We start from the raw sequence: 144,179 nt of genomic DNA, 5'->3' as shown, positions 1-144,179 counted from the left end.
GAGCATCGTTTTCATTGAACCAAAACTGTCATTCCAGTATCCATTAACCAAGGAAATTTAAACGACCCTTATTTGTCTTGTTGTAAATCGTGAGAATTCCACTCCAGCTGAATTTATACTGAAATCAGCTCATTTTTGACGCCAAATATAAACACTGCTACTGCATAAAAGGTACAGTATACTGTATACTGCTGATACCATTTCACCTCGTTTCTGTATCCATATGTGGCATTGCTCTGCTTTGTTTACAGTCGCCGTACCGGTCGGGCCCACACTTTTCCCACACTGCCCTGCCTCCCCATGTTTCTGGAGCAAACATTCACCTCCTATGTTCTTGAATCTGATTGAACAACAGTTCAGGAAACATCTGAATCGTACCTTATCGCTTGACTTATCGTCATTAAGATTTCGGTCTATCTTCTTTTTATTATTATTTTTTGGTATCCATTTTTTGCGGTTTCTAATTTACCTTTTTTTTCTTTTTCTTTACCATTTGACAGTTTACCAAATTAATTTATTTATAACAGTGCATATTTATTTGTTTGTATTTTTTATTTTTGTACATTGTTTTTATGAGGGGCTTGCATTCTAACAGTAAAATGCCTCAGCTGTAAATGATTGAAGGGATGTGTGTGTGTGTGTGTGTGTGTGTGTGTGTGTGTGTGTGTGTGTGTGTGTGTGTGTGTGTGTGTGTGTGTGTGTGTGTGTATGACTTCCACCTGGCTGAAGCATGTGAAAGCTTATGGACCAATGAACAAGGGTCAGTTGTGGTCAGTGTGGTTTATTGAATTTCCAGAGCGAGGCAGTGACATTGGCAGACAGCTCTACCATGTTTCAAGAACGCCATGGCTGAGACAAGAACGTTGCCCCAGAGTTACATGTCCTTTGCTTAATACTCTTTACTTGAATGGAGGTATTTATTGATGTTATTAGAGAAAGAGTTGGATGTAAGAGCAGATCTTTGTTCTGTTCATTAAGGAAAAATCTAGACGTATTGGTCAGATGTACAGCTCAGTCTGAAAGCACTCAAATCAAACTGACCAGTTTGTTCTCTGATTTTCTTTTCTTTCCTTTTTTTAAGTTTGTAAATAAAAACGAATCATGGTAAAATACATTGTTTGTTTACTTGTCCAAATCAGTGCTTGGCATTACTACATTACTACCTCTGACTTTAACAGGGAAGTGTGTAAAGTGTGGAGCATGGATTAATACACATTATTTTTACTGCTGCATATTGTCATCATAAAGTGGCATGCAAAGGTTTTGTTAGAAAGTAACTCAATCCCCCCTTTTGACTGGACACGACCTTCAGGAAGCTTCATCAGACTGGGAGTGCACTGTTCTGCTGTGCAGCGACACCTGCACAAATATGACCTTAATAGAAGAGTCATTAAAATCAAACCTGGAAGGGAACATCTAAACATTTTAAGGAGGAATTAAATATCATTAGCACATTTCAACTGTAGTGTGTTATTGGAACAGCAGCTGGCTAAAGACAATTGACACTTTTCTCTGACCGATGGAATTCAACTGGGCCACTGGCTGACAGACTAATACTACTTTTACAAGTTTTCATGAACATGTCTGTGTGTTTTGATACTGCTGTGTTAACTAACTCCACTGAGATCACTTCTCAGAACATCAAGAACATCTTTGAAGAACATCAAGTCTAACCTTGGCAAGGTAGCACTACAACTTACATTTCAAATTTATGAATTGTGGGAACATAAAACCAAATGGTGACCAAATGCAAAAAACTTTTTTACTGTTTAGGAAAATTCTAGTCCCCCAGCTGAATTGGGAATTGGTACAGCCACCGTGTTTTAATTTCTATTGGTTTGAACCTATAGGCTGGGAAAAACAACTACAGAAACACTACAATAATTCCTATATGACTATTGCAGTTCAAACATGACAGGAAATATGCTATAGAAGTATCATACAGCAGAGTGTTTATTATGGTATCAGTACAGGTCTTCTTTGTAAGGGCAGATATTTTTGACCTTAAATATATCACTTGGTATTTCTTGGTTAAATTAAATGTGTTTTTTAATTTTGTAGTGAACACCCACTGTAATATTACTAGGACAGTCTTTCCACATCTTTGGAATATTGCCAAGCTAAGAAGTTCCTCATCTCTACAGGATATATCTACAGGATGCAGAAAAACTAGTACACGCTTTAACACCTCAAGGCTAGATTACTGCAAAGCACTATTGTCGGGTTGTTCCAGCAGGAACCTCAGTAAACTTCAACTAGTTCAAAAAGACATATTAAGATTATCTTGCACACCTGAGCAGTACAACTCAGTCTTGATAGTTCTGTGACTCAATAATTCTGTAAATCAATCATTTATAAATAGTTCTGACCAGAGAAGGATGGGCCCCCCTTGTGAGTCTTGGTTCCTCCCTGAGGGAGTTTCTCCTTGGCACCGTCTCCTTTGGCTTGCTCACTGGGTTTTTTTTTAATGTCTTCTTATGTTGTTGATTTCTTGTCTTTTTACTGATTACTGATTCGGTAAAGCTGCTTTGTGATAACACCTGTTTTAAAAAGCGCAATACAAATAAATATGATTTGGTTCACGGAGAACACATTTCTGCACGTTCTAAAGCATAATTGCTGTAAAAAAATAAAAAAAAAACTATAAATGTGATGTTCATATTCCTTTATACATAAAATCAACAAAACTTGCAGACTTGAAGTAAAGGATGCTCCCATCATCTTGATTGTTTGGTATAAAGTGGACATGTTTAATATTATTTTTTAGCCTTGACGCATGCAAATGACGTGGACATTGTTAATAACCAATTCAGCACCAAACCGTTTGTTTGTGTGTGTTTGTACTGCACACACAAGGGAAGCTGTAGCCAAAAGCTGCTTCTGTTTCTCCATTGTTCAACAGTTTCTATTCTTTTCCACCAGGAGCATGATCTCAAAAGGAATCTAGCTAAAGTCTTGCCAGTAGTGACCATGCAAGGTTTTCAGTCTTTGCAAAATCATCTTTAATGACTGATGATTGTTTTTTTATGTCAGAGTGTCAGACTTTCGTCTTTAAAAAGTATTTTCAGTCTTTTTAAAGTCTTCTGGTGTAAGGTTGGCATTAGTCGTCTAAAATTGACAACCACATTAGTGGTTAAAGTCAAGTCCTTTAATTGTTGATTAGTTGGTGACATCATCACGTTTCACGCACTACCAAGATACGGTTTAGTTGCCAAAGTTTAATCGTAACAGTGTGGAAAACAGATTTACTGCCACTGTTACTTTTTGCATTCAAGTGTTAGAACAATTTACTGCAACTTTAGGCTGTAAAAAAAGATGACAAAATCCTGCACCTAACAACTAGGGTATTAAAGCTGCACATATTCTTATTTTTCTTTTTCTCATAATATATTTTGTATGTTGTCGCTGTCACATAAAAATCTCATATTTCAGCTTTCATCTTTAAGATCTGATCTGTCATTAAACATTTAGCTGATTTAAATAAAATAATACACAAAAACCTAATGAACCTCTATCAGGAAGGCACCTCCCTTTCTTTGTTGCTGTGGCCGTTTATGATCCGATCAGCAACATTTCCTATTGTTGAATATTTAGCTCTTGAAGTGATTACACAAAAATAACAAGATCCTTAACAAGATTGCTGTTTGTGATCCGTTTGACAATACTCCCACTGGAACTGACCAGATCCTACCAGTCAAGGTTACACATAATCTTCCATTCACTCATGCACCAATCTACACCCACTACATTGCAAGCTCTTCACATGCTTCATCAGGTAGACACCTCCCCCTGTCAGTGTTTCACTGACTTACGCCCACGGCACCTTCGGAAGTCTCAACAGTGAAGCCTGGCATCCCACACCCACTCCCCTCCAAGCTCACTTCACAGGATTTTTCCAGATTACTTACAACTTTGATAACGCTACACCAACAATATACTGCACACTGCAGCCTATATCTCCCACCATACTATACCTTCAAACACACACTGCCCTTCCCTACCTCAGCTCAGCCCTTCGTATTTACAACCACTGACTAGATCTCTCAGCTACTTCTGGCAATTCCTTCATGGCTGCCCTCAGCAGACGTCCCTTCACAGACTTGGCTACAACACCCCTAACACATCTTCTTGTGTCTGCCACCCATGCTCTCTTGCCTCAGCCAGCATATCTGCACCTTTTCCTTTCGGAAGCTCCATTAAACTCATCTTCAAATGGCACGGTTAACTCTATTAAGTCTGTTTGCTTTTAAAATATAACACAATATCCGGGCCTATGGTCTGACAATACAGTCTGAAAGCGTAGACCTTAAGTACACTCGTTCAACCCATATAAATAAGCAAACAAGAGCATGCCATCATCATGAAACAGACCAACTGAATCTCCAATCTGACAGTTCTAAAGTAAAGCAGAAAGTGGATTGCATGACATTTTAACAAAACTAGATTACCCCTTTTCTGCTGTCTTGCCTGGGTGTCTGTTTATAACGTTAACAAGTTAATTAGCACCAGCTAGAACAGCCTTTACACATAATACCTCCAAAATGCTTTCCACACCCTTTCCCATGGCAGCTTTAGCTGAGTGATTAAGTTTATCTCTAGCGTCAGCTGTCAGACATTAACAATGTTGTGTTTTGCGCTGCCGGGCTCACCTCGTCCGGACTGCAGCTCTAAAGACAAACTTCAACACTTCTACCAATTACGAGCAACTTCAGAAAATGATAGTACGCCTACGACTTCTGCCTGCAAGACGGCCAGGTGAGCTTTTATCATGTCATTTAGTTAATTCCTGCATGTGGTGACAGCGCTATCCGACACGTGAACCAGTTGTTCTGCGGAGCCGGATCTTTTTGTTAAATCAGGCGAACCGATTCACACGGAATCGAACTTTACGCCCGTGTTACAGATTGATAGATATTAGGGACGTTTCGAAGCATTTTGAATGCAAGGGTGAAAATAAAAGAATACTGTATTCATTTTGAGCACGAAATGATGAATAAATCCTAAGATAAACAATATATACAATCATTAATAAATAGAATGAAATGAAATAATAAAAATTTAAAAACTAGTGATTTACTTTCCAGATTTTTATCAGAGAAACCTTGCAAAGAAATGGAGTTCTAGTAATATTTGTGATCTCACTCAATTAGTGAGCGGGCATCAGTCTAACTGATCCTAATCTCATTGGGCATTGAGGAGATGAGACGAACATCAAGTGGACTTGACTTGTCAACTAATGAGTCTTTGAATCGGACGCTCGAATCATTCACACGTGCAGTACGGATGAATCGGTTCAGTAAACAGGCTACATCTAAAATGACTCCCTACTTCCTATGTAGTATGTAGTGCAATCTCCTAACGGCTTTAGCATGCAATTACTGCATCATATGTGTAATAGAAAGACTTTTATTTTAGCTGCTCTAATTTATTTTGTATATCGTCGCTGTCACATAAAAACCTAATATCTCAAAAAGTAGCTAGAAAAATAAAACCATTGGAAACGTTCAATGTACGTCAATGTAAACATATTTGATTCCACGTCATCGTATAGTTTAAATTATATATTTCACTATGGAATTTTGACGGAACCACTGGATTCACATTGTCAAAAAGTGAACCCAACAAAAATAGAGATACAGGTTGTATGATAGTGACAATATGGTATTTTGTTCGTATATAGCTAGCTATGTATCTCCTTCTTCTGTGTGTATATATATATATATATATATATATATATATATATATATATATATATATAAGTAAGTATATAATAAGTATTTCAGTCTACGCATGTTCTGACACGTTGTGCAATGACAAATAAATATTTGCCCACCATGACGTATTTAGTGCACTATATAGGGAACAAGGAGTCATTTGAGATTTAACCAGAATCAAACTTCACATCGCTGTTTTCTGAAACGCCGCAGGAGCCGACCAATCAGCGGCCCGCATTCACAGCGCAAACGAAAACAACGCCTGCATCATTAAAACCCGACCCCGGTCGCGCAAACGTGACGCCGGGAACGTGGTCGCCATGATCAGCTTCATGCTCACGACAGTCTGGAAGTAAATTATTTCACAGATACGCGTTTTGAAACTGAGAGAGCCGACCAGAGCTTCAGTCCCGAACTGCTCTGCTCGTCTCACTCCAGCCACTTAGTTACAGCGGGAGTGGACGGAAACGAGGGAGCGGGGACTGGGTGCAATACTGAGGTAAGGACTTGCTAGCGTACGGTGCATGCTAGTTAGCATGTGGCTGCTTAGCTGTAGTGACAGATGTGGAAGAGTTGAGTTGTGTTGTTAGCTTTAAGTAGCTACCGCTAGCGACCTGTGATTTAGGCAATTGGCTAAAGTGACCGTCGTACTGAAATAGGAAGCTTTAACACTCTCTGAAGAAGTTAGCTAGCTAGCTAGGTGTTGGAGGCGTCTGTTAGCGAGCCAGTCAGCTAGCTTAGTCCCTTAAATTGTTGAGACTGTGGCTAACTCTGACTTAGCTAGAAAGCTTTAAGCACCTGTTCCTACAGAGAGACCACGAAAACTATGTAGCTATGAGATGTTACGTTAAATGTTTGGTTGCTGTTTGAAAGGGATTTGTCTTCAGGTAAATAAAAAAGCGTTATCTGAGGTTGTCAAACAGCGTTAGCTAACTGGTAGCCTGAACTAGCTAAGCTAAACACTCAAACCGACAAATGCATGCTGCATGTCAGTGTATGATTATCTGCCTGCCCGTCAGTAAAATCGCATTCTACACCGACTTTTCCCACCAAAAAGTCACAGCAATTACATGTCTGGATTTTTTGACCGGCCTCGTAATCAAGCGTCACATATACGTGAGTCTTGTGAGTCTTGGTTCCTCCCAAGGTTTCTTCCTCCAGCTCTGAGGGAGTTTTTCCCTGCCACTGTCGCCGTTGGCTTGCTCACGGGGGGTCTTTGATCCTTCATGTTATTTCTTCTTTCTTCTCTGTCTCTGTCCTTTATTAAGTACTAATTATGTAAAGCTGCTTTGTGACGACGACAACAGCTGTAAAAAATCGCTATACAAATAAATCTGACTTGACTTGACTAATAGAGGTAGTCTAAGGGGTCCTAGTTTATAGTGTGTGAGGTAAGGTTAGCCTGCAAGTAAATGAAACGGTCCGTCAGTTAGAACGTCATTGGCTTGTAAAGGTTATGTGAGGTACTGCCATTTGGTGGAGGAGCTGTGAACAATTTCATTCTGCTCCTTATTCTCAGTCTGTGTCAATGCATGAGTTCCATGAGGTATGAGAGTGAGGTGTTAAATACTACCTGCTTCTTAACCTCAGGTCTGTTTAACATAAGTTGGTAGGAGAGATTTGGCGGGGTTTGGAGTTGTTGAAGGGTTCAGCCTTCTGCTCACCTGTTGTCCCTGGAGAGGGTCTGGAACAGCTTGTGGTTGTCACACTGAACAAAGCACCCTTGAGACCTAGCCACAGTGGTCAGGAAGTACCACTTGCATGTCTCTGTGTATAATCTTTTTTTTTTTTTTTAGTTTTATTTTTAGGGTAAGTCTGTTGAGGTTTCCTGCTAGAATGATTTTATCTGTTTTAAAGTTGATGCATGTTGTGATGCTCATCACAGTAGCTCGTTTCATTGCGCTTTACTGCTGCAGCCATTGAGTCTTCCATTATAATAACGGTCTGTCTCCCTCCCATTTAGGCCGGGCTATGGCGTCTGCCGCCGAGGGCAGTGTGGACTCCAAAGCAGAGCTGACTACTTTACTGGAGCAATGGGAGCGAGAACAACAAGGCAGCACTCAGGAACTGGTCACCATACTGACCAAGTGAGAGAGCGCACTGATATAAATGTAGTGATTGCTTAGTGACCTGAATGAAGTAGCTGATTTTTCATTTCTCTGATCTCCAGAATCTCAGAGCTTGTTGAGAGAGAGACGGAGGAGTATCACAAGGCTGATCCTGACCCATTTGATGACCGTCACCCTGGTATTACATTTTTTTATTATTTTTTTCTACATGCCAATATTCTGTTCTTACCTTATGTGTTGTATAACTGTTAGCACCATTGTTTCCTTATTTATTGTTGTGTTTTGTTCTGGGTGTTCTTAGTGTTTTTAAGAAGTAATTATGGTTTGCTTCATGTCAGGACGGGCAGACCCAGAGTGCATGCTAGGACACCTGTTGAAGATCTTGTTTAAAAATGATGACTTCATGAATGCGGTAAGAGACACACTCAGTAATGTATACTTGCACTACTTATTGTACACAAGTTGTTGCTTGTATGCTGTGTTGCTATTTCTTTGTTTTAACTAACAGCTGAGTTTCTAGTTTGTTGTTTGTAGAAATGCACCAATACGATATGTGTCCCAATACGTGGGTTATGATTGAAGATATTGTAAAATGTTAGAAACACTGGAAAGACACTGCTATCTAGCAGTCGGGGTTTAAACACAACACAAATTGAACCACTGTCTCCCACCAGTTTCAAATCCATACTATATTTTTGGATGCAGTACTGCAGATGCTGTATTGTAAAACACACCATGATACTTCAATATATCTGTTTTTGTACACCACTAGTTATAAATGCAGTGAAATTAATAAAATGCTGTTATTTAGTGCAGTAGTCCTGCATGGCCTTCTGGAATGCAATGTAAATACAAAAACAAAGTATCAAAATAAAACACACATACACAACAATAAATCAAAGTCGGAACATGTCAATCATATTTAATGTTTCAGATACCACTGTGGTTCTGACACCATTGGGCAACTCTAGGTGTGCGGTACGCACTGATTTGGAAAACTAGACTGTGATTACTGATGACGTTATTAACTGTATTGGCGTTGTGTATCATAGTTGGTGAACTCGTATGCCATGACAAGCAGAGAAGTCTCTCTGAACACTGCAGCTTGTAGACTGCTGCTGAACATCATGCCAGGCCTGGAGACTGCAGTGGTCTTTCAGGAGAAGGTAAGGTTCAAGATCAAGAAATTCTTTAAACTGTCAAATAAGCAATATATTAGGCATGTTATTGCAGGCATGTTTAATTCAAACTAAATTCATTTTGACCCTGATTGTGATATCTTAAATGTGTAAAACTTGATAGTTAGTTGGTTCTGATGCAGATTAATCACCAAAATAGTTTGTCAGCTGCTTATTAAAACTAATCTGTTAACTGCTCTGACCCTAATTTTTAAGCCCAAATAACAAAACCTGCCTGAGTTTTGAGAATACAAGAGAACACCCCTAACCTAACCCCTAAGTTTGGTAAATTAAAGCCAAAGTTGGGTAGTATTAGTCAGTTAGTCAGACATTTGGACTGTGCAAAGTGGCCTGCTACCTTAACTATGTTCATCATTCTAGGTCTGTATGTTCTTCGAAAATGTTACAAGTGCTTAGTGCACATTGCTACACGCATCAGACTGGCAACTAAAACTGACTGTATGTGGCGCACATTTGCACTTTGGTCTTTACCAAATTGTTTCACAGCCTGACCTTTTGACTAATAAATGTACAGGTAAGACTTAAAATACATGTGTTTCTACCCTTTTATGTTTTGTAGGAGGGGATTGTAGAGCGCTTGTTCAAATGGGCCCGGGAGGCAGAGCAGCCTCTGAGGATCTATGCAACAGGTCTTCTTGCAGGAGCTATGGAAAACCAGGACATTGCTGCCAACTACCGCGAGGAGAACTCTGTGCTGGTGTGTTCTCCTCTTCCTTTTTTGCAGTCTCAAATACTCTTCCTCGTACTGCAGATCATTAATGCAGAGTCCAGATAAGAATTTGACTTTACTCTCTGGATGTCCATCAGCAGATTTGCTCTGTGCTTGAGTGCTGTTTTAAATGTTGGTTAAAAAGCAATAATAATGTTCTGCTGTTGTACTTGAGGGTCCTGCTTTTTTCCAAGCAGTAACCTTTTTTGACCAGTGTGTGTCTGTTGTAGGTCCCCCTTATGCTGCAGAGGCTACGAGAGCTCCAAGAAAAAGATACAGAGAACCGAAAGGACTTCAAACGGCCAAGCCCCCGCAAAAGCCTGGAGCCCCTCCTTCCTGTAGATGAAGAGGCAGTTGATGGCGAGTTCTCCCCCAACAACCCTCCCGGTCCCTCGAAAGCACATTCGGAGCAGAACAGCTTTGTGCACGATTCAGACGTTGAGATCCCCTCCCAGCCTAGTTCCACTCAGAAAAGCAGCGGGAGAACCAATTTGAGTGTAAAAGGGCTAATGAAACCTGCCTCGACCCTCCAGTCAGAAACGGATGAGCCGGATGGCCCTGGTGAGGGAGTGAGAGACTGGAGGAAAAGGTCAGAGAGAGAGAACGGAAGGAAAGCCAAACAGAAGCTTAATTTCTCGCTGCCGGAGCCTGAACGCAGTTTCAGCGAGCTGTCCAATAGCAGCTGGTCAGAGACGAGTCCGTGGGTGATCGGGAATAACTACCATCTGTACCCCCTGACGCCCGGCATAGAGCAGCGCCTTATTCTGCAGTACCTCACACCTTTGGGAGAGTATCAAGAGGTATGTTTGTTTTCACATAAAAGCAGTGCTTTCCACACTCCACTGTAAGGTTGGGTGATTTTCCCAAGTCACAAAGAGGTCTTCTTTAAATCCATAGTCTGTTTGGGGGATTTGGAGACTGGTGAGAATATGTCATTGCACAAACATATGGAAGTGCTTTTAAACGTGCATTTATGATGCAGTCTCCTTTTAGAGCGTTTAATCTGAAGATAGAAAACTAAAAATCAGGAAAATCAAAGCCTTCTTTAAGGTGCAGCAATATGGAAAGAGACATTGTTTATTGAGCAACAGCTAAACACTTGCATGTGTCTACTAGATACATAAAGCACCCACTGAGACAGGTATCTAGTTTAGTTGGTCATATGTGTTGTGTTGACACAATATCAGCGCTTATTTATTTATTTTATTTTTTTTAACGCCACAACTTTAGTAAAAAAAAAAAGAATAAACTAATGATTTATTAAAGCTTGTCAAATATAAGCAATTAGTGTGTTATTCATTTTCCGTACTTTAAGTAACACCCACTAACTGGCTGCAGAAATTTACTGCTACAGTCTGAAAACAAGTAATGGCCATAAAATAGCAGGAGCTTACACAAGAGCATGTTCATAAGAAAACTGCCAATGTTACAATTTAGAAATATATTAGTTGGGTCAAATGAACGCACAAGAAATTCACTCAGTACTGAAAAGAGATTACAGCCAAAGGTAGATCCACTAAAAGTCTATTTCCCTGACAAACCAACGCTAGTATGTTATTCACAGAGGTGAACTTGTGTTGATGCTGGTTCCTCGTCACCGTCCATTGTACGGGTCAGCAGCAGTTTTAAACAAAGTTTACTTAAAGAGGCAGCCTAACACAAACCAATGGATTTAATAAAGTTCTGGCAGCAAGTAAGTGGTCACATGACAGAAATGGTTCTGTAATGCTCATATTTGGTACTTTATGAATAATTTGTTATTTATTGAGGTAATTCTACAGACAGTTTTGTCTATATTTTCGTTACTGCCAAGTAGTTAATGCTGGATTAATATGTAAATAGAATGTGAATTTCTACTCTGGTTTATTTGTCCTGTGGGTGGGTAAGTATTAGATATGTGTTGCAGCTTTTTAAAAGCTTTATGTTCATCCTTAAAAAAACAAAAAAACAATTTCTGTTAATGTTCAAGTCCATGTGTCAGGATAAAATGCACATAATCTGATTTGTTTAGCTGTTCAGTTTTAATCAATATCCTGCTTGTTAGACAAACATGTTTGATTCTCACACTAGTCTGTTGTGTGCAGCTGTTAGCTGTGTTCATGCAGCTTGGTGCTCGGGAGCTTCTCATGCATTACATGGACCTCAAGCAGACTAATGATGTCCAGCTAACCTTCGAGGCCCTCAAGGTAACCTGTTAAACAGTGTTTTGTAATGTAGGTTCAAAGACAGAATTAGCTGAACACAATCAAAAGCAAGGCAAATTTCTGTTTGATTTATCTGCTTACAAACAACAATTTTTTTTTACAGTACCTGGCTTCTCTCCTGCTGCATAAGAAGTTTGCTGCAGAGTTTGTGGCTCATAGTGGAGTGCAGAAGCTTCTGGAAATCCCACGACCCTCCATGGCTGCAACAGGAGTCTCTCTGTGTCTCTATTACCTAGCCTACAACCAAGATGCTATGGAGAGGGTATGTAGTGTTGTCAGGTGCACACACATGCAAACTACATTTACCAAAAAAAACACTTTCGTCATGAGGGATGGGAGTGTTTCTTACTCAACAGCTTGTAAAATAGGACTTTATATAGCATGATTAAGTTACCTGAACCACCACACACCTCACTTTTAGTTACAATTGAATCAGGCTACCTTTTGTATTGCCACAGAATCTGGTGTCTTGCATTGCTTAGTTTGGCTCAGCAGCCCATTTTGATAGGAAGCTGGTAATTGGCAGACATATGACACAACCAACAGATCCACAGACAATTGAAACAGAGTGGTATACAACGTATCAGTTGTCACCAAACTTGCTCCTGAACATGTCTTTCTACTAAGGCCCTAATTTCACCTAGTTTATTACCACCCTCTGCTGGTGTGTTACATTTGGGTTAGAAGTTAAATTAGCTGGAAGGTGTCCAGGAGGAGGGCAGGTGATAACTATAACCAATGTAATGTATAATTGTCATGCAGTTTAGAAATTTAGATGAAAAAATGTGTTGTCATTTGTATCAGTCAGGAACCGATGTCTTAAAAAATCTGAAGACCAAGTGATAAATCTAGATTTATTAAAATCTTAAAATGTACATTTTAACCAAATATGCTTTGATTAATACAAATGTAGCTTCCTTAGATTTAATTACTGATGTTTTCTGTCTCTCTCGTAGGTATGTATGCTGCCCCACTCTCTGCTGGCTGAAGTGGTGAGTTACACTTTGTGGCTGTTGGAGTGTTCTCACGCCTCTGGCTGCTGCCATGCCACCATGTTCTTCTCGATTTGTTTCTCCTTCCGAGCTGTGCTTGATCTGTTTGACAAGCAAGATGGGTTGCGACGTCTTGTCAATCTGGTGCGTATGTGTATATATATACACACACACACACACACACACACACACCCTTTATCCACACTGCATCCACAGTTTCAAAGGGCACGGCTCTGATGGGCTGGACTGTGGTTTAACTTTTTATTGTGGTGATTTTGCACAGATAAGCACACTGGAGATCCTAAACCCAGAAGACCAGGGGGCACTGTTGAGTGATGATGAGATTTTCTCCAGCAGGCAGACAGCCAAGCACACCTGCATGGCTCTGCGCAGATACTTTGAGGCACACCTAGCTATCAAAGTGGAGCAAGTCAAGCAGTCTCTGCAGCGCACTGAGGGAGGAGCGCCTATACATCCCCAACCATACTATAAGGTATGTGCACGCAAAAAGTAGTTTTAGGCAAAGCCCACTGTTCTTTAGAGAGGAAGGCACTTAATCTCTCTAATAAACATGTAGCTTTAATTTTAGTGAATAGTTTATGGTACTCTTTCATGCTTAAAAGAAAAGTATCTTTCAACTTTTTGACAAGCAGTGTATGATTTACACGGGCTATACATGCTTGTTAACTTGTATTCATGTACATTGTATTCATACTGTTTGCATTTGATTTAAAAGTATAATAATTCTTAGTGTTGGAAATGTGAATTACACACTGCAACTGTAGGGGGAGACCAAGAGTAAAAAAAAAAAAAACACTAGTTCTCACAATGCTGTATTAACTTTCCATATCCAACTTCAAAGAACATACTCGTAGACTATTTGCTCTAGAAAATGCATGCACACATTGTAGTGCTGAAATGTACAGATTTCCAAAAATTCTTGAGATTTCATTTACTTCTTGTTTATACATTTGTTCCAGCCTTGCTCCTACACTCATGATCAGGTGGTTGAAATGGTGGAGTTTCTGATGGAGTATGGTCCGGTGCGCCTGTATTGGGAGCCTGCAGAAGTCTTCCATAAACTGTCCTGCGTGCAGCTCCTACTTCAGCTAATCTCCATTGCCTGCGATTGGAGAACTTATTATGGCAGGTGAGAAGAAGGTTGACAGCTGCTCATTTTGTTTTGGTATTGTTCTTGAAAACATGGAGAGCTTTTTTTTAATTGTTTAGAATGAAATATATAACTCTTGCTTTCCTCACCAAATACCTTGGCGTAAGGTTTTGTTATATGCATTGTTCACACCTCTTGGGTGATCCAACCATAAGTGACCAGCTCTACATACATAAGTTTGAACAGTGTACTTTGACTTGAATACCAATTCCCCTGTCTGTTCAGTAAGTTAGTTGTGTTTTGTTGGTAAATGTACAACAAAACTTCCCATCATTTGGGGTGTCCTGTTTTGCCATTCTTTTTCTCAAAACTGTTTAGGACTTAATGGTATGAGGCTAACTTTTATTTATATTTTTGGCAACATGACTTCCCCATATCAACATACCAAAAAGGCTGTGGCTTTTTGACTGTCCCATGTGATCAAATCACCCAAAATGCATTTTAATAACCTGTGTGACCGGTGAAAATGAACACGGTTTGCCTGTTTTTAAAATTAACTGAAAAACTGTAAATTTTTTAAATCTTAGAGGCTTTTATTTATTTTTTTAATCCTAGGAGTGACACAGTGCGGTATGCGCTGGATATTCTCAGCATCCTGACTGTTATCCCAAAAACACAGCTCCTTTTGGCCGAGAATGTGGCTGTGCTGGACGAGGGCGGGTCAACCATTTCAACAGTAGGTGAGAGATTTGGTGTGTTTGGAATGGATTGATGTGACCTGAATTCCTGTTACCTGAATTGTCAATCTGAACTATATAGTGAACTGCCTGGGAAATTGCCCTGAAACAAAAAAGAAAAGAAAAATGTTGTAGTGCACGGTTTTAGTTAAAGGTAGTGATATTGTTAGAAATCCGGCGTCCAGGAGACAGATTCAGGAGTCAGGAGACTGGATCTTCAGTGTTGATGAGTTTATTGATACACACAGAGATGTACAACTCGATCGGTCACGGTCAACCCAGTCTGATTAGGGGTATTTTGAGAGGGCCTTATATACATTGGAAATTGTGGGAGGAGAAAGGTTGATGAAGAGGAGTTTAAGGAGGGGTAGGAGGGGGATGAAGGATAGGTCACTTGGAGTATCAACAATAGGGGGTGATAGTTATCACTTTAAAGAGGGGTAGGAGGTGGGTGAAGTTGAGGGGGGGTTGATGGTATACAAAGAGAAAGAGTGACCACTTTAGGCCGGCAGACGAAGGGTAACAAAAGGTGAGACAAAGGATTAAGATAACCATTTGATAACAAGTTGAAACCACATGAAAGTAATGTTAGAAAAGACCATATTTTCTCTCAATTCCCCCTTTGATTCTCCCTCATGGAGAATCACAAAACAATATTAAGACTACTAAGTACAATACAAATGTACAATAAGAAGTCAAAAACAAAAACAAACAAAATAAACAATGTAAAAGGCAATAACTATACAAAAACAGGGCAGCGCCTATTTCTATATTATTATGCTAAAGAATGTTGAACATTGAAGTTGTCCACGGCTGCAACTTCCTGAAAAACACCATAGAGAGTTTTCTTCTGTGTCTGTGAGCAGTCACAGTGTGTGTCCAAGTTATGTTTGTGAACATCAGCCAATGGTAGATCATCCAAGTAGTCCAGTGGTCAGTTGGTTCTTTGAGTCTGAAGCTTGGGTGCAATGTGTCAAAAACTATTCTTGCCATTCTCAATGAACAGGAGCACTGTCTGGCTCCAACTGATCTGTAACACAGAAGTAACATTGCGCAGTAAACTGTTCATTGTTGTTGGGAATTTTTCAGCATTAGTATACCTGCTCATCCCCGCTATCTGTCCCTCAGAGGAGGCTGCTATGGTAATGCATAGTGTGTTGAAAGTCTTCACCAAAGGGTTGGCCCCTATGGCATAAAAACCATAGTTCTTCCCTGAGGCTCTGTGCATTACCCACCTCTTCTCTTTACTGACCCTATTATTTTGTTCTGATGAGCAGATACAACCTTGCAGTAAGAAACATGAATAACTGTTTCCTTTACATTTCACTGCTGAATCAGTGATTAGCATAACCTGAAATGGGCCACCCCATCTAAGTTCTAAGGACTGTTCGTCACTGTTTTCTCACCAAGATCCATTGACCTTTCAGCAAGTAGCAGTTTTGGCCAACTAATCTTGTTAGTTGTGAAAACATTTCTGCAACACTAGTGTAACCAGGTAGTGTGATGCTAGTGTCACATCATCTGGAGAAATTTTCACACCATTATTTAGCCATATCTATTATTCCACAGATCAGTAGTTCACTCTAGTGTTCACTCTAAATCTACAATAGGGCCATGTTGCCCAGGGTTATCTTTAAGCAGATCGTATAGTGGTTTTTAAAAATGTAGCATTACTTACAAGGCCTAAGAAAGCTTGGCAATTAGTGCACTGTGTTTGGCAGTGACATCGCGATAACTGCAGCTTCTCTACAAGGCACAATTCCTCTAGAACCCTGGGTAACAAATTGTCCAGAATATGTACACTAGCACAACACAACTGAACTGCATCAGGACTGACCTTATGTCCCTAGCTTACATAAAAAAACAGTAAAAAAAAAAAGAATTAACAAGTGCATTTATGCATTTGATATGCATTTTCTCATTCACACTACTTGGGTGTCATTAACATGATACAGTAAGTATGGTGAGTTCAATTCTGTGGACTGTTTAGTTTAAACCACAGCAGGAGGAACTGTTGATGTCCCTATGACTCTCTGTATTCCATTGAATATCAGAAACAACTGCTCTGTGACTCCCTGCAAGGTCCTTAACGTCAAAGACAATTGCTCTTGTGAAATCCCTGCTGGGCTTCCCTGTGAAAACCCCCCAGAAGAATTTCCCACTAGGTTGTCTCTCAACCTTGCACCCTTATTGTGGCTATCTGCCCGCTTTTTGCGACATACTCTAGAAAAGTGACCAATTTGATGACAGTAATGACATTGTTTCTTCTGATTAGAGAACCTCTTGCTTGCATCTGAGTTAGAGCTAGTCTCTGTGAGGACATGGATTGATGCTGGAACATGGCATGGTTCTAGATCAATGTCCAATCGGTCAAGTTCATTCTTAAGGTCACTCCACTTAGTTTGCCGCCAATTTGGAACAGCAGTCACCAGAGCTTGTTTTAGATCTGTCCGTAGTGACTCAACCAGCTGTCCAAAATGGGGACCATCAGTTGTACTGTCAATGTTATCACCATTGTATTGATGAATGCCTGAGTGACGCAAAAAGACTCTTTCAAATCTCTCACAGAAGTCTGCTGCAGACTCTCCCTTTCTTTGTCTACATTTGGTTATCTGTGTCCAGTCAGTTGCTTTATGGCATTGACAGCTAATCCAATCATTGAAAGCTTTCCATCCCCCTTCAAGGTTCTGGCCATTGTTACCCATAGCATTTAACACCTTTTTAGCAAGCTGTCTACTGTCTGCAACGTTAAGTACCTGGCTTGCTATAGCTACAGCATCATTGGGGTGCAAAGAGTAGAGATTCCTTTTCTTATGCATGAGGTCAATGAAATCAAGCCCCATTTTCCTTGGATGCTTAAACTCCTTGGACAACTTGTCCAAAGTATCTGCATCTAAAGGAACATGACCAATTTCTACACTGGTTTCAGTACCTCGGCATTTTGCGTGATTAAGTACTTCAGAAGATACAATGGTTACAGGTCTCATCTGAACTCGCCTTGCACTAGGATGTTCAGAACCCTCGTCAGAAGATGAAGATTCTGATCCATCAGAATGAACAGTCTCATTGCCTTTGTCGTTTACAGATAATTCAGGATACAGCCTTACTGTTACTTGAGAATCTCCATCCTCTGTGTAACATGGCTGACCTGCTGGAGGGGCAACAGAAGGACACTGGGACCTTGATTTAGTTTTACAACTAGCATGCTGCTGTTCAACTTCTGTCAGGTTTTGCTGAAGTGTCTTACATGTTCTATTGGCATTTATGGTAGCTGTTTTATGCCGTCTGCATTCACTAATTAGTTCTAAGATCTTTCCCTGAGCTTCCTTTAACTCATCTTCCATAGACTTTAACTTGCATTTCCAATATTGCTTAATTACAAAAAGACACTTCTTCACTGAGTCATGCTTAAGGCCATAACCTAAAGCTACCTTACACTCAGCAAAAGTCCATTCTCTATCAGCAGAGAAACCTTTGGATGAAAAGTACTGAGTTATCTTTTGCTCATTAATATGTTTCTTCACTATGCCATTGATTACCTTTTCAAAATCAGAATCAGTCCACTGAGGCATTTCAGTCCCTCCCTTAACTAAGGTGCTGCTTTTATAGTTAAGAGGCTTCCATGAGTCTTTACCAAGATTCTGAGTATGTTGGCCTTTTCTGGACATGGTGAGGAAACAGGAGAACAAAACCAAGTTTTCTTCTTATTAACTACAGAAGAACAAAAACACAACTCATCAGTAACAAACAGACCTCTCTCCGTTCAGAGAGGATTCCGGTTACAAACGTTACGTTTAACGGTAACAAAACAAACTTCTCTCCTTTAGAGAGGATAACAGCCACAAAACACTAGGTTTTTGTCAGTGACAAACAACAAAACTTTCCTCAAAAACAGAGAGGATAACAGCCACAAAACACTAGGTTTTTATCAGTGACAAACAACCAAACTTCCCTCAAAAACAGAGAGGATAACAGCCACAAAACACTAGGTTTTTGTCAGTGACAAACAACAAAACTTTCCTCAAAAACAGAGAGGATAACAGCCACAAAACACTAGGTTTTTATCAGTGACAAACAACCAAACTTCCCTCAAAAACAGAGAGGATAACAGCCACAAAACACTAGGTTTCTATCAGTGACAAACAACCAAACTTCCCTCAAAAACAGAGAGGATAACAGCCACAAAACACTAGGTTTCTATCAGTGACAAACAGATAACTTCTCTTCTTTCAGAGAGGCTAACAATTACTGACTCCTCTGTCTTAGGAAACCAGAATTTCTCTTCGATTCGAAATGGCGTTTACTCACCAAGAAGGTTTCAGTAGGCCATCCGGGTCACGGCACCAAACTGTTAGAAATCCGGCGTCCAGGAGACAGATTCAGGAGTCAGGAGACTGGATCTTCAGTGTTGATGAGTTTATTGATACACACAGAGATGTACAACTCGATCGGTCACGGTCAACCCAGTCTGATTAGGGGTATTTTGAGAGGGCCTTATATACATTGGAAATTGTGGGAGGAGAAAGGTTGATGAAGAGGAGTTTAAGGAGGGGTAGGAGGGGGATGAAGGATAGGTCACTTGGAGTATCAACAATAGGGGGTGATAGTTATCACTTTAAAGAGGGGTAGGAGGTGGGTGAAGTTGAGGGGGGGTTGATGGTATACAAAGAGAAAGAGTGACCACTTTAGGCCGGCAGACGAAGGGTAACAAAAGGTGAGACAAAGGATTAAGATAACCATTTGATAACAAGTTGAAACCACATGAAAGTAATGTTAGAAAAGACCATATTTTCTCTCAATATTAAACAGTCCTGTTGATTAATAATGCATATGTAGTTCCATCATGTTACAGGTAGAAAGTGAAGTATCAGTATTTTATATACAGTTCTAATTTCCTCTTTTAAAAAAAAAAAAAAAAAAAAATCTAAACGAAATACCTTTCCTTTTAAGTGAATGCTACACTATTGGTCCCATTTGCTTCAGATAAATTTGCTGAAGCTGGTATAACCATTAGACACACACTTTGTCAAATATTTTCTCAGTGTTGATTCACGTTTTTGGGAATGTAAGTCAGGGGCTCATGGTGTTATTTTGCGTTTGCCAGTATCGATTCTGTTTAATAATACACACTCCCTAGGAACATGATGGATGTTCAAATCAGACTTGTTTTAATTTTAAAGAGATGGCATGTGTTGTGGTTATGCACAGTAAATGATTGCTTACTATGTTTATGTGCAGGCATGAGCATTGTGCTGGTTGTAGCTGAGGGTGAGGTATTCGTCAATGATGCAGAAATCCAGAAGTCAGCCCTGCAGGTGGTGATCAACTGTGTGTGTGCTCCAGACAAGCGTGTATCCAGCATTGGCAAGTTTATCTCCGGAACTCCACGTCGACGCTTGCCCCAGACGCACCGTGCCAGTGAGTGTGTCTTGGCCAAAATGTGGAATGTGGTCCAGTCTAACAATGGCATCAAGGTCTTACTCTCTCTGCTGACTGTCAAAATGCCCATCACCGATGCAGACCAGATTCGTGCCCTTGCGTGTAAAGCTTTAGTCGGTTTAGCACGAAGCGCCACTGTACGGCAGATCATCAGCAAACTGCCCCTGTTTAGCAGTGGGCAGATTCAGCAGCTGATGAAGGAGCCTGTACTTCAGGACAAACGCAGTGAGCATGTGCGATTTTGCAAATACGCGGCTGAGCTCATAGAGCAAGTGTCTGGGAAGCCGCTGCTAATCGGAACCGATGTTTCCCTTGCACGGCTGCAGCGGGCTAACGTTGTGGCACAGTCACGCATTACGTTCCCTGAGAAGGAGTTGTTGCTGCTTATTCGGAATCATCTTTTGTCAAAAGGCCTTACTGATACTGCTTCTGTGCTCACAAAAGAGGCTGACCTGCCTATGGGCATCCACACGCATTCCCACACTCACACAAGCGTAGCATCATTTACACCTGTTACCGTAGCGACGCCACCTTCACCAGCAGCCATCCCACGGACTCCACGGCTTGCGAATGGGGTGGCAGCACGGCTTGGAGGTCACACCCCTCATGCGGTCACTGCGCCTCTTCACCCTCAGCCCCGTCCCTCTACCTCACAGCCCCCACCCCCAGCTCCTACGGCATCATCTCACCATAGCAACAGTTCACCTCTCATCGGCCGGATTGTGTTCTCAAGGGAGCGGCCGTCCCCCTGTGCAGCAGGAGGGAAGAAGCCACGGGTCTTGAGGCAGAAATCAGACCATGGAGCATTTAGCCAAAGTCCTGCCATGAAGAAACAGATGGACCGTCATCTTCCATCCCCTCCGGCTCTTGATAGGTTTGATACTACTCAGTCACTTATTTCCTGCTGATGAACATTTAGATTTAGGTTTTAACAATTCATTTTGCAATCATGAGCATTGTTGCTTTTGGGATTGGTTAAAAAACTTATTTTAAAGATATGATTAACTCATTTATTACGTTATTTTGACTACTATAATTATAAAATGAGGACATGCCAAATTGAAGTGTGTGCGTTTTAACTATAAACTATGTTCTCTTTGTAGTATTATAACAGAGTATCTGCGGGAACAGCATGCACGCTGCAAGAACCCTGTCACCACGTGCCCCCCCTTCAGTCTCTTCACTCCCCACCAGTGTCCTGAACCAAAGCAGAGGCGCCAGGCCCCCACAAACTTCACTGCCCGTCACACGCGCAGGGTAGCTTACCCCAAATACGGAGGAGTTGATGGAGGCTGCTTTGACAGACATCTCATCTTCAGCAGGTAAAGTAATGGCTAGACCTCACCTTGCTTTACTTTTCAAGGCATTTCTTTCAGTGAATGAAAATATTTAATTTTTACTACTTTTTTATCTCCTGTGTGGTTGTGTTTTTGTTTTTACATCTGTAGTTAAACAGAAGCTTTTGGAAAAGTATGATTAAACATAATTTATTGAATTTGTGTTGGTCTGGGCGGTGTCCAGGTTCAGACCAATTTCTGTGTTTAGGGAAGCAGAGGAAGATGAGAGTGGCTTCATGTGCTGTGCGTTCTCAGCACGGGAGCGCTTCCTCATGCTGGGCACATGCACAGGCCAGCTCAAACTCTATAACGTCTTCAGTGGACAAGAGGAGGCCAGCTACAGCTGCCACAGCTCTGCAATCACACATCTTGAACCTTCCAGGGTATGTGACCATGTGCATGTGAGCAAGTTGGACTTGAACACAAATAGAAACAAACAATGAGTATTCAGTTTGTCTAAAAACTCGTCTGCACAAACAGAGATTAAAAATGTGTCTCTTGCAGGACGGTTCTTTACTGCTGACATCAGCTTCATGGAGTTATCCTTTGTCAGCCCTATGGGGCATGAAATCTGTCTTCATAATGAAGTGAGTCAAACGCACACATTTCTCGCTTTAAAATGCTAGGTGTGCAGGATCATATCAGACAGGTTTGTTACCAGTTGGATTAGGTACTTGTGCCAATAAATTTGTTTGTTTTTAATTACAGGCATTCCTTTTTAGATGACCATTATGTAGAGTTCAGTAAACTTTCCCAGGACAGAGTAATAGGAACAAAAGAGCATATCGCCCATGTAAGTCACTTAAATTCATTTGTTTTGGAACTTTCTGTTTTGTATATACTGTCTGAAATTTAAAGCCTTCCCCAATATGTTATTTGTTTCTGCTGGTGGTGCTATTCTTATGTTCAGAGGCTGCTGTCTACATGCAGTGTGTGTATTTGTCTATCCTGCTGTCTGAATTACCAAAATGTTCTTCCTCGACGATTTAGATTTATGATATTCAAACTGGGCAGAAGACTCTGACATTGAACAACCCTGACCTGGCAAACAACTACAAGCGCAACTGTGCCACCTTCAATCCCACTGATGATCTTGTCCTGAATGATGGGGTCATGTGGGATGTGCGCTCGGCACAGGCTATACACAAGTTTGACAAGTTCAACATGAACATCAGTGGGGTTTTTCACCCTAATGGCTTGGAGGTTATCGTCAATACGGAAATTGTATCCTTGTATTTTACTCCTTACTCCCCACCTAAAGATGTATTTAACTTCTTGCACAATAGATATGACAATTTACAAAAGTCTGTAGCTGTACCCAAGAGAACACATTTATATACTGTCTATTGAACAATAGCTTATATAGATTACCTTCATTTATTTGCAGGTTTTTCCGCAGTGATCAGTGTGGAAGATCAAAATAGCTGTTTTTATGCTAATGTTGAACAATTTAAACCCTTAGCCAGAGAACACAAAAAGAAATGTATTGACCGATAACTACTTCAAAAGAGATTATTGATTTAGTTGATGGATTTTATGTAGTGTTTACTCACAATACTTAATGAGTTTAGAATTGTGAAAATTTCATTTGTAAAAGTTGTGCTTTGCTAAAATGATTGTCTTGCTTCTGTTATAGTGGAAAAGAATATACAATTTTTATTATTATTATTATTTATTTTTATTTTTTTTTTGTTAAGTTTGGTTCTTTAACGGCTCTGTCAGTGGGACTTAAGGACTTTCCATCTGCTGCACACGGTACCAGCACTGGATCAATGCAGAATTGTGTTCAACAACAATGGAACAGTAATTTATGGAGGTAATGCACCCACAAATGCATGTTTTTTTTTGGGGGGGGGGTTTGTTTGTTTGTTTTTTAAAAAGCTTTATTGTGAACATGGATACTTGAATGCCTTTTTATGTCGTGGTTATCCTTGTAACTGAGTCTCGATGTCTCATAGCAATGCTGCAGGCTGATGATGAGGACGACATGATGGAGCAGCAGATGAAAAGTCCCTTTGGTTCTTCATTCAGGACCTTTGATGCAACGGACTACAAACCTATTGGTACAACTTTTCATATGTTTCTCTTTTTTTTTTTTTTTTTTTTTTGTCAATCATTTGTTCCTCTTAACAGTATTACTTTTACTTTATTACTTTTATATTTTGCATTGGCAAACACAACACTGTAATGAAGGACAAAAGGAGAAGTTAACTGCTCAAAATGTCAGTTCTGAGCTTTGTCCAATTTTATAATAAATTACTAAAGAATTTCCTTTTTTCAGCCACCATTGATGTGAAGAGAAATATTTTTGACCTTTGCACAGACACCAAAGACTGCTATCTGGCAGTCATCGAAGTAAGTAGTCCTCCATATACTTAGATTTGGTAGAGTTTCGAAAAAGTATTCAATAGCTGTTGTTTGTTACTGTATAAAAGCAGATTCTTTTCCCTATTTAGAATCAGGATTCCATAAATATGGACACAGTGTGTCGACTTTATGAAGTTGGCCGACAGAGACTTGCTGAGGAGGAAGAGGATGAGGAAGATCAGGTGAGCATATCTCAGCATGTCACTTTTACAGGTGGCAAGCTGATTAGCATTGTCAAATCCTTATATTTTATAATTACTTTTGTTATTTTATAATTGTCAATCTGTCAGTGTGTAAGACTGTCATAACTACTGATGCTTCATCTGGTTTGTCTTCAACCTTCCAGGAGGATGAAGATCAAGAAGAAGAGGATGATGATGATGACTCTGATGATGACATGGACGATATTGACACAGACCCCCTGCTGGCAGAGCTGGAAAATGAGAATAATGGAGAGGAGGATGAAGAGGATGGAGATCAGGACTTTTCTCCTTCTGATGATGAAGAAGTAGCTCGTCTGCTGGAAGAAGAGGGAGATGATGACGATGATGACGACGACGATGATGATGACGAAGATGACAATGACGATGAGGATGATGACTCTGATGATGATGGAGATGTGGATCTAGTGCTGGATAACAGTGAGTTACTAGTGCTCTTACTAGAGATGTTAATTGGGCCGTGTGTGTGTGTGTGTGTGTGTGTGTGTGTGTGTGTGTGTGTGTGTGTCTGGTAGTAGGCTTACTAAATTAAAAAGCAACAGCTGGTGTTCAGCAGTTGCACATTTACCATATGCGATTCCGGAGGCTAGCAGCAGAACAATTAAAGGCACATCAGTATCAGCTTTTTTTTTCAGATACTGGTCTGACTGTCAGTGGACTGTATAATAGCTTGACCTCATCTCAACAAATGCTTCTCATGCTAATGCATGCTTACATTGACTAGTTCCACTTCATGTCCTGGCTTGAGCTATAGAGTTTTTGTTAACCAATCAGTTACCAATCAGTCTCTTAATGCTGACTATCAGCTGATTCTGATTCCTATCCAATCCTTGTATTTCTATAAATAATTCAACCCTACAACTGGGTGATTTTGGTAGCGTGGACAACAAACATCAGAAAACGTAATATGGAAAAGTGGTTTAAATCATCCACTCCCAACGTATTAGCTAACAAACTCTCTTACCTGCTGTTAAGATTTCATCTTCCACAAATCCTCCCTTCTACCTTAAATAATGCAGCAAGATTTATACTGCTGTGGAAATGTACACAATGTAACTGCAGCACTATTGGAGGGGGATTAGATCCTGAAGAATTCTGTTATTGGTTAACCAGTGACTAACATTTGGTCAAAAGAAATATTCCAGATGTTGCATCCTTAACTCTCACCCTTTCTTTCTCTGTTCTGTTCTTTCAGCAGATAGTTCTGACAACTCTGATCTGGAAGATGACATCATCCTCTCTCTAAATGAGTGAACCAGTGAGCAAACCAGAGAAAACAGGAAGCACAATCTTACTTGTATCTCAGAGGTGAACACCACTGAGTGAGGAACGAAGACAAAATGTCTAATTATATGTTTTGCGAAGCTAGCAAAGTTGTTTGGGATGGAAAGTGTGTGGTGGCATCGGGTGCTCTGAACTCAAGGGCTCCAAGGATGAGGAGGACCTCCCTGCATACCCTATTGGAGGGCTTTTTGAAAATGCTAATAAAACAAAAGTATTGGAAGATAATGAGAGATATAGTTTCATACAGGGATGGTTTGATGAAGCAAGTGTGGAAAATCTCAGAAAAAAAAAAATTGTTTTCGTGGAAACGCTCTTTCTAAAGCTTCCCCTTTTGAATGTACCCCTTTTTTATGAGAAGATAAATGCAGACAGATGTTTTAAAAGGTGTGTGTGTGTGAGTTAAAACATTTATCATATTATCTTTTTTGATGAGTGTGCCCACAAAAAAAGGAGAAAAAAGCGAGAGCTGGTGGTGTTGGATAGAGGTGTCTATGATGTCCAGTCACTTTTGTGGTTCTGTTGAACCCTGACTGGATACTATGTTCATGCATGTGTGCGTTCTAGTCTGTTTCAAAGAGACCTTAAACTGCCAGCTCTTTTTTTTTTTTTTTTTTGGCGTGCCTGCTTGCCTCCCCCCCCCCAAACATCGAATTTTTGTCAAATGTTTGGCTATCAAAATAATATTGGGCTTTAGTGTGTTTCAGGACCGCCCACCCATGTCCGCATTGGATTTCGTTTTTTCTTTAAGTTTGCTCAGATTAGAAACAGTTAGCGCTTATATTTAGTTATGAAAGGGCACCTTATGAGTTGTGCCTCCACTTCTGTGTACTTTACTGTTATGGGCATCATTAAGCAAAGTCAATCTTAACTGCTTAAAAGTGGTTATTTTTCAGGGTGCCTGCTGCACCCATGGTCCTATACCAGCATTCATTGGCTTCATTGCCTTTGTTGCGCTTTTTGTTTCCCACCCCCACCCCCCCCCCCCCCCCCACATTATGATTTTAGATGATTGCTCATATCCCCTCCAAATGTAAAGATCCGTTGGACTTTGTACAGTATGTATGGATCAAAGTATTTTTACTATAAACACCATTAAAATGACCCAATTTGTGTTACTTGTTCATCATGAAGCCTAGAGCTTTAATTCTGTGCCTGTGTGTCTGTGATGTTTTATGGAACTTGAGTATGAATAGAAATGTCCTACACCTACTAGCAGGAATGACTAGCAGGAAGTCAGAATGAATCGTATTTTTTAATACTGGTTACTTTTCAACATACTTTGTTGCTGCAAAAAGGAACTTCACTGTTTCCAAATTAAATGCCCTTTTCAGTAGTTGAGATGTGAACAGGCATTCCTATTGGTTCGATGCATAATGGTGCATTATAGAGACACATGTTTACTGTAGTGGTGATTGGAACCAGGGATTGCGATATCTTCAACACAGGTGTATTGTATGCCACCAACCAGTTTATTTGGCATCAAAGATAAACACTGAACCTACATATGTCTGAGTTTTTCATATATAATGTTAATTTGTAGACAAGATCAGTGGGCACTCTTTTAATGTCTTTTTTTTATGTATTTTAGCAAAAAACCAAAGACTTTTTTGAAACAATGGCACATTTTACACCTTGTAAATTGGGTGTAAATATGAACAGGCTTAAGGTCTCAGGCATCTGGCCTTTTAAATACTTAATGCATCAGGTATCTGGTTCCTATCACTACGATTGTTTCTTCAGCATTGTATAGTTTATATACACCTTTTGGTTACATAGTATTTTACAAACATTTTCAAATTCAGTTGAACTGAATCATTTTATAAATGGCGAGTTGCACTTGCTCAATGTAGTCATTTGAGGTTGCCAAGAGCTGCAACGCTGCAGAGTTCTGTGGTGTTCCAGTTCTGAAATGGTTCTTCCTACATTAATACCTGCCAAGAGGTTCAGTACTTAATAAAGGAATGAAACAACTACTCCTACATGTTCACCCTGTTTGCCTGTAGTTCTAATCCAATTTCAATAATAACAGCACTGACTAGCATGTAGGTCTGAATGGATACAAAATCCAAAAGAAGTTTATTTTTCTCTGTATTTATTTATTTTATAAAATCAAATCATCCGTTTTGGTGCTGAGCCACGTGACCACTAATGAGGTCGAATCAAAGAAAATAGATAGAAATAGAAGCTCCATTCAACTATTCAGACTCCGCCTAAATAACTAACTAGCGCTATTCGCTAATGTGGGCAGATGCATCTGTGCCGCAGCCACAGGACCTGCAGTTCCTCCAACAGACACTAGGTGGAAACACATTTGCACGTTTGCTGCCTCGCTGCCCACGCTGTCTCACAAGTCAGTGCCGTAAGGAAGTGTGGCGGTGAAGGTCTGCATTCGAAGCACGAAGACAGCAGTTCATTCTGACCTGTCGACAAATCACTGATATGAGGCGTTTAGCGGCGTTATCGTTAGCCATTAGCATTCTCACCCAATACAGTAGGGGGGTAAGGTTACTTAAACATCGATTTAGACACGACTGGGTCTATTGGTCTGATAAAGTCATGTTAATATTCTCTCTGCTGCATTTTGCGTTTTGAATTTGTTTGCCATGGTTTTTGGAAGTCCGGTAAGTGATGCTTTGCAGTAGTCACTGTGAGAAAAGACAAATGCTTGAACACATTTCTTGGCATCTTTTAATCGAAGGTAACCGAGCTCACTCCTGCTATATTTATTAGATGATAAAAGCAGTTGTAATAATAGTATTAATATGCAGATTACATGTAAAGTCAGAGTCCAGGGTCACACCAGGGTTTCTAATTTAAGTTTTGATTTGTAGGGCTAGATTTCCAAGTGTGCTGTATACCTTTTAGCTCTTTGCTTCAATTTGGCAATTACAAGTATTTCTGTTTTATCCTCATTCAGTTTGAAAAAACATGGTATTTCTTCCATTTGACAAGAATATGCAGACAAGTAGTATGCTTATCTGCGGCATTCACGTCACCTGCTGCAACTGATACAGCTGTGTGTCATCAGCATAGCTGTGAAGACTCTTGTTTGACTCTTGTTTTGTAATAATCTCACACAGTGGTAACATAAAGAAAATAAAAGTGGACCAAGTACAGAGCCTTGTGGTACTTCCCTGTGCTCTTCCGAGAAGTTCTCATGTTTCACTAATAATAAAATACTAAATAATAAAAAAAAACAACAACTTATAACAGTTTCAGAGAGACCAGCCAAGCTCTCCAGTTATTTAAGACGCATACTTTGAATTAATTGTGTCAAACAGAGCAGTTAGATAAAGAAGAATGAGAGACAGTAATGTTTCCTGAGTCAATATTTACTCTCATCATTTATTTTCTTCACTAGGGCTGTTTCAGTGCTATGATTAAAATTTATCATGAATATTGGTTTCATTTAAGAAATCATTAAGCTGTGAAAAGACCATTTTATAAGTATTTTTTTCCTAAATGTAAGATAATAAAGAACTGTTTACGATGTCTTAATACATTCAGGAAAAGGCTGTGAAATACCTCTTTATATCTGCATGACTAAGTTCCCCAAAATGTAGTATTTTTAATTTAGGATTTAAAAGGCCATCAGTAATTGCAAAAAGCACGTAGATTATGCTTACTTTCATCTTTGCATTTTGAGAAGTATGCACATCTTTCTTTATGTACTGCAATATTATCTTAATGCAGATTTTTTTCTTTTTTTTGGCACAACACAATGTGAAATAGATCAGCCTATGATTAAAAGTACATACCATATCATGTACACCTGACCAGTCTCTCTTTTCAGTTGAATTAAAACGTTTCCTTAAACAGACTAAATATATGCTGGGGGCGGGGGAGGTTTATTTACAGTAAAAGTAAAAAGGTTTAAACAAAATAAGGCAGAATAAGAGAGACAGAACCACCACCAAGGCATCCCTATTGGGTACCTGGGCCCTCCTTCCATGTTGTGCTTCAGGGGCTGCGTCTTTAGGTCTTTACACAAGGATTCAAGTCATGTGCATTGCATTTGCATGTAGACTGACCAAGCCCCTCCAAGCTCCGCTACATAAAGATGATTGAGACTCAGCTGCCTTTATTTCTTGTTAGTTTTGTTTTGAGTTTGATCCTGTTAAGTGTTGCATATACTATGTTTTATAGCCTAGCATAGTCAGGTTCCTGTGTGAGTTTCTCTGGTTTGTTTTCAGCATAGTTTGCAGTCAAGTCCATGAGTATTTGGTCAGTGACATGATTTTTGTCATTTTACCTCAGAACTTCACAAGTATTTGAAATTAAGCACTCAATATGTGATTGAAATAAAGACCATTTTAAGATGTAAAGGGGGTTAAACAAGCAATGAATGTCATCACAAAGAAGCTTTACAGAGATCTGAATTCAAACCTATTTTGAGCAAGCCAATGGTTGTGTTTATATGCACAAGCCACACAATAAGCATATGTCATTATAGAAGATGAAGAAAATAAGAAATCTGAGTATGCTGTTGCACTTAATCAGATTACTGCAGAAATCCGATTATGAACACATTCAACGCACTCACTGACAACAGTGGCAAGCATAAACACTCTCAGCATGACAGGAAGAAACCTTGAGAGGAACCAAGACTCAAAAGGGGAACCAGTCCTTCTCTGGTTGTCACAGATTACTTTCCTAAACCATAAATTAGGAACCTTTGAAATACAAAGGAGAGTCTACATTTCAGTCACATTTGAATTGCTTTACAGAGGTAATGAACAAAGGCAAAAAAGTATAAATATTGCAAGAATTGTGCCAATGACACAATTCTTGCAATATTTATACTTATTTACTGTAAATAAAATATAAAATTGCTCTCTCCTTCAGCGTTACAGGAATAAGGAGAAATTCAGTCTGCAGGTAAGTTTCTTTTTTTTTATTGCGGCCGCAACAAGTGAAGATCTTTTTAATCTCCTTCCGCACCACTCACACTGAAGTGTTCTTGGTTTTGGAGCATTTGTGTTGAAGAAAATATTATTAATAATATTATAATATCTATAATGTTTAAAAACCCAGAAGTACACATTCCAGACTTTAATTTAAGGGTACTCGCATACATTTTAGTATCACCATGTTACAACATTTTTAACACAGTCCTCCTCATTTCAGGGCACCTATCTTCATTGATAATGTGGCTGCTGAAGGCAGTAGCAATGAATTCTGAGGTATACAGGAACATCTTATCGGCTCAAGTTCCAGGAAATGCCTCCACACTCTTTGGGTGATGCTTCATCATACAGAAATATAATGATCCCAAACATACTGGTAAGGTGTTTTTTTTTTTGTTTGTTTGTTTGTTTTTTAAGTAAAAAAACAAAATAGTCCGTCACCCAATATAAATACAAGCATGCATTCCATATGCTGAAAAGAAAACTGGAACAAGCTGAAGGTGTCTGCAAAATTACAGAGGCTTGGCAAAATTATCAACCAGAGAAGATGCATCTGGCAACTGGTAATGTCTGTCGCAGACTTCAAATAATCATTGCATGCAATGGATATGCAACATAGTACTAAACATGACTGCTTAATGTACCTATTATTTTGGTGCCCTGTAATGAGACTAAGATTAACCTGCATCAGAGTGATGGCAAGAGCAAAGTGTGAAGACAAAAAAAGGAACTGTCTATGATCCAAAGCATACCATCCATGAAACAGCATGGCTAAGGAATCCTATGGCTACCACAGGTACTGGAATATGTACTTTAATAGTCTGATTAGGTTTGCTTTGAAATTGTAAACTGTGGAGCAGAGGAGCTTATCAAGAAAGAAAAAAGTGTGTTTAATCCAAACATTACGGAGGTCACTATGTGGGATTTAAAGAAAAAGATATGAGCTGCCAAATGTTGCTGCCAATTCTTTCTGACAATGATAGAATAACTGTATGGACTAGTATAAAGAGCGCAGTAAAACTAGAGAAAATAAGTCAGTAAAAATACTGACATTTGACAAGGAAACTGAGGTCATTTGAATCAATAAGGATCATTTCAAACTAAGGAAATCGCAATAAAATGAATGAGCTGCAGGTCCTTTTGTAATAGGTATTAACTTACAATTAGTAATTATCTTTTGTTTGTCCTTTTAGAGCTTGATATTTATTACTAATGATTCTGTTATGTTTAATTGTGGTGGTCTAGTTTAATCCAACATTCTTCCACCACCATTCATTTGTATTACTTTGAACATCCTGTCTTTTCTATAGTTACCATGTTACAGCTATTGGTTGAGCATTATGGATTTAGGGACTGGTTGAACAGACAATGTAATACCGGGAAAATATAATACCAGTAGGCTTAATACAATCCCAGTGAGCACCAATTTATGTTAAGTTCATGCACTAGGCCAGCAAAGCCTGAATTAAATTGTCCAATAAAAACACTTTAAATGGTATGAATCATCATTAGATGTTTTTTTTTAGTCATTAAAAAAATAAACAATTTTAGATTTAAAATTTAAATCACTGACAAATTTTCGATGTCCTCAAAAGACGTGAAAACATTTAGGCACCCTTTACATTAAATCTAATCAGCTTCAGTTTTTAAATATACTATTACACCAGCTTCAGCTTTCCCATTACCTTATCAAGATACATTCTAAATGTAATCTACGTTTAAAAATGAATACATTTAGGGCAGCATATTCAGTATTTAGCCAAATCTGTACTTATCTGTCCAACTCATTTGAGTGTGGTCTGCAGAATACCCAGCTGACCGAAGTTGACCATCAATAAAGGGCTAAAAAAACGTCACAAACTGCATGAAAACAGATGAGTTAGAGCATTCAAAAGTGTACCACTGAGGCTTTGTCCGGTGAGATTCTCTTACTCTCCATTGAGGCATTTGACCACATCAGAGCTCTCACACAAGTCACAATTTTTAGTACAGCTTTATTAATATATTTTCATAAACAATTTCAGACGTATCAAAAATGTAGTAAAAACATTAGACTGAATTATTTCAGATGTTCCATGTGGTCACTTTTGTTGTATCATTATTTATCTAACACGAATCTCCGTCGGCTCGTTGCTCTTTCCAAAACACTCCCAGCACGAGGGCTAATACACGTCCTGGTTAGGTCAGTAAAATATTGCATTTCTGTTTTCAGAATATAATAGTCAAATCTCTTGGAAATGTTTGTAAAATAAAATCCTTTTTTTGTTCTAGTCTAGTGCTGTAGTATTATTGATCCCACAGGTGGAGCAGGCACACACTTATATACAAACACGCAATGCAATGCCACAATACAACAAAGAGGAGGAAACACATTTGATATAGCAGTCAGAAGCAACGCAGTGCTTTCATTGGAGTCCTTTTTGTCTAAAAAATAACAATATGAGTAAGTGATGATTCCAAGAGTTATCAAGGGCAGTCTGATTACAAAGTGTGGTGGTAACTGAAACATCTCTTACCCCAATGCTAGGTTTAACTGTAAGCAAAACATTTGGCTAATTGATATTCAACTGAAACGTGCTAGCACACTGGTTACCTACTATTCAGTGGTTGTGTTCCATTTGTGTAGCACATGCTAGTCTTAACGTCTTTCAGACAATAGTAGTAGATCTAGTTCAGACAACTGAATCTTAGTTCAAATATGTGGGTTTAGAGACTAGTGGTTATGTTTTTCAGGTAATCCTGCAGATAGATTTTTACAGTGGCCACAGGATACCTAAGCCTTAAGCACGTTGACATGGTTTGATGGTCAAATTTAATGGTAGGTTCTGATCTGCAATGCATATATAAACGTTAAACAAATTCTAATAGGCTGAGAGAGTCATTTTCACTAACAAATGCTTCTATCTGCCCATAAGGCTGCCTATGATCAAATAGATAGAGCCAGCAGTTTGCTTTTGTTTCATATGACATAGAAACATAATACTCCATATAAATGTTGCTTCCAGGCAAGTAAAGACATTAAAAAAGATCATTATAAAAAAAAAACACAGACTATACAGACACCAAATGTATTCTTAATGGTGTCTCATATAAATCTCTGCTCAGTAGCTCTGCGTAAGTGGCTTACAGTTTGATTAAGTGACTCTCAGTGGCAGTAGCTGTTTCAGTGCTTTAGAGACAGTAATTCCCAAAGAGTGTTAGCGGATATGAGCTTCATTCATTCTGCACCCGTATGTCCCATTTACTGCTCCATATTAACTGGTTCAGACATTTCAAGCGAGTCCGAGATTTAAGCAAGTAGGTCTTATTCAGAGCGCTTCAGTCAAAGTACTGCGGATTTTGGATCAGAAGCAGAGTGTTCTGTGGATTGGAGAGTGAAGCCACTGCTCAGTCTTTCAGAGTCACAATAATCCAGCATGCCTTGCAATCAAGGGCTTTGTCCACACACCCAGCCAGTCCACTCAGAATTCAAATAATTCACACAATTTTATTTCCACTTGAAGATGTCTACTAAAATCCTTTTGTCCAATGTGACAGATCTAGTCATGTACTAGGGGGGCACATAGGGCGGAGGGCACCTGTAGGCTGTCATGTTTTTAGGTCGAGAACCTTTGCCCTCTATGGGAACAGTAAAAGGAGGGGGAGGCTGATAAGGGGGAGCACTAGGGTCGTCATCACTGAGGGAGATGTACTCCTCCAGGATATGGTGGTTGAGCAAGGACCCTTCTCCACAGGCAGAACTGGGGTACTGAGGAGGGGGAAGAGGGGGTTTCTCCTCACGCAAGATCAATGGCATGCTGGAGGAGGGAGGTGATTTAGCATCATCCAACTCATCTGCAAAAATGATAGGAACACCCTTTTTAATGAAGGTGGCTTGTTCCTCTGTGGTTAGTTTTCCACGCCTTTTCTTTCGGTAGCAGACCATTGCAATGAAACCAGCAGTGAGCAGCAGAGCAGCCACCACCACAGCAGGTATAACTGTGTGCAAGTAAACGTCATCGCTGCTACGCCGGCCTGAGCCAGAGGAAGGCGTGACTGGGGTTGGCACTAGAGCGGAACTCTCCCCTGTAGACGGAGGAACAGAGAGCTCCCCTGGTGGCACAAATGAAAACCTTTGGCATTTGTTGGCACCATGAACACTGATGTTAACAGGTTTGAACTCTGGCTCCATGGCACTGTAGAAGATTGGAGTAGGGTGACCTTGAGCATCTGAAATCCTGCGACACATTGCCTGAATCTGCTCCCGTGGGCAAGGGTTCTTAGGCAAGCTGCTATTGGTCCACTCCACCAAGATTGAACCACTGGAAATATTTCTTAGAGTGATAGAACTGCTATTGCGATCACCCAGTGCAAAGGCCAATTTCTTACTTAGTAAGATTTTCTTGTGCACGTCATTGGTCAGTGTTTTGGCTTCACCCTGAAAACGAGCAGCAAACATAACCGGCGATTGGTCATCAACTGGCCAGCGGTTAACTTGAACCTCAAAGGCGTCTGTGGTGCTTGAGTCTTCTTTATCTGTGGCCATCATGAAGAATTCATGTCGGCCAACGTGGCTCAGGTCAGGGAGGCCATACAGCAACTGACTGGTGCTGTTAAACTGGATCCAGGAGCCCTCGTCAACTGCTTGGTTGTGACTCTGGCGCAGTGACAATCGCAACCTTTCAGTGCTGCCGTCTTCCTGATCAAAGAATGTATCAGCTGGAATCTTCACCTCAAAGTACGTCCCCACCCACACGTTAACTTGATCAATAGGGTTATGTAGCTGAGGTTTCTGGTTAGTCAATGGGGTGGTGCGTCTGGAAGGCTTAACTGTAGTTTTTGGCTCTCGAGGCATGGGTGTAGTCTTTTGTTTCTTACCCTTTTTTGTGGTGGAGGTCTTTGGTTTGCGGGTGGTTGGAGGAGTAACAGAAGCGGTAGGCTCCACAAAACCGTGCCGAGTCAGTGTTGGTTGTAAAGGGAGAGTGCTGGTGCTGCCCAGAACTCGAGTGGGAAGAGGGTGGCCCAAGACAGGTGTGTAAGCCACCTGGTCACGGATCCGTATAGTAGGTTTGACCGGCAAGGGCAAGGGACCACGAGCAGGATTTGCCAACAGGTCTGTTGTAGGAGCAATGAAAGGGGATGTGAGGGTAGGCACAATGCGCTCTGCAGGTTCCGGGTGAGTGGTTGGAGGAAGCTGAGATGGCACAGGTGTTGGAGTGTTGTGGATCTGTCTTCTGATTCGCTTCACCACTTGGGGTTTCTTATTGACAATGTACCAGCCAACCACTGGATATCCTAGCAAAGCTGACATTGTGCCGTCCTTGGCTGGCAGCTGAACTCGACTAATGTCAGGTAGGTTGCTCTGGTCAAGCGCACAGCCTAGTTTCCATGATAACAGTGCACCATTCTCCACCACCTTCTTGGCATTTCCTGGACCAGCCATGAAAGCGGTCATGTCAAAAAAGCGGTTGTTAATAACAGGCATGACCCGCATCAGCTCTGGCGGCACACTAGCAAAGTGACTCATTTTCTGTAGCAGTGCCAGTCGCTCTCTACAATTCATCTTAATGAGGTCAGCATCCAAGATTATAGTTAGCACAGTGATTGGCTGGCCACTTGAACAGACACACGCTGTGGTTGCATTGATCTCAGTATGCCGTGCCAGTGGAGCAGGTTCTATCTCCTGTAGGTCTTCTGAGTTTACTGTGATTGTGAAGACCTCTGGTTGGTTTATATGAGTGTATGCGCTGCTTAGTTTGGTTCCTCTGAGAAGCAGGTGGCTCTGTATACTGCCATCACGACCTTGTAATGCTGCTGGAGACAAGCTGAAACGATACAGACCTTTATCACCCTCTAGTGGCAGACCTTGAAGAAGACAGAGCTCATTGTCCCAATATAGCCATGAAGGGAATGGTGCACTGCCAACCTCCGAGAACTGTAGAGAGTGAAAATGGGAAAATAAATACGTAAAATAAATGTATAATTAGTAATCTCATCACTGTTCATCACTTTATCTCAAAGAACAGGAGTTATTCAATCGCAACAATTCCTCTTATTTTTATGGGTACATTTTACATATTCATATCCACATTTACTTTGAGCCAATTCATAGTGTACAAATGCCACTTACATTACAAATCATTACAATGTGGCCGCACTGTTAAATTTAATGGAATTAAGGAATGATAAAATGTTTGATTTATACAAAACATGTAGAACTGAGAAAAAGAGAACAATGTAGCCATATTTTCCCGAGAATAACAACATTGTCTATAATGAGCCACAGTGAGCTTTTATATGGCACAGTGGGGCATCTATGTGACTTCAGTATGACTTTACATTGCACATTAACTCAGAATTACCAAACTAGGTGTTTTGTTATCTGACCTAACTTGTTCAATAGGTTGGTCTCAGTCTTCAAACAAGTCTTCAAAATTTATCATGTGCAATCCTGTTTGTTTGGAATGAACAAATGTTTTAAGAGTGCCCTAAAATGACAAACTGTATTTACCTTGGCATAGTTGAATAATGAGAGTATGGTACATGGAACTGACCAACCATGAACCTCAAACAAAAAAGAAAATCCAGCATAATCAAAACAGAGCTGTAAACAATTCCAAAATTCCAAAACTTAAAAGTCTTGACTAATTATATTTACACCCTCAAAATGAACATAGTCTCTGCCAAACAGCAAAAGCCTTTTGACAATTGAAACAGCCACTTCAGGAGAATATGGTGTTGCGGCCTCATGGCTGTGGAAGCAAAAAGACTGACTCTAGGTGACCCGCTTTTACCATCTCTTTTCTCCAGTGTTCGCTCCTTTGGAAACAAGCTGGACTATCTCAGCTGACCACCAAACTAAAGCTAACCACACTTCAGAACACATTAGAAGGTAAAGCACTGGCTTATAATCCAACCTCCCCCTAAGACTTGAGGAAGACAAACCTGGGGAAATGAGTGGATGCTAGGCTAACCGCACATATAGCCATAAGTCACAGAAATGACAACTGCACTATTCAGTAAAACTTGGGATTAATTACAAAACGGTGCTCGTTACAATGCTATAAAATATGCTGTGTGGCTAATGTGGGCCATTGCATTGCTGTAAACCATTTACATACCATTACCATTACATACCAAATCACATACTTACTATTTAAACATCAAATAACTGATTAAAATACTTAACAGTGAGAAATAATGTGTATTTTGCTAAGATGATACAATATTGCATGTTGACCTTAGTTGGTAACTGTTTTTGTTTTTCTGTCAACTGGGATTATTCTAGCCTTCTTAATCACCTTAGCTACTCAAACTCACATTGGAGATTGTTTTGATATTATACAGCGTTTATAAATAACTCTAGGACTAAACACAGGAGTGAACAGAATTTAATTATAGTCCTGATCAAAGTCTCTGAAGCATCTGAATAATAAATGCAATCTCTGTTAAGACAGAGGCATACCGGAGTCTTAGCCGTTTCCTAAACTGATAACATAAAAACAGAATGTAAAAAGCATTATAAACTAAATCATCAATGTGGCATGTGCAAAGTTACAGAGACAGGACAGTAACACCCCTTTGGCAGAAATCACAGCTTGCAAACACTTTCTGTGGCCGCTAATCGCCTTTCGGTTCTTGTAGTTGGAATTTTTCCCACTCCTTACAGAACGCCTGCCGTTCTGAGCTATTACTGGGTCATCTTGCCTGCACAGCTTGTTTAAGGTCAGCCCACACATTTTCTATGATGTTTGGGTCAGGGTACTTTGATTGCCATTGCAAAAGCTTATTTGTCACTCTTCACATAGTCCATGTGTTAGATCATTATTCTGTTGTAGAGTCATCCGTGTTTCAGCTTCAGTCTTTTAACAGATGGTTTAATATTTGCATTCAGGATTTGCTGGTCTTTTATGGAATCAATTCATCCTGCCACTGATACAGTTTTGCTAGAAACACTGGCAGCAACACAATTCCAAAACATGACATAGTTTTTGCTACCTCAAGAGGCAAAAATCTGAAAATCTGTGTATCAACCTTAAAACAGCAGCGCATGCAAGACAGCCCAAGAATCTCACAGAACTAATCATGTCATTTTTTTTACTCACTTATCTATTCACTGCAACAAATACTTTGACTACAGATTATTGTAGAAAAAGTCAGCATTTGTGTATTTTTATATTTTATATTGCAAAACTATCTCTACTTAATTCTTTGTCCTTTAGAATTAAACAGACTGACTGAAATGTTACTGCACCCATACGTCCGATTTATGTAAATAACCTTGCCTCTGTTTGGCTGCCCTCTTTTAGAACTCGTTCCAAAAGCAGTCCATACTGGTGCTAAAAAAGCAGTTGGTGTAGTTAGTAACACCACTACACTCCCCTTGACAGACTAGGGTTTGATTCCCATACCGGGCAAAAACAGCACATTAAGTTCTTCAGCAAGACTCCTAAAGCTATATTCACCTACTTGTCTACTATGATTCAAATACACTGCTGTAAATAAAAGCATCCACCAGTTGTCACTGCAAATTGAATAGGTAGTGTAAATACATTGCTTTTTTATGTTCCTTAAATTTCACCAAAATGCACATCCCTCATATCAAACTCTCATAAAAAATGACATTGGCACTTTGAGGTGTGCATGTGCCTTCAGGAACTCACAATGTCTGTGCTATGGCAGTCTGCTGACGGCAATGGGATCCTCATCCAGAACATCTGGCCAACCACTGCAACAGTGTCTGAAACTCCAGAAGTCTGGGCTGTCGCCACTCTGGATACAGATGACTGAATGTCCAAGAGGAGGGTGGAGTGCATGGAGGCTTCCAGTTCTACAATTATTGGTTCTGATGCCCATGTTACAGCACAGAGCATCAAAAAACCCCACATGCTCACTCGTACACTTCGTATTATGTACACTTGTTGGCTCATCCTGCTGACTCTCTCAGGGCCAGGCCAAAGGAAGACTCCTTTTCCTTCCCACCAACTCAGCTGTCTCTCCCCTCTAATCTGTCCACTCTGTTATCCATCCAGTCCTCACAGTTTGGGGGGCGCCTGATGTTGAACAGCCATAGAGTCCTGGAGAAGCAAAAGGAGAAGCTTGTCATCGAACAGACAGTGGTAATCATCACAGAACATCACAGCTTTCCAACTCTAATATTGGAAAGCCAGGATGCAACAAAGTGTTTTCTTGGCTTTAATAGTCCAGAATAAGCTCTATTATCCAGTTATTAAGCCCATTTCTAACTGAATCAGATGTCTTGCAAGAAGGAAAACACTAGTGGGGTTATCCAGGACAGAGAGCAGATTTTTTTACTGTGTTATATTGTTATCTGCACATTTCTAACATGTGGTGTGCAGCATAATTCAATGGTTAAGCAACGTCAATCAGGGTGGTTGGGTGTAAACATTCCAGAAACAGAATCATTCACAACTGTGGTGATATTAACCCGTTATTAGAGATATACTGCCTGTAGCTGCCACACTTCTCTACAATAATTTTGAGAAGCTTTGTGCCTAAAATATGTTCCAATCATGGCGCTGTGGCAGAGTGCTCTGAGGCAGAGTTGCATAGTGATTTATACTATACATGCATGCAGACACATCTGCTTTTCTGTAAGGAATTTGCAGCAGTGGATACACTCTCCCTCAGTTTAAAGGAAGTGGAAATAAGCAAACATACCAGCTTTCAAATGCAGTAAATATTTTATTCCTACTACTGTCAAGTCTTCTTCATCATTATTGCATGCCTGGCAGAGTCAGCATTTATAATAACAGTGCCAACTCCAAAAATGACTGTTCTAATGAATCATAAAGATTTCTGATGCAGCCCTTTTACACATTTGTGCTTAACACAGAACACATTTAACAGTCTGATTTACATGCAGCAAGTCATATAATGCAATTTTCTACAAACCTATTCAAGCCTTTTTTTGTAACTATTTACATATTCGTTGGTGCCAATTACAAAATGCATAAACTAAATCCATGTTGTCATGTACTACAGACAAAGACAAATTCTGCCCCTCATGTCTGTGAGTAATTCACTTGTTGGAAAAGGTGACCAACTTTTATCTGAAACACTCCTTTTCGCAAATTTCAATCACTGTACTTTGGTTTCGAAAAGAAAGCTAGCCGAGTGGTTTTAGAAAGACAACTATTAAAATTGTATTTTATGTAGTGTATGTTCTACATGAAGATATAATATTTCTATATTCTGTGAACCACCAAGAAGACTAACAGAAAGTGTTTCAATAATTTCTGGGTGAAATTTGCTGTAACCGAGTCAAAATTGGTCATACAATTAAATAATTTACTCTTGCAAAGTTACTCCACAGAAAGTTATAGGTGCCTGAGATATAAAAAAAATATACATCCAGTGTGAAGAGGTACTTGCTATATGAAGGAAAATACTACCACTATTTAGATTTATTATTACTAGCACTATATTATTTACCACTATTTTACCATTTTCCACTTTACATTAAGAAACGCAGTGGATGATGGGAAGCAAATGGCTATATCTGTGCTGTAGACATAACAACCAGTGTTGCACCAATACTGATACTGTATCGGTATTGGTGCCAATACTGGCACTTACAGACAGTAGAGAGCACCAATACCATGAAGCTTACTGATGGATTACTTTTTTTTTTTTTTAACAAAGAACATTTTTGTTTGCATACTTTGTCATGAAACCAAATGTTTAAACAACCAGTAAAAGCCAGTCATGAATAGTTTACCATTTATAGTTACCATTATACAGACATTTAATGGATCTTTCCCATTTACAGCACTTGTTTCCATGTGGTGTTTTTCTGATTCTGAAAATACAAAAATTGAGTTTAAGCAGCTTGTTTAAAGGCCACACACTGAAGTTTAGTACCTTTTTACATAGAAATGTGTACTTGAATGTGAACTTGCTGCAGAATCCCTCTTAGTTTTTAAACTGACATTTTAATTATGTATATATGTTTATATATATTATCATTTATTTAAAACCAAAAAAAAAATTTCATAGCTCTGAAACTTTTCACATGTGCTGTTCTTTCAAGCTTATTATATCTTATTTAGGAAAGGATATAAAAAAGTACAACCTATAAAAAGTGGAGCACTATAAATATCAGGATTTATAGCCAGCTATCGAGCATTTAGGTCAGAGTTGGTATCATTATTCTGTATTTGTAGGTACTTGTAAACCTGGCAACAGTGGTATCGATGCATCCCTAATTACAACTCTTATTCCTATGGCCAGAAAGGAAATACTGTTCTCTCTACAATGAACCATTTTACATCAAAACATCAAACTACTCTGAATGACTTTGTTTATCTCATGGATAGAATTATATAACAACTGAACACAGAGGAGAAGTCAGGAATGAAACTGGTGTTCTTCTAACCGTATTCGTCTAACCAGCATAGAAATAACTGTATGTGTGAAATGTTCTTATACTGTCTCCACACTTATTTGTATTTATGTAGCATTTTTACAGGCACACGCACAATTCCTGCAAAGATACATCTATTTTTAAGCAGGTTTTGCAGTTTTGCAAATGTAATGTATACAAAAACCATGCTATAAATAATGCAGGCTACACAGTGCGTTAAACTAGCATCAATGGCCTATACACAGAAATACACATCTTGTACTAAATGGTCAAGGCGTAAGACCTGTTGTTATCTAGCTGTCACATTAAGCCTGGCCAATCAGGCCAACACAACTCGAGCTCAGAGCCCCGTGTGTCCAGCTGCTATTTTGCGAGCAGCTGTAAATACAGCAACTTATAGCCACAGACCCGGGAACTACGAACATTCAAACGATTGGCTTTAAAGCCACCAAAGCAGGATGGAAATCCTCAAACTAAAGACAAATTGCTGTTTTCCCTCAGTCCTTCAGTATGATCAAGGGCCGCTGCTGCAGAAGGCCCAACACCATCAGCAGCAGAATCCGTCCGTCCGGCAAACCAAAGACGAGGATCGCATAAATGAAGATCGCAAAACATTAACGTTTAACTTTAGTAACGTTTTACTCTGTTGAACACCACGAAGCATAACACATGTGCTGGTGGGTCCAACATGTTTATGAAGAAACATTCAAGCCAAAGCGGAAAAAAAATCACATCATCGAAATGCACCTGCTCCAGTAAGGAGGGAAAAGCACAAATTCAGTTGAGTGAATTCACGTAAATACGCCTCGCCCTGGAGATGACAACGCCAAAGAAAACCGTGTTTACACTTACATCATATTATCTGGACCTCTAGATTCATTTTTTCCTCTCTTGATAGTCCATTTTTTCAGTGTAAGGACGAGCACTGGAGAAAGACTATTGATGTCAACCTCTCGTAGAAGGGATGCGGCAGTCCTGAGCAATCGATCTACGAGCCCCTTCACACGGAGCTCTGGATTTCCAAGAGCGTCCTGAGAAAATGGTGCCTAGGCTGAGGAAACGATAGCAGCGACAGTGATGGACACTGTAAAACTAAAATGTAGCCTAACTTTGCTTTCGCTGTTTCCCTCTAGTTTTTCTTACCCTACTGAAATTTGGTCTGGCAGCTTACCATATGGCAAGTTTCTGAAATTATGACATCCAGTAAGCCTTCATTAAAAAAAATAAAAATAATAAATCCTGCCTTCTTGAGCTTCCATAGGCCTCTAAATCATGAACAATTCTGTAGTCACTGAATAGGATTTCCAATATATATATATATATATATATATATATATATATATATATATATATATATACATTCAAAGAAAAAAAAAAACATGTGTATTTGTTTTTCACACATATACATTTTATCTCCTCCTTTAAAGCATATGTGCAGTGAATACATACTGTGTCCAAATTGAATACTTATTACTAATATGGACTAGTCTTTGAGTATGAAGTATGTAGTATAGATAAAAGTGTCAAAGTTGAGTATACCCAAAAACCCATGATACATTAGAACATGTCGGTTTTCGAGTGTGATTACGATGGACACTGTTATCCCACAATGCAATGCGAAACGGAATTGGTCTGGAACCGACGACAGTAGACAGTCTCTAGCTGTGCCCTAAAGCCTAGGTTGCAGCCGAGGTCAGCTGCATTTCACGGCCGCTGCGTCAAAGAGGTCTGTTCCGAAGTGAAAGACCCTTCGTATACAGCCCTCGGCCACCCACAGTTCTTTGCACACATACAACATGGGGAAAAAGGAGAAAAACTGCACAGTGATGTCACCACACAGCCTGGTTAGACTGTTCCAATTGTGTGACCGAAAGGCTTCTCAATAAGAGTTTTCATAGGACAGTCCTAACTTAGCTGCAGCCTAGGCTTGGATAACGATGCAGCAGCATTGCTTTAACACCGCTTTATCACTTCCTGGCAGTAGAAAGCAGGTTAGTATGTTAATATTTTATGGACTAACCTGTCAAAGCAGCACTATAAAGATAAGTACATAGTACAAAGCTTATAGTATAAGTGTGCAGTACACAAGTGACACAGCCATACACACACTACTGAGCACCGAAAGTGGTTGGGGGTTGGGTGTCTTGCTTAAGGGCTCTTCAGTCTTGTCTGTTGGTTCAGGGGATTGAACCATCAAGATCCCCATCAACCTTCCGGTTGCAAGGCCACAGCTGCCCCACATTGATATGTTTAGTCCTGTGCACATTTTCATTATTAATGAGAAAAACATGGACACTAGCTACCACTGGCATTATTAAAACTGGCAACCTCAACAACATACCTGAAACAAACCAACAGGCTTTGTGAACATGTGATGGTTAGTTGCAGTGCACTAGCTGGTGATAAAACATTTCAGGTTTGAATTACAGGGCTGTACTACAGGACACAGTAACAGTTTTCAAAAATCGATTTATTTTTGTTACTGAAATATCCAGTTCCTGATGGCTTGCTGCTAGAAAGTGACAGAAAAAATCTGTGGGGAAAAATTAATAGCATTTTTGAAAATACAGTCATATTCACATGTGTTGGACACAGATGGACTTTCATCTTTAACCTATCCATATAGTAAACACACACATACACACGTGAGCAGCCTTTTCTGTGGCACCCGGGGAGCAGAGAGGGTAAAGGACGTTGCTCAGCAGCAGCAGTCCAAAGTCCATAAACCTAAAAGTATAGTGATGAAAAGTGACCCAGGAAAAAAATATTAAGACCTATTTCAAGTTCCTCTCAACAGAGGAAGACATGAGTCTTTGTTTCTCTTAAGGTTTTATTCTTATCCAGTTTTCTTTGCTTACAGTAAAGCAGCTTTGTGACAACATCTGCTGTTAAACGCTTTATGTAAATAAACATATTATTTACGTGAATAAAAGTAATAACATTGACATCAGATGAATGGGAAATGTGACATTAGCATATTTTAAACTGTTTAGAGATAGTTTAGAGAAAAAAATGGCTTAATCCACAATACATTTACTGTGTATTACTGTGCACATATAGGCTATTCATGTATGATGTTGTTTGACTTTTTCTGTTGATGTCAAAGAATAACCACTAGGGGGCAAACACATCTGTGTGGGATTTATTTCACATGCTGCAGCATGTGTCAGGATGGTTCAGTATGGTTGAGTGGTTCCCAATCCTGGATCCACTTCCTTGCATTTTGCAGTGTTCAACTGCTCTGGCACACCCAGTCCACCTTAAGAAGGGCTTGATTATTCATTCATTAGTATAATCAGGTCTGTTGGGAGCAGGGGAAACTAAATGTCCATGCACTCTACTCCACAATGGTTCTGTTTGTTCTGACATTTAGTTCATACAAAAAAATAGACTGAAACGATAAAAAATAAAATTTATAACACTGTTTATTCATGCGTTCACAATATGTACAAGAGGGCACATTGAAAAGAGTATAAATGAATTTTTCTTCAGACTTAATATCTCAAGTCTAGAACAAATAAGACAATCACAATCTATTGTAATTTGCCCAATATAAACATGAATTTCCAATAATCTTCATATTCCACTTCTGGGTTATGTACATAAAACAATGACACAACAGCTTTGAGGGTATGTGATTATTCAAAAGCATGTATCACCAAGTTGTCTTATGTATGTACAGTGACAGAATGTACATTGTAATATTATGCATTGTAGGTTTTTGGTGTGGTTCCCCTGTAGTCACTGCACTCATTAGGATCTAACACTCAAATACACCTGAGGTTTGGCACCTGCATGTGTCTTGCTACTACGGCTGCAATGATGGGGACTATTCCCAGAAACTTTGGAAAATAACCCTGAATTTGGTTGCAGGTTACTGTAAAACAAAATAATTCCAACATAAATTCAAGGTAGTAACTGTCATCCTTGTGTAATGGGTCAATGTGTCAAACGAGTACAAGCTGGTCAAGTCAGTTACAAGTACAATCGAACAGTTCAAACGCGAACAAATCTAAAGCCGAGCAGGCTACGGTCCACTGTAACTGTTTGCCACACCATTACTTCTTATCAGAGGTAATGAGCACTAGTTTGTTCACTTACAACCAATACGATGCATTCAAATACTTCCTGAATGAGAAGTGATTCATATGAGGTTCATGTGCTTGTGTAGCCAGTACAACAGCATACAGTATTTACACCTACACTAACTAGCCAGAATGTATCTGCAAGGAATTTGGAAGAAAGGAGCTATGGTACATACATGAGACAGGGGAAATTATCAAGAACGCAAACCTACCAATACCTGATTTGTAGCCTGAAAGGTGAGACATATTCTGTTTCTTGACCTAACCAGCTAGAGGCCAGAAGTGATCTCCTTTCTCACCATTATGAAGACACTGTTTAAGCTGGTTTTGAACATTTGTGAGACTACAAAATATGTAAAGTGCTGCAGAGAGAAACTTTCAGAATTCTGTCGATAAGCGAAATGGTTGGAATCTAACACGGTTTGAGATATTTTTCCGGTCAAACTCGAGTGTGTTACCATGTCTGAAGCATTGCGCTCGAAGGGGAAAGCTCCCTTCTTTTTTGCCACTTTAGAAGACCGAGGACCACACAAAGCAAGGAGACTACAGGGATTGTCTATTTTATATTCTTCACCATACTCACAAAATATAGCTTTTTCTATTGAAAGGGTACAAAAAAACCATGCTCACAGACATTTTGGACACCAGAGTATGATTCGTAAGCATGTGCTGCAAGCCGAAGCATGGTGTTATTTTTCTCTAGAATCTGCGATGCGAGGCAGGCCCTGGTCTAGAGGTGTTCCTCATGTGTTCTCATGTAGTCTGTGTGGATGGGACAGCTGTTCAAAGACCTCATAAGACCAGGATCGTGCTTCATCCCAGTCGACCTCAGCCTAGTCCCTCTGCTCCAGTCCCCATCTGACACCTTCTCTCATCTTCTCCTTCCCCATGCCTTTTCTTCATCCTGCATTTTCCTCTTGCTCTTCTCTAATGCCCTGTTCCCAAGTCGCACGGTGGGGAGGGAATATTCTGCGAGGGAGGGGTACTGGGTGCACGCTCATCCCCTCTTCTTCCCGCAGGCCAGGTTTGGGCGGCACAGCTGGTGGTCCGGTCCCGGTCCCGGACCCGGAACGACGCAAGGAGGCGTGATGGTGAAGGTGGTGGTGGTGGTCCTGCATGGGGTTAAAAGCCGCTGTGCGCAGGTGACAAGGCCGTTGGGGCTCCATCGGTTCAGCTTCAGGACTGTAGAGACCATGTTCGGTAGCGGTGCCATAGTGACTAAGGCCATGGCTGTACTGAGCATGCTCAGGAATAGACGGGTAGTGCGCATGCTCATGCACATGTTCAGGCACTCCACTAAAGTGCACATGATACTGTGAGCTCAGGTGCTCATCAGGGCTCCAGTAATTCGCAGGCGCAGCGTCTATAGGATTGTCATGGCGACTAGATGCGTCGTTGTGCCCCGCGACAGAGCCATCGTGACGGCTGGGGGGATCATTGTGGGGGTTGTCGTGACGACTAGGTGTGTCAGCATGACTGTGCACGCTCTCGCTGAGGGAAGAGACGCCGCTGCTCGCGCTACCAGATAAAGTAGAGTTGCTTCCACCCAAAACGGACACAGGGCTGGTGGGGGAACCGGGAATAGGGTGCAGGGGAGACTGGGAGAGAGAGGAAAGAAAAGGCAGCGTTTTTACAATTATTTCAGCACATTATACACCCCAGCCTTTTTACTCACTCATACTTAAGTTAAAGTGGAAGTCTAATTCCATAGGTGTCCAACACAAAATGGTTATTGTGGTTGTACTTGTCACACGCATGATACACCCATGCCAGTGTAACAGGGGGCTGACAAATGTTTATCAACAGTTTGATAGGTCAGTAATTGTTTAACTACAAGAGCACCTATATGGTGGGTGTTCATTAAAAAAGCAAAAAACTACTGAAAGTACACAAGTGTACTAAGTACATTTTATAGTGCTGTAGGTTCTATATTGTTTAAAATGTCACCAATTCGAGAAAGGGAAAGCCCTTTCACCAATAACATTTCGACATCAGGCCACATAAACACAGACATGAGACAAAGGGGGATTCACTAGCTTTTTAGTTTGCCCACACTGAGGTCACTACTCACTATTCACTCTCACAATAAAATCGCACTGAATCCAGTGTGCTCTACTGAATGATGGAGGATGCATCTGAATCAGGTAAGGGAAGCTTTTAGTGCATCATTTCTCCAGCTACTATTTGTGTAACATCATCATGCAGCTATGCACACTGAGGGGAGCATAACCTGCCAGCAATGTCCTGTAGATGCCAGAATGGTTAGTGCACTCCTTATACGCAGAGAAAGACAGGCCCTGCTGTATGATGGTATTTCTTACCTTTCTTAGTGAGCGCATAGGCAAAACTGGTGGAGGCTCATTCATCTGCTGCTGGAATGTATCAAAGTGCATCAGGAAATGTCCTGCATAGACACAAACAAGTTCAGCATTAGTGCAAAATGCATGTTAGCATGTGAAAGAATGGTTGGTGGTAGTGAACATGGCAATTCACCTCTGTCTTGAAAGTGATATACTCTAACACAGGGAGCTAATTTGACAGGCTTAATTTGGACGTGTTCAAGCACATTCTGAAAAAAAAGACTGCTGGTTTGTTTTTTTGCCAAGCACCAAAGAGAGCTTGAGAGGATATTTTCAGCAACTGTAATGTCAGTCAAGCAGTCTGACATTAGAGTTGAAAATGTGGTTCTGGAGCTGTTTCTACATGTAACACAGTGCTAAGAGATTGAAGAGACTTCAGAGAAGACAACACAAGTATTATGCTTTGCGGACAATTTTAGTCATGTAATACTGCTGACATCTGTTCCCCTTCAATTACCTCTATATTTTAATTGCCAAATCAGCAATCATGCTCTCTTGGACACCCAGCCATGGAGTGCTGTAGCACTGCTAGAGATGAAACTAAGAATTTACCCACGAAAGGGCCAATGCATATACCCTACTTCGGAGCCCCTCCTGTCCCCTTTTTGCACAGTATGCTACAGTTTCCAAAATGTGAGGAACATCTATTTTCATAGTTTTATAATGTGCTCTTTTACATCTGTCATGTATTGTAAATGGCCAAAATGTTGTGGACACCTGCTCATCCGATGTTCTTTCCAAAATCAAGGGTACTTTTTTGTAGTTATAAAGTAAAGTATTTGACGGCACAAGAGAATTAGCGATGTCTGGTACGGATGTTGGACATGATAAGTTCTGAATCACAAACACCACTATAACTCATCCTAATAGCACTGAATTGATCACCATTAATTCTGCAAATTAATGTTTCACAGACTATTAGCTGGGACACTTCAAACCCCTCAAGCCACCGATTTGGCACTGGGCATTGTAACCCTATTCTATTGGCAATGCTTTTCATTTTTGGTGATTACACAAGCCCTTTAAGGGGCACTTTAATGCAGCTAAATCACTTGAATGAAGGGCTGACTTTTGGACACAGAGTGTAGTAGTACCTGATTCTAAATAAGAAGTGCAAAAGCTTTTAAATATGTTTTATGTGCTTATATTAGTGTGCATGTGCGTGTATGAATTACCTTGTGGGAAGGTGCGGGAAGAGCCATGTGGTGCTGTCAGAATGCTAGGGTTTTGCATGTATGATCCTGCCTCTCCATCCAAACTCCAGCTGCTGGGGGCTGTAGGAAATCCTGGAGAGAAGCATTAAAATCAAACATACAGTGTATTAGTGCATGTAGGTGTCTGAACATTTCAGTGTAACAGAGTTTGCAAATGTCTGAAAGTGCAGAGAACATAATTACTCATTCATATGCACATGCTAATGAAGAAAGTACAGAGTGCGTACCTCTTTCAGTAAGGCTTGGGTGAGGATCATTACATGGTTTGCAGGGACTGTGCTGCTGTAGTATTGAACGCTGAAGGTTGTTCATCTACAAAAAGAAAACAAATTGGTGAAGCATCCTGTGAAAATACAGAGTAGAGGGGGCACAGCTTGATGTATGCTGTTGTTTTTCAAAAATAGAATATAGGTATCAGTATGATTTCAATATTGTTTACTGATATCAGAAAAGGAAAAGTGGTATCAAATTATCTCTACAGATTTATTTACGCATATACAATTAATTCAAAACTGTTCCATACTGCTTAAGCTAAACATGAATTCCTAAAAACCTAAATATATCAAAATACAGTTGTGGTCAGACACCATGGACATGAATGTCATAGCAATATTGGGCTTTCAATGATTTCTTTGAACTGCTCAGAATGAGCATACAACATATACTGTATATAGAAATGAAAATGGCTGTGTCAAACAAGGAAACATGCACAATATTCTTAATAAACAAATTTACTGGTATTTTTTTAACCATATGGTAGGCTTATGGGCTTTAGTTATAGTTTAGTTAAACCCAATCCCAACATAAAGAGTGTGAATTCCTAATGAAGTGGGAATTTTCAGTAAGTTACATTCATGATATAAAATATGTTGTCAAAATGAAGAAAAAAAACCCTCCTTATACCTGTTCACCTGTTTTTCATAAAAAGTTACATTTTGACTTCTTAGACCATACCCAGCTCTCCCCTACAGTTCATGGAATCTTAAAAGAAATGCATTTATTGACCATTACTGGCCTAATGCAAAAAACAACATTTTCTTAAATAAACAGTGTAAAATCTCTTTCTTATAAAATAATTTTGTTTCTTTACTACCTGTCCATTCTCATTGTTGCCATAGTAAACAGTATTGTTAGGTCTCTCTCTATGTGGAGGCAACAACATCAGCAGCTCACGGTTATTCTTGTTCTTATCAGACAGAGAGGGAGAACCTGAGTGAAAGAGAGAGAATGAGATTGAGAATACAAGAGAAGAGACAAGAAAAGTAAAGAGAGAGAGAGAGAGCAGCTCTCTATAGCATGATGAAGAAAAAGTGTGTAAAGCGTCTGTAATGTGTTTAGTAGTGTCTTGCCTCTTGCACTAGAAGGGGCGGAGTTTATCATCTGTGAGGAAGAGGAGCGAATAGAGCTGAGGCTTGAGGACGAGGGGCTAGGCTGGAGAAGACAAATCAAACCCGGTTAACAAGGATGATTTCTATGTAAATGTATACATAATGGATCACCTGTGAGCGTAATGTTCACCTGCATGAGTGGTGTATCATCTGGTTGGTCCATGAGTCCATCTGTCAAAATCATCAGAGGTCCACCCTCACTAGACGGGTGAGAAGAGGGGAGACGAAGAGAGCCGAGGGGACTGAGGATGGGGAAAAACAGGGAAGAAAGAAAAATTTAGTTTCAAGCATGTTCATAAGGCAGTTCCTTGTGATATTACATAGCAATAAACTGATAAGGTCACTGTTATAAATAAAGTTTGGAGATGGGAAATGTAAGTAACCAGACTGAAAATTCTCATAACAAAGAATTACATTCATTAAAATAATTAAAACTGTAAAAGGACAGTCTTTGAAATAAAGCATAATTAAATCTGCACTGTATTTGGAGTATAATGCCCAGTTACTGGAAGAGAATAACCATTTCCAGAAAGATCCACAAAAACTGCTAGATAAAATGTTAAGCATTAAAATCTACACAGGATGACAGTCAAACGAGCTACATGTATGTCTTACCTGTGTCTGTGAATTACTCGGCTACTTTCTGGGCTTGGTGGTAGGATCCTCATACCTGAAGGACAGAACCGATCCAGTGCAGCAACACCCTGCAGTAGCAAATGTAAAAAAAATAAAATAAATACATTAAATAATGTAATTGTATCACTGTTTTTGTTGTGTCAGTATTTCATGATTAATGGGCCAGTAGAAATACAAACAGGAATAGCAATCCAACAAGACTTGAAATTTACATTATTGTCCACTGATTTCCACTGATTTACGTTCCACTGATTTCTTTTTTTTGTTGTTGTTGTTTTTTGTGCTGTCATGCAAAAAAGTTTTTGCAGCTTCTACTTAAAACTTAAATAAAATTACATTTTATGGAAGACAGTGTAGTAAGACTTTTATTCCAAGTAATTTTGCATTTGTACTGGTCCATTTACCATGCAATACTAACACACCATAAAGGATGACTGACAGATTCAGATTATGTCAAAAAGCCAAACACATTAAAAAAAGGTGACGTAACATTTTTGCATGACAGTGACATGCCTTTACTTCAGACTTACCTCTTCTAGGCTGAACAAAGGTTTCCAACATCTAAAGTAAGTTGTTGATAACTTGATTTATGCTTGTTCGGAAAGGTCATAGCCATAACATCAGTCAGCTACACATTAATGCTGCCTTGTTTTTTTTTCACATTTCATGGTGGCATCTTCACTTTCTCTTAAAGTGTTTTTACACCACAGAGGCCTTCACACTACTTAAAATAGCTTCTGGTGTTTACACACGCTGTATACTGACAGCACAAGCTGTAATAACTACTAACTGCATCCACCAGTTAACTCTGTATCAAATAGGATGCAGAATACATACTCACATGAGACAAACCACTTCTCATTACATGAAATTGATCGACCAACTTTTTGTGCAGGGGACGCATTTCCGGATGTACCAGTTTCTCATGGACAGCCAAGCCCACTCCCAGGATGTGAACCTTTAATCATAAAGAATTTTTTTTTTTACAAGTGTGTGTGTGTGTGTGTGTGTGTGTGTGAGCGCGCACATGTGCATGCAGATGATCTGACCTGTTCCTGCATGAGCTCCTTCAATTGGGTGATTCTTTCCATCTCTTCAGGGTGGCTGCTGATGTAGTCTTTATCAAAAAATGCCTGAGAGAGTAAAACAGAAAGACAAAAAGAGAAAGAAAACTAATAATTATAATAATGATAACTTTAAAAAGATAAGAATGAATTATTAGTTTCAAGGGAAAGGGAAACACACTTTACAGCCATTGCACAGCTGTAAAACCGAATTCAGCCTCTGCATTTAACCTATCTGTGGCAGTGAACGCACCCACACACACACACACTAGTGATTATGGACAATAAGAACACAGACCCAGAGTGGTGGTTAGTCACTTCAGCACTCAGGGAGCAATTGGGGGTTAAGTGCCTTGCACAACAGCAACTCAGTCGTGAATGTTAAGGGAGGAGAATGTGCTGTTCCTTCACTCCCTCTGCCCTTACTTCCTGCCTGTACTAGGGATCAAACCCGCTTCTCTAAATGTAACATGTAGCCTCTGCTTTGCCCTTGTGTCTGCCCTGTGTTTTTTCCTGGGAGTGCTCTGTTTTGGTCTTTGTCTTCACCCTTGTCCCACCTTCACCATGTGTTGCATGTTTTTAGCCCCTGGCCTTGAAATGCATGTGTGCATCATAAGTAAATAGTTTCTTTGTTTCACTGCAGCTGTTGTTATGTGATCTTATTCTATTTTTAGTTCTAACAGGGTTTATTTTGTGATTGGTTTGTGATTGGAACTTAATTACAACAAGACATCCTGCAACTGCAAAACCATCAATGATATACTAACTACAAAGAAGAAAAAAACTAGGGCAACTTGTGGAAACTGTGAAATGATGCCAATATCCAATGGACAACTGTGCATCCCTTCAAGAAAACGCTACAGATGTTTATATATATATATATATATATATATATATATATATATATATATATATATAATATTCTTCAGAACATTATTTTTCTTCTTTATTTCCCTCAAGTCTTTGGGCTCTGCACCTCTGTTTATCACTGAATTAGACATAAGACAGGGCTCAGCAATAATACTGGCCCTCAAAGAAAACCTAAAACAAACACAATTGTGCGACTGCAGTAGCCAGCAGAACTAGATAATATAACAAAGCAGTCACAAAGCTTTTTCACCTAGCATACACAGTCATTCAATTAAAATATGGAAATAAAACTGGTGAGAATGGCCTTTTAACTATGCTGTTTGTGTTTTCATAAAATGGCTATGAGGGGGTTCACCTCCTGGTAGCGCGCTATTCCTCCGTTCACAGCTGCATCAATCACGCCGTTCAGACACATGCTCAGCAGGTTGATGTTGCCGTGGTGATGGCGGTGCTGATACTGGCTGATGAGGGTACGCAGCTCCTGGTTCTTATTCTCCACCACATATATGGCATTTTCCAGAGGACTTACCTCCACCTGTTACACACACAGAGTATGTTTAAAATCTAATTATAGCTGATGTTATTATTATTACATTAATCATTTACATATACTCTATCAGACTAAAGTATGGGCATTTTTCTGAGTGAAAACATCAAAGCTACATAATAATATACTGAATCTGAAATGCAGCTTTATGTACTGCTGGTTCCTCCTAAGCAGCTTAATTAGCAGTCTATTTGTAAAGGTGTTCCAACAGGCCTGAAAAAGATCTTATTGCTGAATATGGCCTGATAAAGCAGGTATCTAAAAACATTTTTTGGACTTAAAGGCCAGGCTTCCCAGACAGGAATTAAGCCTGGAGTCATGGACTTCATTCAGAATGCTGTATAGTCCAGAAGTAGTCTGTATAGTCCATTTGCCTTAAATGTGCTTTAAACGGCACTTAGTTATTTTTGCTTATTGTTAGTGTTAGTATAGTATTAGAATTAGTATTTTTGCTCATTGGCTGTTTACACACTTTTACAACTGCCATATATTCAAATTGTACCATGAGCTTCCCTTATAGACAGCTGTACGTGTACAAAAGCTGAGAGATAAAGTGCTGACATCTGAAGTGAAAGAAACATGGCTAGACAAGTAATATTTGGATTTAATATTAAGGATTTTACACAATATTTTAAATTTATTTTAAGGTAAAATTGTGACAGTGTTGCTTTAAATGTCAATCCCTATAAAATATATATTTTTAAGATAATGTATGAACACATTCAACCAGGTGTGTTTAAACTTCAGTATTTTCAAATCAAAGCTTTCCGAATCAGAACCTTGCCTTTTATATTCCTTTTTTTATTTAGAAACTCACATATTTTGTGTTTTTCTTTTTTGTTCTTTTAGAATGTATGTCCTTTTTTCCATTTGCCCTGCACTACTTTTAATTACAGAACTGAACATCACACTGGGCTCTTGTTTTTGGAAAATGGCTCAACAATGTCAGCTTCTAAGGAAAATCTAAACCCCTTACCATTTTAATGGATTTATAGTACTTACATTGTCATATCTATATGTCATATTGTTAGACAACATAGAAAATTAATAATTTATATACTCACCACCTCCCTTCTTTCCACCTCAAACCAGCGTGAGATACCCGGCAATGGCCGGCATAGGACCAGAGTGGTTCTCTCTATCCATAAGCTCTGTAAAATCACAGTGCTGTTGATTTGGGCAGGGAATGGCTACAAAGGTAATGTATGCGTAAAAAAAAAAAAACTCACCCTGAACTCATTTTCTCTGTCTTTGGGGCCCTTGTGGAAGGGCCGGTCGTAGTGAAAGCGTGAAACGTTGTTAATGCGATAGAAGCTTTTGATTCGCTCGGGCACCCTGTCCATCATTGGCCCATCAGAAAGCTCTGATACAGGGGTTACAGCGTAGATCTGAAGGTCTACATGCATACGTTAAGGAGACAACTGAAAAAAAAAAAAAAAAAAAAAAAAAAAAAAAAAAAAAAAAAAAAAAAAAATATATATATATATATATATATATATATATATATATATATATATATACTCATGTATAGCATGGGCACAATCCAAAACCTTTTCACAATACGTATCATTATCTTAGACTGATCAGGATACACTGGGCATCACTCTGTTGAATGCTGTCATCTGGTAGGTTGGGCTGCTGAAGTGCAATGGCTTGTGGGAACTCTGTCAGCATCCTCTGCTGAAAATCCTCCAGGCGTTCGTAGTCATATCCTCTACACACAAACTCCTTATTCTAGTGCACAAACACACGCATGCAGACTTGTTTAGCAGCAATTCTGGATGTGTTTGAAGGGATCCATTCCTTCGTTGTTCGTGAATAACCAAAAGGACTTGACTTGAGCTCTTAACAAGACAACGCAGAATTGGAAAAACCACATCATGCTGGTGGTAATATAAATTTAATCTTCTTTGTCACAAACACCTAAATGCTATCTGTCTACCATGCAAAACACTATACCCAGTAAGCCCAACCAATAAGTCCCAGATCAAGACTCCTAGTACTACACGTGCCTGTGCAACATGATTAGAAAACTGTCACAATTTTAGAAAACACACAAGTTTATGTATTTTATGTATAAAATCGAAGTAAAATAAACATTTTTTATTAGAAAAAATAGAAAACTTTTTATTCATTCAGAACAGCAGAATCTAAAATTTAACACTGCTATCTAGCAGGCGGGGTTTCGATACAACACAAAATGAACCACTGCCTGCCACCAAAGTAAAGAATTGTAAATATTAATTAAAAAATGTACACTGTGTTTCAGAGAATCGATACAGTATTTCAAAACCTAGTATCACTATACTTTACTATACTTTACAGTAAAACAAATATGCTATGTTACATATAGATAATTCTGTCAACAGAATTAGTCATCTGTCAGTATTTTGGGGAAGCAGATGGGGTAAGGGAAACAAAGAGCATGCACTGATAGAGGTAATATAGGAATCTGGCTTTTTTGGTGCATATTATCAATCATTACAAATATTTCAACTATTATTTTTGACTGCAAGTCTACAAGTCAGTTTTATAATAACTAATATGTCCTAAGCTTAACCAAACCTTAACCTCAGTAAGAAAAAAATATGTTTCTATCCTTTGGGTTTTTAAAAATAAAACATGTAGCTTTTGTTAAAAGTACTTCATAATATAAATACTATTTTGATAGCCATGCCACTGAAAGATAGCTCTTCCTTGACTGCTTTATTTTTTGTATGTTTTCCTACAAAGTTAGGAATGTTTAGTACTGAAACTTTCACAATGTTGCGGATCGGTTAAATGTAAAAAGGTCAAGTAAAACTTCCCAGAGGGAGAATAATGTGTAAAACATAAGGACATGGACTCACCCGCAAGAAAAAGGGAAACTTGCGTCCATAAAAGCCCATTCTGAAGAACTCAGGCTCCAGGCGCTGCTGCTCAATGATGTTGTCATAAAAACTGGCCTCCATTTTCTTCAACAGAGAAACACATATACAGTTTATACACATAAGTACACATATAATATTGGGTATGAGTGAATATTGCACTGTAATATTACATAATCTCACACATAACCACACTCACTCGTATCCAGCTCAGGCTGTGGTAGTCATATAACATCTCATACTGGAGGGCCAGTTCTCTGCATAGAGAAATCCCATACTCCCAACACTGTATATACACACACACACACACACACAAACAAATCTGTGAGATTTAGTGAAGAATACTTTTAAAACAGGCTGTCTTGCATCTTTCAAAAGATCAAAACAGATTGTGTTCACTGTCATCAAAACACAAGGCAGTCTGCGGCGTTTGGGAGCAAAGCTTATGAACTTCAGCCTCAAAGAACATAAGGTAAAGTGACAGTCTGTGTGTCTTTGTGTTTGTGTGTAGAACATGCCTTGCCCTTGTTGAAGTAGTGCAAAATCTTTCTGCTGAGGGTTTCTTTGCGTTGCCACTGGCTCTGAGCAGGGTACTGCATGAGGTCTCGGAGCGGCTGCTCAGACCACTGTAGCAACTCCCAGTACAACAGCAGTGTAAACGCAGCCTCTGTGGATTGCACCAGCAGGAAACAATATGAGGTTGCATAGACACACCATTTTAATGACATTTTTGACATATTGTAATGCATTTCACACTGCTACTTAAATATTCTTTATTAATAAGTTGAGGAAGTTGACAGTCCTTTTTAGGGTCTCAATTAATGCCCAGTTCACACTAATCAGATATGGGATGGTTCACAAACCTCACTTCTACAAATTCAGGAATAACTGCTGCCAGTTTGTCATGTAATTACAAAATAATAATAATCCTTACGATGTAATACAAGTTAGTAATGGAGTGCCTTTTAACCATGGTGGTCACTATACTGCTTTAATGCATCTATAATGCATCGCTATAGTGCAAAGCCTGGAGTAACATACTGTTTTTTGACAGTAAAGTCATAATATTCAAAACAATGTTTGTTTAATAGACAATATCTGTGTACATTTACATATTTTAGAACAATGCTTATTGTGTAAAGATGCTCAACATGTTGAAATATCCAATTTTAATTTTAATGTTTAACAACATTATTTCTATTATTTATTGACCAATCAGCATGCATTAAACTCTCCATTTGTGGATCATTTAGCAACAAGAATTTGCAAGAACAATTAGCAAAAAAAGTTGCAAGATAATTCATCTTTATCCATAAACAATAAAGATGATAGAGGCTGAATGTGAACTGAGCTCAAGACAGCAATCTAAGAGATTCAGCATGTTGATCCATATGTCTTTGTCTCTCTCTGTGCAGACCTGTGTAGTTATGCATCTGTAGGTGGAGGTCACAGAGCTTATGAATGTAGCGGATGTACATGTCTTCTTTGGTTATCTCACACTTGTAGAAATTCTGCAGAAAACACAGATCATGGAAAGAATGAAACTGAATGAAATATATTTTTCAGCAGTTGAAATACTAGAATTACCAAGTAAACACATGAAATTCTACACAGAATGTAATTTGCTTTGTTTGCTGTAGATTCCAAAATAATTGTAAAAACCATTAAGAAGGTGGAACAGACTACATACTATCTATAAAGAGGGGTTTCACTGAAAACATCATGGGTTCTGTGTTGTTTCGTCCATAAAAAGAGTCTGAATTCACTGGAATACATCAGCACTTTACGAATATGGGACAGTTAGATTTTCTGGGCCTTATTTACCAAATGTGTTAAATGTGTTATGGAGAAAATGGACTACATCATTATAAGAGAATAGTTGTGTACAATTCTGCGGTTTAAAACATATTATTTGTACATGAACAAAGTTTCTAAAATTCTCAAGAAGATATTGGTGAATGAGTTTCAAATAACATTTTAGAGTCTGACATGGTACTGACAACACCCTTTAAAATATAATCTAAGCTTTATCTACACATGTAAACATATGCTAGGATTATATTATGAAATGATCTGTGCTTTGTTTTCTTTTATGTTCATGTATAAAATGAGATGAAAAAGGCTAATATACTGATCCAGTCCTTGCTGAGGGTAATAATTGTGAATGGAAAGAGTGGGTGGAAGATGACAGTTTTACCATGATGTTGGCTCCGAGCTTTTTACTCTCAGTCTCTTCTCCTCTCACACTGTCCCTACAGAGATATGATCTGATTAATGCAACATTTTAATAATGCAACAATATTCACACTGCATGCGCACACACATACACAAACACACACCTGTAATCTAGAAGTCTCTCTATAAGGCGTGTGACTGAGGTGATGAAAGACACTCCCGTCTCTCTCCAGGTCTCTTGCTCCATCTTCTCCAACAGACTAAAAAGATGAGGATTAGATTAGATTTAGAAATGTGTGCTTGAGTGTTCGATAATATTAGCAGATAACATTAGCCAATGACATGGTACCTTGGATAGGGTCCGAATAGCTGAGTCCTGTTGAAAAGATGGGATAAGGTAGTATGATGTAATTTAGCATAGAAAAAAATATATACAATATGACCCTTCTTATATCTTGTAAAACATATAATCTCAATTATTATTGGTTCTCAAAATATCAAAAAAGATAATTTCATGCTCTTCATTATTCCAAACTATCATGTTGCCATTGCAAGCAAAACCAGGAATGCTTAGCCTAACAGATTGGTACATTTAATGTGTTTCACCATACTGTATAATGTAGTTACCTAACATGTAGACATACACTATATAAGCAAATGTTTAGGGACACCCCTTCTAATGAATGCATCCACTGCTGACACAGATGTGCAAATGTACATATACAGCTTGTCTAGTCCCTGTAGAGAAGTATTGCCAAAATAGGACTCTCTGGAGCAGATAAACATGAACCTTCTGTCACTATACCTAATGCAAAGCATAGGCTAAGGGGCATGAGGAGAAGTGGAACTGTGTTCTCTGGAATGGAAGTGCTCCAACCAAAACCTTTGGAATAAGTTGGGGAGTTGAGAATGAAATGGAGTAAAAGTATTTAAAAACATTAGTAGAAAACCTTCTCTGGTTTCAGTTTTGTTTCAGGATAAATGTAAAGAATGCCGGCTGTAATGCATTCAGAACAAAAAAAAGTTGCTTAGTGTGTTTCAGAGGAGAAATATGAGAACAACTGCTCCACTACCAGTGTTTCATGCATGATGTGCGAGTCTTTACGTATTGAGTCTCCTAAAAAGCCAAAGCAGACGCTAAGAGCATAATGAGGGTTTAAAATGGCAGTGCTTCAAAAAGAAATAAAAAAAAAACAGCCAGCAGTTTGAGACACAGATGGGTAGTGAGTAAGTAGCATTGTCTGATCCTGACAGTCACTTCCTGAAAAAACCTTTAAAGCTGTAAGCTGTGATTAACACAAGCACTTAGGGATTGTAGAAAATAGCATAACAAATGTCTGGGCATGTGTTTTACATGGTGTGTGTGTGTGTTCTTTGTATCCCAACAGTATATGAATTTATGTGTCAGGCAGTACTCACAGTAATCCAAAGAGTTCTCTGTGGTTTTCCTCTCCTTTTCCATCTGACATCATGCTATCAAGTTTATCCATAAGCTCAGCCTCCACCTATGTATGAACAAGGTTTACTGCACTAAAAATCTCATTTAATATTTTTGTCATCATTCATTTATCATTCAAGTTTTTTTTTTAACATACATCTATACAAGATCTTAGGAATGTGTTCATATCCCATAATGTGGAAATAATGTGCACATTTCAGTAAAGTTAAATGTATGACTTTCCTCAGTATGCACAAATATAACTTTAGATGAAGTTCCATCTGCCTAGGCTTTTTTGACCTAAATTTTGGCCTAATCCTGATTTACTTCCCACAAACCAAAAAAAAGCAGCAGGTAGAACCATAGATCTGTTTTAACTGTGGCCTAAAAGATGTAAACCATTTAGATGCTAAACAAAATCTGCCCCAAAAGATATATATTATATATAAATAATTACTCAAAGGTTTGCCATAACTAGTTAACATCATAAACCTAACATAGCACAAAAAGACAATTCATCCTGTAATCGCTTTAAAACATCTGTTGACATAATACTTGGAATGGCTTATGTAAGAGTACAGTGGAAGAACAATGGTTAAGAGCAGCCCAACGCACTCTGAATTGCTGCAAAATATCACTAATATCCCCAATACTGTAATCCTAAACCTTATAAAGGTACCATACAACTCACTGTAAAGTTACATTCAGTATGGTATGGAATTCTAAGACTGAGTTTTTCATTGAATTTGAACGATGAAAAAATGTTTTGTGGACCATGTACTCATAAGCTATTACTAGCAGCACAATGTAAATATCTGCAACATTATGTAGCATTGTACCTTAAAACAACACCTTCAAAAGTATTTTTATACTCCACTGTCTTGGCATCTAATTTTGGTAAGGTAAGCAGAACAAAGCTCACAAGAACTAGTTCATTCTGTGTAGTCATGTTTGTGTAAAAATGTTTGGTGTGACCTATTATAAAATGTGTAAAACAGAAACATGGTCCACTTGAAAGTGAGCCGGGAACTTTTTTTGGTGAACCATCTCTTATTTTATACACACCCACACACTCTAAAGTAATAGTCTGCACCAAACAAGGTACTTGTAAAAGCTGAGTTTCCTAAACTTGAGTTTTCTTAGATTACTCATGGTGACATGGTGACAAAAATACAAATGAAATTTAAACACATAAAATAGGTATTACACGGTATATTTCAGTCTTGAATTATGTTAAATAATGAATTTTATGTATCCTCACATCTCTATTAAAATGTGAGTGCAATCTCTGTACAGTCCCTACAGTCTCTAACCTGTTTGAAGTTGCCGTTCTTGCGCTGTTCCCAGTCCATCATGTCATGGAAAATGGGAATCATAATGTTCCTGACCTCAGTTTGAGGAACCAGAGTTACCCCTAGGAATGGCCCCATCATCCCAGGGGTGAAATGAGGCTTATTGTCCCCTGACACAGAGAGAAAAGAGAATGTGTGAGAGAGAATGAGAGAAAGACTAATTGCAATGATAAATAAATTAAACCACTTTGCAAGCTGCATATTAATAGAACATAGTATAGACAGAAACAGAGAGACTGTTCTCACCTAGTTTTTGCCACATACTGTATAGCTCATATGCCATCTGTACTCGCAAATCTCCATATCTGTTTAACAGAGCACACAGCATTCACTTACAGAATACTTTTAGGCACATATATATGTGTGTTTGTGTGTGTGTTCATACTTGTCCAGAATCCTTTTCCTCTTGACTTGACTGAGAGACTCAAGCTGCAGACTTGGCTGACTGACAAATAGCACAGCTAAACTAAAGAATGAGTTCCACACCTATAAACAGGTAAAAACAAAAAACTGTTGGATAAAGTAAACTGTCAGTTTCTTACAAATATTTGTGAACATGGTTGAGTGTCACAATTATCATGCAGATAAATGTTTCACACTAATAGTAGATTTACTTTCTTTGTGCCCTTCAGTATTACCTATATTTTTCTATTTCAAATAAAAGAATTAGAAAAGATTAGAAAAGGTATATAATTGTATTTGTCTCTACATGTGGCCTAATAATAATGATCAGATCACATTTTAGTTGTAATCAATTTCAGGTAATTCAAAAGGATTCTCTTACATTTTCTTGGAACTGTATGTTTTAGTTATTTTCATTTTTGCAATTTTTGATTTCCCAGTATCGGAACAGTAGAAATGCTATATGGAAAGCATCTATTACCTTAAAATCGAAGTCTGCATCTGAGAAGTTCTTATGAAGTGCAGGAGTCAGATATCGGGTTGTTGTCACAATGATCCTGCATAAGGAAACGGATAATTGTGCACAGATGATTACCAGCCAGAAAATAAACATAACGTAGGTTGAAATGAGACAAATTTAGTATGCGAATTTGAGCACATTTGAAAATGGCACACATGTCTGGAACTCATGCCCACATGCTTCAAATGGAGATGAATGGAGTGAATCTTGCAAACCTTGAGCAAATCATGAGCAAATGAGTGCCTTGCAAAACCCTAAATACCCTCTCAGAATATCCATGCAGATGCTACACAATTCTATTACAGTACACCTGAAAGCAAGAGACTGAGACAAGACCTTACTGTGCAAGTGTCATGGTCAGTGTGTTTTTAAACATGTTTTTAGTTTGAATGACCAACAATTTAAAGTTGAATTTTTGAGTGTATGTTTTGACTACTGAACTTGTGTGTATGGGTGGGTGTGATTTAGAGAAACTGAAAGAATTTAGAGAAATTGGCTGCTCAAACTGCAACACAGCTGACCACAATTTGGACATGTAATAAATCAAGCTAAATACACAATGCATGTCAGACTTAAGGGTCATTTTTTGTATTTTAGTTTACTATGCTTTCTATGTTTCTGGAATTGGTTTTTGAGGGAGAGTTCTCAAGACTCTGTCATGGACTAAGTGTCATGGGCTCACGTTTTGGCCCTCATTATTCAGAATCTTAATATAGAGTTCAGAACAGAACATGAAGGACTATTTTAGAAAAAAACTGTTCAAACAGTGCATGCACCAGATTGTAATGAAGTTGGCTTTAAGAGAGTTGAACTTTGTTGATTGCATTTTAGCATACCATAGGGAAGCAAACAGAGTTAGCAATCCGTAAAATCTCCAACAAATGGTCTGATTAATAAGAAACCAAATTGTGAGAACTGGTGCACACAGTTGAACGGTAGCAATTAAAAATGTTCCCAGACAAAGTTTGGAAAGTTTAAACTTAATATTTTTTTAACTGTTTAAATAGCCACTGACTGTCACCAGATGCAAGCCTCCGGTCCTGATACCAATAATGTAGGAATATCTCAGCGGGTTTGCACTGTTTACAATGTAATTATAACATAATATGTTGTAGGACTCAATATGTCTGGGCACTGGTTAAAGACTTTCTAAGCAATTAAACACACCATGAAAGGAAAAAAAAAACACTTACTGACTGGTGAGGAGCCGCATAATGCTCCAGTCTCGTGGAAACACACCAAGCTTCATCAGGTTTCGGAAAACACAGAATATCTTCAGCAGAAACTCCTGTAAATATGAGAAAATGTTACTGATATTAGACATTGATATTAAACCTTTTCCTACACATATCTATTTTCTTTAGTATCAGTTTTACTGATACTACAGAAAATAAGTTTGGATTAGAGGTGGAAAGATCAATGTATCAGTGCAATGTATCAGCAGGCTATGTATTAGTATCTCAGATTTTCAGCTAAATATGTAGTTCAATATCAGTATTTTAGCAGATCCAGGGAGCTAATTAAATTATATTCACAGCTTACAGAATTACAGGAGCTCTAAACAAGGCTCATTGGCTTCTTAGATTGCTGCAGTTCATGGTTTATCTGCTAGATGGAACTACAGAGCTTGCTGCTGCAGAAACACACTGCTGCAGAAACACATTAGAGCCAGTGCTGTACTCCGCTTCTTGTACTCTGTTTGCTCTGCTCCATCAGTCTGCCCCTTTTTTCGTGGCTGACTCAAACTCACATAATTGTAGAATGTGTAAAATAATGCGACTCATGGGTGGAAGCATCTCTAGTTCAGAAGGTCAGCACTGCCAATGACTGCATTTAATCCCCAAAACACTGAACCAACTGTTCAGCGTGATGGTGGTAGTGTCATACTCTGGGGCTCTTCAAACAGACCATATAGTTTAAACAGATCACTGAAAGTCCAATATTGACAATTATGTCCATGATGAGTTTATGTAAACATCTGAGCACAACTGCATATTATTTGTGTATATAGCTTAAAGCAATGAGCGTAACATAATTCACAAAATTCTGATCTAAGCCTGGTTCTTATTGGTATCGTCACAGTCACAGCAGAAGGATTTTGTCTTACCTTGAGTTCATCTTTACTGTGAAAGTTGTTGAGCAGGTGGTGGAAATGTAGCTCTGACATCAGCTTCAGCAGAGACAACAGACAGGACACATATTCGCCCTGCAGGAAAACCAAACACACTCATATAGTCGTCAAAATCTCCCTGTTGCTGCTGGAAAACCAAACTCACACACACACTATACTATACACAGCTGCCAAACTCCCCTCATTGCTGCAAGAAACCCTAAGACAGACACACACACAAGGCATTAAATTCCCCAAAGGAGTGCAAAAACACAAACAGAACATGAAGCTCATACTGCCCCTGTAGGCGCCATTAAAACATGGGTAATGCATCTCTAAAGTCCAGCAGTGATATTTTAAAGGTGATATTCAATAGGATCTAACTTCTAATCTAATCTAATCTTCATCAGATTGTTGTGAGTTCAGTTTTGTTTTTATTGGAAAAAACATACTTTCTATTTTTGCCATGGTTTTAGCTCTGATTGATACTGAAACAAACAAAACTGAATCAGAAGTACAGACTTGAACCTGTTGATTCAACATAAAAATTGTGCGAAAAACGCAAATGCAGCTAGGTGCAGATACTATGCAAATTCTCAGTTTTTTTTTTAATTCTCTTTCATGTGCCATGTGATTTTTTTATTGCTTCATCTGTTTTCACTTCCCATACAATCATCTATGGTTAGTTAAAAATGTATTCAATACAAAGACTGCTATTTATCATAGACTATACAAACTAAATATATATATACAACTAATTAACCACACACACATGTTTTGAACATCATTTGGAAAAGGGTTTATCCCTTGTGTAGTCTTAACATTCTGTATACTCCTCTTGTCCTATGGGTCACAAATGACACGAAACAATATATGTCCCCTGGTGATGTTTCACTTTGTCACAAAAAAAAGACTATTTAGGTTTTCTCTGCTGTTAAACATAGTGGTGGGTCATTTCTGATCCTTAAAACAACACAAATTTTAAGCAAATGAAACAAAGAGAAAGAGAGATCTGCTCCTCAACAGAGAGTGAAATGGATGACCTTGTCTACAACACATCAGTTTGGCAATATGTTGATTTCCAACCAACCAACCAACAAATTATGCTATCAGGGAAATGCAAGCAAGGAGAAGTAAAATTAATTAATACGTTAAAAGCAACATTGTGTAGAATTTCACCTTAAAATAACATTAAAAATCATATCCATGCTCTAGTGACTTGTAGGAAGAACAAACTCCCTATCATTGCTATTCTGGGCTATGTAACTTTGGTGAAGTGGGCAGGACACCAGCGAGTCATATTTGTGTAAAATCCAGTAATACCACTATACAGTGCCAGTTCACAAGCTTCTTTTACTTCAAAAATGCATGGAAAAAGAGTGTCTTTTAGGGGTTGATAGAGGGAGCCCAGGAGCAAGAAATACCAATTCTTGCATAATGCTACTTTAAAGACTAATCAGTATCACAAAACCTAACAGCAACACTAACCAACAACTTTGTGGTCAAAAAGGAAGTAACTGCTCCTCTTAATTCATCGTTTACATTTGCTTGCAACAGAATGATGTGGGAATGTGACAACATTTTGGGATGCACCCAAATTGAGCTATGAAATTGTTCCTGAGGAAATATCGACTGGGCTGCCAGACTGACAGTGTCCCTGCAGCAAAGCTAAACATTCTCGGAACTGTCAAGCTCACACTGTCCCTGCAGGAAAACGACACACAGACAGAGCTATTAAACCTATACTGTCCCAGCAGGAAGACCAAACACATACAGAGACATCAAATTCACACTGGCCCTGAAGGAAAAACCAAACACACAGACAAATCAAATTCATGCTGTTATTGGAAAACCTCAATAAATGCCTAATGGAGCTTCAAAACACAACACTCTGAAACAGCTATAATCCAATCTAAGATCTAATCTGACACACAGAGAGCTTGCTTTTCTCCAAATAAGAGTACAGAAAAAGCTACTACCTTCTTCTGGGGAATTCTGGGATCTGGCCAAAGTTAACTTTATTATATATGGCCAAAACTCACAGAGGAGATGCATTTAGCCCCAGTAAGCAAAGACCAACAATTAAAAAAATGGTGCCTTGAATTTACAGTTGTATGCAAACATCTAGACATCCTTGTTAAAATAACATGCTTTGTGGATTTTCCCTTCCCACCATCTTTACCAATGTCCACGTACCCATAAGATTTAGACAAGGGTACACAAAGTTAATCCTAAAAGCACCCACAGGCAACCACTTGCTAAAAATATCAGTGTAAGAAGAATTGGGTTAACTACATTAAGTAAGTAACTACAGTTAGGTGCACACTAAGAGTGGCATGTTTACCACGTTTACATTGAAATGAGCGTTATTCTTTTATTGGACTATGCAGTTTGATGTTACAGCTAATATTCTATACACTGCTTTCCTCAAGGGGAATGTGGTACACCGACACCGCCAATACCACCATTAGAAAGGCTAAAGATATAGGAGATTTATTGGAAGGTATTTAAACAGAAGGAGAGTGGGAGAAAATATAAAAATATAAGAAAAATCCATATAAAAAAGGAGAGGATTGACAGGTGAGGACCACACCCTGAGGTAGAGCAGGAGGGCAGACTATAAAGGAGGAGGTGGGACGAAGTTTGTTTGACACAAGGTTGGTTTGGGAATCAGGATATAGAGGGTAGTTTGAGAGAGGGGTTTGGGGCATGGTCCTTCTCCCAGAAGTTATGTTAACTCCACTAAGGTAATAAATTATTTACAGGACACATAATTATGGCATTTTGCTGCAAATTTCTATGTTTTTGTTAATTTTAACATTTTGGGGGAAAACATGCAAGCGTAATGTACTGACACAAAGCTCCTGTCGATATAAAATGGCAATAAAAGAGTTATGTAATTTACTGCATATATGTTTATTTAATTGTGCAATTATATTTACAATTACATGTCAGCAATGTGATAATAATAACTCAACAATGCAGAGGAAGATTAAAACTCTGAACAGAGCTAAATGAAAGAAATCTATGGAGAGAAGCTGACCGTTATCTCTGCAGTGCACTGGGGACAGCGCTGACTCCTATTGTTTTCCACCGCCTGGCTCTTGCTCATGATGGACAGAAGAGTCTGCAGCAGCACGTCCAGCAAACTCTCCACCATCATCTCCACCTCCTCCTGCACACACGAAGACTCCTAACAGACCAGGGGAGAAAGGGACAGTATACAGTGTCCTGCTATATGTGACAGTGTCTTAATAAGCCAATAAGCCATTGTGCAGCAGTAGGTAGCAGGACATTATGTACATAACTGCCTGTCTGTCCAGAAACAGTGTGTGTGTGAAGGTACCTGAGCACTAGTGTTGAGGATAGAGAAGATGCTGCTTAGAATTCCAGCGCACAGCAGCAGCTCTCTCTGCTGTCTCAGGTGCAGATGAATGTGGTGCAATACTACAGGAAGCAGAATACTCCGGGATTCTGAGAGTGACACAGAGAGAAAGAGAGAGAGAAAGTGAGGCAGTGAGTGAGATACTAAATACTAATTATCTTCCAACTCACTTACTTAATACTAGAAACTCAAACAGAATGTATGCTATATAATAGGGAGGTAAGAAAATGTTGACATATCAAAGTATTGTGAAGTAGGATGCCCCTTACTCTCTTCCATCACTTCACTAAATCTTTAGTAAAAGGTAAATTATTTATTCATGAACAAAGAGAAACCTGAGCAACAGTTGAAATACAACAGCAGTGTTTTAGAGCTCTAACAGACAGATTACCAACCTGGGAAATAGAAGAGTCTGCTATCCACAGTGCGAGAGATGGACTGGAGTTTGACTACATCCATGGACTGACCAATGTCCACTGTACCAGGCATGCTTGCAAGTGTTCCCCTCACCAGCTCGGCCACCTCCTGCACTGTAAACATCTGAAGCAGCTCATCGAAGATATCTGGGAAACTGTTCAACAATGCAGCCTGCATTGAAAAAGAGAGAATAACAGATATATTAGTGATAGAGACACACTGAAGTACAAATTGCATGCACATATTAGAATCTGTAAATGGAGTCTACCAGACAATTACAATCTACAGTCATGGCCAAACATATTGGCAACCCTGCTCTTCTTTCTCCTGCAGCAAAATAACCACAAAACATATGTTGACCTCCACCATGTTTGATTGTATGGACAGTGTTCTGATAGTGTCATTTCATTCTCTAAAAAATGATACAATGATATGCTTTACCAAAAAGCCCTGATTTGGTCCCATCTCTCCACATGATGTTCTCCCAGGAGAATTGTGGCTTCCTTTAGTAAGGTCTGGCAAACTTGTGTCTCTGTGTCACCAGGAGGGTCCTGGGTGTGAGCTGACACTTTGTATGTTTGTCTGTTGTCATTGTGTCTGCAGGTCACCTTGAATTTGTTTGGAAGCTGAATTGTTTTTTAGCCACCAATTAAACATCAACAATTATTTGTTGCAATCTTCCATCAATTGTTCTCTTCACTTCACATCCAGGGAGGTTAGCTACACTGCCATGGGCTGTAAACATCTTAATGACTTTGCAGGAACATTAAGATCTCTGGAGATGGACTTGTAGCCTTGAGATTGCCCAAGCCTTTCCTGATACTTTCTGCTAATGCTACATTCCACAAATACAAATGAAAAAAAGCATCACATAACAAAAATCCAATTATGTCCTACAATTTTGAAAAGGTGCCAATAATTACTAGTAATGTCCGGTCCATTTCTGGAATTCTTTGGGGGATGATATCAGATTTGACTTTTTATGACATTCCTATGCAGGAAAAAAAATTGTGGAGTGCCAATATTTGGACATGACTGCACATAAACACCACAATTGGCTTTCAAATGTGTGCTTAAATGGCAAATAATATTTATATTATGTAATGTCAATAGATTTAGATTTAATAGGAAAAAGAGAGATGTTAGGTATAACTGTAACAGGATTGAAGAAAAAAGACATTGTATTGCTTCTTGAATATTTATGTACATAAACATGTATTCAAATTGTTCTGTGTGTGTCACCTGTGTGACAACGAGTGTCTCAGCATTGCGTCCGTCCAGACTGAGCAGAAAGCGAATAGAGTGGAAGAGCTCCTGAATGCTGGCTCTGAACTGCTCCTCTTCCAAACCACACGTAGCCCGCGAGTACAAAGCTCGAGACTGAACGATAAACTTAAATAGATACTCCAGTGCCTAAAATACACATGCACACAAATGCACAAAACACACACAAATACCATGTAATTCAAGATGTGTCTGGAGCCTGTAGGCCACCATTTAATATATATCAAGTTGTTTCACATGGTTGAATACATTAATGCAAGCATTTCCCCATAAACTGCAATTTGTTTAAGCTGGTATAGCGTTAATGCTGCATGCAATCATTTCCAACAGCATTTTCAACCACACTTGGTTTCAACCACACTCAATGGCCTGTGGGACACCATTGGTTTGTACACTTTTACTACAGCAGGTTTAGAACATCCAACAAAGTCTGCGGTCTCCATTATGCTTCTACCTATAGTCCAGCATCCTATTACCATGACCTTTTGGACATCAGTCAATGGTTCATTCCAGACCAGGGGTGGTCATGATTTTCTGATTTGACTGTGTGTATTTATTTATACAACCAGGCTATAAACAGCTTTCTTAGTCTTAGAGATCTCATCCTGAACTCCAAATATTTCCATTAATTGCAATTTTAATGACTACCTTTTGTATAAGACACCATACTGTAAACAGACAGTATGGCAGTTTAAGAGACTTCCTAATCAGAAATGATTAAGCATGCTTCTGACCCTCATAGCATCCTGAATGTGGTCCTGGCGTACAACCTCAGCAGAGCGATCCATGTACCACTTCAGACAGCGGATCAACTCTCTGTATACACAAACACAGACAAAGACATACAGAGTGTGACATGAAACAATACACGCTATAATGTGAACTGTAGCGTACAGTTGGGCAAATGAAAAATAAAGATTTAGATGTACAAGGCATTTATATGCAGTTCAGTAGATTTTATGATCCCTGTCAAAAGACACGATAAGTCACTACATAACAATATATTTTAAAAACACAAAAATACAGTAAAAAATTTAGCAAAACATGAAAAAACATAAACAATGAAATGAAAATGTGCTGTGGGCTCCAGTGTGATTTCAGATCACCCTTTCTGCACAACTGCTAATTACTACACTGAGATAGTTTATGTTGATAACTGAGGTGATGACATGTTGTGATAATTACTTGTAGGCCAGCGCTCCTGCAAACTGGTTGTGTATGTAGGCGTCCATAACTGGGCGAAAATGGTAATACCTCGGATCCCTGAGCAGGTTGATGATGAACACCTAAAAAAAGTGCAAAAACACACACAAGTAGTAACTGGGTGGGCAGTTTAATGCGTTTGAAGGAGAGCGCTAACGGCCAGTTCTGTTATGTCAGCTAAGAGATGCCCACGTTAGCTTGCACGAAGGGGTAATGGGGAAGAGGCAGAGAGAACAATAAATATTACTTTTTGTATAATGCTGCTTTAACTGATTATTGCAAGTTTACCAAATTTCTTACCAGTGACTGAAAGACCAGTGGTCCATATTTGTCAATGTTGTCATCGAGGAGAGAGAAAAGTGTGTCCAGTACATCCTGCAGGAACTACACAAAAAACAACACCACAGTTAAAAGTCAGAGGCTGTGTTTACAGTATGGGTACAATAGAAATGTGTACAAGTGCACACCTTTACAATTTCTTCCCCACTGATTAGTCGTAGGCGGCCAAGAATGTCCAGAACTCTCTCAGGATTAGCTTTCCACTTTAGCAGAGTCAGAAGATCCACTGTACACCCACATGCAGACACACACAGACAGACATAAATTAACTTGAATTATGCTCAAGGTCAAACTATGAAGTAAGTCATACTTGTACGTGTCTGTGTTTGTAGGCATATGCACACGTGTGCAACATTTTCCATTGTTACTGTCATGCAACAACCTTGTCTCTTCATTTTTTGACATTTTAAACTTTGACATAATTTGAATCAGGTAGTTCTTCACATTGTGTGAAGTCCATGATGAATTGATCCATAGAGATTTAACAAAATCTGTAAACATTGATTTGCATTCAAATTTAAAAAGGTTTTTCCATCTCTTTTAAAGCTGCTGTTTTGTAGATGACATGCTTGTCTGTAGGTGTGAGTATTAATGTTCTTATGTATGAATATTATTTTCAACATTTGTGTACCTATAGTAGGCATGTGTGCAGAAAAGACACATTAACTACAACAGAAAATATACAGGTGAATGTCTGTATGCAGAAACCTACATGTGAAGACGTAGACTGAGAGAATGTCGGACAGAACACATGTTCCTTAATTAAATTGTTTTGAATGTTCTCTGTGTTTACAACAGTATGTCTGCGGATTCTTATTTCAGTGTTTACCGTTCTGTGTAAGCTTTGTTGAAGCCAGCAGGGTACTGATACAGAAGCTTTCCTTGTTGCTCCGCTGGAAGGGGAATGAGGCTGGGATAGCAGGACAGCTGTTCAAATCTGCCTTACAGCACGGCATACTCAAATACAAACCCTGATTGCTGAACGTCGTGTTCTCATCACACTTTAGAAGAAAACAGAGAGAGGCAGACAGAAAATGAAACAAAAAAGAGAGAAAACACAAGAAATGATGTATTAATTAATAGTTCATAAGCAGTAGAAAGAGAACTCTCATCTTCTTTCTTCAGAACTTTCATCTTCCAAGCATCTTTTAAGCTGCCAGAAAGCTCTGAAGAAGTACTGAATTCAATGTGGTGCTTCAAAGATGTGGTGATTAGAATTGCTAGACTGGGTCCACATCAGAGTATCAGTCACCGAATAGCCTACATACTGTGATCTTATGTGATCTCTGGGGATATCGGACTTCTGTGTTTTGCGGACAGAGAGTTCTGTAAGTGTTCTATCTTCCAGTGGTAGAAAAATGCAGCTACTGTGACTATTAGATGAGTTACAACTACCCTCAGTGCAGTACTTGAGGATACCTTGCCTTGTAATGGTTCTTTCTAAGTATAATCGTGAAATAATCATAATATAATTGACTTATAGAAGTAATAAAAAGAGGAGAACGTTCACTGGTTGAAATATGAACGGAACAGGTCTGTAAACTAGCTTTTTATCAAATGTTAGCTAACATCGAATTAAGACTACTGGATTAGCTTTTGCACCCAAAAAACCCTGTGCAATCTTTAGCACTCGTTTTTTTTTTACTGTGTGTAAAGTAACCATATGACTTGACTGTTTCTTCATTAAACAGTTTATTTATTTCCTTTAGTAATTTGCTGTAGCAGTAGCCATCTTCAGACTGCATTCAACTTGAATACAATACAACCATAAACTATGTGATACAAAATAACCGGAAATTATACATAAAGAATTTCATCAAGAAACAAATTCTTGAAAGAGAGGCGAATATGTATTTAAGAGAATTACCAGTATTTCTTTCTGATGCTTTAAGGTTTACATGCTTTTCAGTGTAAATCAGACTCTTTCCATAAAAATTTTATTAGTGAAGTGTCCTTGCATAAAACAATTTCTGTTCACAATTTTGGCCCTCTTTGAAGGCATAAAAAACTACATTTAGAGAAATGTACTAAATCTTTTAGCCAAGTTCATATTTTGCCTTTATTCTTCATAGAACCATGTGTGTTACTGCCGTGTCCTTGCAATAGTTTTGTTTCCCACAGTCAGCCTTGGCGTACTCTTTAGAAAACTTTTTTATAAAAGACTGCTGTGCAATGTGTGACTGCTGTGCAAACAGTGATTATCCAACAGAATTAACCTGTTATTATTTAAAAAACACTATAATGTTATTTATAACATTATAGTGCTTTATTATAAAATAATTTTACATTTTATTAAGGGTATTATCCCTTTTGCATTGTGATTATCTTGTGAATTGGACTAGTCAGTCAGAAGGTTTAACTTTCATCTCCTCCTCTGTTTAAATTATTTTGAAATATTTATTTTGCTTCTAACACTATACACATTTCATCTGTATAATTTCCAAACTTGTGGAGGATCATTTTGGAATTGTTTTGTTGTTTTAGCATACTTAAAGACAAGACTGCGTTAAAACTGAATTCTGTGTAGCAGTTTAAGGAAAGTAAAAATACAGTTTTTTTAGAGAAAATGTTTGCTATACATATTATTCATGATGTCAACTTAGTATTTTAATGTAAGTTAATCTCTCACTTCCCTCACCGGTCAAGCTCTTTACACCCTCCGCATCTTTCGCCAGCCATTATGCAGAGACACACATGAGAACCTGTAGCATTCTGAAAAGTGTAACACTTATGTCCGACACAGTTTAATGTTTAAAAACCATCTAAGTTTATCTGCCATAAGCCTGGGGTGTCCAGTCTTATCCACAGAGGGCCTGCATGGCTGCAGGTTTTGAATCTGTATTTGAATGGTTTCCTTTGTTAAAACTTATTTCAAATGTGACACATTTAAAATGACTTTATTTACATTAAATCAAAAATGTATCACAAGGTGTGATACATGTGCAAGATTATAAGATTATCAAGATGTAAAACTGTAAATCTCAATGAGTCTCAACTATCTGTCTGTAGTTACCTGCCTGGAAAAGTAGCAAATTAACCATTAGCAGTATTATACTGTAAAAATACCAAATTCCAGTATATCCATTTAAGAAAACAGTAAACAATTTTTACAACAGAAAGATGCTGTTAAATTTACAGTAACTTCCTGGCAACCCCACTGACAGTTCTTTACCAAAATTTTAACATTGTTCTTTGTGACAATGTCAGAAGTGAACAAGACAGAAAAAAAACAATAGCTTTTGATCCAACCACCTAGCGCTGATATGGTGCTGATTGCATACTCTGGGCATGCCCTCTGCAATGCTCAGATAGCACCTAGCCAACAATATTAGAATATTCTCTAGACACTAATAGCAGTGTGAAGAAGTAAGAATTGACACCACTGTAGCTATTGGTAGTCAAGAACTGTCCTTATCTCTGACAGATGTGAGTGTGTGTTTGTGTGTGCTTGTTTGTGTGTGTATGTCTGCTGACCTTATAGACATAAAGCTCATGGCACTCATCCAATAAAGTAGTCCCATCCTCCCTCATGAGTGGAGTGAATGAGAAACCAAACAGCTTCTTCTCTCCCTTATCTTTTGCTAATTGCAAAAAGACAACAAATGTCACAATCAGTGTTCACACACAAATTCAAAAACATGACATAGTGATCGAATTCAAATTTAAATGTGATTACTAATGAGACGAGTAAACATTACCCTCCTAAAAAAATCTAGCTCTTACCAGCTTTTGCTGGTAGCTGGCGTCAGATGATCTAACTTGGTTGATAATCGCTTAAAAGCTGGTCATCTAAGCAAAGCTTTTAACCAAGCTGCTTTTCATACCAGTGAACCAGTGTGTTCAGGTTGGTTATGCTGGTCAACTAAGTCAATATTGCTGGCCAATGCTGCTTGGTCAAATGAGATGAGCAATTTTTTTTTCAGGATAGTATTTGTAAACAAAAAAACAAAAACACTAATGACACACTAATGAAAGCAGCCACTGGGCACAGAGCATTCCTTTAACTCTATGTAAACAGCTTTAATAATGGGCATATATAACTCTATTGGTGATCTATAAACCTTTGGGTTAAAATGTGGGATGTAGGGCACTGAAGTTAATATAAAAAATTGTAGCGTATGTTTCAGAGAATATAGTTTTTGAGTTATTATATTGTTTTTTAATATTAGTGTACAGGGCACATTTTGAAGTGAAGTTGTTAAGCTGATGGTTATGGGGCATGGTGTGTAGTGCAAAAGCCTGGAGGCACTTACTGGAGCAGTGTCTGAACTCAAAGCGTAGGTGCGATCCACGGAAGCGTTCAATGGGAATGGGTAGTTTGAGGCTTTCACTCCAGCGAGGACTGTTATTGTGGTAGAGCACAAAGGAGCGATGTTCACTAACACTGGACTCTCCACAGCCCACGCTTATGCAGTCCTGAGAGAGAAAGAGAGAGAGAGAGAGAGATAGGAGGAGAGAGTGGGATAGACAGACAGAAAGAGTGACAGTGAGAAAGAGAGAATATATAACCTACCCCCACACCATCTTCAGCACACGTGCATGCACACACTCAGCTATCAACTAACCTTCTGATGCGAACACTATAATTTCAAACATTTGTCACCTCCACCTACACTCACAAATACAAATATCAAACACCTCCATGCATTTGTGTGTTGAACAAAATAAAAAGCTGCCTTCTCCCCAAGCCCAGTACACAGTGCACAAGACTTACTTTTAAGGTCTCTCCATCTGCATACAGCACATTGACAGTCACCTCGATGTTCTTCTGCACACTCTTTCCACCTCGCTCAAAATCGCCCCGCTCCAGCGTCAGATACAGATCATTTCGACTGTCCCCTGCTCACAAACGCAATTTGTGATGCAAAGTATTTTTAGATACATAGTTAGATATATAGATAGATTACTGATTATTTGCCAAAATAATTTAACAAACAAAGGAAAAGCAGGGCACTAACTAACATTGACTTTTTAGCACAGTGGTCTGCAACCCTGGCTTATAAATAGGGAGAGCAGAACCTCTATCATTGATACTTAGAGCTTGGCACATAACTTTAGTCAAACAGGCAGGACAACACTCACAAGAACTGTGTAGCGCCGTAAACTCAATGCTTCTTTCACTTTCAGTGATGGTTCTGTATCTCTCAGCCTGTCCAGAAATGTAGGTAGTAGTACCTACACGAAGGTGCACTAAATGGACAAAATTATTGGGATACCTACTCATTAACTGTTTCTTCTGAAATGGTATATTAGGGTATTTAAAGCAGTTTATCCTGCTTTTCATGGAGTAATTGTCTCTACTAGCTTTGTGTAAACTTTTAGAGCATTTTGTGAAAATTACCACTACCCTACCTTGTCCCCAACTCTTCCACCCATCCTAAAAGTATTGGATGGATCACCATCATTCCAGAGAATATTCAGTTCCACTGCTCCACAGCTCAATGCTGGGGGGCTTTATACCTCTCCAACCTACACCTGGCATTAGGTATGCTCTATATTTATTTAATTGGCATTACCTTGACATTATATTGGCTATGATTTTATTAAGTAATAAAAGGGGAAAGCATTCAAGGGGGTAAGCACAAATGTATATATATTTTAAATATGTTTTAATGTAAACAGTTACAAATAGCTAAATAGTTAAACACAGCATTAAAGCTGAAATATAAGTCATCATATATATGTGGCCTATCATGTAATATGCTTTAAAGCAGCATTATGCAAGAATTGGTGTTTTTTGCTCCTGAGCTTCCTATTAAGTTGGGAAGTGAAATTCATGCTTTGAACCACCCCTTAAAAAGGACATGCTTTACACATGCAATTGAGGACTGGGAGACACAGACCCTTCACTGAAAGTGAATGAACCATGTGACTGCAGTAGAGTCATATTACAGTATTTCACAAAAATATGACATTACACAGTTATCTCAAGCATTTCCCTGTCTGCTTCACTTGAGTCACATGCATTTCAAGCCCAGAATGATACACATGCTGATCTCTTTATTACAGGTCAGTAGAGCATCACAATAATTTTGAAGCTGTTATTTTAAGGTAAAAATGTTGCAGAATGCTGCTTTAACTGGCTGTAACCCACAATCAGATTACATGCAGGCAAACCCACAGATGGTATGAGTGCTAGAGCTGACAAGACTGGTGATGTATTTTACTCGTTCACCCACACGCAGAGCCAGTTTCAAGCTTTGTGAGTGCCTCCAGTGTGATAGTTCAGATGTGTAGATATTTATAATCCAGTAGGAAATGGAGAGAGTAGCAAGAGGGAGGCAAGAGAGTTCCTCATATCACAGACTTTGTGTAGGCTTGTTGCGGAGGAGTATGTTGGGTATACTCAAGACTTCCAAATATTACTATGGGACAGATTTTTTGGGAGTGTATACTACACACACTGGTGTGAACACAAGAAACGAGGCAAATAAAAGCTAATCTAATGTTTGCATCATGTTTGTGTGTATTTCTGAAGATGTTCATTTATGCTTGAACTTTTATTACACAATGATGAAGTTTCAACTCAGATGTGATTACTTGTGTATTTGTCAGAGCCTCAGCTACAGACCTGCTACAAAATTGCTATCTCTGTAAGTACATCTGCTGATGCTTTCAGGAACAGCATTAATAATGTGTCTAAAAGCAATAGCTGTACATGTACCTACTGCGAATAGTAATGCTATTAATTCTAATACTAATGATAAAATGTTTTCTTCTGGTAGTCCCTGGCTTTGAAACAAACTTGAGAGCAAGCAATGATAGCATTTTTAACAAGTTTCATTTTTGTCAAATAAAAAATCACAAGAAACATGCCTTCATATTTCATTTTACCACTAAACTGTAATGATTGTGCTAAAAAGGAATGGAATTGTGAAAGTCATATGAACCTTACCATGTTAGCTTAGCTTCTTCTCTGAATTCAGGCTTCTTAATGCCATTTGAAATTATTTATTTTGCCTGATGTAAGAGACCTGAGACATGATTTCACTGGTCACAGATCCAGCTTTTTTTTATTTGATTTATTTTCTCATTTAATATTTATATTATATATATATATATATGCTATACTATTTTCAAAATATATTAAAAACTCATTATTTGTAACTAGATCTTCCAAAATAATAATCAAAACTGTAAATGCTACTTCTGTAAATGTTCACCCCTTCAGACTTGTACCACCTTTTGCAATGATAGGGTAGGTTTCTACAACTTTTGCTCACTGTTTAGGAGTGTTTTTTTACCCATTCTTCCAGACAGATTTGTTCCGGGTTGTTCAAGTTGGGTGGAAGACTTTTGTGGAACAAAACTTTCAAGTACTTTCATTTGGTTATTGTACAACACTTTTGTACACTACCTTTTTTCAACCACTCTTTGGCCTTATTACTGGGATCATTGTCCTGCTAAAAGGTAAAGTTTGTTTTAAGATTTGTTTTTAAGCAGTCTGAAGCAGGTCGTCCTGAAAATATTTCCCTGTATTATGCACCATGCCTGGCCTCTGCTAAGCCCCACAACAAGCATAGTGTACTTTTGCGATGGTCAAATGGTGGAAACCATTTATGAATCATTTACCACTATTACCTGGTAAAATGACATCTGGGAATCCTAGTTTACGTGTAAGAGTGACTCCTCTGTTAAACATAAGGTGGTTTTCTCTTCGCAAGGTCTCTATATCACCACGAAACAACTGCAGAGATACTATTAGACCTGAAATCACAGAAAAAAAGACATAACAGCAGATAACAGCAGTGAAACATTTGACTATGTCTCAGGAATATGTTAGAAGATTTGTTACAAGAGTATTGGAAGTTTAGGTGACAAAATATTTACCATAATTCGTGCTAGGGGCAGAGTATTTAGTGCTGGATTTCCGTATGATGTTCTCATGGATCTGATACCACTCACTTTCATTGTTACAGCTAAAAACAGCACAGATATTGCACATCAGAAGAAAACACTTTAAATAGCGCATTCACATACAACACAAAACACACACTCATAAGCTTACGTGTAGATTTTTAGCACAAAGTCCTTTTCCTCTCTAGGGTCTGTGATGGAGCTAAAGACATCACTCATGGCCAGGGCAGCACAGCCATATGGTCGTCTGTACTGCACATGGGGGGGTCCTTTTTTTGAGTCATTCAGCAACATACGACCTTTACATACACACAGTCAACAAACATTAAACATGTCAGAAGACAAAAACAAAAATGGCAAAGCAGAAAACAAATCCATAAAAAACTAAAATTGAACATAGCCAGCTTCAAATCAAGGGTATGTATGCCCATTTTACACGAATCCTATAGGAATTACAGCCCCTTTCAATATACAGTGGCACACAATATACAGTGGCACACAAACATGTGTGCACCCCTGGCCAAAATTACTGTTACTGTGAATAGGGTAAAAGATAACCTGCTCTCCAAATGGCCTAAACTTTAATTTTAAGAAAGATTACTTTTTTCCCCTTTTTTAAAAAACTAAAATGGAAAATGTCCCATAGCAAATGTTTGGGTACCCTGTATCGTCAGTACCTAGTAACACCTCCATTAGCAAGTATAACAGCTTATAAACACTTTTTGTAAATGTTTTGAGGTTGTATTTATATGTTCCTTATGATGCTGAATTTTGTGCTGCAGAAGCAGAAAGGTTTTCATCTGATGACTCATGATGTGCATATCTGTGCAGATATCATGGCACTTTTGCACTTTTTGCTTTCTAGCAAATACTACAAGCAGTTTTCTCCCTCTGAGAGTTTTCTTTAAAATTTGAACTTGACCTCCACCTTTTCTGTTAACTGTTAATTGTTAAAATCTTTTTATAGTCTTTATCTGCTTTGGGCAAATAAGTTATTTAAATTCTCATAGGGATAGACAGCTGCTTAGAGGAGCATATGGCTGTTGATTGTCGGGGCAAGGTTCGAAAAGTCTAAATGTTTACGACATTTAAATTTGCACCACCTGGTCTTTCCTAATGATTGTGAACAAGCCATAGCCCTAATAATCCACCATGGACCTTGAATGTTTACATGCCACTGTCAGTTTTGAGAACTATGAGTAATTAGTTAACCAGCTGCTGTGGATTACTGTCAATTGAGTTAATAGTGATCTTACTATCAACATCAGCACCAGAAAATTGTCTATGGCCAATATGACACTGAACAATAAAAAAAAATTGTGTATGGTATCAGCAAAAACAAGCTTAGTATATGAGCTGGTCCTCATTAATTAGTATAGTGGACGATCCAAGAATCCTCAAAAAAATGTATTAACTCTCTCCAGGATGTAGACATAAATGTGAATAGTAAAACTGACCACCGTAAAAACAACTGTAAGTGTAAATCCTGTTTTGAAACAAATCATGGCCATGGGCCATCACACAGAAACATCCTAATGTCGCAATCTTATCTGCTTAAGTCACCATGACAAAAAAGCATTGCTGGAGGGATTTTGGGTTTGAACCCCCCTGAAATATTTTGTGAGCGTTCCAAACGGTTAGTCATGGCTGGATAACATAACGCACATTCAGCACAGCTAATTATATACATGTCAAATAACATGTGCAAGTGCTAAAATAATGTTCACAAGAAGTCAATGAAGTTCTTATGATCTGTATTTAGCCACCCCTAACGTCAGCAACTGTTCCAGACATGGTAACTGCAGTGTTCAGTGCATACACCATAATCAAATACACCATAATCAAAACAGCAGTACTGCACATGAGTCTGTAGGACTAAAGAGAAGAAAAATTAGCCAAAAAGCCTTTTTCAAACCAGGATCATACATTATCCCATTTCTGTTTGAAAGATACTAGCCAGATATCTACACTAAGACATCGACTGCAGAAGGAAAAGATCTGGAGGGTAGATCTGGTTCTGGGTAAGATGTCATTTTTTCTCCTATTAGTATTCTATTTTAATACTTTTCAGAGAAACTGTCATATAGGTATCTTATTTTCTATGCCTATTAACGTAGGTAGTAGTTTTGGCAGTAGATTGTGCCTTAAATACACAGCTTCTACTACTGTCTGGCATCCACCACAAATGCATGAGCGTATTACACATACCAATTAAATTTTTCAGATCAGGTGATTTCATGTAGCATATTTCCTCACCCCATGAAATGAATTCCTGGCTACTGAATGGAGTTTAGGTTAGAAGCCTACAGAATAACATTTTCTAATTTATATAATCTAAACCCATCTTGACATTCACCAAAGTTTTCTTATCTGGGATTTGTTCAATTTACAAGAAAAAATGGATCCATCATTAGAACCACAGAGCTGTAAACAATTCTGCAGTTTAAAAATCATAAATTTGACTTTTTGTTGGGATTTTTCTTCAGAACAAATTTAAGAAACCTTTTAGGAAGATATTGGTGAATGAGGCCCACTAACAGAAGAGGTAACAGAAGAAGTAACACTGGTAACTAGTAAAACAACCCCTGTTTGAGGATGTTTAATAGAAACCATCTATGTCTAGTAATTACTTCTGACAAGCTTATCTCAAGCTTCAGGTTCACAATTATTTATGGCTCCTACTGAGCAAATGATGATTTATAATCTAAATAACAAAGAAGTGAGTTATAGTTTTAATTGTAAAAAAGACAATAAACTAAAGTAAGATGAAACTTAAATAGTCTTAAGTACATTTGCTATTTCTCCTTATGAACAATCATACATTTAACTCATTCTTTTTTTTTATTCATTTCCATTGCTGCAATATTTCCCATGGTGGGTTTTCATTAATATGTAACACACAGTTGAGAGTGTATGGGAAATAATTTTTTTATTTGGATTTTTATGTTATTTGGAAAAATCCATAAATAAAATCCATACATAAAAATACATAACTTAGGATAATATACACTGTAACTTTCTTTTTTCAATAGAAAGGCATGAAACAAATGCTTAAAACAGTTAGGTTATCCTAACGTTAAATAAATAAAAGTTATCATATGATAATGAACTGAAATGAGGAGATCATATTCTATTCTCATGGTGACTATACCCGAGCTGCAATTTTACAACCCTGATATTGAAGTACTCTCTGTCCTGCATGTTTTAGGGTTTTCCTACTGTAACACACCTATTTCAACAAGAAACGCTTGTTAATGAAGTAATAATTTGGGATGAGTTGGGAGCAAGGAAATTCTTTATAGAGCAGGATGTACTCCAGGACCAGTGCGGTGCAATCAATGGAACTATCCTGACTTTGCATCAGGATAATGATAATCAAGATACTGCTAAAGTCACTTTAGTTGTCATCATTGTCTGATCAAGTCAAATTGTTTAGAAAAACACTATGTTAACTTAGCCCTAGCATGTAATTCCTAGGAAGATCACCCAACATAGTGACAAATACTCACATGATGAAGACAATAAAGCTGATTAAGAAATTGTTATCTCCTAGCCAATGTGTCAATTTCGAATATACTGCAGTACAGAGGGTATGCCTGCTGTGATAAAGCTTTTGAGTGGAGATTCTTCAGAGAGACTCACCCGTTCTGATGACATGTGCAACAATATAAAGCTCCTTTTTGAGATCCTTTGTGCTCAAATCCTAGAAGAAAAATGTGAATTTCAAATTAAGAACTTAAGACATGAGCCATATACGAAACATATTAATGCAGGCATACCAGTTATTGATTCTTGGAAAATAAACATATTCATACTCTAACTAGCACAGTATCAGTATTTGTAAGACTTTTTTACCGTAAAAAGAGCACAGAGACGGTCCACTTTCTCAGGATTCTGTGCTCCCCCGTTTTTGTTCAGCTTTACTAGAAATCTTTCACTGTAACCAGAAACACTCTTTGTAAATACACAATTATTATTTATAACATTTATAGAATTATAACATTTGTATTAATCCCTGTCCCCTCTGAAAGAATACATTTAAGTTTGAGATCGAAAGATGAAAATGAGATGTCATATCAGAGCTCCAGCTTTATATTTTTCAAAAATTTATATTAGATTTGTCAAACATCTTAGAATGAAACACTATTTGTTCAAATCTACCTATTTTTCAACTAAGCAAAAATATTGGAGAATGAGACAGACCAGGTATGCCCTGTTAGGCTGATATTAAACAATAAGTAACTCAGAATGTCTATTCTTGGTTTGAAACCAACACTATTAAACTATTCTGGTTCAAACAATGCAAGCCAGTCTTTGACAGTGTCATTTTACTCATTAACCAATGCAGTTTGCATATCATAATATGCAGCAATATAATCACAGAATATGAGTAGTTTGTCCGTACAGTGCAACATTATGGCGAAATTACCATATTCGCCATTTGTGTTGGACACAGATGAAATTTGGCCTTTGCCTTGAACCCATCTGTGTAGTGAGCGCTCACATACAAACAAGTGAGCAGACACACACAGTGGACACAGCCATCGCTGTGGTGCCCGAGGAACAGATTGAGAAGGGTCTTGCTCAAGGGCCCAACACTGGCAGCTTGCTGAGTCCGGCTATCAAACCCACAACCTGGTCATTAATAGCCCGGTGCTCTAACTGCTGAGCCACCACTGCATCCGAGATATTCCAGTTAGGTTCTGTGAGTTCCAGGGATCACTTAAAAACTGATGCTAATTCGCAGATACACGTGTTGTATTACAAAAGAATCTGACCTAATGTACTTGCTCTCCCGGGCATCATAGAGGCTGAAAAACACCTCAGTGTCTTCACTGATGCTGTTATACGTAAAGCTTTTCAGGTTGAGAAAGAGATGGTGAGCAACTGGAGCTCTGCAACTATCACCATGACGTTGGCCCTGCGAAAAAATTACATTCATGTTACTTCTAAGCATGCCATCTAAAAGTATTCTTTTCATAACATTCACATACTGCTAAATAAAACATTACTATTAATGTAATATTAATAAATGTTGTTCTAGTATTAAGTAGAATTTAATATTAGTATTTACGTAATGCTGTGAAAATATTTTTTATACTTTTTTTTAGGCTTTTGTATAATTTGTATAATGCCTGGTGTGTTGTTATTAAGCCCTATTTTTTTGTTTGCCTTAAAAAAACACAAAAAAGCCTATTGAATTACTTGACTAATTGTTTAAATGACTAATTGTTCAAATGAGCAATTACTAACATAATTCATACTGACAGACCCAGTGTAAAGTAATGTTAGAGTAGCATTAAGTACAAACCTGTGCTGTATTTGACTGACCACAATGTCTGCTGGATGTATGCTGTGGAAGTAAACAAACGTGTCAATGCTTTTGTGTAAGAAAAACTGAACATTTCACTTATAATATGTAACATTTTATTACGCTATTGGTTGCTGGACACATGATACAGTCTGAAGATATATCATAACTAAGCCCCATAAGTAACCTACAGTGATGGCCTCAGGAGTTCGAATCTTGAGCTATGCCGCCTTGCCATCAGCGGCTGGAGTCTGAGAGAGTACAATTGGCCATGCTTTCTCCAGGTGGGTAGATGGCCCTCTCTCCGCTCATCACCCTTAAGCGATGTTGGCCAGCACAGGCATCTGTTAGTTGGTGTGATTTTGGCTGCACTGCAATGCTGCATCGGCAGCAGTTCAAAAACAGGTGGTGGCTGGCTTTGTATGTATTGGAGGAGTGTTGGGAGCATTGTTAGTGCTAGGGGGAGCTATGAACTGGTGGGTTAATTGGCACTACCAAATTGGTAAAAAAAGGGAAAAATTTAACAAAATAATTTTATTTAAAAAAACAGTTACATACAGAGGCTTAGTTCCGCCCCTCCACAAGTTTTAAATAATGTTTTAGAGTATAGCGGTCATGTAAAATTGAATTCTAACAGTTCTTGGTATATAAAGCCACACAAATGTTATAAGCAAAAATGTCTTCTTGTATACAAAATCTTTTGTATACAACAAATTTCACAGCATGGGAGTTTTTGGAAAGATTGATGAAAATACAGTAGTGAAGGAAAGCATTTTGCCACCAAGAAGGATTTTGGAGATGAAAGTGATTTTGGCAGGAAAGCTGCTTTGGCAGGGTCAGTCATTATAGCAGGCAGAAACAGTGGATGCTTTTTGGCAAAGAAAAGGTTTGGCAGATGGGTGGATTTAGTCAATGGGAATTACTTACTGTTGCAAAAAAAGTGACAATTTGACAAATCTAAGTGCAAAAGTGTGTGACTGTTAAACTTGTGAAAACATGACTGAACGTGATTGGATACCAGCAGCACATGGACAGGGCTTCTATGGGCTTCTGCTACAGGACTTGTATTAAATATGTGCTAAAAGTAGAATGAATATTGTCATCACTACTGAACATTGGCATTTAGGTTTAATGATTTACTGAAATTGTTAGATGGTCCTATACGTTTCTCAAGCTCGAGCAGTGACCAGAGGTGGACCAAAATGAATTATTTGATGTCAGTTCTTTAGCCATTTATATTAATTACAATTTTCTTTTTTGCTGGATTAACACCTGGACTGCTTTGCTATTGCTAGCACTTCAATTTAGATTTAGAGCCATAGCATTTGAACTTGCGCAAAAAAAGTAACACAAATTTTTTTTTGAATAATACCGTACAAACTTTCTGTGGTGTCTTTTGTGATAGATGAATGTGCTAAGAATTTAAAATGTAGTTCAACAGGGAACTCAGTAGTAGGTGTTTTTTAGACCCAACTCTTTTTCTCAAATTAGCTTCTACCTGACTCCTTATTTAAAGCAGCATTATGTAGAATTTTACCCTTTACATTATGATGCTCCACTGACTTGAAAATGGAGAATAGCGACTATATCGCCATGCCAGGAACTACACTGTGTAACTTCTGAGAAAGCAGGCAGGACAACGCTCACGAGAACTGTGTAAAGCTGCCTGGTTCTGAGTCATATTTGATAACGGTTCTGCATCTCTCAGCTTGTAAAATGCATTTCCTTTTTGGTAATATGATACACAAATTATACTTGATACTTGACTGTAGGGGGAGCCTAGGCGCAAGAAATATCAATTATCTCATAATGCTGCTTTAATTAAATTTAGGCTCAATCCTAAAACTGCAGGTGATAAGAGAAGGTGTTTATATGAAATGTTAAAATTCTCACTGTCCACCTGCATGGATATGTACGATTATTTTGCACCACCCACCTGAAGAAACTTTTTCTATCTGGCCTTCTCTGCACCTTAGTCAATGGCAGATTTATGTACAGGCAACATGAGCAGCCCAAAGGACGGTATGTTGCTGGTGTGTGAGGGGTGACCACACAAAACAATCTAAATGGTGATATTTGCACATCATGTCAATGACATCATAATTTTACTGTGTCAGAGTGGGTGCCCTGTTTGAGTTTGTGAGCTCGGTATACTACTTCCTGGCCAGGTCTCCCACTGAAGCTGCATTCACAGTAATACCTTTTTTGTTGTATAACGCATCACTTTTAGTTTACGCCTAGCATCCACACTACCCCAACGTTTCCACTGCCCTAAACCAGAGACGTTTGGAAATGCTGTTGGATGCATTTCAGTTTGAAAACCCTGTGGATGTTTTAGGGTGGATGGGCAGAAATAGACACATTTGGAAATAATGCTTCATGGACACTGTAAAATGGTCGGTTCATGTGAATGATGCATGTATATTTGCCACTTTGCCAGGTCATCAACTATTCATTTAGATGTTTGAAGACTCGCTTTACAACTTTGAGAAGGATGATGGACATAAACATAAAGGGCATTCATTTTGTTAATTGTGCTTGTTTTGTTTTGCAGAACCTTGATGATGGAAAAGCAGACGCAATGCTATTGATAGTTTTTTAATAAATGAGAAGTACGAGGGAAGGAGGGCGGGGTAGGTATACCACAGGCCTCCCCATCTGAACCCTGAGATAGGGGGCAGCAGAGAAATCTATCAGATAGCACAACTTTACTTTTGTACACTACAGTGAGTAGGTCAGTCACACCATGAAATAGTACCAAATAAACCACAATTACATCCATGATACACACATGTTGTCGCATTTTTTGGTTTAGGTAAAATCCAAAATAATACAAAATTAGTGAGCACACGGTAGGCAACACCATTCAGGTGAACTGGACTACTCTTGACTCTTTGATGACACTACTGGGGAAAGAGTAACAAATTGATGTCCAAGTATCGAATCAACAAAACAGGCGGATAAGGTCAAAGCCATTATTTTAGGAGGAGAAATGCACAAAAGATAAAGGCATGCAGCTGCCATGTCATCTCTTTATTAATATAAATAGTGTAATAGTTAGTCTATGTTGCTTGCTATGCTGTAGAGGGTATGTGACATTACAGGTGGCAAAAAACAGACTGAGTGGCAGCTTTAGTGTTTAGTATGAATGCTGCTAAAACACAAAAACAGAAATGAGCTGCTGTGCGATCAACTGATTCAGCAGGAATTCAGAGCTATTCTTTTACAGACTGCTAAGAGAGAAACAAATGGATTGCTGCAATACTCAGAAACAACTGGAATCCAGGCATCAAAAGTATGGAAGCTCACTGTTTGGGGAAGCCACACTCTAAAAAACAGGTGGGAAAAAAAGAAACCCACTGTGGTTGTGAATTTAGCAACATGCTTAGTTTGATTAAAATGGAAAGCAAACAAGCCTGGATGAACCAGTCTACTAAATGTGCCTGAAAACAGTTAAATAAAAAACTAAGACCGTTCACTCAACTTGTGCTGTCCGATATGAGGCTTTATCCTGTAATGGTGTGTGATTTGAGCCTAAGTTAACTAAGCATTCCTGGCTACACATTGATGTCCATGGACATCAATTCTTTGGTAATTTGGATGGATCACTGTTGAGTTCAACTGCCTTTAACTTGTGCAGATAATTGCTTGTTTCATTCCCAATTTGCCCAATAAATTCAGCCATATTATTACATTCTGTTGCTGACTATAGAGATATACAAGCTATATGTACTATAATACAGTGAAACGCCATGATGTTTAAATAGTACTATAGTGCTTTGCTCAGAAGTGCTCTAATGACCACATTTCCAAGCATGCCTTGTTAAGGCTGTGGTCGAGAAGTCAGATGTAATGCACTTCTAACTAAACTAACTGTGCTAGCTAGTTAGCTAGAACCAATGTTAGCTTAACTTCACATGTTGAAACATTATTCCTTCAAAAGTTTTCATTCTTGTTAATGTATTTTTAATCCTCTAGCACTGGCGCACCTAGTGTGTGTATCATAACCCATTAATATTAGTCCAAAAGCTTTTGATTGATTAGCTGTCAGTCCATTATATCATCACCTCACTAATTAATTCATTATTTTTTACTGTTAATATAAATGCTTTCTTTTATTGTTATTATAGCATTCGTGTTTGGTTAGAGTATTTTGTCTGTTGTTCCAAAATTGTTCCCATATTGTAAATGGTGAAAATCCCTTTATGTGTCATGGTGTTTGGAACACTCTGCTTTGTCAATTCTTCTAAGACATCTAAGCATGTCTTCTCACAACATCTTCCAGTATCACCTGTGACTGAATATAGATTTCTCTATAACACATTGCTGGTTGGTTTCCTGCATGGCTAATGCCATTAATATCCATAGAGTGATAAGTGGCAATGATATTGCCAATAGTATTGCTACAGGTGGGCATGCATACACTGACAGTTACACCTCCATTCAGTTACGCCCCCATAAATCACACTAAGCTGTACATATGCTCTCAGGCAAATGCAATCTGTTGGACAGCTTTGCCAGGCACTCACCATCTTGTAAAGGTCAGATACGCTGAACTGGTCTGGATCCACCATCTCAAACTCCTTCCTAGGCACCAGATCCAGACCCAGGTGTCTGTGGTAGAAGAGAAGGAGTGCAGATAAATGAGAAACGTATTTGCAATAAAATCCAGTCAGACATTTTCCAATTCTATAGAGCGCAAGAAATTAACACCTAGTTCTGAAATTAATGAAGAATGAGTAAATGTGAACAACTGCCATAGTTTTGTTTTAGTGGAGATATTATAAAGAGGCCATGTTTCAAAGTGGTCCTCCAGCAAAATTATAGCCTACAGCTGGGGTTTGAATCCTGACTGTGCCATCTGCTTTCAGGGCGGTTCTCCATGTGGTCCTCTAAAACACAAATTGGCCAGAGTTATTTGTAGGGGTGGATGGCAAGGAAAGAGTGAATGAGTTCCATCTCCCTTGTTGCTAAGCAATGCAGCAGCCGATCATATGTCTGGAGCACAGTCATGTGGCAGAATGGAGCAATCAGCAGTCTCCTCTAAGCATGTTAAACTGCGCTGCTGTGGAGGCATGGTCGGTAATTTGAAAAGCATGTGACAATGAAGACCTATGACACAGCCATTAACTACAGCTAAACTGGTGTAAAACGGCCAAATGAGTGGGAATAACCAATTATCTTTTTTTGATTGATTCAAAATGTTTTACAATGTACTGCATTTTGATAATATTTTTTACCATTGTGATAAATTATTAAATGTTTCTGTAGGCTGAGTATCATCAATAATGTCAATCATAAAGCGTCTTAAGATACATGTTTAGTTACAAAGACAGCAAATCATCTAAAGAAAAGGACATTGTCATACCTAAAAATAGTAGAAGCAGTCGTAAAGAATGTCTTTTGTCAGTAACATTGCCCCACTTGTAGGTAACACAATGTCAGAAACAACAAAAGCAAGTCTAGTTAAGGTTGCTCCACTATTTATACATGCAGTTTTACATGCAGCATGCAGTACATGCAGCATTATTCTAATGGGTGGCTATAAGCTTCTACTACTTGAGAGGGATTACTGGCCTTGAGAACTGTCAGTTATAGGCTCATAAAAGCAGAAATTATAAAAAACAAATTATAGGGAAAAAAGAATGAATCCAGTCCAGTCCTGTTACAAATCTAGCCTAAAATAGCAAACTCCCACACTGTGTGATGTGAAGCTGTTAGCTGTGTATTTGTTCCTGTAAGCATGATGTTCTGCTTTTAGCTGCTCGTCTTAAGTGAAACGCTTCAATTGAAAATTATAGTGTAAGTTGGTGTAAGTGTAGTTGGTTTAAAACAGCATTATGCAAAAATTGGCACTTGCTCCTCGGCTCCACCTACAGTTAGGGAATTTGGAATTTGTGCTTTGAGACACACGTAAAGGACACACGCATTCAACAAGCTAAGAGACACAGAACCGACATCTAAAAGTGAAAGAAGCATGTGGACTGATGCTGCAGAATAATATTACAGGGTTCTGCAGCAATATGACACGGATTACATAGTGTTACACAGCACTTGCGAGCATTGTCTTGCCAGAGTTACATAGTGTAGTCCAAAGTAGCAACAACATAATTGCTATTCACCCTATTACAGATCAGTGGAGCTTCAACACAATGAAGCTGTTATTTTAAGATAACAAATGCTACATAATGTTGCTTTAATGAATACATTTTGAATTGCTGTCAGCTGACACATGTATTCAATATTTAAAAAAGGCTTTTTGTCCCATTGCACAAGCAGAGGGCCACAAAATTACTAATACATTTCTAAATATGTTTCTAATTGCCTACTGTAGTACATGTATTTGTGTCTGAATTGTAAGGTCTTGAAGAGTTTAGTTTCATGTAGGTTGATCTACAGTCTAAACAAGAAATAGCAATTTAATGTAAAGTGGGACAGAATTACAGACTTGTCCTGTAATCTTTTGTTTACTTTTAGCTGCTTTTCTTTAGCAGTATTCACCTTTTATTGTTTCATCTTTCAGTTTTAGATTAACTACATTGGGAAAACAGCTGTACAAAATGCAGCAAAGTAATGATATGATAATCACCAATTATCAACATACTGTAAATACTGCAAATGTTGTCAATTCTACTGTCTAGAATTCCTAAATCTGAGCATCAATGTGTACAGTTTGATTCCAGCAGAATAACAATTGTAATTTGAAACATCTTACTCGTTGCCCCAGTCTAGGCGAAGGGTGATGTGGCGCTTGACCTCGCGGCTCTGTTCCTGGGTCATGTGACCTGAGATCAGCTGACGCCGCAGGTCCATCAGTTCGCTCATCACATGGCGCAGCTTCTGAAACAGGTCGACCCTGTGTTTCTGTCACATTCAATCAAAAATGACTTGGTATTACCATAAAGCACACTGACTGTATCACACATGTTCAGTACACAAAGTTACAGGACAACATAAGGCATTGATTTTGAAGCATCTGATGAATGAAAGATTTATAATGGAATTGAGCAACAAATAAAAAATGGATACAAAATGTTTTTTTAAGATGATTTGTAATTATATCAATTACAATAAAATGAATGAAGGCAAAATGGTATGAGAGAAAGATGAGAAAAGGCTAAAATGGTAGAGAGGGAGAGAGACAGAGAGAGAGAGCAGGGCAGTGCATTAGTCGTGCTTGAGAGGCAGTTGCATCGTGGTAGCATTGCCCAAGGCTCAATTTCTGCTTAGAGCCGTGTAGTGAGAGATTACACAATCCATTGTTGCCAGGGCAACCGAGGTTCCTCCAGACCCAAACCACCTACACACACACGCACACATGAACACGCACATGTGCATTGCGGGATGCAAAACACACACGCGCACAGAAGGGCACCAAAGTTCAGACCGGCCGTGGAAGATAACGTACCACGTAAAGCTGTTTCCAAAGCACGCCCCATTCCTGCAGTGTACTGGTGCTTTCAGTGATGATTGGATCCTCCAACGGAACCACTGTCTCGCACTGCCTGCAATGCACAACATACATTTAGATAAACCTGACACAATAACAGTAACAGGGCCAAAACGATATGGCATTTTTACCAGCAACACTGTTTTAAAATAACTAAAAACTAATAGTAAATGGTTAAAGCGGTCAAAAACTAAACCTCAGTATAATCACCACAGTGTTATTGGCTGATATGTACAGGATTTTGGAATCACTGCTAGCTAAAACACCAATTAATTACATCACAAGTTCAGGTAACAAGGAGTAAGCCCAAAATCCAGGACCGAAAAACTAGATTCAAGGTCCAAAGTTGAAGAGTTATCTTACAACATCTGGTTTGCATAATCAATTTTTTATGTTTATTGTGCTGCCTTTATGTCTACTAATATGGTCTACTGTCAAAATAATGGTCTTAATATAATGTGTTTAGATGCACAAACATGTGTACAGCACTGTACATAAGGGTTGGGTGGTATAAAGATAATACTATGTACAGTGATCAATATCTCCAAATGAGGACGGTTTTTCAAAACTTCGAACTTTTCAACTTTATTTTTTAACTTTGTATTTGATAGAACCATCTGTGCTACTTGTGCAGCTTACACTACTTCCCGCTTTCCGTAATAGCGCACTGTGGTAGATTTTAGAGACGGTTTGACAGTATGCTCCACTAAAATACGCCTGCATCAGCCCACTCCCAAGCCACTGGATCAGATCAGGACATCCCTAGATTTCGTATTTCCACTCCATGATGATATTTTGTCTTCAGCTTGTATTGCTGTGACGAAGGTGAGTGAACTAACTTTTATAGCAGCCTTTTGAAAAGCTGGCAAATGAGCAGGATTACAGCAATTTTCAAAAATATCTAATACTTGTAAATATGGTTGTAAATATACTAACCAGGCCCTTTTTTAAACACACAACACACCAGACACGCAAACTTGAATTCTTAAATCAGTCTTGGGGAAAAAAAACAAAAAAAAAAAACAAAAGTGACTAGCATACCCGCAAATTTATTAAACATGGAGTTTATTTGCTCTAATGTTTCTGGTGCTGAGGAGGCATGCTGCTTTAATGAATTATTGAATTGCAGCCACTTACCCCCTGTTGGTAACTGTTGCTTTCTTTAAGTGCACATAGTTGGTTGGAAAAATCCCCTGAAGACAAGCAAAACAACAACAGCAAAAGTTTTTTTCTTTCTCAGTATTTACTGTTGTGGTGCATACATTAGCCAGGACTAGTCATGCGCATTACGTAACATGGACTAAAGATGGAATCATGGCTGTAGTGGCTCACTTGTCAGACTTGCTGACTTACTGTATAACCTCACTGGAGATTATTATGGAATAGAAAAAAAAAGTCTGACTGCTTTCTCTCTCTCTCCATCTCTCTTTTCCTTGCTGCTTGGGAGCAGAGGTTGTAGCGTAGTAAATGTAATTTTTCCAAAAATAAAATGTGACTGTATATGAGCGTCACATATAGATGTTGAGGGGGAGAGGGAGAGAGAGAGAAAGAAAAAAAGAGAGAGCGTGTGGGTGTTCAGAGTGCTACAAAATTGCCCAAGCGGGAGTGAGGATTTAAATAGAGCTGTGAAAACGCACGTGCACACATATTCAGTTAATGACCTCTATGTCCATTTGTCTCTCATTTTCCACAAGTCTTTTTTGTGTTTTTTTCCCCCTTTTACAATTGCACCAGAATCACATCATTGGGGTATATAGTAGGGCTGTGTACTGGCAAGAACCTGATAATACGATATGAATCACGATACAGGGGTTACGATTAAAATTCATTGCAATATATTGTGATGCTGAAAGCAAGGTAAGCAAGCTCTTATGATGTTAGAATTGTCTAAAATTTTTCTTACCTTCACTGTAGGTCTTTTGGTAGAAAAGCCTCTGTACCATCCTTCAAAAACCAAAATCACAAGGACAGTCACTCATTGATTCACACACTAGTACTTGCTGATCACAGCCTCTTGGCTGATTATCTGATTCATTAAAAGACTACAGGTCTTACCTTCACATTTCTCAAGGATTTGAACAGTCTCTCCAAGCTCCAACACCAGAGACTGACTGACGGAACTGCGGAAACTGCTTATCACTAAAACAGAGGAAAAAAAGTGTTAATGCTATCGTAAGAAGATCATTCTGTCAAATTATCTGTTCCTTATATATCAGGGATTTCCCAATCCAATCCAGTGGATTGGATGCCTAAAATACCGTCAGCCCTCCGCATGCTGCCAAAACAGCTTCGACCCACCGCATGGACTCTACAAGATCTCTGAAGGTGACCTGTAGTATATTTGCATTGCCATTAGTAGCAGTTCCTTTTGGTCCTGTAAGTTGCGAGGTGAAGCCACCACAGATCAGACTTGTTCTAGTACATCCCAGAGATGCTTAACTGGATTGAGATCTGGGGAATTTGGAGGCCAGGGCATCAACATGAACCCTTCATGTTCTCTAGATCATTCCTGAACAATATGTTCAGTTCGGTAGGGCATATTATCCTGCTAGAAGAGGCCAATACCATTGAAGAATACCACTGTCATAAAAGGGTGTACATTAAACATTTTAATGATGTTTATTGATAGTGTTCATTACCCTTGTGCATTGTTGACACATGAGCCTTGGGTACTCATCACTGCTGGCCAGGAGCAACATCAGGCCTTTCCCCTTGGAAATACTCAAGACCAGTCATCTGGTCATAATGACATCTCGAAGTTGCTTGGCTCTTTACGCTTGACAATTTCGCTTGCATTACTCATGATTGAAGATGTCTGTATAAATGTGTATGTGTATATCGTTAATACTTGCACAATGTTTAACCAGAAGTTGTTCAACGTATTGGTATTCTATATTTGCAGCATCCTGCTCTTCTAGTTGCAACTTAGTTCTTGCTTTTCTCTAAGAAAACTCAGGAGCAAAGCTATTTAATAAAATATATAAAAACTTGGAAATTAATACATACATATTTGTTCGTTGAACAATAATGCCATTTCGTTGGTCTCTGGTCCAGTGTTTTTCAAGCCTGTTTACTGAGAAGCCTGGCTCCAGACAACCACACAATGATAAAAATCATAGCATGTGCTGCTCATTCGTTTAAAATACAATTTAGATTTTCTCCCAGATACATTGTTAATTCCCATGTACTGCAAGGTCTCATCCTTTCACACAATGTTACCAAGCTGGGAGGGTGCTTCCACACATGAAGCCAGTTGCTGCATCTTTTCAAACTGCTGCAACCCCAACCCCTTTGGACAGCTCATATACTTTTGAAAACAAATATGACTTTTTAATCTTTTCACCCCTGGTACTCACATGGCCTGTAACAATACTCTCTATAACTTTTATAACAGCCTAAGGAATTAATGTGTATTCAGAATAAGCAAATCAAATAGTGCATGCTAGTTTGGATAGGCAACATGCATGAACAGAGAGAAGACAGACCTAGCTAGCATGGCTACACCAGAACGAAAGATGTTTTCTCAAGTCTTACACAACAACTTTTTGAAAAATGGGCTTAAGGAGAAAAGTGTGGGCATATTTTGCCTGCATTGCTGATGAAGACAGCCAACAGACAAAACCAGCATGTAAAAAGTGCATTATCTCTAATGCAACATCAGCAACTTGGCCAAGCATTTGGCTGACAAGCATCCTGACCTCTACAGAGAGCTAAAAAGTCAACAGTTTAGTAAAGTTAAAGGTTATGTTGGGGAATTTCCTAAGCACTTTGCCTCAAATGGCTTGTTGAGTGATGCCATAAAAAGACATGTTCCTAATATATAAAAATATGAGGCTGGAGAATCTTTACATCCAGTCATCAAGTTATTTAGACCATTAAATGGTTCTATACACTCATACATCTCTTACAAACATGGTTCTACTGTATATGTAAACAAAAGTGGCTCTTTAACAGAAATGCAAAAAACATTTACATAGTGAGTGAGTGATTAGTAAGATGTTTTGTTGAATAAGGATAAGCTAGTTAATTGCCTTGGTATTTCCATCATAAACAGGCTAACTAGCATGTAACCTATTGAATCCATACATTTCAATGTTAGTGGTGAAAGACCATGAGAAATTGTTTTAGATTCACATTAGACTCCAACTGGGAAGATGGCTCCAAATGATGACTCGACTGGACTGAGCAAATATGAACTACCATATTGTAGCATATGCATTCAGTGTATTGTCTTTCTGATAATTCACAAATAAAATAACAAATAATCAAATTTTATTATGAACTGAACCATGCACTAAAGAATCACAATCAAAGTAGGTCTGTAACCATTGCAACTATAACAAATTATAAACATGGATATAATATAAAATCATGTAATAATATGTGCATTCATTCAAAATATACTATAGGGTGGTATGTCTGAAAAAAACCTTTCAGAAAGAAAACTATAAACTCTGAAGAGAACTGAACTAAAGAGAGCAAGATTAATAAAATCTCCAAAAGGAACAATATAAGGATTGGAGGCAGCAGTTTAGTTCAGCATGACAACAATGCACAAACAAAACTAAAATAAATTAAATTAAAGCCCCAACATGCTTTCTACTTATACAGACTAGCTACAAGCTAGCCTGTATACTGTTAGGATACATGTTTCTTGTGGAAAAAAAAAAAAACATTTAAGTGGAGCTTAGTCCTGTGTAGTTCAACAGACATTAATAATGGATAATGACATGGCGAGGCACCTGAGCAACAACATCTAGTCATCCCAGGGAGTATAAAAATAGTTCATAATAAAAAATCACAAACATGCTAGTTGTTCCTGCCAGTGTTTAAAGTAGAAACCTTTGGTCAGTGATGTATCAGTACACAGTCCACAGTCATCATATATCATTCCACAAAGAGGTGAAGTCTCTCAAACTAAAAATGTACTCAAACATTGGACAGATACACCAATTACAAAACAATATAGAAAATAATAGAGATAACATGGTGCTGATTTGAATGTATGTGAATTTATTATACGAATGCAGCAAAGCACAGTGAACTATAAAGGAGCAGAATTCAGAGACATCTTGCTTACTGAAGGAACTGCAGTTGGCTGTGATCCCCACATACAATAACTATGGAAACTGCAGTGAATCCACACACCCACTATGGAAAACCCGCTGTGGAAAAGCCATCTCCTATATTTGTCTGGAATTGATCTAGCTAAATGTTCTGTAGCCTACTTGCTGACGGGGATCACTAACCCCACTGCAGTGGCCTCAAAACACTGCGATATGAGTCATTATTCTAATGAGCCAATCAGCAGCCGGCGAAGGAGCCTGGGAGGGGGGGAGGAGCCTCGGGCCTTCACTCCGGCTCTATAGAGCTGTAACTATGGAAACACTTCACATAATGTAGCAAAAAGCAGTGAGAAACGCTGTAGTGGCTACAGTTTCATTTTACTCTCATTCCCTTTCTATGGCTTCATGTGGTCATTTTATCTGTTATCTAAAAATATACAAGAACACAAAAACACCTACTATTTTCAGCTTGTTTTTGTTTCTAAATACCAGCGTTTTTTCGGTTTTCATTTGTCAAAGCTAAAGAGCAGGTCTGATACACAGTTAGCTCCTTCGTGCTGCTAGCAATAAGATGGGGAGATGAATACAGATGGCCTACTGTTTATGATCAGTGTCAGTTGATGAGCTAAGAAAATCCAATTTACTGTTAAACTGTCAGCTACACAAGTAAACAGCAGTTGGTGCTAAGTGAAGCTACAAGAACACAAGCTCTATACGTACAGAACTAAGAAACAGAGCAATGTCTCTATCTCTCCCCATTCTTTCTCTATTCAGCTGCAGTCAGACTCTCCAAAGAATAAAGACTGTAATTTTATAATATCACTCCCACATGATGACTGAGACTGAACTGAGCTGGTGGAGATGACTCAACTGGACAGACACAGGTGCTTTGCTTACAGAAGGGTCTACAGGGATACTGTGATGAACCGAAAGAAATCAACATTAGTTTTGCAGTCCTGTTGCTGATTTTCAGCAAGGCTTCGCTTCCACTGTTCTGCTGCAACACTGTACCTATCCCACTACCTTAAGCTGTGTCCGTAGACTTCTGAGGCAAACTGATTGAATCGTTCTGCTTTTCTGTTTTGCTGAGAGCAGCTGCTGTTCTGGTGTGACAATTCATGATGGGAGACAGATGCTGCCACTTGGTTTACCCCGCAGCATGGAAACAGAACACATACAAACGCACACACAAGTTACTCCTGGTCTTAGAATATCTTACGATGGTACCTTATCCAGTGATCTTCAAAATCCTATTACAATCTCTGTTTAAACTGGATGGTCTATACAACAGTTGGTCCAGAACACTTTTGCATTCATTTGTATTATTACTTTCTTATAGTCACATAAAAAAACACATAAATGTACACAAACAATTGCACTGTGTATGTGTATGGATAAACATCAATAGTATTTACAGTGCAGGCTAAAAAAAGTAAGTGAACCTCTGTATTAATGACTTCTCCAAGAGGCAAAAGATTTTTTTAATTAATGAAATGGGATTGGAAGTGTGAGTTTGTCCATTAAATCAAGACACAAAGTCTGGTTACTGACAAATGTGTTCTTCTCAAGAAAGAGAACCATGTCTCAAAATTCATGACTGTTGCTACTCTCCCCAAAAGTGAGCACTCAAGGGTAACAGAAAAGATCTACAGAAGGCACTACAAAATGCAAAAAGCATGAGAAGCCATGAGGTGCCCTTGACCCATGCCAAACCAACTGCTTTTTGAGTGCTGAGTTGGCTGCCTACTGACTATTATAAAATACTAAATAAGAATGTTATTCAGGGAAACTATATAGAAAGCTGCTGCTGTCCAAAAGAAACTAACAAAAAACAACAACATTGCAACCCTTCTCAGGTTTGCCCATGACAACCTGGGAGTTCCTCAACACTTTGGGGAAAATGTCATAAAGCCAGGTTAGACCAAAGTGGAATTTCTTAGCACAAATGAACAATGCTATGTTTGGAAGAAAAGAACACTGAACACCAGCACCAAAATCTCATCTCAACTGTAAAGCATGGAGGAGGGAGCTTCATGGTTTGGGGCTGCTTTTCTGCCTCAGGGCCTGGATGTCTTGCGATCATTGGTTAACAACAAATGGAAAGTTGTACTAAATAGAAGAATGGCAGCAGTCCATGACTTCTGGCTTAAGAGATGCTGGGTGATGCAACAAGACAATGACCCAAAGCACACCAGTAAATCAACAAAGCAATAATTGAAAAGAAAATAATCTTTATGTTTTAGAATGGTCAAGTCAGAGTGCTGACTTTAGCCCTTTTTAAATTAAATTCTTTGATGATTGGTATTCTGTAAATTGTATTACCTGATACAGTTGCAGTTGTTTGAGCATCAAAGTTGACTGCCAACTTTGAACACCAACCCACACCCTATTCCAGCACATTCATATAATGTGCTGTACTCCTCCCACCTCCAGTCTTGTTAGAATATTAAACAACAAACAACATGGACAACAGGAGCAGCTCTTTTGGTCGGACCAAATTTTGGTCCTTTAGTCCAGACTGTGGTCCAACGTACCTTTCACACCTGCTATGTTGGTTTGGACCAAACCGAAAAATTACCTGACGGTCTCGAGGAAACAACAATCTGTTTTGTTTTAAGCAACAATACCTTTACTGACAAATGTGATATTTGGCTTACTTTCTGTATTTATGTTTTGCATTATATAGTGTTTTACAAATTAAACTGTAAAGAAAAATTGTGATTGTTCGTGATTGTTTACTTTTGAATATTTTTTGACAGTAAAATTGTGGCTTGAGCTGTGCTGCTCCCAGGAAGGTCAAACATGCATTAAACACGTGCATTCATTCTGCATTTAGCCGGCTCATTAGTTGTAAGGCAAGTTTAAATTTCCTTGAGCAACTCAATATCCAAACATACACCTAGATAGGTTGAGTGGATTAAAATGAGTAGATATACCAAGTCTTAAATGGTTCATGAACTGCTGTGGTCAGTGCAAGGTGCGCAGAGGGTTCATGTGCTTACGTTAAATGATGTCAAAAGAATGGCCCAGTAAAAAATCTAATTTACACAGTTTCCCCGCTCATCTTAAATGTAATTTCCAGAGATATGAGACTCATAAAGTGGAAGACTATATCATCTGTGTCAGCCAAAGACACATTGAGTGACACATTATTGGTTTCAAATTAGCCTCTTAGCTCCAGTGAAAAACTAAAGAAGCAAACTTCAGACATCTTGGCTCTTTGAGTGCTTTTAGGATAAGTGAGAAAAACTGTGTAAATTAGATTTGTCGCTGGAACATCCACAAGCAAAACCTGGCAAGGCCTGGCAAAGTAAAGTAACCCAATGTATATTTTCTCAGCTTATGAATATGATACATCTGTTGACAGTCAAGGTTTCACAAAAGACAAAGCACAGCTTCAAAACATAATTATACTTAAACAAAGTTGTGTAACTAGGATCTTTCAGACCCTATCCCCACATGAAAAAGGACAATGTTTTTTCTTGTTTAGTCATTATTATATAAGTCTCCAAACAAGCTGAAGTTTCCCAGACACTAATAACTATTTGTGCACAAGATTTTCTTTTAGTGGAAAAATATCTGTTTAAAATGCTGTATAGTCCAGCAATCATAATTCATTAACTTACAAACTAAACTGTCTATTGTTGTTTTTTCCCCTATATTGTAGCTGAGGCTGAAACACTCCTAAACTGCTATAACTTGAAAAGGTGAATATGTGTAAGTGTACTATTTATGTTCCAAAAACACTGAATTCACAAGGGGGCTTGCAGCTTAGGCTCCATGTATGCAATTTATAGACCAATGACTAAATGGTATGTTTTGAAACTATGTTTGTGCATAATATACACTTCAATATTAAAAAGCAAGGCATGACAAAGGCACTGAGTCATGGGTGCAAAACTGCATTAGCAGCGACATTAAGGTGTATATGATGATTTTATAGAAAAAGTCTCAGTACTGGCTTATTTTATTTGCAAAAAATGTTTCTCTTTTTTGCAGTCTCTAGTCATAATGAAGGGTCATTCAAGGGCAAGAATAAAGTGCCAAAATCAATGTGGCACTTAATGCTAGCAATGTGTATTCTTCATACCTAAAGCATGGTTGTTCAGTTCTGTTCCAGAAGAGCCAGGATCCAGCAGTTTCATGATTTCACTGCTCAAACACACCTGACTAAATTAATCTGTTAATTGTCAGGTTTAGTAGATGTGTTCAAGCTGGGAAACCACCAAATTGTGCTGGACACCAGCCCTTCAGGACTCGAGCTGAATACCTCTCGCTTAAAGTCAGCTCATATACACACAAGATCAACCATTATACAGGGCAGCAGCCACAACACAAGTATGACATATGCAATGTGACACAGAGCACACACCAGTCACATAAGCAAATGTCAGGGGTCAGGTCAGTTAGTTGCTGTGTAAACAGTGTGGCTTATTTCTGATGATCCTTTTTTCTTAAATCAGCTTTAATAGGAACTGTGTGTTTTATCATGTTGACAGATCTGCAATGTGTTTATCCTGCAACATTAGAGTGTATGCAAAAGTTTGGACACCCTGTTTAAATGAAATGTTAAGATTTTCTAAGTGAAAATACGTCACAAATTATTGAAACCCAAAAGGACATTTAACACAGTTTAGGGCAGTGCTGGTGTCAGAAATTTAAATAAATACTTTTTTTTTCTCCAGTCAGTAGCATATTATAGCACAGTTCTTGTAATCATATTATTATATTGTAATCATATTATTATGTTAAGATATTTTATTTTTAAGATAACAATTTAATCCCATACATGTATACATATGCAAGTTCAAAAGTAACTGGATGTTTAACACCAGTTATTAGTTATTAGTCCTAAGTTCTGAATTATTTAGAAAACATTTATCATTTGGATTCCCACAAGGGTCTGTTTTAGGGTTAGTGAAATTGATGCTTATTGTGTCAGTAATGTAGTTATAATAGCGATGAACTGAAGCGTGGGCCTAAGGGTAACATCAAATCAAATTTAGAATTGGATATTCTAATTAAAATTCACAATCATCACATCTCTAATCTGTCCCTATAGCCTGTCCATGAGACTTTGATTGTGTATATGAGCAGTGTCGTGCAAGTGCAGTAAACTTGAGGAATGATCTGTTCATGCACCTGCTTATAAGAAATAATAATTGATAAAAAAATAAATAATAATTGGAAGTCCCAACGTCGCCTAAACATACATGACTCGATTTCGATTCTCAAAAAATTTACTTTGAGGCAACTGTTTCTGTATGTGCATCATGCAGTAGAATGAGCGTTAAAGATTACCCTCAGATTCACCAGGTTTAGAGAAAGGGTTAATGTACAGTTACAGTAGATACATGAATCGTGAGCAGAATCTATTGCGCCAGTACTGCTACGTTAAGCGTGTGCATGTGAAGGGTCCATTTTCATCTTTTTTATGTTGTTTAATGGGTGATGGTAGCTTGCCTCAACTTCCTGTAATTGGTCCGAAAGTCTGAACCATCCATAAAAAGTGTTTTATACTGCGAAGGAACCCACCCGTGGTACAGTAGATTCAGGCCAAGACCACCTCTCAAATTTTTATCCTTTGGTTGGTTCGTGGCACCTTGCACACAGCTGCTGTTTTGGTCCAGACCAAACAAGGTAGATGCAAAAGCATCCTAACACTGAAATAAATAACAAGTAGTGAGGTTATGTTTTTTAAGTCAAATTTGGGAGAAATAATCAGTTATTTGTGATGGATTATCTGTTTTAAGTAACTACCCCAATACTACATACAGCTCACATAAGAATGCATTATTGTCAATATTAGAATGCTAAATTATGTTAGTTATGCTGCAGCACTGTGCTTTTGCTGTGTTACAGCTGTATACAGTAGAGGTGGCTATTAGGAGACTGAAGGCACAGGGTCAGTGTTCAGACATCTGATTTAATTAGCATGCATGACTGATCTGCTGAACAAGACCCTTCACTCCTGCAGCCAAACACACTGACAATGACAATTACAGTGATGACAGTATTTATCACCACGTTTTGCATGACATCATTTATCTAGGTCACCTGCACCTTTTCTATTAAAGGCTGCACAAGTAAATGTTGCATATTTTCTAATAATAACAGTGTAGGTCTAAACTGAACCTGTACCATCAGTGTTTCATTTTTTGGTTTGTTTTTTTGTTATGGTTCTTCTACCTTAACCCTTTAATAATCAAAAGAAGACAAAATAGGAAACAGACTACACTCATAAGAAATGGGTTCTGTAGTAAATACAAGCTTTTATAAAGAATCTTTGCAACTTTAAATGCTCAAAAGGTTTTTTGCTTTGTTATGTGGTTCTCTTTAATAGACACCCTTTTGTTATTTGAACCAAAAAGCGAGTTTGTTAAGTTAAAAAAGTAGTGTAACCAGTTCTGGTGCTATTGAACCATTTTTTGAAGGTTTAATAAAGAACGGTCTACAAAAGGTTTTTAGCCAAAGAATGCTGTAACCAGGACAATAGACATTTCATATGTAATGGTTCTATAAAGAATCACTGTCTTTACTAAAGAAAAAAACATTCCATATAGTACTGAAGAAGGCTTCTTTTAGACTAAATTCTTAAAGGGTTTTTAAAGGACTATATACAGCACATTTTCTGCCACAAGAATGAACCATGTACCTTTTAAGCATTTAAGTTTAAAGTTAAATGCTTTTAAGTTTTAAGTCGAAAACAGGTTTTGGAGAGTGATGAAAGGCTGATGTGGACAAAAGGCGCAATGTATCCAAGGTCTGAAAGCATGGCTACAGAGAATGATGGGTACACGTATAACTGTATTCATGATGAAAGGCAAAAAACGAAGCTCAAATGTGCACTCATCTCATATTACACTGATTCACATATCTCAGGGTCTCATGGCTAAAAGCACAGGCCTGTTTAGAGTCAGAAAATAACATCAGTGACATACCATGCATTTCATGTCCAGAGTTTTGTGCTTGTACATTCACAACCATCCAAAGGTTAGTTGGGAGTGGGGCTGTCATGACAGGACCAACACACATTTTCAGGTTTGATACAACTTACAATTCTGAGGCCAAGATTCGGTAAGCAAATTTGCAGTCTCATAAATTTCTAAACAACTCATAGGCAACTTCACATGGCTGTGTGCAAAGCATAAGCCATTTCCTATCCCCTGTCACAAATGGGCACATCCTTAACACATTTAATGTCATATTCTGTCATATTCCTAATTACACATACACTTTAATTTAATTCTACTATTAGCACTTCTGGTAGATGCTAACTGCATGACGCTGCCTTGTACTTGTACGGAGTAATGACAATAAAATTTCTACATAAAACGTTATTTAGTTTGTTATTTTGCTCCATGTATGTCATACACACAGCCAAGCAAAAATGTTCATTTCAGCAAAGTCAGAGCATATGTCTAACCTTTTTTTTGCTTACCCAGCCTGCTGGATGACAACCGTGCTTCCAATGACCATAAATGCAAACTGTCCTGTTATTTGAGCACATGCTTAATGAGACAATAACTTGTATGTAAGATGTATGTTTTTTTGCTCCAAATCAGTTTAAAAAATAGACCACTTCTGCTATTATATGTAGCTCTTTCTGCAGAATAATTATATTAATGGCAGTATCTGGATTTCCAGAATTACAATAACATTAACAATGACAACAACAATTAAAAATAATACTGCCTACTTTCAGACAATGAGTTTCTAAAAGTAGTTTCTGTACAAGTGAGTTTTAAAGTGGACTCATACGATTGGTTGGGTCTAAGTCTAAGAACCAGCCTTGTGAGTGGAAAGTCACCCGTTTTATCCCCTGAACTGACAGGACACGGCTGAAGTGCCTTTTAGCAAGGCACCTAACCCCCAACTTCTCCCCAGGTGCATCTCCAGGCAGGTGTGCTCCCTGTCTCTCTAGTGTGTGTATATGTGTGTTCACTGCACAGATGGGTTAAAAGCGGAGGTCAAATTCCCATTTGCAACACAATTGGTTTCAAGTGGCATCATTCTTAGCAGGGACACACAATATTCACCATATACACACTAGGGCTGCATGATTTGCACACATTATTATTGTTGTGATTGTGCTACAAATTTAGAAATTTGTTTAAAGTTTTACCTTCATTGTTTTGGCTGATAAGAATTTGTGAACATGTCTGCTGACAGGTAGCTTGTGAGATTATGTGCAATATGCTATCACCCATCAAGCCTTGTGGCCACTGGCTTCCCTTTACTGGTGTTGTAGTATATAACAAACAAAATTAAGCTTAGGCTTGTTAGTTTTCTGATTGTTTTTAAATTTATTTAACCATGCAGTCAAAATCTTTTGTTCCCTTGTTAGTGTTTTGTGAGGGTGATGTTCCATGTGAGGAAGCGTTATCTGTTCAATAAGCTTTATTTACTCCTCTATATACAAATACACTAAATCATATGGCCACATGGTCTAATGCGCTGCCACTATGGACCGGGGGTCTAAGAAAGCTACATGTGAACAATTACCTGCTGCACATACAGTTAAGTAGTGCTATATAATACACTATATAATAAGCAGAGAATAATTGAGAGTTTGAGACCATATATTGCAGTCATGAATTTCTCATGGACTATTATGTGGCAAGGAACAGAGTTACAGAGTCTTTGAAGGTAGGTTTCTTCTTGTTCAAAATGATGGAGTTATTTGGTAACTGGGTTTATTTGGGTTTGTCTAACTAGTCTACTTAGTTAGGCCTAGTATCTCCAGCATAATCTGTACTTGCTACAAGCCAGCGCAGACAACATGAACACAAATCAAGTTCCACACAGTAGATGAATCCAACATTTGTTGGATCAAAATGCAAAGGCAGATTAAAAAATTAGATGGTTTGGCCTCCTGGGATGGATGTGTTTTCTGAAAAAGAGTGTCCATACTAACAGTGCTGTAGTCTGTGTCAGCTGAGAAAATTGAGTGTAATATGTGTTTTGCCACTGACTGGAGTTCTGTAAGGAGGGCTGTGGCTTTCAACAAAACTAGAAAAGCAACTGATTTAAAATTCAACTAAATGAAATTCAACTGTACTGTCATTATACCAATGCAGGGTTATATCGTACAATGAAACACTGCTAGGCTAAGTCCAAGAAGCCACCAAAAATACTTTGAAGTGCTCAAATGAGAAATAAGGTGAACTTTCACAGTCAAAGACTGTGTTGTCTGATATTTCGTTTGTGCAAATGGATTGGCAGTCACAACAGATGTAAACTGTTGGTGATCGATAATACTGTTGTCAATCTGCCTAATAGTAGCCTCACATCCAAAATCTGTCTGATGATGATAATATTTTTTAAATAGCTATAATCTGCTAATAATTGCTTTTATACGTCAATATGAATCAGACATTACTGTGCAAACTCTGATTCAATGAAACACCCACAGAAATCTGAAAGTGTGCTTACGGCACAGTAAAAAAATAAATAAATACTGATAGACGACTCATCTGTATATTTCAGCTTTTTGAAACATCAGTACTGCAAAGACCAACATCTCTGTAATGATTACCTAGTACATGTATATACTAAAAAGCCCACATCATTTGTGTTCAAAGGGAGGTATTTTAGTAGCAAGTGCTTCAGCAAGCAGTGGAGAAACAGCCCTGCCACAAGAGAGCCCTGTCTCAGATTACCTTGATGCTGTCAGCCATATTGCCTAATTGCCATTGGGATGTTCTGTTCTAATGTGAAATGAAGCCAGACTATTTCGTCATGACACCCATGAAGTGCACTCAGCTTTCTCTGGAGCTCTCCATGGTACTGCAGGGACAGTTCTTCTGTGTGTTGTGACAGCTGTACAGTCAAACTGCATCTGCTTTGTGTTTGTGTGTTACCGTGGGCGTGGAAGTAAAGGTTTAGAAGCAATAGCTTTATCAATTTCAGTGCAATTGTACAACACACATCTTCATATTCACATGACAACATAAGAACCTCTTTCTGCTTGGATCACTTCTATTTCCTACTTTTATTGCTTTTGTTGTATGACTTCTTTTCCTATCTGGTCTCGTATATGTGGACAGGTTCCCTTTTTAGTCTTAGTTCCACTCATGGTTTCTTCCTCTCGTTCTGAGGGAATGTTCCTGCTCCCTCAATCTCTGTTTTTTAAGCACTGTCTTTATTTACTACATGTACACAAAGAAGTCAGAACACTAGAACACTGTTAGAACACTGTCCAGAATATCTAGTTCAGACATATGGAGATTATGTCCGAGAAGGATGGAACACATGAAAACACGGGGAGTAAGGAGTCCAGCCTTCAGTAGGCTCTAAAGCAGGGCAACAACTTCCAGAAAGAGAACAATCCTTGGATATATACCGCAGCGTTGGAGGCGGTTGCTAAGGGACGTTGCTAAGCAGCGTCAAAAAGCGCGCACCCTTTCAGTCACAGCGCGCGCACCTGTTAGAACGCTCGTCATCAGCAGCGCCCCCGCGCGTTCACGCGCATGAACGGCTTTTTGCTTTTTTTCGCCCACTGTGCTACTCTACGATAAGTTCGATTCAACTTCATGAACCGATTCATTGGACCTGTCCGTTTCAATGAATCAAATCGTTATTTTAACCGGTTCGAAAAGGCTGTTCTAAATATGTTACGGGTGATATTTTGCATGTTGGCTTGTTGTGATTCTATGCCAAACTCAAACATATATTAAAACATTTTAGAATCGTTCACCTGTAACACGAAAGTAAAGATTCCATAGGCGCTACAAAAAGTTTGATTCAGTCGATGTGTGAATCGGTTCGATTCAAAAGAAAGGATTCGTTCACGAGTCCAGTGCTGCTGTGTTGCGTTACAACATTGTGGGGAACGAATGCGCTGATTGTAGCTGATTCACAGAGAACACAACATGCTGTTCCATATTTAGTAGAGTGCGTGTATCAAACGAAAAATCTAAAAATAAATAAAAAAAAATTCCATTTAAATCAATAAGCGAGACAGCGCATTATCAGTTCGCACGATGCTTTCCATCACATGTGAGAAATGCTCATTTTCTGCGCTATGTCTCTGCGAAACAAACCTACTTTTCACGATCTTGTCGGAAACTGAATTAGTGAGCATTTCAGCCGGTCTATTTCGACCCACAAATGAGTTGTTAACGTGGGCCAGTGAATGTTATCCACACAGCACTTCTTTGCAAAGGAAATTGTTGCATTGAGGTCTCCAATCAGCATCTAGGCTAATACAGTGAAACGCCATCGAGATCGATGAGCACACACTCACCAACTCCACATTTCTCATCCTCCGTTGGGATCCACATTATTTCGGAAGACGGTTCAGATTCCCCGCAAGCCGATCTCCATTCCGTTGGTGTCGTGGGAGGATGCTCGCAAGATGAAGGGCTCGGCTAGACGGACTTCACAGAACTACACGCACTGTGGACACTACATGGCAGCGCACTTGGCAAAAAACACGCGGCCGTTAAGATTAATAAGATCCTCTCTTATTCCCGCAGTCTGTCAGCCGTTTCTTTTCTTCTTTTGCTTCACAAAAACGCGAGTCATCTACAGCGTGTGCTGCAGATGCTCTGTCTCTCTCTCTCTCTCTCTCTCTCTCTCTCTCCCCCCTCTCTCGCTCTATCTCCCTCTCTCTCTACCGGGGGGTAATGAACGGAAATCTGATCTCGGCTCTCACTGCTGCAGTATGTGAGCGCGCTCGAGCCCAGCTAATTTATTTATTTAGCCGTTTAGCTCGCCTAGCCTAGCCCCCGACACGTCCCTTCGCGTTCGCATCGGAAGGCCAGTTCAAATGCTGCTTCTTTCTCAGTGGACTGCAGAAGCTCGCCAGTTCAAACTGGTCGTCGCGGTTCTACAGAATGTGGCAGAGTCACGCTGCGCCATCTTCATCACTGTCACATGACGCTTTACTAAAACATTGTCCGCCCCAGAGCTTTCGGGATTCGGGAAACCCTTTTGTAGACCCTGGTCAGGAGGACAAAAAAGACCTTCGACTTTGTTAAGCAGGGGCTGGGCTGTGCGTGAGGTACTGTAGACTCTCCACTCCCCCCCTCCTCTTAACTGACGACACACATGATTACTACAGCCAGAAATCACCAGCAAACGGTTAAAATGCAGCAGTTAGACATTAGGTCGGTCATATTAAAGATAAAAGCTGACAAAAGCCCCTATAAGTACTGTCAGCCTCAGCGCTCCGTTACAGACCTTCTGATAAGTAATCAATTCACTGAAGCGCTGAGTGCCCCCCCCCCCCCATCTGCCTTCACTGTAGTAGACTGTAGTAGACTGCTCTCCTGAAGTCCATGCTCTATTAATTCGTCTCTAAACGTAATGAATTGCCCCATGTTGGAAAAATGAACTGCTAAATACAGTCTCCACCATATGTTGTTTTGTGTGTGTGGACAAAAATTGTCTCCCTCTATACTAAGCCAACATCTGTATACTATCTAGGAGACAGATGGAATCAGGTTTAAGGTTATTTTTTTTAGTTATATGGTATTGATTAGCTTCTGTAGAGCAAAACAAAAAGTTTTGCTATTTGTGAGTATATCCAAAATCCTCCCAATTGTTATTAAGTAGGTTAGCCATTGTCTTCTGCAGCAATCAATACACTTCACAGGAGTCAATAATGTTTTAATGGTGGGTAGTACAATCCTTAGTAGCAGAGGCGTGTAGAGAAAATCCACAGATTTTGCCGAATTTCTGTATGTTTAATTTGTTGAGATATAAACATGGTCTTTTAGAGTGCTTTGACATCTACATTCAGAATTCTTTGCAGTGGTGATCAAGGGTCTTGAAGTCTATCGCACATATATGTCTGAGCTTTTCTTTATATAATGTTGAGAATAGAAAACCAGTGGCAAAATTGAGCTGAGTATTATTTGGGTACCACTGCTGCAAATAATGCACATTTCACCAAAAGCATCTTGCCACAAAGATGATCCTTAAATAATAGAAGAAGCATCTGAAGTTTGTGGAATCTCTTTTTAATAGATTCATGGTAAGTGAAGCCCACTGCTGTATTCACTCTGTTTCTTGAAATATGTTTGTGGCTTTCGCTTAATTATCCTGATATAGGAAGATATAGTCTTGGTCTTGACGTTCAGTAAAGAAGTATGAGGGTGAAACAGCTCATAAATGTAGCATGTTGCAATATTTTGGCCCATCACTGACGTGATGTAATATACCATTAACTGTTAGTGCAAAAATAATCTTAAGCTGCCTCCCACTTACAGCTTTAAATGGCTTACTTAGCACATAATCCTCACGCACAGCAAATAAACACACAAACATACAGGAGCTGAGCGGATGTGTGACACTATATGTACCAATTATAAGCACCGTGTAAGACAGGCCAATATGCTTGATTTTATGTGTGTTTATTATTAGCCACCACCCCCGCTTTGCTTCCAGTCCATGAAAGTGTTCATTAAAAAATAAAAAAAATTAACGTTTTACACAAATATTCAAAACAATCAGGTGTCACTTCAAATTTTATTTATTTGTATAGTTTTATTCAACGTGTTCTTCCATATTAACGTTTATTTATGCATATGCTCAGCTGCATTGCCAATATGGAATGTACTGAATGTAATCTGAGCTTAAATAAAGGTTGATCTAGAAGATTTACCCACAGGTGTCCAAAGAAACACTTTATTAAGCCATGTGAGAGCAGCTGTGTAGAAGAATGAGGGGCCATGTTGGCAACGTACTAAACAGCAGCTCCAACTAAGACATGTGTGATGCTCTAATAAGGTCTCTGAGTACACCGCAGTGACTCATCTGCAATGTTCTAGGGAAAATTCTATATAAAGAAGAGACATGCAATCATTCATGATTAATCTTGGTGAGGAAACAATGAATTAAAATATAGACAGGGGGAAAGAGGGGATGGAGGGTGAGAGAAATATGTCATACAGATAGGGGCTTCCCTAGTTTGGCAGGAAGCTGCAAGAGAATCGGCTATGAAGTAAGGAGGACAGAGAGACCAGCGAGTAAGCAAGCAGATCATTGCATCAGAATGTACTTGTTATTTTTAAAAGCAAACCTGAGCTGAACTGATCTTTTGCAGATGGGGACAGACTTTTGTGGGTCATATTTTTAGGACAGCAGATGGACTGGGCCACAAATCATTCCTGCAGTCACATATAGGCCATAAGGAAGCGAGATCTGACAACCTAACCACCAGTTATCTCAGGCCAGAATTCCATGGCTCCCTGTACTTTGTATTAATCCTGCCACTCAAAAATCACATTCTTGCCAAAAAAATGTATTAGATACATATTGAGATATGCAATCCTGGCGCAAAATAAGGAGGCCTATCCCAGAGCAGTCCCCTGGTCCCCCTTGTGAGCCTTGATTCCAAGGTTTCTTCCTCCAGCTTTTAGGGTGTTTTTCCTTGCCATGTCAGCTTCGGTTTGCTCACTGGGGGTCCTTAAGTTTTCGTTTTGTTCTTGTTCCATTACTGAATTCCAGAAAATCTGCTTTGTGACAATGTCAGTTGTAAACAAAACAAGCTGTAAAAATAAATTTGATTTGAAAACCCAAATATTTGCTTAAAAACTTTAAAACCTACAGAAATTCTGAACAATTGTATCCTTTTGTATCTTCCGTTTTACCACCCTCCAAAGACTATAGTATTCAGAGCCAGTGACGGAAAGAGCACTGAAGAACAATAAACTTCTGGTCACGGTCATGGAACCAGTTTGACATGACTCTTGCCTTGTGACATGGTACATTATTATACAACACAGCTATTAGAAGGAGAAAACTGTGACCGTAAAGAAATTCACAGCACCAGTCATGCAGTGACCAGCTTTAACAATCCAAAAGCGTACCAAGAAAACATTTCCCACAGCATTACACCATCTCTACCAACCTGAACTGGGAACACAAGGCAGATTGGGTCTGTGTGCTTCAGCAGAAATCAAGATTTATCAGACCAGGCTGTTTTCAGTCTGCAACTGTATCCTTTACTGTAAGTTCTCTGTTGACCTTATTTATTAACAGTTCATTTCCATCTGCAGAACTGCCTCTCACTTGATGTTTTTCTTTATTCCACCATTATGAGGCCACTCTAGAGACTGGTGTGCTGAAAATCTCAGGAGATCAACTGTTTTAGAAACACTCAAAGCAGCCCTTCTGACACAATCATTCCACGCTCAAAACCACTTTTTCTCCATTCTGATGATTAATGTGAACATTACCTGCAGCTGCTGGCTCAAATCTGCATGATTTTATGTACTGGACTGTAAATATCCGACTTAACTCCATGCAAGAACAAAGTGTTAAGATGAACCACTGGTTTAATTGACCCCCAAGGCTCTTAAACCAGAGCTACACTTTTGCTAATCCAGTCACATGTTCTCCCACACTGCCAGTTCATCAATATGTTTGATCTAACTTTAACGGATTCATTATACCTGGTGTGCTCCAAAAACACACTTTTTCTGTGAAAAACATATGCTTCTGCCTTAGACAGCAAAATGAGAAAGGATAGGGCAAACTAAATTAATGATTACACAACAAAACTTGTGGTGGTTCAACTTCCCCACTGGCTCATCTTACCCTACTATCCCCTATTGGAGTTTTAGATCAAAAGGATGCTCCTGCTTTACAAGGACAAAACAGTCAGGAGTCAGACTGCTATCCTTTCGAAATGTTTGTCCAGTGTTTGCTTTAGGTCAGCATTACTCTTGGAGTGGTTTGAAATACAGAACCTGGTTCTTAACCCTAATCCAGAAGTACCGCCTGGCATGTACGTTTTAGATGTTCCTGCTGGAGGTGCTTGTTAATGCACTTATTAGTTAGGTAAAGTTGCTGGAAACAAGGAAAACACTAAAATATGCAGCGTAGGGTTGGGAACCACTGCACTGCAATAACCTCACAAAAGTCATCTCTGTTAGGCACCTGTTACCATGATCACCTCATGCAATTTCTTCAGAGATTTCAGTACTTTAATGCTGTGAATCTTCTGTTTTACCACCCTCTATAGGACTATGGGATTAAGAGCCAGTGACAGGAAGAGCACTGAAGAACAATAAACGTTCAGTCACAGTCATGGAACCAGTCTGACATGACTTTTGTCTTGTGACATGGTACATTATTATACAACACAGCTATTAGAAGAAGAAAACTTAAAGAAATTCACAGCACCAGTCATGCAGTGACCAGCTTTAACAATCCAAAAGCGTACCAAGAAAACATTTCCCACAGCATTACACCATCTCTACCAACCTGAACTGGGAACACAAGGCAGGTTGGGTCTGTGTGCTTCAGCAGAAATCCAGGCCAGGACCAGGCTGTTTTCAGTCTGCAACTGTTCAGTTTTGGTAAGCCTGTACCTACAGCAGCCTTGGCATTCTGTTCTTGGTTGACAGAATTGAAACCGTATGGGGTCTGCTGTTGGAGCCCAACCACCTCAAGTTATGACATGTGCAGCAAGATACTTTTGTGCTTGACCTATTTGTAGAAAAGTGATGTTTTCAAATGGCCACAGTCTTTGTCAGCTCATACCAGTCTGGTCGTTCTCCGTAAATCCCTCTCATCAAAAGTACCTGTAGAACTACCACTCACAGCCTAATTATTTATTGCTTGACTGGGATGAAAATCTGGAAATGTCATGCATTAAAATCTCAGGAGATCCATCATTTTGGGGTCACACAGTTGTCTGATTAGAGAACTGTACAGGTCTCCCTATGAAATTGTCTATTTAAATCTAGTTCTACTTAAATCCCAAAGACATTGAAATGACACAGAGGACAAGATAACCCAACAGCAGCTTCTCTGATTTGCAAATGATGTTGTGTCCAGTTCCTCTTCTAGGTAAGAGCTATACGACAGCTATGCATCATTTTATTACCAGTGTTGAGTTTGTTGCCCCACAGTGAAAGTGGCATTTGATTAGAGTTTATCTAAAAGAGAAGGTTTTTGGGTGTTGCACACATTTTTCCAAGTAATTTTGTAACTAATATTCCTTTGATGTCTTACCTTTCTTAGGCAAGTGCATCATCCTCCTAAACAATTGACTTGAAAAAAAATTAAATGCAAGTTGAAAGATATTGCCATTTGGAAACGTACCGTACCTTGTAGAGTTTTGGACATCTCAGCTTCTGATGGGAGCCACTGTATTTTTCAAAAGTAAAACATCATAAAGCAACTAAACAAAAATAATAAAGAATCAACCAATGTACCATCAACTACGTTTGTATGTTGGTCTCCAAGCCCATCAAAGACACAATGCCAGGATGGGTAAACAGTAATGACAATGAGACAATGTGCAATACCTGCAATACCTAACAGATTCTCAGGCTACAAGGAATGACAAATCCTGTGTCCTTGCAGTGTGGCATATAAACCTCATGTACATGCTGGTGGGAACTTTTCATCGGTGTGTCCAATTACTGATTTTTTTTTTTTTTAAGCTTGCTTCGGTCATCTGTGCTTCTCATTGACTCATGACATGTTTAAGTATCCAGTATAGCGACCTTTTCACACATCACCCTTCTAATAAATGTAGTCAAGTGAGATACAAACGGTGAGGTCTACCTCAAGAACAAATATTACACTTTGGAAAAAAGAAAAGACCCCTCACTTAGACAAAAGTACCTTTAAACAAGGGGGAAATAAAAGAGGAAAAAATAAGAATGGTTATTGTAAGTCACATCTTGACAATTTGCTACCATCTAGTGGTCAACATTAGGTAAAGCCTCTATTTTCCTTGGCAAATGTTCTAAAGTAGAATGGAGGTCCACAAAGTCCACTAAACTGAACTGTGGTGCCATGCTATAAATGGTTTATACTGTACATAAAACACACCTGCTATGTCAAAACAAAAACAACAAAAAAAACTGTCAACATAATACCTGCTACCGTTTTTTGGTGAACCCTCTTTTCATGGCAGAATTCCCTTTCTGAGACACAGCCAAGAATGACTCAAAACAGAGCTATTTTTGTTTCTTCTTTAGTTAGGAAAAAATGAAATTAATGTAGAAACAAGCCAGGTTTTGCATTTGGATACCCCTCCCCATACCCTTTAACCTTAAAGCTAAAACTGAAATAAAACAGTAAGGAAGTACCCTGCCCCCCCTCCCCAGGAACAGGATTGCAGTTGCAGTAATGCACAGTAACATGAAGTGCACAAATGGGTGACGTTTCCTTGATTCTATTAAAGCTGAAAAATTAAAGTTTTGTTTTTACATCCATACTTGTTCTAATTAGTTCTCTCTTTTGGGGGGATATGGATGCAAAACAAATTGTAACACATGAGAGGAGCGTCAGCATAGGGAGAGGGGGAGAGGGAGAGAGAGCGAGAGATAGATAGATAAAGAGAGAGAGAGATAGATAGAGAGAGAGAGCGAGAGAGAGTTAGAGAGAGAGATAGAGAAAAAGAGACTGAGACTCATGGTGGTCAACTGATTCCCCATGGAAAGGGTGGCTAAGACCAGCGTTCCCACTACAGGTAAAGGTGGCCCAAATCCAGTCTTTTATTATGTGTGATTACCTTTTTGTGTGGCTCTGCGAACAATAAGAAACACACTATATTCTGATATATGGAGTTCAAATGTGGTACTGAAATCTGATGTGGGAAAAGAGACTTTCAGATTAGATTTCACAATAGAATTCTGCTTTGCATCTTTTGTGTCAAAGGACAAATACGGGCAGTGTAAACAGACACTACCTTAAGGGTGAAAGTATATGATAAATTACTAATTATATTTTTAAGTAAGAGAGAGAGAGGAAAAAGTCCCATTGCTAGCATTCTTCTTTATAGCAGGTAAAATATACATTTGATCAACTTTCACTATTAAAACAAGCAAAGAAATTCACTCTTTTCTGTAAAGGTTGTTTAGTGTCTACCATTTGTACTCCACATTTAATCCAGCAGTTCGCTCAGCTGATTTTGAATTTACAGAGGTCTATTCATCTTAATGAAAGGGAGAGGGTAACCTGTCTTGCTGAATTAGCGAGCTGGGCAATGCATTGTTCTTGCTTGCATGCGGGTCAGTTAAGGAGCATGATCTGTTCATGAGTGTCTAATGTCAGGTCCAGGCCAGGTGGCAAAGATAATGAGAACAACCAAAACAAATTTAATTTAGACCATTTTTACCTGCAGTGTGAACACAGACCAAGAGGCCAAGCAATACAGCGCAGAGACATACCTTACGCCTTTAGCTCTTTTTTTTGTTCTTTTTTTTTTTTTTTCTTCTTCCTTTTTTACACGCAGTGTTGTGATCAAGGCACAGGGATCTTCTACAAGTTTTTTTTTCTTCAATAAAGTACAAAATAATACATTTTACAGTCTGTACAAGAATAATAGTCCAGCAGTAAAATAGAGGGGGAAAGAAGAGGGGGGGGGTTGAGAGATAGAGAAGGGGGGGGGTGAATAAGACAGGGAAAGAGAGGGAAAAGAGGGAGGAAGGGGTGGGGGCAAGAGACAGAGAGAAAAAAGAAAGAAAAGAACTGGAAAAGGAGGGCTGGGAGGATGACAAGAGACCCAAAAGAAATATGGCAGAAGGGAGCAGTGTTCCATTGGCAAGAGTCTTCTTTCCCTCTTTTACTAGAATTCTTTTTTTTCCAGAGGCAAGAGTGCTGTCAATCAAATTATTTGCATTAAATTAGATGATCAAAGAAGGGAGTGGGGGGCACGGAGTGGAGAGCTGTGATCATTCTGACGTTTTAAGTTCATCTTTCCAAAAGCACCTAAACAAGTCATGTGACAAGGTCATGTCTCAATTGTCCCTCGTTTACCGCAGTCTATCCTGCTCTCTCACAACTCTGTGAGAAACCATCAGTCTCTGTAAGAGAGGAGGTGAACAGATAGCCAATCAGAGGCAACCAAAGCAGATCCAGCCATTCAGAAACAGCCAGGCACAGTCATGTGATACAGGACCAGGGTCATCACAAATCAGCCGTCAACAGTACTGCCGGGGGTTTAGCTGTGTGTGTACGTATGTACGTGTGCAGGCGTGTGTATGTATGTGTGTGTGTATGCAATTTGGCACACACCCTGATCAAAGGGCGAGCTAATACGAGAAGTAAAAATGAGAGAAATGTGAGCTATGTTTTTGCAGGTGTATTATTTTACGTCAGGTAGAGCTATTGTGGCTATGTTCATCTGTGTGTTGCATCTACTTGTGCAAATGATCGAATGAATTAACTTAGTCTCAAGGTCCGTTTGCGTGCAGTCTTAAAACGGGGCTGCTGCGTCAAATGAATGCTGCATCATTTTTTTTTTATTCATATTTTTGTTTGTTTTTGGTCCCCTGACAGCATGGTTCTCCTGGGCAACAGTGTACGTGTGTGTGTGTATGTTTGTCTGTATAAGGGGCCCAGCATAAGAGCAGGTCAGCAGGTAACGAGAGTGAGTCACATCCTCTCCCTTCAGACCATCAGCTCTTAGGCAATCCATCACTCGCAACCTCCTTCAATCACAAGAGCTTTTAATGTCTGTCGCTCAAGATCCTCCAATCACAAAAGCTCATACTGGCGGAGGTGCATCCTCTGGATGATGTCTCGACAGTCGTTGAAGACGCGGCGGATATTCTCCGTGTCTACTGCACAGGTGAAGTGCGGGTAACAGTAGTGCCGGCCGTCTCCACTCGCTGTGCTGATCCTCTGATGAAATAAATAAAATATACATGAGGGGAAAAGTCTGTTTCACTAGAAAAACTGCAAACTGCTACCATGGCACAGATCACTAGTAAACCTAACCTGACCCCAGTGAGGTGTTTAAAAGGAATAGTTTGGGTAAATAAATGGCAATTTAGTAAACACAATATCTGGATAAATACATGGAAACATTCTTTTATTTACTTCAGATATCCATGTGCACAAGGAAATTAAAAAAGGATGTACAAACCGGATTCCAAAAAAGTTGGGACACTAAATAAATTGTGAATAAAAATGCAATGATGTGGAGATGGCAAATGTCAATATTTTATTCGTAATACAACATAGATGACAGATCAAAAGTTTAATCTGAGTAAATGTAAAATTTTAAAGGAGAAATATGTTGATTCAAAATTTTATGGCGTCAACAAATCCCAAAAGAGTTGTGACAAGTAGCAATAAGTGGCTGGAAAAAGGAAATTGAGCATATAACGAACAGCTGGAAGACCAATTAACACTATTTAGGTCAATTGACAACGTGATTGGGTATAAAAAGAGCTTCTCAGAGTGTCAGTGTCTCTCTGAAGCCAAGATGGTAAGAGGATCACCAATTCCACCATTGTTGCGCAGAAAGATAGTGCAGCAATATCAGAATGGTGTTACCCAGCGTAAAATAGCAAAGACTTTTAAGTTAACATCAACCGTGCTTAACATCATCAAAAGATTCAGAGAATCTGGAACAATTGCTGTGCGTAAGGGTCAAGGCCGGAAAACTCTACTGGATGCTCGTGATCTCCGGGCCCTTAAACGTCACTGCACCTCAAACAGGAATGCCACTGTCAAGGAAATAACAGAATGGGCTCAGGAATACTTCCAGAAATCATTGTCAGTGAACACAATCCACCGTGCCATCCGCCGTTGCCAGCTGAAACTCTACAGTGCAAAGAGGAAGCCATTGCTAAGCAAGCTCCACAAGCTCAGACGTTTGCACTGGGCCAGGGGTCTTTTAAAATGGAGTGTGGCAAAATGGAAGACTATTCTGTGGTCAGATGAGTCACGATTTGAAGTTCTTTATGGAACACTGGGACGCCATGTCATCCGGACCAGAGAGGACAAGGATAACCCAAGTTATCAACACTCCGTTCAGAAGCCTGCATCACTGATGGTATGGGGTTGCATGAGTGCTTGTGGCATGGGCAGCTTGCATGTCTGGAAAGGCACCATTAATGCAGAGAACTATGTTCAGGTTCTAGAACAACATATGCTCCCATCTAGACGTCATCTCTTTCAGGGAAGACCCTACATTTTTCAACAAGATAATGCCAGACCACATTCTGCAGCTATCACAACATCATGGCTATGTAGGAGAAGGATCCGGGTACTGAAATGGCCAGCCTGCAGTCCAGACCTTTCACCTATAGAGAACATTTGGCGCATCATAAAGAGGAAGGTGCGACAAAGAAGGTTAAACAGATTAAACAGTTAGAGGCCTGTATTAGACATGAATGGGAGAGCATTCCTATTTCTAAACTTGAGAAACTGGTCTCCTCTGTACCCAGACGTCTGTTGAGTGTGTAAGAAGAAGGGGGGATGCCACACAGTGGTAAAAATGGCCTTGTCCCAACTTTTTTGGGATTTGTTGACACCATGAAATTTTGAATCAACATATTTCTCCTTTAAAATGTTACATTTACTCAGATTAAACTTTTGATATGTCATCTATGTTCTATTACGAATAAAATATTGACATTTGCCATCTCCACATCATTGCATTCAGTTTTTATTCACAATTTGTTTAGTGTCCCAACTTTTTTGGAATCCGGTTTGTAGTAAAAGGCTGTAAAAAAAAGAAAGAAAAAAAAAAAAGGCTGGACAGACCTTAAACATTTGAGGTACAATTTTAACTACATCATCTGCATTCCACTTTGAAGCACTATTCTGCTTTCTAACTGGGTCAATATGTGCAATGACAGAACATGGTCCAGAGTTAAAAGAAGGTCCAGATACTCATTGTTGTCCATTCTGCTCTGCAAAGTAGTTTTGTCTATTGAATAGTTATTGCAGAAGTGTTTTTCTAGAATTAAATAAGTCATTATTTGTCTGCGTGCAACAAATGAAGACCTAATGCGGAGATTTATGAGAACTTACTCGCAAACAATAGCATTTAGCTTCTGTTCTAAATTAAAGCAACAAACTTCAGATACCAAGTGTGTCTTTGCTGATTGACTGCATCTGGGAAAAGATAATGTCACATATGCCTTGATTGTCCCTTCATACATTTTGTTTATTTCTTAACTCAAAAACAGAAAAAATCTGTTTTATTCTGTTTTCTGCAGAAAAATCTGTTGAACAAGAGTATTCTAAACCTCCAGTTGATACCTTATGTTAGTAAACAAGGTGATTTTTTATAATGGTTTTATTATAATTATTTTTTGTGATTTTTGTTTGGTTTTCAGATAGAGCATGTAAATAAAAATATATAATAACTAGTTATTATAAATAAATGACTAGCTAGTAAATAGTTTTTTTAATGGTTAATACCCACTCACCAAGAACTCATCTCGGATAAAGTATTTCGCCCTTGTGACTCGTGGATCTTCTCCTGTCTCAGGGGATGCTGGAGAAAGAAGTAAATGTTATAATGCACATCATAACCCCCTCTGCTTGCAAATTATTAATATATGTTCATAGTACAATTAATTGTTCATGAATCTATAGAATTTGAGCCACTTAACTTACACAGTTATTTGTATCATTATTTACATTTAGTAAGTCACAAAATACAAAATATGCAAGATAAACATTATGTTGGAATGTAATTATTATTGTTCAGCCTTTGTCCTTTTTTTTGTTCAGGTTTTAATCTCTATATAGAAATACTACACTGCTACTAGCTGGCATCTCCTTATATGTTTACACAGGCTTAGCCACAAGGTGGGGCTATTTCTCTCGTGTTCTGAATTATTCCCATCGGGCAAGACCTCAGGCCATACCATATATTGAAAGATGCAACAAAATTAGACTGTGGGTGTGATGTCAGTGTTATTATCAGTATATTTTGCAAGTGGAAAGCTGCATGTGCTTTGGCATTTGGTTTCTTTTGGTTTACAATCAAGTCCGTTTTCTTCTGTTATTTTGTGTACTGCACAGGTGGATATCGGAACTAGAATGACAGTTAAAAACGATAAAATAACACTGTTAAAAATAATTTACTGAAGTCTTGGTATTATTTATTGGACCAGATTTTTGCTTTGTGTAGAGTACAGGGATATACTGCCTCCAAAGCAATAAAACAGACTTAATAAAAAGAGGAGTGCCCACAAACACAAACACACTTTTTTTTAATACAGTAAGAGTTTCTCCTTGCATACCTCTCATCAGTTTCTTTTTGATGGTAGACACTCTACTACCTTGACAAATGGTCTGTGGCAAGAGTTAACTGTACCTGTATTTCATTATTGCTTGAGACTTGCATCTTGCTGCCTGCTCTTGGGCCTGACCATGTTGACAGTTGTTTCACTTGTAACTGACCTGGCAGACAGTGGAACTGCTCATTTCTAATTGGTTTGAAATGATTCCCCTTTCCAGATTCAAATGCATCTACAACCTTCTTTCTGAAGTTCTCAAAAAGCTTTTTGAATCTCGCCATGGTGATGTCACTACTCACTTCAACAATCAAGAGCAAACCAAACTAAATGTCTGGGGTTTAAATACAACAGGCTCCTACAAAAACATTTAAAGTAGTAATAAATGTGAGGGTACCATCTTTTTCCTCATAAGAAAACTGCATACTTTAACGCGTTAAACGTAAAATAATCTTACCAAGTTTGGCCCAACTTCTTCCTGTAGGTCACTCTCTTTACAGAGCCTATTGACGTATTTATGGTTTATTTAGCAATGTAAACACAGCCTCTTTACTGTTGAGCTCAGAGTGTACATTACATTTTATTTATGCTAAAATATGGATAAACTCATTCTCTTATCCCTCCCATGTCGCTCATCGCTCTCTTAGCTCAGCTTAACCCAGCCCAATGACTGATCTACCCATTAAAATGTTTTATTTTTATTTTGTTGAAGCATTTTCTCTATTAAAGCTTCTGTGTCTAAACTTTGTGTTTGAGGCTTAAGTTCTCAAAACTACACAGATATTATAATAATAAAAGAGAAAAGGGTTCCGCTAGCCAGTTTTAGACATATTTGTTCTCATGTCCCAAAAACTCAAGGACATGCCAGCTAGCATTTTAACGTGTGATTAATAATTATTAACCACAAAATATTGTTGTGATTACTATGATTAAACTCTTTATTTGCCACTACAACATGGCTCTTAATATTGGTAAACTTAAGCAAAGGTCATGGACATTTAGTGTGTACATATTATAACAATGTGTAGGCATATATGATATTGTGAGAAAGTGCCTTACCGTCATCTGGCGTGGTGTAGCGAGCAAACTCTGGAAAATATTCCTCAATTTTTGACTTTCCTGCCAAGACCTTCTCAGCTAAGAGGTCTTGCTTATTTAGAAAGAGAATTACAGAGATAGTTCGCAACCATCTGAGGAGGAAAAAGTACAGAGCAGAAAACAAAGTTGTTTAATCGAACACTGCTAAACAACAATGTTGTCTAATGACTGTGTGCGTCTAGCTTTACATGCGTTTGCATTTTTACCTGTTGTTCCAGATGTTTTTGAAGAGATTAAGTGCTTCTTGTAAGCGGTTGGTTTGATTGTCTTCTCGAATGACCATGTTATAGCTACTGCTGGCCACCACAAAGATGATGGCAGTTACGTCTGAGGGGAGGCAAAGACAAAAAGAGAAGAACATAAACCCCCCCCAAAAAAACTAGGACTTATTTTAGTGAGTTTCCCTTTATATTATTATTATTTAAAAAAAAAAAAAAAAAAAAAAAAAAAAAAAAAAAAAGTTCACCCTAAAACATAGAGATCCCTAGGTAAAGCAGAATATGCCACGTATTTACCATTAAAACACTGGATCCACTTCCGTCGCTCATCCCTCTGGCCACCCACATCAAACATGCTGAGGGGAGAAACAGGCATTTTACGCATAACATTACTGTGAAGTAATATAAACAATGTCAGCAAAGCAAAAAGAGTCTCTGCTAAATCTTTTACTTAGACTTAGAGGGTCTTCACTTAAATATTTAAAATCTATTTTAAATTAATTTACAGACATTAAACTAGTATTGAAGAGTGATAAAAGACTGGGGGTATGTGGGCAATCCATAACAATTCGGAGAATGCAGCACAACCCGCTACGGATCTATAGGGCATCATTCCACAGGTGTCTACTACACACACCTGTTGACAACCAAAAATGTGTTTTCTCTTCCTTGCTTAGGCCTTGAAATCCTGTTCACCATGACACCATAGGCTATGTAAAAGACTGCCAGCCAAAATCTGATTTTTGGCATATATGGATTACATCCAGATTGATCAGATACTCTGGACAGTCAAAAACCACATGGAATAAATTTTTTGCAATTCAGATCCAAACCAAATTTAGAGGTGGTTTGGAATGCAATTACAATTAAATTTCTACATGTCTGTCTCAGTCTGGATGGTCTGTACACTAAAATCGAATTGTTAAGTCACTTGCAATACAACCAACAACTGCGTCAATTACAGAGAGAAGGAAGTGCGGGATTCAAGAAAAGCACCACGGGCTAGTTACTGACACTCATGTCATGACCATAGCACCAAAGGCAGACAGGTTTGTGATGTCCAGACATGCAAATCTGATCTAATTGTTTGCAAATAACAGTGTGGACGGTCATTTCACCAGAATCAGAAACAAATCCGATTTGCCTGCAGTCTGAACACAGTAATATTAAACTACTAAGTTAAACAAGAAGCATTGTTGACATGGTACAAAACATAGTACCCCTTTTATTGCCCCAATAGGAATAAAACATCAGTTTCAGCTGGGCTTTTGTTGGAAGTGGTCAATGATTTTAGTATACTGCAAAAACATGTCTTGCCTACATGAAAATCTCTTAAAGAAAAATAAATATTATTGAACACAAACCTGGAAAAACTGAACATAGTGACAGTTTAAAAAAAAAAAAAAAAAAAAAAAAAAAAACTGTACATGTAGCAATTGCACCACTGATCAAGTGCAATGACAATTTATATCTTAACTGCAAAGAGACTTTATGGCGAAGCTGATACCACACAAAGTTATTTAGTTTTACTACAGTCTTTTTCTTTAAACCAGACCGCAAACAGCACTAATGATGTAAACTGCTGAGATAAATTAGCTTCAACAGCCTGACAAAAACAGGCAACTATGATAAATAACAGTAGCAATCAGACTGCTGATAACACTTTACATCCTTATAGTTAAAGATAAACCAATAAGGTGTTTCTGTGTTCCACGTTTATCTATCCAATTATCCATTCTTATTTTAATGCCCTACATGATTCCTTTTCTTCTCTTTTTTTAATATGATATTGAAACTACTTCCATACACCTCATCATTTAACAATATCACAGCTTCATGTGTACACTCAGTGGTCAATACTGTCCCAGGAAAGTTAAATACATATCTACATTCTACAGCTTATGACAAAAACTGCTTAGAACATACAACCAATACATAGAAGCTGTGATTTGCTTTGCTTTCCAATAATTGACAAACATGATCCCTTCACTACTTACTGGAAATTCACTTTGTCCACTTGGAATCTTGTTTCAAATATACCAGAGGTGAGAACTCTGCATCTGAGAAGGTCCTACAGGAGACAAACGCAGAAAATCAGAACAAACACCTCCTGGTCCAAGCAAAGCATTTAGTCGTTTCAGCTTTAGCCAAGAAAGTAAAGTGAGGAGCAACAGCCTGAATGTGAGCGGTCACTCACCTGGTCAGATGGTGTGTAATCACTCTGCTGAACAATGTCTATTTTGTCTAAAAAGCTGGGACACACACACACACACACACACACATCAAATTAAATAGAAAATTAGATATGTAAATCAGCTCTGTAAATCAACAGCCAAAAATATTCCACAGAAGAAAAAAAAAGTTACTTTTAAACAGAAAAAACAGCCAAAGAATGACATTACAAAACAATTATCATAATCAGCTTTTATATTTGTTGATTTTATTTGCATAGTTATAGGACAGCAGTATATGCAAGAAAAGAGCATTTACAACATCTGCAATGTTTCACCATCTTTTAATCTTAAATTTTGCACGGCTCTCTGAAATACTTACCTTTCCTGTAAGTATATAAAAAATATATAATAATAATAAAAATAAATAAATATGCAGGTCACACTTGCATCAGAGTCGAATTTCCAGATTCAAATAAAAAGCCCTAAGCCACTGCGTGAATGTGAAGATACCACTCACGCTGGTATGTTTAAGTTGCAAATATATAATAACATTGCGTTCACAGACAAGGAACTTACTACTGTGCGCAGTCGATCAGCTGATACTCATTGGAGCGCTCATAACAGGCCTTCACTCCTTCGTCCTGCCACAGAGTCTTTGCATGCTCATAAAACTCCTGAGGGTGGGGTAGGAAGGAGAGAGATAGAGGGGAGAGGGGGGAAGAAAAAAAAAAAAAAAAAAAAAAAGAGAGAGAGGAGAGAGATTGTCTATTAAGAATCTCATCTGTGATTAAGGCAAATCTCTTTGTGTATCTGTAATTAAGGCAATGTTCACACTCAATATTTAGCTACAGCATGATGGACATCAGCCCCAAGTGCAAGAACAAAATCACATCCATCTTGGGACACACACAGCCCCAAGTGCAAGAACAAAATCACATCCATTTTGGGACACACACACACACACACACACACACACACACACACACACACACACACACACACACACACACACACACACACACACACACACACACACCAGATTTAGCCATCACTACCAACAAGTACTAAACTTTCAGTTAAATCAAGATAGCAAATCAAAATACACTTAGTCACGCACATATACACACACAAAACAAAATCATATTATCTGGGCCAGGAGAACACCCTCTATCCCTGATAAAGCAGGCCTGGGCCCCTGATCATGTGTCTAGGAGACAGAGGACTCCTTTATGGGTGGTCACATGCCATCTCTACACTAGCCCCATGCTGCACTGATTCCAGCTTGTTGTACCACTATTTACACAGGGCACTGCCCGTCGGCACCTGCATCAATGACACACTCAGTCTCCTCATTTCTGTTTCGCCCACTGATCCAAAGGAACTTTTACATAAAGTTTATTTTCTGTTTGCTACAAAAACAAAGAACATGTGGGAATAAAGAGACATCAAACTGATTTTTGTACACTTGGCTTTATGTACTGCAAATGCATTAAATGTCATTTTCACAAAGCCAAGAAACAAAAGCACAGCTTAAATTCACATTTGATTAATCCTTAAAATGAATTTTGGGTGCACAAAATAATTAAATTAACCTGATTAATTAATTATGTTCTTCTTGTTTTTTGAGTGTTGCCTGAAGTCAGGTCACATGTAAGGCAACCAGAAAAGTCATACAATGTTTGCTTTGAAAGCAACTCTTCAAATTTTAAATGGTATGGAAGTAAGACAGATTTTAATATTAAGTAACCGTCTTCAAATAGGTGCTTGACATAAAATAGGTGACTTGCAGGAAAAAAAAAAAAAAAAAAAAAAAAAAAAGTGTCTTAAACTGAATCAAATGTTCGGTTAATATTGTAAAATCTTCATTATAGAAGTTACAGTTTTTAATAAAACCTGATCTCCTGATCTACACGGATTATACACATTGCATCTCATTTGTACACAATCAGAGTCAAGCCTAGTAGACATGTTAAGCAATATGCTTGTTGGTTGTGCGCATGTGTAATTCTATTGGGGACTGTACACAGAGTCTTACCCAGAGGACTATACCAGCCTTGAGCACTGCAATGGCTATAAAACCCTCTGGGGCTGTTAATGAGCAGAGGGAAAGATACCAACTTTTCATTATCCTTTTCACTTTAAATCCCTTAACCACTCAATTCACACATAAGGTAAATCCCAAAGGTGCTGGCAAATATAGCATAGCTGTATCCCCACTGGGTAGGTTTTAACCAATCCAATGTGACATTGAGCATAGATCAGCAGCTACCAACAACTACTTATAGGGATTTATAGGGATAGGCTATCAACAGATCATACACAGAAGTCTGGTATAGTAACATCTATTTATACTACTTTTTTCCTGCTCTGTGAAATCAAATAGCCATACTTACAGATGTGAACTCAAAGTCCTTCTGATTGGTTAAGTTGAGAATGTACTCAATTCGTCGTTGGTTTTCTGGACAGGCCAGTTGGACAGGCGGAGTCAGAGTATTCATAGCGGTCACTATGGTCTTAAAAAAAAAGAAAAGGAAAAAAAAACACCACTTAACATATGTATTATTACATTACCATCAAAGAAAAAGTCAATTATACTATTTATAGCTAACCAAGACAAAGCAGAAAGCTTTAATTTTGTTTAAATAGCAGAACTAAGAATTACTGAGATTACAAAGATAATTCTAGCATATCGAAACTAGGCTGAAGTAACCTATTGTAATTTCAAATATTTTAAGCAATACTTTAAAACCATGACTGACTATTCAGGTACTGATAACCACAGCCCTATGACAATTTATACTGACTGGTGTATTGTATAATTAACTGTTGAAAGATGTCTGGAGCACCACAGCACAATGTTCACACACAAAACTCTACACAACCGGATTTGTTTTATAAAATCATACTAATTATTTTCACATTTAAACATCAAATAGAAACACTAAAAATCCACAGACCTCTATGGCCTCTTTTATATTGTTCTTGATGTCTTGAATCTTCTGTTTTTTCTCTCTACAAAAATAGACAAAGATAGTCATGACTTCAATTACATCTCAATCAGGGTTTAATCCTTGTTTGAAAACCACACAAAAGATTTAAGACCAATACCAAAGCTCAGGATGTTTGAGTTAACTTTTTCTTTTTCCACACGGTCATTGAAGAGAAGGCTCCATATACATTTTTAACATGACTTTCATCAATAGGTCAGAGAGTTTGCACACATATTTGAATGTGAGAGAAGAAATTCGGGAGGAGAAAGGTAGTAGTGATAAAGGAACCAAGAAAGTTTGAGTAGACATCTCAGAGACAAAAAGTGATATCTGATTTAATATCCTCAGCAGTGTAGAAAAAACGTTTCATTATAGAAAACAAGAACATATAACATAGCACATTAAGATTTTTTTTTTTTGCCATTACAAGGTAAACTTCTTATGATTTAGAAAATTCCATGATTATGTATTTAGGATTTATGCACACCTTGCATTACTACTTAAAGGAGAATTCCACAATTTCTTTACAGCTGTGGGGATAGGAACCAGGGTTACAATGTCTACAAAGCAAATATGTTTCTTTTATTTACCAACCAAAAAAAATGTACCTCTTGACCACAAATGGCCACAACTACCATAAAACCTTTAAAACTGCATAAGGTAATTTGTATTTGTGGCAATTTTGCCATATGCATTTCTGTGGGGCATTAAACTCTTTAGATGTTTGGCTCCCATCACCACCGTTGAGCAACTCCGATTTAGTAAGTTTCTTTAGAACAAGCTTTCCATATCACACCACTCTCAATGACAATTTACATTGTGGCAATTTTATAATGCAGAACATTTGAAAAGTCTAATGGTTTGTATTCAAACATCTCTGTTGGTAACTAACATGTGTAGGATTAATGTAATAAGTGTGGTTTAGGCACCAATAGGCGTACACAATCCTGGTAAATGAGGATACTTGTTATCCGACGGACAAGGCAGACAAGGCCAAACAAAGAATTGGGTTTCAAGCCTATTTTTCTAAAGAAAACATTGTGCTGAGTCTTTGGTGACTTTTTATTTATTTATCTATTCTTTTTATTTTATTTGAAATACACCTGTGAAAACTGTACACATATTTTCTCATTCGCCAAAGTATAATCGGCGTAAACAACAAAGTCTAGTAAACACTATTGCTAACTGTTAGCCATGGATAAAATAAGAGAGCCAGGTAATATAGGTTAAAATTGTGAATGAGACATCTTCATTGTGGAAACATCAGCCTTTTTCCCCACTGCAGGGTTAAATGGTTACTAAAGCAGTGCTGATATGGACCTGTTAGATTGGTTATGTTTCTTTGTCCATTTGCTGTTTTAGTCTTACACTACAACGACAACTAGGCTAATATTGTACTAGCTAACTAAGGCTAGCCAACTCCTGGAGGCCGTAACTCATCTGTTAGCCTTGTGTAATTTGCACACATAAAATCACACTCGTCTCAAAACATGCCAAGGAGGCCAAGGAGTGTGTCCTGGCATTTTTGCCTCGTGAAGGTAACACTAGCTTCTACTAAGCGTGCTTAGACTTAGACAAGCGTCCAGGCTTTTTTCTGTCCTGGCACCAAAGTGGTGGAACGAGCTTCCCCTGGGTGTCCGAACGGCCGAGTCCCTCGCTGTCTTCAAACGCAGACTGAAGACCCACCTCTTCCGAGAGTACTTGGACGAATAGTTCTATGGTCGCCTTATTGTATTGTGTTTAGCAATGTCTAAGCTTAGAGGTATCTTTTGAATTTTTAGCCCATTCTAACTAGCGAAGGTTTTCTTGGGTAAATAGCAAAGCACTCTGTAAGTCGCTCTGGATAAGAGCGTCTGCTAAATGCCGTAAATGTAAATGTAACTTTATTATGCTACAATGCACTACATTGTACTTGTCGCCACACTAATGAAGAGCGTTACAACAAACAAACTAATCTTAAACTATTTAGATACAGTCTCCATTATTTTCTGTACTGGAAATATGAAGACCCAGGGTCTAGCATCACAAAGGTGTCGCATATAATGAACCAATCAGAAGATCCTTATACCATTAAGTCCTCATACCGAACAGGTCTTTGTACAATTAAGCTAACCATGCTGAGAAAACCAGGCTCAAGCGTTTCTTGCCAAATCATGTCCATGTGGAAAAGCAAACGGAATGGTTACCCTCCTTGCTCAGAACTGTTTGGTCCTGCAGTGGAAAAGCGGCTATGAAGACCTGGTTGTTTCAACACTGTTCGCATAGAGTGAAGAGTTTGCAATACGATGAGATCAGCAGAACTGACAAGGTATCTCTGTAGCAAAATGATTAACATGGATGAAGCAGCAGTTACCAGAAACCAGCTACCACTAGCTACCAGCTACCACTTCCCTGTTGCTTCTTTGCACCAGTTAAAATCAGTGTCTGCTAGTGAATCAACTCCAAGGGCTTGGTAGCATAGCAAAAAGCAATGTAAAAACAGGTCTGCAATCTACTATCTAATAAACTATCTATCTTTCCCAGGCAAGCTAAAATGGTGCATAATTAACACACCTGCTTTTTTTATATAAAATATTTATATATATTTTTTATATGTTCAACTGTGCACACTTTCTTTAAAAATGCTAATTTCTGTTACCCCTTCAACAGGAATTACTATGTTGATTAGGTATATTTATTTATTCTACTTTAAACATACAATTAAAAGCTTGTAACAGATATTAAAGCAAAAAAAAAAAAAAAAATTATTTCAAGACAACACTTGAACAAAACATGAATTTACAATGAGTACTTTTGCAATGCAGAAAGCGAAGAAAAGGTGCTTCCTCAGCAGTAAATAAATAGCAAAATATATTTTTAAATACATGCTCCCCTATATAAGCATTGTCACTGTGAAAACATTAGTAAAACTAATCTCTAAAAGACAAAGATACAGATAAAACCTTTTTATTTGATAATATTCCTTTCAACATTCAAAGAAAGAAGGTGCTAGCTAGCGGACTGTACCTAGAGGACACTACCATCATCCATTAAGAAAAGTTTATAATTTTTGTTAGTGCCAACTATGCTAGGCTCTCCTGTGAGGTACTGCACTGAGGTAAACCAGCCATTAAAATCAGTGCTTATTTCCCCCCCCCACACAAGCCCATCATAAAAGAGAAAACAGCACATTGCTTTAAAATATTAAAGAAAAAAATAGTAAAGAAGTGTTTATTCTTAACTAAATCAAGTCAGTACTGACTATGCTATTATGCTATTCATAATAAGACATTTTGTTTAAGGGTGCTACATTTTTGCATACAACTATAAACAGCACACTGTTTTTGTCTGACTGATAAGGACTCAAAAAGGCACGTAAACGCACAGATCACTCAGACCTACACACATACATAACATGGTTTCATCAATACTCACTCAGCATTGAAGCCGTTAACATGCAAGATCCGCATCTGTTTGACAATAGTGCTCTTCCCAGACTCTCCTGCACCTATTGAGAGAAAGACAGACAGAGAGACTGGTGATGATCTAAAATACATTTAGGCAATCTGAATACTGTAAACTCTTATAAAAGCTTTGAATAAAGCCACAGTCACACTAGACATTTCCAGTTCGAATTGCACTGTGAAATGGGTATGACTATGGCTGGACAAGAAGCCTGGCCCCAAATAATACTCCATTGTGGTGCAGTTACCAAGCTAAAGTTAGTCAACTCACCAACAATAAAACAATCATATCAGACAAATGTATACTTGCAAAAGCACAGTGCTGTACACACAGTCCTAGCATGAAAAACTGCAGGTTGCTGACATGGTTGGTGGCAGAGGAGGGCAGTGATGTTTGTGGATTAGCTGCTTAGTGATTAGCTGAGGCGCTAACTTCGAGCCAAAAAAAAAAAAAAAAGTAGGCCAACTTGCTTACCATAAACAGTGGACATGGGGGGAAAAGAAGTATTATATCAGGTAGTGAATACCTCAGTTGTAGTGCAAGTGTAGATATCTGGTGTGGCTGGTGGCAGTGGGGTGTTAGCCAAGGAGCTAACTTGCATGAGACTGCAGCTTGTTTATTGCTACCATAAAAAGTAAAAATCACAAACGTAAATGATAATACAATCTCTGGGTATGAAGTCTCTCTTTTATGTGTTTATTTATAGCCAGTACGGAAGAAATGGTCATGCTTAGACACTTCTAAAATTAGCGTTTCCTCCATTTTGGGTACTCAGAGCAGGGCCTATTCAGAGGTCAGCGCAGCCTAAGCAGCAGTGTTACTTGTTGAGAACATGATTTTACATGTCAAAACGTTTGCCAAAGTTGAACTTGAAGTTGGAATTTCAGGCGAAATCTCTTGCTCTGAAAGTTGCTGATGCGCAATCTGCCCCTGCTGCAAATCAATTAAAACTAATGCAAAAGGAAAGAAAAAGGCTCACAAAAATTACCACTTGCTAGCACTGTCAGACCTTTAGGCTAAAACATTATACATGACAGGTCTCTTCAAATGTATTAAAATATTAATCATAATAAAAAGAAATACCACACAAGAACCTCTCCACCATGAACCTTATAGAATAAGGAAGGAGAAAAAAATAAATTGGTCATTCCTTCAACAGCATTCATTTAAATTACTCTACTGGTGCCTCCAATGCATCCACATTGAAACATTTAACCTCACACCAAAAGTTGGTCAAGCTAAAATACTCCACATAACAAGGTTAGTCTCAACAGTGTTCGAACCATGTCTCACAAACTAAACACTTAATAGAAACACAACCGTAAATATATTGCAATTTTATTGTGCCAATACTTTTCTACTATAAAAGTACTGAGCTCAAAACATCTTTATATCATATGGAAAGATGCACTCTTTTGCCTTTAGCAACAGACAGAAAAACATATCCTATACTAGAATCATATCAATATCAGCAGATTTTTCTTTAAAATGATTATTGGAATCAGACAGGCATTAGGATTTGACCAATGATTCAAACCAATATTGGACACATTTATTGTACTCCAAAAGCTAACTACTGTGCTAACTTAGGCTATGTCCAAGGTACTAGACAAGCATTTGAATGGTGTATGAGAACTAATCACTGGGAAACCCAAAACAAGCCCACCATAGTTGGAGGGGAAAATGAAGTAAACCTGGACATCAATTGTACCTAAAAACAGTTAAACACCTTTTCCTCGACTCTGCATTCTTTGGTATGCTGATTTATCCTCTACCAAGTGTGTGATTTGAACCTGTTGTGGTGTTTCGCATGCTGTCCAACTTATAGTCAACTAGCACTATCTACCTATATTTAGATAGTGCTAGTTGACTATAAGTCCAAGTGTGGCAAAACCTGTCTAAATTTGTCTTTCTTTTACTCCCAACACTAGACGCTCTCAGACAAGGTTTTATTCTCGACACTTGTTTCGGGGACTCAGCAGTTAGCCAGCAGCAGCTGATACTCAGATAATCGGTGGAACTGTAGAGGAGCTAGCTCAGCAAAGGATATCTTAGAGTGGGCTACAGATCCAAAACCATGCAGAAAACCCCCCCCCAAAAAAAACAACACAACCACCCCAAAACAAATAAACAACCTCCCCACCTTCAATTTAAGCTTTTAGTGAGCTTAGTAAGCATTAGCTTTGTTATTCTGCTAACAAAGCTAATGCTAAAATAGAGCGAGTTGTGGTGGTACAGAAGCAATGTAAAAGTAGAACCATTTAGGCTTACCCTAACCCACCCCCCGGAAATACCATATCCTGCAGAAATCATTTTGAGATTATATGAAGTGGATACCGCACAACCCTAGAAAATACTATGAACAGGAATGCTTTATTAAAACATTACCAATAGCATTATGTCTTCTCTCCAACTGTTCTATTGCTTTTGACTCATGTCAGTGAACAAACTCAAAAACATCACTGTATTATAACGCACCCCCACAACAGATGCAATTCCTGTATTTTTTCCATAATCACTTTTGTTTATGTTGCAAATTAATGTTTCACTGCATTATGGGTCAAAAAAATGTTTTTAAACTCATGTCTCACTAGTTTGTCCTTGGTGTTGTTGCCTGTGCTCACTAGCTCTGCTGGTGGGTTGAAGTCATACTGAAACAAGCATTTATGCTTTTTCGTTAGCGGATCCTTTGTGAAATTTGCAATATGCGTGCAAAACAAAACAAGCATCGCTAACAAATAGAACGTCCTTCATGTTTGTCCATCACTCTCCTCAAAGCCGCAAATCTTGCTTTCAAATGTCCTAATGAACAGTCGGGCACATTACAACGTGGTTTACACAAACTATTTTGCAATAATGTCCGTGAAACAGTACTTATTCGCACAGCATTAACAGTTTCTGTTGATGTAATCTGTGGAGTTATCTTGGGGTTGTTTTACTGTGATGCATGTGGGATCAACTGTTTCCAAACACTGGCAGATCGAGAGTTTGCAAAAAATTTAACAAGATTCTACAGTGTTATTCATCATTATGCTTTGCAATCCATTCTCCATGTTACATTCTCAACTGCTACATGGAGAACTCAAAAAACAAACAAAAAAACAAACAAACAAAAAAAAAAAAAAGCCAAAAGCCAAAGCACAAAGCACAAACTGTTGGGAGTGGAGATGCGAATCTAGGACACCAAGGATGTAGCCATGTAGTTGCTGAAGATAGCTTCTGGTTAACAGAGCAAGGCGGCTGTTCTAGATGCCCAAATAAATAAATAAATAAATATTCAAGAGAGGTTGGTGACAAAATTAAAATGACCCATATTTGACTTTTCAGATGTCTTTAAAGGGAATCTCTCGATATATTACAATTAAAATAGAAATGGTTGGGACATGAAAGCGGTCAGTTTTTCTAGGAGTTACAGACAAATGCTGAGACCCTCTTTATGAAAGAGAGACTTCCCTCTAGAGCCTTGCTACTATCTGAGCTCCAAGGACTACTATGAATGGACAACAGTGGAAGTCAAAAACTGCTTGATTTGCAGCTACCGCTTGAAATCAAGCAGTTCCTTGTGGTTAAAATTAGATTGTTTTCTTTGGTTCCTTTGTTTGGTTTACTTCACACTTAATGAATATGAAAAGAGAGCTAGCAGTTTTAAGTTTGGTTATGAAAGACAAACTGGTTCATAATAGGACAGATAATGCAGAGGAGTAAATCAGATCAAATTAAAATATCATCCATTTCATCAACCCAGTTTAAAACACTGCAAACATTTATGAAAAAGAGTTGAGCTCATGTAGCTTTTCCACAGGAAACCTATCTCTCAGAATGGGAGCATTAAAATAAAGTAGGTTTGGTTTTAAATATGAAATCTCATCTTGCAGTTCAGGTCACAAACAGGGAGTAGCAATTATGATTAATAAAAACAAATGCCATTTAAGAGAGTGACCACACCCCACGCATACTACCCTCACTCACATTCTACACAGTCTACTCCAGAAAAGACCCGTTGCGATAAAAAAAAAAGGGGGCAACAGGCATGAGTGGGAAGACTAAAAAAAATAGTAAACATTGATATTTCAGACCATTCATTGATTAATCTTGTGCATCTGAGCTATTAACCTACATTTCTAATGTTCTAAGACAACAACCAAAAACAGTCCTACATGGAATAAAATTGTAATGGGGAATGTCGACTTTGCTTTGGGCCATTGGCAAAACAGTTTTGAGGGATAACATTATTGCAATGACTTTAGTAGAAGCAATAGGGAATCATTTTAAATACAGTTTAAAATGACCAGAGGTGTGAAATAAGTGGAATATTGCTCAAATCGTGTTACAAGAAAATAAATCCAGAATAAAATTAATAATCTGCAAAAAGAAAAAAAAACAGAACCAGAGATACAAGCCAGGAAGTAATTCAATGAAACCGTTAAGAAAGTAAGAAATGGATTTGACTGAGATTCTAGACACATCTCAAACATAACTGCAAGTTGTTTGGAAGAAAAAAAACAAACAGAATACAGCCCTATAATAATAATAATAATAATAATAATAATAATGTCCTAATAATTTTAGTCCAGCCTGGATACACATTTCTGCATCTTGCTATTGCAGATGTTGCCTCATGTTGGTATATACATCCATGGTTATTTTTTATTTACATTGTTTTGCTTCACCACAATGACAACTGGCCATTTGGTCACATGATTCAAACATTCAGGTGCTAGAAACTCATTCGTGCTACGGTAATTTAATTGCTGTGCGGAGTTTTAGCAATGAGGAACGTTATGTACCTGAACAGAGCTTTTGACAAACAGTTGGTTTTTGCTATAAAGAAGAAAAAATAATGAATCCAATCCAATCCTGCAACAAATGTATACTGTGTGAAGTCATGTTTCATCATGTGGGGTTTACAGTTGATATATGAATCTACTAGTGGTGTAACGTATCACAAACTCTGGAGAATTTATTTTTTTTGAGTAAGGGATGCGGTCGTTTTTTTGGGTCAGAAAAAAAAAGAAAAAAAAAGAAAAAGAAAAAAGAAAATACGGAGACAAATGCAAGACACGTTTTCAGGTAAAAAGTATTTTGTGTTACTGCTTTGTTTGTATCAGTTACTTATTTTGATTGTTATATAAATACAGTATATGATGCGATTGAGTACAGTGATTGCCTCTCTCTCTGCCACTGTTTTTCTTTCAGTATGTTACAAATTATTAGTCATTAGTCAAATGACAATAATATAAAACTGCTCTCCATTGACACACCAAATTAATGTCACTGCAAAAGTGTGACCGTGCTCGCCGTGTTGCCTTCTGGCTCTCGTGGCACAATGTTTACAAACCATAACGGTTTTATCCACGCACTTCATTCACATGGCGGACAGCTGCTCTGTCTGTATGTTTTCACTGCAGCTCTACCTCCAGATTGAGGAAATGTATGTCCTTTAATGGACATTCAAACTCCACAGCAGTAAGGTTTCATTCTCAGAATGAGAAATCATAATGAGAAATCATAGCACATTTACAACATTAGAAAGTAGTTAAAGCGCATCAGTAGACCAAAAAAAAAAAGAATCTTAATCTGTGTATTACTAAAGACACAGACACCTTCCACTGCAGTGCTTAGAAGTAACTGGAAGCTAAATAATCGGAGAGGTCAGTCAGGCTGAATTATAGGACATTAAATAATATCAAAATGCTCATTTGAAAGAAAAAGAAAAAAATGGAAAAAGGTCACATTATAAAAACTATTCTCAAAACAATATGATTTTACTACAGTATAAATTAGAAGCACATCTTACCTTAATAGATAATACAGCATTATTTATAGTAACAAAGGTCAGAACGGATCAGAATCAGATGATATTCAGCAACAAGGTACAGGGATCAGGACTATTGGGTAAATGTGAGCAAATGGATTGGGAAGTCCCTAATTGCTAGCCTACTTCAAGTGTTTCAACATAATTAATTTGTTATATTTTTTATTTTTTTAAAACTGCATCCTTTATTTCAGAATATGTATTGGAACAGATAAAAAAAAGTATTGTGCCATATCAACTTACATGGCTATCTATGCTGATAATCAAGGAATGTTCCAGGCCTGGAGACGGTCATAGTCATTGATGTCCATAAAATAAATAAAAGCTATTTTGGCTTGAATTAGAATGTGCTTGAAAGTCTAAACAAAGTGCTTTGGTAATTCATTCCAATTTTAATTTTTAACAGGGTTGTAACAATAGTCGGTGTACATTCAAGTCACAATTCTGGGTTCACAACTAAAAATTTAAATATTTTGAACAAAACGTTAGTGAGGAACGAGTACTGTATCCAGTTGTTGCATAAAATCAACTAATGAGACTAGAGCTTGGAGATAAGAATAGTGTGGTTCAAGACAAATCTATAAACATAGTGCTTTTTCTGTTATTATGTTAGCTGTATCTAGGTTGTTGCATAATCTACTATTAAGACTAGAGGTGCGAAGAGGGTGGAGCAAGAATGTTGTAGGTTGTTGATTTGGTGTTCACACAGTGCTACCATACATATAACTGACAATGTCTGTTCTACATGATTTGTCGTCACATCACATTGTCAAAATTTTGCACACATTGTTATCATAGGTCTTATTACAGACAGATGTATTGCAACAATTTAAAATGTGATTTAAAAGATCTTCAATTAATGTTTGAAAAATATTTAAAACCAGTGCAATTGGTTATTAAATGCATGTGTGAGTGGTTGAATAAATTGGTCCTTGCTTGCATGTTTTGAAATGGTTGCTTAATACAGTGATGCCACAGACTTGTGATTACATTTTGTTAAAATATATAACTTGTCAAAGTTTGAAGAAAGGCGAGGTCTATGTAGAGCTGGACAATATGACTATTTTACTGTATCGTGATAAAATTTATCATGGTACACAATATGCTTTTATGATTATATTGTGAATATTGTCAGTGCTTAAAAAAAAAACACTGATTAACTGCCCGTTTTATTCCAAAATGTAATCAGTCTTATTTAATTAAATAGAGTGAAGCATATTTTAAGTTAAAATCATGGCACTCTGTAAGTTAGTATTTGGATAGCATTTTTTACGCTGTTGGTGCATTTTTCTACATATTATAATCACAAAATATTGTGATATAACGAAAAAAAAAGTCTTTAAATATCATGATAGAAAATTTTCATATCACCAAGCTCTAGTTCTATGTACACATACTAATCAATATTTACCTATTAGAATCTGACAAATTGCCCACTTGTTTTTGGCAACAGTAAGCGCTATATTTTATATTTATACAATAAACTCCAAGACTATTTGTACCCCATGCAAGTATAGGATATAGTATAGGACATAAAATCGTAAAGAAAACAGAACCTGGTGAATCACAACAGCCTCAGCCTATGCAGTAAAATTGCATGATCAGCAGTAATTTCAGAACTTCACAGGCATGTGTCAGGTAAGTTAGCTTTGCGGGTCAAACTACAATGTAACTTGTTGGGGTCAGGAGGCTATGGATTTATCCTCCTTTATTGAGCCTCACTTCTAAGGGCCCATTCATTACGTTTTCCCCCACAAATTAACAACAAAAAATATGGGGGCCTATAAATGTCCTCTTAAAAGACTATGAAGACAAAATCTGAGTCAATCCTGGATGTTTTCATATTGCAGGAAAAAGATCATTTAGAAAAAGGAGTTTCTGTTCATAGTAAAAAAATTACCTCGCATGGCAACCAGCATTTTAACTAAGTTTAATCAGTTTAAATACTGAACAAATTTCCATTTAAATCATTAAAATGAATGATTTTTCAAACTGGGTACATTAGTAACTAAAAAAGGAAATGTTACATCTTAATTGGTGAGCCAGACTTTACAGAACAATTACATTGAGTTCACGTAACTGACAGAAGTGTTTTCTCCATTCACTCTAGTTCATCTGTTGTTTCTATGAACGTTAAAAAAACTATAAAAAATCCAAAACATTAAAATGTTTTTTTTTGTAAGAAGAAGAAGAAAATTTGGCTGGTGTGCTCTGGCAATAAGATTCTACATTCCTACTGGACAGACAAGTACTTTTGCTCATCATCACCAGTCGATCAGAGCCATCGAACATGACTGTTTATAAACATGGTCACCTTCAACACAGTTCAGTTCTGAAAGCCGGGCAAGAAAGTTAAAACAAAGCTACACAGCAAGACACCGGCTTCTGTTAACTGTCCGTTTTATTATCATCAACGAACGACAGAAGTGTGCCACTGAGCAATAGACATATGTATCCGCAATAGAGAGGAGCGGCGATGTGAAAAATAAACAGATAAACAGGCTCTTTCAGATACGAATGCTCGGGGTTACCCCCCCCCCACCACACACACACACACACACACACACACACACACACACACACACACACACACACACAGCTTACAGACGTAATCCAATTTATAAGTATTCATTTTAAAAGCGGTCAATTGCACACTGAAGAAACCTTTTGCTTTTTAAAAGCGTTAATTTGATCCACATTGGTCAGAAATGTGTTATTTTCGTGTTATGGCGTTTTGTTTTCCTCTGTTTTCGACATCAACACGACTTCCGCTCAAACGGAAATACACTACCGGTAGGCCTACGCGTACAGCTAAGCTATAAAACGCCGAATCGGTAAATGTCCAGAAATACAGTTTTAATAACACAATTAAGACCGTAGAAAGCCCAATACTAATCTGATTAATTCAGAGACATGGCTAAACGCTGTGGAGGTTTCGAGTGCCCTGAGTGAGATACAGGTCTACAGACAGAGCGATACTTCCACATTACCAGTTCAACAAGAACACACCCACATGCCGATACATGTCGCACATGTCGGTGTGGGATCAAGTCCGGCACAATTAAAACCACACCAACATTATTTTACAGCACAATAGTGTTAAGGGTGTTACAGCGGTATGGGTCATGAAAAACGATCTCCTTTCTGACGTTACGGCGCCAGATAGGTAAACAACCCGGTCGATACAAATACAAATAATAATAATCAACTGAGACTACAGTTTTGACACTGAGGCTAAAATGTGGGCCATATTTACAGTGCATTCAATGTTTGGATTGACAGACAAAAACACCAGCGAATTCGGTCCACTGCTGCAAACTAGACCAGTGTTTTCACAGCCACGGGCCTTAGAAAACCACCCGTTTCCCATTTTAGAAACTTACCTAAAAGTAGCAGCCTGTGCGTGGCTCTGTAGATCTGCTTGTCTTTCTGAAGTTGTTTCTCGATTTTCTTGTTCGCTTCTCTTTGCGCCTTCTCTTCATTCCGCTGATCTTCGGTCTTACTGTTTCCCAAGCAGCCCATCTTCCCGCGAAAGAAAGGTCCAGGGGAGAGGGGATATCGAAAAATAAATAGATAAAATGAGCTATTCTAGATTCGTCTGATCCACGAAATGGTTCGAACTGTCGGCGACATGTAGGCTATACATCTTCCAAGTCGTCCCAATGCAGCCTACCTCCACTGTTATTTCAGCGATGACATTGATGTGTAACTAATAAGTTCATTATACGCGTTTTTCATAGCTCTGGGTGAAAGGGGAGAGTAGCCGACTTATTTTTTATAACAGCGATTCCTCTTAAACGTTTGGGTCGGTATCCGCTTCTTACAAGCTAAAGTTTATGTCCTAGACGAAGATGAAGGTTATTATCCATCCATACATTGATCACTTGAGGCCTCCACCCTCAACTTTCCAATAGCGAGCAACGAAGGATAATTTCATGTCACGAAGAGGATTCGGCCTACGTACTGGAGCATCCAACTGGAAGAACTGCCCGTTTGGATTTTTTGTGCAACGCTAAGTTAAACGGAGACGGCTCCTGTTTAATTCTTAACATTTCAACACCGACAAGGCCGTGTTGCTCCTCGTTTCCTAGTCGCAGCCCCGTTCCACGCAGAGTCGGCCCTAGCCTAGCTTAGCTTAGCCTAGCTAGCTAGACAAGCGAAAATGATTTAAACTACACGAACTGAATGCGTATCCTTTTCTTGGTGTTCATTATACCCCAAAAGCTGAAAATCCGTTAAAAGGTCACGTAATTTGCACTACGACTCCGTGTATGTCGTTCAGCGTCGGGGAAATAATTCAGTTTTTTTCTTCCTTTCGTCGTTTCTGCGATGGCTGCTGCTGCTGCTCTATGCTGATTTTCCCCCAATCCAAAGGGCCTTCTCGGGCTTCTCTTCAGATTCAATACATGTACGTCCTTTCGCGTCGGAAAGCCTCCTCGGTGGAGCCACTAATAGCCCGAAAACAGCGGCTGTTATGATCTTACTGCGCTAAAACGGCAAAACGACACGATTCTTGCGGCTTTCCCCCATATTCTCACAGCTAACCGCCTCGTCCACTGACAGCCTCAGCTTTGTGTTCTTTCAGGGATTCGAAGTGGCTGCGTTCGCGCACGTGCACGAAGACTGGCGAACAGAACGGCGTTCGTCACATTCCTCCACTTCTGCCGTGGAAGTCCCTCGGCGAACGGGCTGATATGCGAGCTCGGCGAAAAGGCTGTATTTTCTACGCTATTCTCCCCTCTCTTTTTTTCCTCCAGGACCAGGGCAGTGAGGATAGCCAGCACTGAAGAGGTGGGGTGGGGCAAACAGCTCTCGCTGAACCCTGGGAACGGACCGAATCACATGATTACTTCAGAACGTCAGCGTTCTGAAATTCTGCGGAGAAAGGCGCCCTCCTCGAGGCCAGGCAAGAAACACGGGGGGATGAGTGATGAAGTGTGTGTGTGTGTGTGTGTGTGTGTGTGTGTGTGTGTGTGTGTGTGTGTGTGTGTGTGTGTGTGTGTGTGTGTGTGTGGAGTAATCCCAGTAGACAGTGGTGTTTTTGTAGGGATTGTTAAATCCAAAAGCCTTACTTTACATAGAAAGATTGAATGAGCGGTTTGTGCGGTAGCTAATTTACAGTTTTGGCAAAGGAAAATAAACAAATGGCAGGCCTAAATTCTATTATGTGTTATGCTGTTGTTACCTTATTATAGATAGGATGAATGTATTATAGCCTGTCACGTAATAATGATAATTTAAGCAATATGTTATGTATTTCTGATTCTTTAGAAAAGAGACAAATTAAACATTTCAATAATACCGTAATTATTTAGAGGTTTCTGAGAAATTAATGTGCAGCCCTTGATTTAATTGTCTTTATAGAAATATAGTTATCCTGTCTGTATAATAAGACAAACACATAACATTTACAGTTATTTCAACTTACATAGCATTTTTTTTTATTCAAATTCGTTTTATATTATTATATTAACAAATAGAACTATAACTAACCTACAAAAATGCATCTATCTATCTATCTATCTATCTATCTATCTATCTATCTATCTATCTATCTATCTATAGCGTAGTACAGTTTAGCTCTGTACAACCACAGTGAAGTTATAAGAAGTGTTTTAGCCTGGATAGCTTTTTGAAGGAGGCACCCTAATAAGCTGAATTAAATATAGTTATCTTAAAGGCAATGTTTAGTTCGAAAAAAAAAGAAAGGTTATGGAAAATGGCCCTATAACATGTCATTAGGGGCAATGGTGGCTCAATGGTTAGAGCATCATGCTATTCATGGCGATTGCGATACCCAGGCTCAGCAAGCTGCCACTGTTGACAGGGCCTTAACCCTCTCTGCTCCCCAGGCACCACAGTGATAGCTGCTCACTGTTCCGGGCACCTGTGCTCACTGTCACTGAGTGTGTTTGCTCACTAGTGTGTATGTGTGCGTTCACTGCATGGATAGGTTAAAGGCAGAAGACAAATTCGGTAAAAAAAATCTGTGTCCAACACAAATGGTAAATTTGATTTTTGAGTCTTGTCTTGTTTAATTGAATTACAAGAAATTATAGAAGAGCCTCTAAGCTACTGTGCTGATCAAAAACAGGTTTGGACTTTGACACTGAAAATGCATTTGATGTGGAAAGGTGTCTATTATTGATTCAAATCATGTGTCGGACGTTAAAATCTAGATGTTACAACATGCATGTTTACATTTAAATGTGTGCACAATAATACAAGCACATTCATACAGTTTCATTCACATGAGTAACACATAGACAGAAAGCTGTTTTCAAGTCATGTGAAAATTTCAAACATATTTAAATATACAGACAGATGGAGGTAAATAGCTAAACAAATACAAATCATTGGAAAATGTAATTATTGGAGATGCAAAAGTTAGGACACCCCACATCATATTACTTGCAATGCCTAAAATTAGAATCAGGTGCAGCACACCAGCAGCAAATAATTAGAACACCAAGGCCTTTGGAAGAGGCTGTCTTACTAAAAACCTCAGACATGACTAGATTGGGTTGCTCTTGATTGTTGAAGTGGGTGGCTTCTGACCATGTCAAGATCCATAGAGCTTCCTGGGGCCTTCAGAAAGTAGATGCAAATTAGTCTGGGAAAGGGATTTTAAAAGATCCCAGAACAACTGAAAACCAGCCATTAAGTCTCCAACTTACAAAACACAAAATGTTGTTAGAGGACCTACAGGTAGCCTTTGCCACAGATGATGTCAAAGTTCATGCATGTACCAGAGGTTTGATTTTCATGGTTGGTGTACATCCGCCATCCCTCAAAATCCACGGAAGACAAGTGTCCAGGCTTTTTTCTGTCCTGGCACCAAAGTGGTGGAACGAACTTCCCCTGGGTGTCTGAACGGCAGAGTCGCTCACTGTCCTCCTAGAGTACTTGGGTGAATAGTAGAGTGGTCTCCTTATTGACTTTAGCAGTGTCTAAACTTAGCCTATTCAAACTAGCTGAGGTTATCTATGGGTAAATAAAAAAGCACATTTGTAAGTCGCTCTGGATAAGAGCGTCTGTTAAATGCCCTAAATTTAAATGTAAAAACACACAAAAAGAACACCTACACAAAGGCTTCTGGAATAATTTATGAATTTTTGGATACAAGAACCTGGTAAGCCCTCCAACATAGAATCCATTATGAATTCTTTATTGTATCGGATGGCGCTTGAGGAAAAGGTGAGACCATCTGTGCAAAATGCAAATACTGAAGCTTAAACATTACACAACTAAAAGATTTCTACGGAATTGATGTCAGACACTGGTAGATGGTTGTAGGAGGTTATTACAGCCAAAGGGAAAAATGCAAGCTTTAAGGGTCAAGAGTGATCTAATGTTTTCATCTCAAGACTTTTTTTAAAGACATTTTTTCAGTTTAACAGTGTAATATTGTTAATTGTCTCATTTCTGGTCATAAACTGGAGTATGGACTGGAATATACAGTAGCATGCAAATGTTTAGTCACCCCTG

General features: G+C 38.5%; 5 protein-coding genes across 10 annotated transcripts in view; 2 read left to right on the top strand and 3 right to left on the bottom strand.

Moving 5' to 3' along the window:
• The window catches only part of LOC140557574 (helicase ARIP4-like), a 65,825-nt gene extending 64,715 nt beyond the window's left edge, over positions 1–1,110 (top strand). For both annotated transcript variants that reach the window (XM_072682109.1, XM_072682110.1), the window contains one exon: positions 1–1,110. This exon is cut by the window's left edge and continues 2,545 nt beyond it. The gene's annotated coding sequence lies outside the window, so the exon portion shown is untranslated.
• Positions 1,111–6,023: 4,913 nt separating this feature from the next.
• LOC140557573 (DDB1- and CUL4-associated factor 1) lies at positions 6,024–26,509 on the top strand. Of its 2 annotated transcripts, none has more exons than XM_072682108.1 (25): positions 6,024–6,213; positions 7,678–7,801; positions 7,885–7,961; positions 8,122–8,195; positions 8,836–8,949; positions 9,542–9,679; positions 9,922–10,491; positions 11,776–11,877; positions 11,999–12,157; positions 12,852–13,031; positions 13,171–13,380; positions 13,868–14,037; positions 14,614–14,738; positions 19,974–21,048; positions 21,278–21,496; positions 21,696–21,894; positions 22,016–22,098; positions 22,220–22,304; positions 22,502–22,735; positions 23,234–23,327; positions 23,470–23,574; positions 23,793–23,866; positions 23,968–24,060; positions 24,225–24,519; positions 25,298–26,509. In XM_072682108.1, the coding sequence occupies exons 2-25, from the start codon at positions 7,686–7,688 to the stop codon at positions 25,351–25,353; spliced, it is 4,647 nt and encodes a 1,548-aa protein (XP_072538209.1). In that variant the 5' UTR covers positions 6,024–6,213; positions 7,678–7,685; the 3' UTR covers positions 25,354–26,509. The 2 variants fall into 2 exon arrangements, with proteins under 2 accessions (XP_072538209.1, XP_072538208.1); XM_072682107.1 differs by having other exon boundaries at positions 25,295–26,509.
• Positions 26,510–32,264: 5,755 nt separating this feature from the next.
• On the bottom strand, positions 32,265–42,616 carry LOC140557572 (dystroglycan 1-like). Of its 3 annotated transcripts, none has more exons than XM_072682105.1 (4): positions 42,508–42,616; positions 41,011–41,091; positions 38,933–39,346; positions 32,265–36,204 (listed from the first exon to the last, which is right to left on the bottom strand). In XM_072682105.1, the coding sequence occupies exons 3-4, from the start codon at positions 39,197–39,199 to the stop codon at positions 33,841–33,843; spliced, it is 2,631 nt and encodes an 876-aa protein (XP_072538206.1). In that variant the 5' UTR covers positions 39,200–39,346; positions 41,011–41,091; positions 42,508–42,616; the 3' UTR covers positions 32,265–33,840. The 3 variants fall into 3 exon arrangements, with proteins under 3 accessions (XP_072538206.1, XP_072538207.1, XP_072538205.1); XM_072682106.1 differs by having other exon boundaries at positions 41,024–41,091; XM_072682104.1 differs by lacking the exon at positions 41,011–41,091.
• A 2,446-nt stretch (positions 42,617–45,062) lies between these two features.
• On the bottom strand, positions 45,063–108,974 carry LOC140557571 (dedicator of cytokinesis protein 3-like). Of its 2 annotated transcripts, none has more exons than XM_072682102.1 (54): positions 108,244–108,974; positions 93,985–94,068; positions 93,833–93,873; positions 93,067–93,122; positions 91,888–91,984; positions 91,195–91,343; positions 89,009–89,093; positions 84,480–84,521; positions 83,947–84,089; positions 83,024–83,105; positions 82,811–82,871; positions 79,320–79,467; positions 79,142–79,230; positions 78,893–79,018; positions 76,026–76,150; positions 75,565–75,727; positions 74,786–74,892; positions 72,141–72,312; positions 71,440–71,537; positions 71,273–71,356; positions 70,955–71,055; positions 70,504–70,585; positions 69,728–69,898; positions 68,464–68,656; positions 68,030–68,157; positions 67,727–67,876; positions 64,681–64,779; positions 63,767–63,861; positions 62,535–62,610; positions 62,037–62,137; positions 61,898–61,956; positions 61,613–61,761; positions 60,281–60,366; positions 59,211–59,237; positions 59,026–59,121; positions 58,884–58,938; positions 58,104–58,197; positions 57,205–57,353; positions 56,886–56,972; positions 56,669–56,773; positions 55,412–55,553; positions 55,049–55,215; positions 54,884–54,970; positions 53,628–53,807; positions 52,388–52,471; positions 52,180–52,296; positions 51,318–51,406; positions 50,833–50,944; positions 50,664–50,745; positions 50,408–50,523; positions 49,542–49,626; positions 49,276–49,386; positions 48,062–48,144; positions 45,063–47,338 (listed from the first exon to the last, which is right to left on the bottom strand). In XM_072682102.1, exons 1-54 carry the CDS (start codon positions 108,278–108,280, stop codon positions 46,640–46,642), a joined length of 6,246 nt encoding a protein of 2,081 aa, XP_072538203.1. In that variant the 5' UTR covers positions 108,281–108,974; the 3' UTR covers positions 45,063–46,639. The 2 variants fall into 2 exon arrangements, with proteins under 2 accessions (XP_072538203.1, XP_072538204.1); XM_072682103.1 differs by having other exon boundaries at positions 67,727–67,858.
• Positions 108,975–114,923: 5,949 nt separating this feature from the next.
• Positions 114,924–141,617, bottom strand: LOC140557570 (guanine nucleotide-binding protein G(s) subunit alpha). The gene is made up of 12 exons (XM_072682101.1): positions 140,075–141,617; positions 130,847–130,919; positions 127,400–127,454; positions 126,836–126,955; positions 125,019–125,116; positions 124,466–124,520; positions 124,266–124,339; positions 122,566–122,624; positions 122,257–122,377; positions 122,012–122,142; positions 120,137–120,204; positions 114,924–117,593 (listed from the first exon to the last, which is right to left on the bottom strand). Exons 1-12 carry the CDS (start codon positions 140,211–140,213, stop codon positions 117,447–117,449), a joined length of 1,140 nt encoding a protein of 379 aa, XP_072538202.1. The 5' UTR covers positions 140,214–141,617; the 3' UTR covers positions 114,924–117,446.
• Between the last annotated feature and the right edge of the window lie 2,562 nt (positions 141,618–144,179).

The sequence above is a fragment of the Salminus brasiliensis genome, chromosome 6 (assembly GCF_030463535.1).
Source record: "Salminus brasiliensis chromosome 6, fSalBra1.hap2, whole genome shotgun sequence".
Classification (NCBI taxonomy): Eukaryota; Metazoa; Chordata; class Actinopteri; order Characiformes; family Bryconidae; genus Salminus; species Salminus brasiliensis.
This window is presented reverse-complemented; position numbering and strand designations above follow the sequence as displayed.

Excerpts from the sequence above, each read along its gene's own strand:
- LOC140557573 (XM_072682107.1), top strand. The coding sequence starts at position 7,686 with ATGGCGTCTGCCGCCGAGGGCAGTGTGGACTCCAAAGCAGAGCTGACT. Across the intron at positions 8,950-9,541 it reads CAGTGGTCTTTCAGGAGAAG|GAGGGGATTGTAGAGCGCTT; the intron begins GTAAGGTTCAAG and ends TATGTTTTGTAG. Across the intron at positions 22,736-23,233 it reads TTATCGTCAATACGGAAATT|TGGGACTTAAGGACTTTCCA; the intron begins GTATCCTTGTAT and ends CGGCTCTGTCAG.
- LOC140557572 (XM_072682105.1), bottom strand. The coding sequence starts at position 39,199 with ATGAGCCAACAAGTGTACATAATACGAAGTGTACGAGTGAGCATGTGG. Across the intron at positions 36,205-38,932 it reads ACTGCCATAGCACAGACATT|TTCTCGGAGGTTGGCAGTGC; the intron begins GTGAGTTCCTGA and ends CACTCTCTACAG.
- LOC140557571 (XM_072682102.1), bottom strand. The coding sequence starts at position 108,280 with ATGTGGATCCCAACGGAGGATGAGAAATGTGGAGTTG. Across the intron at positions 61,762-61,897 it reads CAGTATGTGGCAAAAACTAG|GGGACAATAAGCCTCATTTC; the intron begins GTGAGAACAGTC and ends TCTCTGTGTCAG. Across the intron at positions 58,198-58,883 it reads AGCTCGGAGCCAACATCATG|AATTTCTACAAGTGTGAGAT; the intron begins GTAAAACTGTCA and ends TGTTTTCTGCAG.
- LOC140557570 (XM_072682101.1), bottom strand. The coding sequence starts at position 140,213 with ATGGGCTGCTTGGGAAACAGTAAGACCGAAGATCAGCGGAATGAAGAG. Across the intron at positions 127,455-130,846 it reads GTTAACGGCTTCAATGCTGA|AGAGAAAAAACAGAAGATTC; the intron begins GTGAGTATTGAT and ends CTATTTTTGTAG. Across the intron at positions 126,956-127,399 it reads ATATAAAAGAGGCCATAGAG|ACCATAGTGACCGCTATGAA; the intron begins GTCTGTGGATTT and ends TTTTTTTTTAAG.